Source organism: Microcebus murinus, chromosome 13, assembly GCF_040939455.1.
Source record: "Microcebus murinus isolate Inina chromosome 13, M.murinus_Inina_mat1.0, whole genome shotgun sequence".
Lineage (NCBI taxonomy): Eukaryota > Metazoa > Chordata > Mammalia > Primates > Cheirogaleidae > Microcebus > Microcebus murinus.
The window spans coordinates 52,829,588-52,973,766 of NC_134116.1; the positions used below are offsets into that span (position 1 = coordinate 52,829,588).

Below are 144,179 nucleotides of genomic sequence, written 5' to 3' on the forward strand. Positions count from 1 at the left end.
TCCCTTCCGTGTTAATGAATTCAAGGGAAGGCAACGCCACTATTAGTAATAGCTTTTTATTCGGAGTCCTCATTTTCCATATAGGTCACATTAAACACAGCCATTAAACAATAGCGTTGAGATAAATCCATACAATGTATTCTGTTTTTGTTGTTGTTGTCCTTGTTCACCAATAGCTTGGTGCAACTAAGAACCTTATGGAGTGATGGGGCTGATAAATGGGAATAGCCAACCTGCAAACACTGGGGCCAGGAAAGTCAGACTTTAATCAGGTCTCATTCAATTACGTTTCAAATCAACACTTCTTGATAGCCAAAACTCTTATTTGAATTAATACTCTGATAAATGCTGTCTGTTGTCAAAAGAATATAATTAGACAATAATGAGTGGGCATATATTATGCCAGACTTGTCTATTTGTTGACCTTAGTAACTTCTACTCCATTAGACAACAAACAGCTTTTAACCTGGTTTTATAAAAGCATACTGCTCTATTACTACATGACTTTTTTTAATGGTGTCATATTTTAAATTGAGCAGTGTCTATATCCTTTAAAGGGAAGTCATGTTTTAGAAGATCTCAGCTAATTTTGGAAAATAAAACAAGTTAATTTCCCAAGCAGGAATTCAATTAATTTACGGAGTAGTGAGCCAATCTTTGTACATTTGCTGCAATAAGAATGTCAGGTTTAGAAATGACATGAAAGTATTCTTTGAAATTGCATGATATGTCTCTTTAATGTTTACTTTGGTATAGGTATAATTAACACTGATTCTCACTACTTTTAACTTTGATGAAAATATTTTTCACCATTAACATCTGATGAAAAGATTATTTTGTTACTGATTTTTAATTTTTAGTTCATCAGTAAGCAGATTTTACAACTTTGGGTTTCTTACTAAAATTTCTATGAGCTGATTTTTTTTTTTCCTGTGCTTGATTCAGTTACTTAAAGACCTAAAAGACAATGTGATATCACATTATTTATTTTGAATGTGTGGGATTTTTTTCTAGGGGTTAGTATTGGAAAGATGTGAATTAAGACATTTTTTCACATTCTAAATTATGCTGAAACCCCTTCAAATCTCACTGTTTGATCATACATCACCTATTAGAGCAAGTTGCTCCCTAAAGGTGCAATTTTGGCATCTCATAGGCTTCCTTGAAAGCCAAGCACCAGAGGTCTGTGATAAAGGCAGTTGCCAGCCAAATGAATAATAGTGAGATTCCCTCAATTCAACTATAAAAGCTTAGAGTCCTGACTGCTGAATTACCACAAACTTATAAATAAATAATCACTACTAAATACAGATAATGTGTTAAACAGCTAACACTAGTAAACCACTGGTGACAGAGAGCCTAAAGGTAAATCCCTCACACGTTGGCACAACAAATTCTTAAAATCTTATGGTGTTTTAATGTCTTCAGATACATATAATAAATTGAACAACTGGTTACTTAACGTTAATAATGTTTTAAAAATAAACCTTACTCTCTTTGTTGATTTCATTTACATACTGCTTTAGATTGTACTAAGTGGTTATATGTCTAGTAAGAGAGAGGCAACATTTGGTAAGACTAAATGGAAATCAGTTTTTTATCAAATTTCAGCTATCAAGCTAAATCAACCTGTAGTCTCCTGGCGAAAATAACATCATGTAACAGAGACAACACATTTCAGATACATAAATCGTCCAAAATATTAGGTTTCACATGTACAAGATCCCTTCTTTTCTAATTTAAACATTTACGAAAAATAAAAACCAAGAGTAGAGCTTTGGAAAGGCTGTTACTAGGAACCAAAATATAGTTCTCAAGAGAATAAGGCTGATGGGAGTTGTCCACTCTTCCCTCTCAAAGCAGTTTTGCAAATGAGGTACAGTCTAAAATCTTGACAGTGTTTGATGGAAATATTTTCAGTAGAATTTTTTGAGATTTAAAATTATAAAACTTAATTTAGGTAATGTTTGTTTTTGCTTTTGTTTTTATTTTTAATATAAGGATTTTATGACATTTATGCTGTTTCTACACTGGCTTGGTGGCCAGAAAAGAAGGCACAGAATTCTCCACCAGTTTGCAAATAATGCATTTTTCTGCTCCAGTGCACAAACAGCCTTTATTTAACTCAGCACCACATTTTCTAAGGTATGGGCACGAAATTGTTTGTCATGAAGCTGTAAAATGCCAAAAATTTTAAATGCTGAAGGAAAATGTCAATCAAGGCATTTTCCCATCTGCTGCTACTTCTGCAAGTGCTAATTTTATTTTTCCCAATTCCTGAAATTTGAGGTTTCTTAGCCTCATAAGGAAGTAAATTTGAAACTCGCTAAATGTCACATGAAAAGGTGTAAGCAAATGAAGGAATAGAAGGTGTGTTGTTCTCAAAGGACGCCAATAAAAAGAGGCAGAGGAGCATTGAGATAAAGGAAAAGCATTTTGTTAAGACTCAGACCTCTTGAAAAACACTACACAATGCAAGTAACCAGAGCTGGTACCACACATGCATTAAAGCATTTTTCATGTATTTGAAATATAATGGGAACACACATCTAGACCACTTAAAATACTTTTGAGAACCAACCAATGGTATGATATCTACATAGGCAGAAGCTGTATGTTATTGAAAAATCATGAAGAAGTTTCAGGTATTGGTACAAATGTAACTCTTGTGATTTAGCATGACTTTAATAAAAGCTTCTACAAGGACTTGCACATAACCATGAGTGACGGATGTATTTTTTTTTCTTTTTTGACCTTTCAGTTAGCTCCATCAGCTCACTCAAACACATTTTGAACAGATTATGTACTGTAGTACTTGGTAGACTATACATTAAACAAGAGACTTTGCTCTGAGGCACTGCTTCCCACACTCCATGGGGAAAAGGAAGCAGGAAAAAACAAAACTCATAGAGTTCGACAGCTACCGAGGCAACACTTGCCATTTACAATATAAGCCCAAATATTTTTGCAACACAACTATATATTAATTTAATAAAATACACAATATAGCTCTTATACACTCAACAATTTGGCTCATATGCACTGAATCTGCAATAAATCAATAAAAATATGTCATTTGATGTAAACACATTGAATCTTCTTACATTTGCACATTTAAATGGTCATGTGATTTGTATATGTCTAAGACATTTTCACTTTCCTGAGCTATTTTAGTGTCCACAGATGAATAAAACATATTAATCTTATTAATTTTCTTTGAATATTACAACTCAATGGTAACTATTTTTCAGAACTTTTCTATGTCAAATTTAAAACATACTCATCATTATTTGTATCTTTTTGGACACTAAAATGCTAAGTAGGCATTTTAAATCTTTAAATTTTCTTCTCCTTTAATGAAGTGAATTAGTCTACGTGTGTGCTGAACAAAATGGACTATATCTTTTTACATTTAACTTGTATACAACATGAGGTGTCTTACAAATGAGCAAGGTTTTTTTTTTTTTTTTGCTTTTTTTTTTTTTTCGTTTTTGTTTTTGACTAATGATATGGAATGTTCTTTGTGTTTATATGTGTGTCAGGTAACTTTATACAGAAATGTTTACCACAAATATGTGTTAATGTTTGGTGTAGCTTGGACTACTGCAAGGTCTTTTCAGGACTTTCAGTAGAAGCCTGTGATGACTGCTAGAAATCCACCACAGATCACAAATATGACCCTGCTTGGTATGGGGTTTATAGGTAAACAGTTATGTCAGCATAAATCACGGAGGACAGTCTTAGAGTGATCAGAAATACTTCAATTCTCACACTGCATACCTTCCTAACAGATTGTCAAAAGGTAACACGCCTCCTCATTTTCCTTTTTCTTCTCTCCTTTTTCTTCTCCCTTTTTTTTCTTTTCTCTTTAAGCATCGATAATTGTCCTAATGTAAGTTTGTCCAAAACAAAACCATTGTTATCTCTGAAAAAGAAACAGCAGTGAAAAGAACATACTTGTGGGCACTTCAGATGTTCACTAAAAGCCTTAAAGCAGCATTGGTCTTTCTTCATCCCTGTAAAATGGGTTGTCACCAACAGGGATCATTTTTAAATCAACAGAAGAGACAAGAAGATGCCAATGCCTTTTTTTTTTTTTTTTCACTTTCTCACAGCCACAGGGTCATTTCCCCTGCAGTCTTGCAAAAGCTTATCAATTTCTCTCACAACTTCCTCTGCATCCACGGACTCTCTGCCCAGATCCCTGTTGGGGTGGTCAAGCTGCTCCAGAACAGCTCCCATCTCACTGGAATCCCGGCTGCCTCTGGAATGCACATCCGCGAAGACCCTTGCCATCTGATCGGATGCCATGAAGGGAGGGTCTCTTGGTTGCTTACTGGGCGACAGATACTGAGTGTCAGTGGGCAAGTACTGATTGCTTGCTTCAGCCAGGGCTCCTGGTTTTGCTTCACAACCATCCAGGGAACCTTTCGTTGAGGTGCAAGGCTCGACGCATGCCTTGGTTGGGCTGCTTGATGCTGAGGGGACCTCTTGGAGGAGAGGGCTCAGGGCACGTTTGGCTTTTAAATAAGGTTTAACATTGGCAATGAGAATAGTGTGCTCTCGCTTGTCTTTTCCAAATGTACAAAAAGTCTTTTTCCCAGTGGGATTCACAGTTTCGTAAGTCTCAGTCTCAACATTAGCTTCAACTGTGGGTACAAAGAGATTTGTGCGGTAATCTGCGTTTTCAGCCTGATTGGCTGCAGGGAACTGTGGCATCCAACACCTGTCAGAATGACCAAGCACTCGGCATTCATCTGTGCAATTAACACACTCTTCTGGTTCTGCAGAACAAAAGAGAAAACAGCAAATCCAATCGTTAGGGTTTCCTTTAAATTTCTACAGAGGCTATGATCAGCTCTCAGTGGGCTTGCTTGACCTCTGGTCTCTTAATTAAAAAGGAAAAGAAAACAATAATTAAAACATTTCAGAATGGTTGCATAAACCTGCTGGTTGAGACAATGGTCTAATTTAAGTCTATTCTCTAGGTATTAACGAATTCCCATAGCCTGGGAAGAAGTAAGACATGGCCATTGGAGAATCATTCTCAGTAGACTAGAGCATCACAGTAAACTAAACTCCTGGGGATATCAGTTAGTCTTTGTTCTGTATAACCCATCCTGGAGACAGTGAACCTCAAAAAAGATTATTGGGACTAATTTTTCAAATCAAATAACAGGACAAAAACTGGATTGCAAATTTCCCTAACAAGTTCTAAGCTGCTTTTTAAGAAAAATGTCTTATCCCTATTTTGTTTGTAATTGTTATGTTGGTGACAGTCATGAAATAAAAGGTTTCCTTTAAAAGCTTACTTTTCCTACCGAGAGCGGCAAATAGAATTTTCTATCAGAATGTATTATGAATAAGGTTGTCAAAAGTGGGTATTCCTATTTTATTAGCTTATGTGTATGGATCATATAATCAGTTTTCTTCACTTCAGCCTTTTGTTTTTGGTATAAGTGTGTGAAAATGGATTTACTCAACAGATATAGTTCAGGATGAATGACAAATCATGATTTCTTATTTTAAATAATAATGCGTTCTGTGAGAAATTTTACTGTTCCTCCTTTGCCAATAGACATATAGATAATCTAAGTAAAGCATTCTTTAATGATCTCTGTTTCAACATGAACATGCAAATATGAAAGAAAATTCCTTCATTATGATAATAGCTGCATAATTCCATTGACCCCAATATTTTAGGCCATAACTTTGAATTGCATCTTTTGAGTTGTTCTTTTCCTCTACTAGTGGTTGTTCCCCTTATGCTTAATGATCCTTTGTAAATTAGGAACTTTTACTTTCAGAAGAGGATATTTACAATTTACCTCTATGTGATGGGAATAGAATTCCCTACACATTTCAGAGCCCTGGGGATTGCCTTTTAATTGATGCTAGATTATCCCTATTTCTAGTGTCCCATGCAAGGAAAAGAAGTCCACATGAAAGATATTCAAAATAAAAAGCTGCAAATTTAATAGCATTGACAAATTTGTATAGTTACTTTACAAAGTCATACATAAAACTGAATTTATATTTAAAATATGTAAATAATTCTTTATTAAAAACCCCACAACCTATTTTATCTTAAAAAATTTTAAGATAAAATAATTTCCTATGGGATTAAAATTGTTTTAAGGAGGAATCAAAATAGTGTCTTGATGGAACAAAAATACTGTGGTTTCATAGCATGTATCATTCACACTGGTGCGAAGTTAAAAAAATATTTAGGTATCTTGCTTCTATTTGCTTGCTTCTATTTTAATTTTGTCATTTTTAAAGAAATATTTTCTTATGAGTGAATTAAATAGTCACCATTAAGTTTATTATGTAATGTGGGAAAGAATGGTGAAAAGTAGTCTCAAACTGAACTATGCACCCACAGACTCAAATACTATCTACAAATTGAAAAGTTGGCACAAACATCAGCAGCAGAAGCTAGATATGTCACATCTTCTAGGAAATCTCTATTTATGTATTTAAATTAGAGCCAAGATTAAAAAAAAACAAAAGGATGTCAGAAAAGTTCATTGTCAGGTATTTATTTTCTTTATGTACTCTAAATGGGAATCGTAAATATTACCTCTATCCATATCTGTCAGTAAGTGTTAGAAAACATAACATCATTTCATTCAAAAAGTTTTATCTTTCAAAAAGTAGAAAACTTTACAATCTATCTTACTTGGTAACACTCTTGCATCTTTTAGAGCTATGATTTTTTTTTAAAATTCATTTACAACTCATGCACACTCTATAAAATATGCTAACATAGTTTTATATTCTGATATTGACTGGCCTTCCATTTAAGCTATTTGGATAGCCAACATTGAATGAATTCAATATGAATTTGAGAGCGAGAAAGAGACAGAATAATGCAGATGTATGAAAGTGTAAATCGACCTTGAATCTGAAACCACCAACATAAAATGATTGTTTGCACTTCACTGCTCAAAATCTGCAGCATTTTACTTGACTCTTTTATGTCACATCCTGGGGAGCAAATTTTGAGTATTGATTATGATACATTATAAGCAGTTCACCTTGTGATTAGACTGTAATTTTGACAGCAGCAGTTCATAGACAGTGAAGAAAATCGAATGGACACTCTTGCATAAGCAGCAGAAACCATGAGCACAAAGGGAACTACAACCGCCAAGGGTCAAGTTAGAATGTATGAGAGGGGAATCATTTCTAAAGAAACATAAATAGATGAATAGGTAGGTACCAAAAAGAGATATAAGTAATATACAACAAATGACTAGCTAGTCACAAAGAATTAGACAAAAGGGAGGGGGCAGGGAGGAAGAAAGAAGAGAGGGAAGGAATAAAGCAAAATGAAGGGAGAGAGGAACAAGGGAGGGAGGGAGGGAAAGAGGGAGGAGAGATGAAGGGGGAATGGAATATGGATGGACAGAGAGGGAAGGCTGCCTCAGAAACAGGGGATTAAGACAAGAGGAATTGTATTGGGAGGATTTCTGGCATGTATACCTTCTATTACGTATTTTAAAATACCCTCAATAAAAAAATACCCTCAATAAGCTAAATGTGTATAATAAAGAATAAGAGTGTGGAGTGTTTTCTTAAGCCCTACAGCTATAAAGGTAGATAATCAAACTGCTTTCTCTGTACCTTAGGGAGAATGGATCCCAGAATAGATATATTGAATTATAAACTAGAGAAATGACAAAAGAAGTAAATTACCTAGACAGCCACTATGTGCATAGATTCAATATTTATATGAGAAAACAGGGTTAGAGATCCTAGACAGAAGAAATCAAAACAAAACTAATTGATCCAATATTCACTTTTTTCTTCAGGTGCAATCTGGGATTTCCAAGAGATTATTTACTTTTATTTTCATCCTTTCCCTCAATACATGATCACCGTTTCCAAGAAATATGGCATAATCTAAATAGTATGCAGATGAGAGAAACCGAGAGACAAACTTGTTTATATTGCAAAAATAAAACAATTCTGAAGTCCAACAGATGGAACTCTGGGCAGTTCTGCCTACAGGGAAAGTTTACAGTGTCTAATCTTTTAAATATATGATTCTCTGAAGTATCATGTGACAATCAAATAGCGTTAAACACTTGTTTAGTATTAAAAATCATTTTCTATACTTCCATAGCTACATCTATAAATATTACACATGCTCTCGAAGGGAAGTATCTAACACAATAACCTTAATTAGTTTGATTTTGCATCTTAATTTATGATACTTTAGAAAACATATAAAGTAACTCAAATGACTACAGTACTTGCAGTTTATGGTGCACATAAACCACATGCGTACACACACACACATTGCGTATAGACCTTTATTTGTATGCTTGTAATAAAACTGAGCTCTCTCCAGGACACAATCTAAAAATTTATTTTAAAAAAATCTCAAATTCATAACCAAAGCATTCCTGAACATTATTAGCAATTGCCATAAGGAAAATACAGGCGAATAACAGGGAAGTTCAGTCTTCATAATATAAGGGATAATATAAGTAAGACAACATTTTATTATTGTTAATAAAATGACAATAGTTTATATATTAGTTTATATACTAACAAAATTTATATGTAAATGTACATATATATATATAACTCTTTTGAATGAAGAGCACCTACATAAAAATACCTTAAATCTGTATATTCATATTGCCTGATATATCTGAAAGCTCTCTTCTCTCTCCTTTCTTTCTCTCTCTTACCTAATCAGTTTAATAACTTAATTTTAAGGATATCAGGCAAGTGATCATTTTGTGCCAAAAAATACCTTCAAGGGAATTATGTCATTGTGAAATTATACTAAGAGGAAAAATATATTTAGATAAAACACAAAATTATCTGCTTTTAAATCATTGAGTTTTAGCAGTTTTCCACAAAGGTCACCATAATTTAATTTTTACAATGTGATTTTAATTTTTTAGTGTCACTTTATCATCAAGAATGCATAGGCATTTCAATGATAGGTGAAAGGTGCCAACAATTGCCATGTATAAGATTAAAATTTGAAATCTAATGTTATTTAAATCAGCAAGGATTAAAAAAGAGTAAGTGGGCCTCTATCAAACATAGTTACTTTGGAAAAAGTAGGGGAAATTCTTGTGTGTTATGACTTGTAGTGAACAGTGAAAAAAACATTTCCAAGAACAAGCCAAAACATTTCTTACTTCGGAGAGAATTTACCTCTTTATTCTATTCTGTCTTGCTCTCAGTCAGAAATTTATCACAAATCAGAATTTTCAACTTATTTTTGCTGTCTTCAAAGCTCTATACAATAATTCGTGCCCATTTAGGGAAATTTTTGAGAACATAAAAGGATTTCATCCCCTGAATTTCAAACTTAGCAGCTACCTTGAGAGGTCACATATTTGTGCATCTGAAAACATGCTTAAGTTTCCAGCGTGAGGGCTTCATATATGAATCCAATATCTACCTCTGATTTGTGTTTTTATAATGACAAAATAAATGTCCATGTCATAGAAGTTTGAAAATCATAGTCTGTAAACCAGGGCATCAATGAGGAAATTCTAAATTGCCGTGGCCATGGAAGTAGGATATTTAAGAGAGAGGTATCTGTGCTTTATGACTGTCTACAAAATGGTTTATTTCTGTTTTGTAAACAGATTTAAATAGGAATAGTGCTCTTCTATTACTGTGGTGCCTGGTACTGTTTCTAACAGCTTCTTAAAATTAGAGTTGTTTCCAAGTAGACAACTCTATAAATGGAAGTCCATTTTTTATTTGTTCTCATTATTCTTTTTTATTTCTAATTTACCTTCTTTCACCAACGCAAGCTTTCATAACACCAAATTAGCTGTCTGAAAAGCAGGGAGCAGGCACTCATCTCTATTTATGGCCTGTACAAGTGTTCTGTAGATTAATTCTACAGAATCTAAGTTAAGCGCCCATCACAAATTATTCATCTACCTGCAAACCATGACAAGCCATGACCTTTGACTGGCAGTTGATATGTAGTAGTCGTTTTCTACTGAGAGGTTTGAATGGTAGAATAGTAGTTTGCCTTTACTGTATTTCTTTCTTAAGTATGTACACACTATTACATACATGCATGTGTACACACTTCCCTATGATCATAACAAATTATAATTTATCCAAATATATTCTAACACATCAGAGAAAAACATCAATGCTAAAACAGAAATCTCATCGGAATACAGTCCAACAAACCTCTAATAAAATGGATTTTTCTTTCAGTAAGTTGACATAATTTGCAACATCCTATGAATTGACACTTTTCTAACATAAACAGTTTTTCCCTTTTTTAGCTACGTTGATTATTATTTACCTGTTTTCCTTTACCATCCTGTAAAATCCGTATACTTGTTATGATGATAGGGTGAGTCATTCCATATAAATGGTACCTTAACCATCTATATTCATACACATTATTTCCACTTATGACTTCTGTGTCCCATTTACTAGAATATTAGTTAAAAATAAACCTTCTGCTTTCACTGTATCTCACTATGAAAGGAGTATAAATTTCACTTGCAATAATATTTCTCGAGACAGTTCTGGAAAGTTAAATTGTCTCAGAACAATTTTTTCCTGTGTCAGCATATAAAAAGGTAAACTAATATTATAATTTTTCATATTTTTTCTACTGATAAGCTTAATTTTAGCAGCATTTTAGTAGGATTGTTTTATCCCTCGTGCAGGGAAGAACAAAGATGGGTTAGAAAAACATGAATTGGAGAATCAATGACTTTATTTAGCTAAATGATCTTTGTTCTATTGTATTGTATATCTTGTGTTTCTCACTTATGAACATGGATCTATGTTGTTTTACTAATCAAGTAACTAATACACAGATACTCAGATGTAGAATGTCTTTTGGTTCTTTTTCATTAATTTAAAAGGAAAATGTATCATGTTACAATATGCTCATTTCATGGAGATGCCTGTTTATATGTTGTCAATGATATAACAAAGAAACACTAGACTTAGGACTCTAGAAACCTAAATTATTTCCTAATAATTGGCCATAAAGAATACAAATTTTTAAGTACAATTCATATAATAAAAATACTATGAAAAATGTATACATTTTTAGGTGGATGGACTGCCAAACTGACTTCCAGATTTCACTTTAGTTGTGAAATGTCATTCTATCTGCTTTTGATAGGCAGAGAGCACATTTTGAAGAGGAAGTTATTATAATACTATCAAATAGTCAAACCGTGGCAGCTTTGAAGTACCAATCCTCTAAGTGCACCTGCATCACACAATGCTTCTGAATGCATTGCTGTGACTGCATTCAGACACCAGAAACCACTGTTCTATATCATATTCAAGTGAATCCAATCACAGCTGGGTATTTGGAGCTGCTTGGAGCATTTGCACTTACTATTCAATGCACCTGCACACCTTCAGGGATGGTTTTAAGTGTTTGTGACCCTTTGGACATAGTAAAATGCCTTCCAGAGTGGAATTTTCTGGCATAAATATTGACAACACATAGATAGCGTCCTGAGATAAAGACAACTTAAAAGCAAATTGAAATGAAATTTATGCTAAGGAATAAATGCAAAACAGTTATAAGGACATTTGATACGGAAGCACTAGTGATACAAAACAATGAGAATCTAAACCATGCGTTGGAAATTTATGGCACAAATATAATTTGTGTCCTGTGGCGCACTGCTCTGAGATTAACATTTAAATTTCAGTTGTCCCCTCCCCCAGTCTCATTCTGTAGGCATAGCCATTACCTGGGGCAGCAGCAGATGCTTGGAAGTGAAGGCAGGGCTCAATATCGGCATCTCTTTCCTAACAGGTACCCTGAAGAGAATTGGCTCTGAATTTCAATACTATATACTACTGGAACAAGGTTTGTATTTTCTTTGAGAAAAGCACTCTGACAGAACCTCTCAAGGAAAAATAATACAACTCAATTGTCCCACCTCAATAAAGACACCTCAAATTCTGTGGGAGCATTAGATGTGTGTAGTTTAGCAGTTAAAGACATTGTTCTTAATAATTTATAGGGTAAAAATGCATTAAACAGCTACTTTGTGACCAAAGGTTTCAAAAAGAAGCATCTTGAATAAAATGTTGTAGAACAGGTGTTGTATCAGGTAGAGATTATTTGTAAAGGAACCTAGGTCTATCCACATTTTAAAATTCTCAAATTTGTAAAATAATATCTTCACAAACAAGTTTAAACTTTGATTGGAAACTAGGAAGTAGATTTGAAACCAGCATAGGGAAAATAATTCATGATCAATTACATTTTGAACTATGTCATATGAATGTCAGGCATTAGAAATACAGAGAAATGTGTAGGTTGTAATGTTGTGAAAGGCTTTATGCAATTGGTGCTTGATCTGTGATTCACAGGCTGATCAGGGTTTCAACAGATAGTGGAGAGCAGGGAGAGGGCGCTCCAGGTAAAGGGATCAGAAAGAGAAACAATCCTCAGTAAGAATGTACACTTCACAGGGCAGAAAGAAACTAGCTTTATAGGTCAAAGAACTTATTCTGCAATGCCAAAAATTGACATAATAATGTAGGGAAAATTGGCTATCATCTGAAAGGATGGAAACATTCTGAGTAAAAGAACAAATTATATGCAGCAGGCAATGGAGCACTGGTACAGGTATTTGAGCAGTTTATCACATGTTTCAAAAGATTCTTGAATTATTTGGGTGCTTGATTAGAAGGGTAATGGACAACATTTATAAAACTACAGAACTAGGGTGAACTATAGGGTAAATAGTATCCAAATCAGCATTATTTCTGGAAACAGATTTATCTAGAGCTTGGGCCCCAACCAGAATGTCTTCAACAAACACAGTAGGACCCAGCATGATTCATTGGCATAGTAATGCCAACCCCAAACTTGCCTTTCAGCTTGCATCTCATCCCATTCAGGGGTAGGGAACCTGTGGCCCCACAGCCACAATGGCCCTCCAGATCCCCAAGTGTAGCCCTTCAACTGAATCCAAACTTCACAGAACAAATACCTTTATTCTGTAAAATTTAGATTCAGTCAAAAGACTGCCCTCAAGGATGTGTGTTGATTAAACTAGTATTTTATATCACCAATATAAATCCTGAATTTTATAATTCTGCATTAGAAAAATATTTGTTTTTCCTATAACTACTTTATCTTTCTTCCCTTTTTCTCTAATTTCCTATTGTTATTATTATTAACCAACCATAAAATTCCATATGATCACGTATTTGAAATATTAAAGGATCCTTTTAGAAGATCAGAAGAGAGAGTCTGGAACAAAAGAGATCCTTTAGGTATTTAGGAGAGAGGTACAAGATAATTCAACAAAGCAAAGAGAATGACAACAAATGTTGAATCTCAGCAACCTTTCAAATTTGATACTCTATCTCAAGAAGAATAAATAATTAAATAGAATTTCTGAAAATATTTTCCCAAAAAAGCGTTTCTATTTTGGATGAAGATAATGTCATAATTTCCCATTGAATTACATATTCCAGCATTGCTCCCCAACTCCTGTGTGTGTGTGTGTGTGTGTGTGTGTGTGTCAGGGGGTTTTCTTTCTGTCTTTCTGTCTTTCTTTCTTTCTTTCTTTCTTTTTATTTTGGCATATTATGGGGGTACAGATTTTAAGGTTTCAATAAATGCCCTTTCCCCCCTCATTGAAGCCCTAATGTCCATTGAAAATCAAGGTACTAGAGTATACTCTTTGGTGTTCCATTCCTTGAATACACAGGACACACTTCCAAATTTGAACAAAAGGCTATAATTGATATAAAGGAAGATTAAATGTAAAAGTTTCAAATACTATGAATAATCTACAATGAATAACTATATTCCTTGCAAATTACTCATTTCAGTTCCATTCATTTGTGAGCCTGTACTGTCAGTTTTTAGAATCATCACAGGACTCAAATGAAGTTGTGCATAATAGCTCTCTATTGCTATGAGATACACATTGTTTACAGTAACATCAGGTATGTCTGTTAAATACTATATTTATATAAAAAATCCCAAGTTCTCTATTTACTATTGAAGATATCACTTTAAATGACGATATAAATAAATCCTGCCTTATATGCATTCCACTCAAACATGGAAGTCAGAATATTTTCCCCTTAAGGAATCTTTTAAACCAATGACACTGTTATTGAAATCAAAGCCTATATTTAAATGATTTCCCCTTATAATTTTAAATTATGGAAAACAGTGAGTATCTTGAAAACCTACACCTCAGCATCTACAGGTATCTTCCTTCTCTAGGTTTCTCCTTTTGTCCTTTCCTTTTCTTCTGCTGCATTGCTGTGTCAAATGAACTAGTTTTTCACTTTTGCTTTAAGTTAGCTGTTCTCTGTATCTTACATTCTCTCTGACAGCTATCATCAACATTTGCATTAATTAATAAGTCCTTGTAATTTTACAGTCTTGGAAGGGTTAATGCAGCTTTCAAAAGAACCTGATTTATATGCAGTGAGAAACCTATGCTCTGGCATGCAATAGTTAGCAAAAGCTGTTTGGTTTACAAGGACAAATTTAAAATTCTAGCAACTTAAATAATACTGTGAATTTCAGACCCAAGACTATTTAAGTATGCTACTATTCTTCATTTTTTTAGAGAGGATGTTTTTCTTATGCTTTTATTGCCTCTGTAAGCTAACTCCATCTCTGATAATGACACCATTTTTGATGACATGGATGAATACATCTAAGATTCAAGTCATCCTCCTCGCAAAGTGGTAATTCTGTAAGGAACATCAATGAAAACATGCCTATTAAGCCAAATTCTTTGTAAAAGCGAGGAAGATAGTCTTATTAGTGTTTTTCTCTGCCTGCTATCTGATTTCTATTGGGATATATACCTATTTACCAGTTTAAATCCCATTGTTCATCTTGTTTCTAGCAGTTCTTATTTTCAATTGCTAGAAATAAACAGAATCAGGTGTCATTTGCAGCATTCTCAGAAAATAGAGTTAATTCAGATGCAGCTAATCTTCTCCTGCTTATAATTTAGTAATCAACGCCTGCCAATAGGATGTGGGAGTCCCAGAAGATAGATTTCTTAAGAAAGATTTTAACATTTTAATGTTTTAATGACATCCTAAGCTCCAAAAGCTGTTTATTAAACTCACAGAACTCTACTCTAGAGATAAATCTAAAAAGTTTCAATTGTTACCTTAAATTAGATGGACACCTGCAAATGAACAGATGGGTGCCTTGTGCAGGTCAGAAATTTTAAAAGTATTTTTAGAGAAAGGTAATACAAAAGATTTAAACATTTTAAATGAGTGGTAAATATATATGAAACTATACTTCTCCATAAATGATTCCTGCAAAACTCACTTATATTAGAAAAATTTAAAAATAAACCAAAGCCAAATGTCTTCTATACATATGTGCTCAGGCGTGCATGGGTGTGCATACACATACACAAGCACAAATGATAATAAATATGTACTTTTAATAAAAATGCCTGTTATGAAATAATATCTTTCTGAGAGAACTCTTAAAATGGACAGTGTCCAAAGGTAACCTTATAATAAAGTACAGATTGTTTGAACCTAACCAGTTTGGTCTTGACCTTACTAAAACAAGTACCCCTACTACCAAGTTTCTGAAACCACCACTATTACTACTACTACTATTATTACAAATAGTTGAAAATATGTACAAAGAATAGGAAAAGAAAGATAACTAGCATTTCAAATAAAGGCCGTTTTTGGAATTACCTCTCTAAAACTACTCTGTTCTTATAACCTGTAAATGTGATATAAGTTTATTGGAAGCTGATGTTTTTATCCTGTATCATTGGGTCATCCCAAGAATGAAAATTCAAACAAAATCAATGCACTCAATATCCATGTTTTAGAGTAAATATACAGAAATGTCTCTTGTAATGGGTTTTACTGGCAATGACAAGCCATTTTTCTAGTAACAGCTTTGAGATGTTTTATAATCACTAAAACACATTGAAGCAATGAAGAAATAAATTGGTAAAAGAGGTCAGGAAACTCACATATTAAAAGAGGAGAAGTGGCCCTCTAGATTGTCCTGCTATATAATGAAACTGAGGATCAAAAAAGCTACTAGAGAAGGCCTTCTCTGAATAACAGTAAAGATAAAAATGTATCTTTAAAGAAAATGGTTCCATACATCATGCAGTCAAAAGTTATCTATAGTAGTCTTTTAAATACTTTATCTTGGAGAGTATTTTATGTGATTCAATTGATAATCAACCATACCTGGAGCAAAGACAGAGGACAAAATTGAAATGTATTCCCCAAGAGTAACAGTAACAGGGAAATAAAAATAAATATATAAGCAATTATTTTATTTTCAGACTATTATCAGAATATAATCTAAAAAGAAATTATTTATATCATAGGGAGAATCCATTAAGATAATCTCTCTTAAGTCAAACATGCTATATTTGAGTTTTTCCCTTTAAAAATATTTTGCTCAAGCTTAGTGAGAAGTGATTCCTTGTTTCTGCCAAAGCTAATTTCAATTAGCTGTTTAACAATTTTTATGGTCATTGCTGAAAAATGGATGTAATATAGACTATTCAGATTGGTGTTCAAAGCCCTTCATAATCTGGCCCAAATAAATTCTTTGGGCAATTTTATCATTAAAGAAAAAAAATAAACTTAACTCCTAACAAGTCAAATTTTTGTATTTGCTTTCATAGAAATTTGTTTATAATGTTTAGGAAAATATTAGCAATATTCTAACTGAACCCTAAAATTCCTTTAATAATTAATAAGTCAATTGGAGAATGTGGACACTTCTATGGAACACATAATTGGGATCACAAAGTTTCTGCTCAAAGGAGAGAGCAACTCGAATTTGAGTATTACTCTAACCTTGAATTTGTAGGAGAATTAATTTTTCAGGTCCAGATGAATTTATTCCCTGACCTAAAATTATCTGATTTTAAAATGCAAGGTCTACATAGAAATGGAATAAAATTTAACTTTTTGATTTGGTAAATTTCCAAGAAAATATTTATTTTATTTTAATGTTCATTTATTGAATGATAAAAATATTTATGATCATAAAAGAAACTTATTCAGCTATTTCTGGTTAAGAATTATTCCAAAATGGAAAAATTATTAGATTATCAGTCTTTGGCAAATAGAAATTTCCTGTCTAGGCTTCTTATTGAGTATAGTTGTCTTGATACTAAAAATAAATATATCTGTGCATAGTTTTTTTGTAAAATCACAACTATAAATGATGATTGTTAGAATAATATTTTATTCTAAGATATATAACCCATTGATCTATTTATTATTCATAAAACACAAGGATTATATCTAAATGAACCATCTATTTGGGAGATAATAGTGATTTAAACAAAAATAAAAACATGGTTTTTCTGATTACCTTATAACATATACACAAAATGATTATATTATATATAATAATTCTATCATAATAATAAAAGAAATACATATATGTAAAAATACAAAAAGGTTAAATTAATTAGGCCTCAATACTTGCATGCTAAATTGAAGAGTTTTATTATGTTAATAGAAAATATTTGCAAGCTTAACTACCTTGATTATCTTGATACTTTAAGTGAGAAAATGTAAGTTTTGAAATGACAAGATAACTTCAGATATGTCACATAAATACCACCAAGAAATGCAACTAAAAAGTAAGTATGCATATACTTATGCACGTACCCTTTGTATACATGATGGAAAAATACATTCCTGTACCAGATGGAAATGAATAGATGGGGCCTTGCCTAAAGGCAAAATTTCTGAGAACCATTTAGTGAATATGAGGCTTAATCTACCTAACAACAGCTTCTGGTTTTCCTGGTGCTCAATCACAACATCCAGCTAACTCAGTGTTTCATGTGGATAAATGACTATAGGTACACACAGATGTGTATGTGTGTACAAGCACCAGTGAGCAATCACATACATTTGAGCAGAAAATGGATGTCAGATCAAGGCAGAAATACATGTAAGAGTGCATGAAATAATGTCTAGAAATTTACTTTCTAAAATCTTTCTAAAATCTAAAATGACTTAAGGAATAAATTTTACCCTTGAATTTAATTTCTACAGAATAAAAAATAAAACTCATCTTCCCACCTAATTAAAATTTAATCAATGTGAAATCATAGCTATTTAAGGGTAACAAGGAAGATTTTATATATGTATATTGTGTGTGATCACATTTGTGTGTTTTCAGATTACCTACTTTATCACCCCCAAAATCAGAGACAAGTATAATTTTCCTAACTATTTAATATGACACTATCTGTTTAAGACCTTTGCATATATTTACTCTCCAATTTCCATTCATTTCCATATAAGAAAAAGGCAATCCTTCCTCTTTTTATGGCATGAGTAAAGCAGCACAAATAAATATAACAGTGATTCTCAGATTGCTGTAATGCACATGTTTATTTTTCAAGCACAGTAACAACCTGATATAATCATTTTGTCCAATAGCCTGTGCTTCTCTTATGCAGTGATTAAACTACTCAGAAACCAATCAAATCTCTCAAAAGCATTCAAGTGATTCAGAAACATGGACTATATGCATTCCAGACATGGATTAATATGGTATGGTAAGCTAAAATTTCACCTGAGATAGATACACTCTTTCTGTTTTTCACTTAATCGTCCAGTTATTGCGAACGTAAATGTGTTTTACCAGATTGTCTGAATCACATCTAGAGCATACTTAGAGATTTGAATATATTGGCATAATTTATTGAGTTCAGGGGACTTTAATATTGAGCTTCATCAGTTATTGTAATTTATATGAATTTAGTTCTGCCTTATCCTTAGAGAATTCTATGGGAGTAATATGTAAAGATTTTTTAAAGTAATGCATAAAGAAGCCTTTAATATATATTCATAAAATAACACTTAGCTAATATGATGCATAACTGACTATCCAAAAGGAAAGAATTCGGGCAACCCATTTCTCAAGTGAAACACAGTTCTTCTTCAGACCGTAACAGTGAAGCATCTTGCTTTATACCCACAACTTAAAAGAAAATAGTCAAGTTCCACTTTCCTGAAACAGCCCCATTTCCATTCCATCAATTTCTTATTTAGCATTTCCTACACTATCTCCAAAGTGAAATTAGTAAAAGTAGTAGACATTTTTATATGAAATAATCAAGAATTGGCCCACTTAAACTCACTTAACAATAATAAATATGAAAACTCCAATATAAATGTATATTTAGATTCTCATTTCATCCTTTAACACAACACTGTTTTTCCTGAAGTACTAATAACATCAATGCAGAAATAATAAATTACTTACTATGCTATTTTTGTTTAAAGAAATAAAGTTTACAAGGTCAGCCTGGAAAATGTATAGTTTTATGAATGCTATCATCTAACAAGTAAAATTCGGATCACAGAGAAGAAAGCTAGCAGATGAAGAAATTGCTCACCTGGAGGAAGCAGATCAACAGACTGAAGTCTACTTGTGATGGTGTGTAGGGTGAGGATAGCAAAGGAAAGCAAAGTCGGGAATGCTTGAAAAATAAAATATTTTTAGTTAACAAGTAGAAAAACCAAGTGGGAAAAAGGGCCAATTGAATTATGAATCCTCTCTATTGCATTTAAGTTTTATATTAAAATCCTTAAGGTTGAGCAATCCCTAAAAGATATGGTAATTAGTATTTCCAGAGACATAAGACATAGTCATACTGGAAGAAAATTACTTTGGGGAGGGGGGGTGATATTTAAGTTTGGATGAGATGAAAACAGTACAAAGTAACTATATGAATCTCTAGGTCAATTGGAACAATATTCTCATGATGGTGATGCATTAATTTAAATAAAATAAATAATGTTTCTATAATAATGTATAGAAGATGTAAACAAGCAGGCCACCAAAATTAAAGTCTCAAACTATTTGTTCTATAATATCCCTAGATATTATGGTTTTAATAAAAATGTTTACTGCATGTTAATATTAGTTACACAGTATACGTTATCTGGAACTCAAAACAACAGACTGTTTATAATTTAGCTCTTCATTCTTCTAATTTTTAAGAGTAAATTTTAGGAATTATTTATATATATATGTATATATTTCTACAGTAACTTCCATTTTTTTTTACCTGACATGAAATATTTATGTAATATAAAATTAAGGAAATGCAATGGTATATTTTCTTTTAGGTTTGCTTTTTATGGGCTCTAATTTAGGTATATTATGGACATGTATAATTGATCTACTTCTTAGACAACAAAAAAAGAGCATTTTGTTTTGCAATAATGTTATTGAAATGCACAGTAAACATGAGAAATCAATTGCTGCCCAAATGTCCTGCCAAAAAAATGCCTGTTGGTGAGCAAGAGTAACTTTATTTTTAAGATAGTCTCATTTTCTGAGTGTGAATCTTTATTCAACATCTGTTGTTTGCCCCTCCCCTGAAATGTAATTATGCAAGATTCCAATGTAAAACAGGTTGAGTAGTTAATAACAGGTAGCTCAAACATTTTTTCTCACTGTTGCCCTGGGAATATTTCTTTCATTTTTTTCCCCTTGGTTTTGTGTTTAATTTGTGTATGTTTCTCTCCTATTCTTAAAGTATACTCCCACAACAGATGGAAACACCTGGAAATAAGTCTGCTTCATGCACATGTTTAAATTAGCCTATTGTAATATTAAACACAGTAAAGAGAATACAGAATATACAGATTTGTTTAGGGGAAGAAAAAATGAGCTATAAATTACCTTGGTACTGTCTTCAGCTTAAAATTTTGAAAGGACATCAGTTCTTGCCAAAGACATTAAGAGGAAAAGTTTATAGTATATCACCTTCATTTATTCTCATTTTGTTACTAGACTCATTTGTCTTTTTTGTGTATGACACAATTTCCTTACATTTTCAATCCTACCAGCAACTGGACTTTTTTATATCCATCTACCGTTTTACTATGTAAAAGGCACTTTACATTCACTTGATAAGAATCCAAACTCATTAGTCAATACCTAATGTATTTTGGACATATATGAAAATGTCTTATATTTTTATATAATATCAACAGTCACATGAGTTAGAACTTCTTTAAATAAGAAAAATATATCTCCTCCAAGTTAGAGAAAAAATAGCTATAGGCTGTGCACTTGATTGGATATTGTCCTCCCCAAATTTATGTCAACACAGAACCTCAAAATATGGCCTTATTTGGAAATAGGGTCTTTGCACATGTAATTACATAAAATGAGATCATACTGGATTAGAGTTGGCCCTAAGCCAAAGACTAATGTCCTTGTAAGAAGAGAACAGAGACACAGAGATAGTCATGAAGACACAGAAGAAGTCATGAAGAATACCACGGGACCATAGACACAGAGACTGGAGTCTATGCCTAGTATTGCTGGCAACCATCAAAAGATAAGAAAGACAAGAAAAGGGGTCCTCCCCTAGTGCCATGAGAGAGAATGTGACCCTGCTGATACCTTGATTTTGGACTTCTAGCCTCCAGAACTCTGAGAAAATAAATTTCTGTTATTTTAAGTCACACAATCTGTAGTACTTCATTATAGCAATCCTAGAAAACCAGTTTTAATTTTGGTACTGTGAAGTGAAGTGTTACTGTAACAAATTTCTAAAAATGTGGAAGTGGCTTTGGAATTGTGTAAGGGGTAGAAGCTGAAAGAGCTTTGAGGTGCTTGATAGAAACAGTTCTTCTGGAAGATACTATTAGAAGAAATATGGACATTAAAGGTGATTCTTCTGAGGGCTCCGAAAGAAGCAAAGAAAGCCGTAGAGAAAGATTTATCATTTTAGACAAGATATATATGGTCATATCATCATGAACAGACTGCAGGTAAAAATCTGAACATTCTGGTAAGGTCTCAGGTGAAAACGTTATTGGACACTAGAGGAAAGGCAATCCTTGTTATAAAGTGGCAGAAAATGTGGCCAAATTGTGTTCTATTTACTGGGTAGAAAGTAGAACACATAAAGATGTACTTGGATATTTATCTGAAATTTACAAGTAAAGTGTGATATGTGTGGTATGGTTTCTCCTTGCTGCTTATAGTAAAATGAGCAAAGGAAATTGAGGAAATTAATTAAGAGGAAAGAGACTAATTGAAAGATCCTAAGCAAAAAGCAATAAGCAACGTGTTCAGAAAATTCTTAGCCACCAATCCAGATAGCATGTTCTGGAGCCAAGGGTGTGGCTAAACAACCATTTGCTAAAGAGATTAAGAGTGTGACTTATGGATCCAATTCATCATCTCAACAGAAGTCATGATTAGAGATGGAGTTATCCAGGAAGGATCTGTAGAGAACTATGTTAACTAATGGTGTGGATTCTCTTGACACCGAAGACCAACAAAGGTTTGGAGGATTTTATACTAGCAGAAGAACTGCCGACTTGGACTGAAAGGGATAGAAATGTGACAAAATGAAGGAAGAGTCATCAGAACAAGCATGGTCATGCTGAGGCCTTGATTTTGGACTTCTTGTCAACTGTGAGAGAATAAATTTCTGTTGTTTTAAGCCACCCAGTTAGCAGTATTTTGTTACAGTAGCCCTAGGAAAGTAACACAGGGTGCTGAAAAAGAAATTTCAAAATACAAAATATCTAAATAGCACAAAAATTAAAAATGCTGTTGAAAAATGTCAATGGGGCAAATTAAAAGTAGAGTCTGAAAAGGTAAAACAAGATTAAAATGGCAAAATTAAAATGTCTTTTATAGTATGATTCATAAATAATTTGGCAAAAGAAATAAATACATATGCCAGTAAAATTGATTCTAATGACTATAAGACTCAACTGAAATCACCCAAGAAACATATATGTAATTGCTCCAAATCATACTAAATACTTTGAAGTAAAATATTTCTATAAAATGTTTCCAAATTAATTGTTCTTTTTTTCTTATTTTCTAAGACTGCTGAGGCTTCTTTTTTCAGTTCATACTCTGGTTTGATTTTGATGTATAGTATATCACATATTTGGTACTATGTTCATGGGCAAATTTCCATAAAATTTCCATATATACTAGGTGGGTTGTTAAACAAAATGTGTAACAGAACAAGTGAAAAAACTGTGCACATATGTACACAGGTATTTGGATTTAATAATTAATAAAGTCTCATGTAAGGAAAATATATAACCTTATATTTGTGAATATAGCTTTATCCATATACATATTCTTAGTCATAAACTGAATATAGTTAATAGAGATAGATGATGCCAATAGATGGTACTCAGCATTATATCAAAGCATCTATGAATAACTTTCCTACATTTTTGGGAAATGACAACTTAAACATTAAAAATATTTCACATTTATACATTTATTGAGAGGCATTTGATAATGTTTTTCATGTAGATTCAACAAAGTAGAAATATATTTCCTTCAAGAAACATGATGCTAAATTTCACCAAAATATAATACATATTAATAATAGTTATATGCATTATTGCCAAAAACAGTTACTAAATTAATTTAGTACACATATATTGTGTTTCTTTTGGGTTTTATATCTAAATATAAACTAAAATATCTATATATTAAGTTACATTTTTTCTGTAAGACATTTTACTTCATGAAAGAAAATAAATGTAGTGGGAAGGGAAAAGACTATCAAATAACTTAAAAACAAATTGAGTCAAATCCCACAACTGATCTGCTGTGGACTGATTTTAAAAACGCTATATTATTTTATTTATATATGTATCACAAACACACACATACACACACACACATACATAAAGTATTCACAAGTCCTTAGCAAATACAAAGCCTAAGGAATCAATCCATCCATGTTATACACTATACCTCAAAGTGATAAAACTTAATGGTGTGTAAAATCTGACAACAGTATCTTACACACAAATGCAAGAAAATATCTCGTATTGTTTTTTGATATTGTTCACAGTAGAATGTTTCCGTAATGTTATTTCAGTTTTTTAAATGAAAAATCAATGCATGTTTTATTGTAGCATAGCAAATTACCCCCTGTCACTTTGTTTCAAATAATGCCTTCCAATTACTGTGCCCACATCTTAGGTTTCAGTGGTTTTTTGGATAGGGATTTGAGTCACCAAGCTAGGCTTTACAATAGGGAAGAGCTATTAAATTAAAATTATTCCTAATATTAATCTATCAATCATTATGATGACCCAGAAATATAATGCAAAATTAGATTAAGAAAAAAAACAGTTTATATTATCAGAACTACAATGAAAGGGAAACATGCTCGATAGATTTTTGGTTTTCTACAAAATTTCTGCTGCCTACTAGACTGCCTCAGCAAGCAGATTTTGTTATCTGTAATGCCTACCAAAAAGTCATGAAGACATAATAAGCCATGTAATCATCATTATCCTTGACAATGGCTACAAAGAAGAGAGAAATCATTTAAACCATTTCACTTTGATGTCAAAACAAAATGGCACACTGACAGGTACAGGCTGAGTTGTGATTAAATTTCAGAGACTACAAACCTATATAGCTGAATTCTCATTCATTTTATTCTTGAAATCAGAAGACAGGTATCTAAGAGTATAAAAATACCAAACCAAGTCAGAAATAAATCTGAACTGAAAATTTCTCTGTGACTTTCTCTAACTCAACAACAATAGCAATGACAGTAAAAAGAAAAGGATAAGTCAAAATTCTTATTATGACAAAAAGCAAACATTACTCGTGGGTTATGCAATCAAAAATATTGAGCTTTTATGTTTTTCTGCAATTACAAATGAGTTACTTTCTAAAAGTTTATTTATTTTTCTGACTTCTGAAATTCAAATTGAAATTTTGCTACGTTAAAGTCACAGTTTAATAGAACCTTAGTTTAGTTTTAAAAAATACTAAATTTATAGGGTGGCTGAACTACAGGACTAAGTACAATTCTAAGAATACCAGCTCTGAGCATTAGAAATTCACTCAGTGATATTGACATGTGTAATACTCAATTATTAGCTATATTCAGCATGCTGTGCAATTGATCTCAAAGGAAAAAAAAAGAGAGAGAAAAAGGAATACTATCTCAGGCTACTTAACTTGAAGTTCTAGCAATTAATTTGAAGCCTTTGAAAAGAAGTATAAAACATAATAGGAAGTGCAGGAGGAAAAGAGCTAGTTCCCCAATTCCCAGACATAGACGTGGTTTTATGAAAATGAATGAAATAAGAGTTTGTTTTACTCTAGTTTCCTTTCTTATCCCTTCTTTATCTTTCTTTCATTTACCACTTTCTCTCATCCCTAAGTTTATCAGACTTTATTTATTATTCCAATTAAGAAATATCACCTTGGCTTATTTACTGCCCATAGAAGTTTCCTGTGTTCCCCAAATTACTTATAGACTTTTCTTACTTTAAGAAAACGATTTTTAATGCCAAGCAGTTCATAGTTGGTATATGTTGGACTCAAAGGAAGCTGATTAAATTATATCCAAAGTCCTGTGACTTAAAAAAATCTGTAACACTTTAGAATTTTAGAGAAAAAGAAGGTACCCTTTGTGTACTTTTTAACTCACTTGTTGACAAAAAGACAATATGTCTTTTTAAAAAAAGAAGAAGCATTTTCAAAAACCAAGAAACTCTCTCACTTGTGAAATTTTAATAAGAGTAATCTGGTGGTATAATAATGAGAACAAGGCGGAATACACGTGCACATGTTCACATGCAATGCACCCCATGCCCCCCCACACACACACACTTATACTTTTGCAGAGAGATAGGCACAAAAGCCAGAGTACATGGGAGCCTGCCAACATCCCTAACCGTGCCTGCTTCTGATAACTATTTTCTTCTTCCCACTTTTTGAACTCACCACCAGCAGCAAGGGTTCAGAATGCAGCAAAGACAAGAGCAGAGAAGTGCTCTTCTCCTGTGGGTCCATGTGCATCATTTAGAAGACAGTCTACGTGGGTCATTTATAGGTCAGAGAATGCCTGTCTTGCCACGCGCGGCTGTGTATTATACCGCTGAGCTCTTCAGTACTTGGAAAGCACAAGAGAGGCAATGAGAGAGAGTATTATCCCTTGACTCTAACTACCTGCTCTGTTTGAGCAGCTGAAAATTTCAACCTAGAGATCTGGATTATTGCAAATATAAATAATATTTGGCAGTTAGAATATTTGGGAAGAGCAGGGGTTGAATTTGTTAAACCCTGACAGCTGGATCTAATGTTTCACTACATGTGTTCTACATCAAATCTCTTACGTTTTATATTCTCTCACTTCCTCTTTTGTAAAATGGGGATACACTCATAGGGTTGTGGGGAAGCAGCAAATACATGCCCACAAAGCACTCAGACCTGTCCATAAAAAGCACTCAGTGAATGCTACTGTTAGGTTATAATGCTAGATCAGGAGTGACAAGTCAAGGAAAGTACAATATAATTCGGGCACAAACTCCGTTTGAACATGGAGCCTTTTGCAAGCAGCATCTATTTCAAAACTATGTTTTAGGATTACAAAGCAAAACATATAGTTATTGTTGGGAGTATTTTTAATACATTTAATATAAAGATTTCCACTCAAAATTTAAGCATATAATGAGTAGTATATGTACTCTTTCAGGGGTAGTGTTAGTTTGCAATTGAAGTGAAAAGTTCATAAATATATGATTCTTTATCTTTATGTCATATTTATAATGCATGGAATCAGAATTTCAGAGCCATTGATCATCAGAGCCATCTTCTCTAAAAGAGGACTGTGTTAACAATACACAAGACCAAAAATAAACATGACACATTTTCCTGATGAACAAGATTACTAGATGGAAAATAACTTAAAACATTACTTCTCTATTAAAACAAATATTAAAATTGTAAAACAGAAAGTAAAATCATGGTTGTTTTAAATCTAAAACATGAGAATCAAATACCTTGGGCAGCTGTTGGAAGGCCTAGAATTATCCTTTGCCTTTAAGGATCCTTTAGTCAAAAATTCTGAGAAATATCCGAAAGAAAAAGGGATTTGACCAGAGCCATACACAAATTAGAAGCAGAGAGAAGTTATAAATGAATGTCTATGTCTACCATATGGATTCTTTTTCCACCACCCTCCATTTCTACAATTTATGTATCAAAAAACAGAGAGTGGGGAAGACACAAAGCAGCACCATGACAGGGTAGTTTGATAAACTGAAAGGTGATGCTAAATTTTGTCTTTCTTTGATTTATTTTTAGTAACCTAAATTTCATTTTTAAAAATTCTTTACAAGATATTAATACTGGAAGAAAAGAATAAAGAAGGTTTATTTTGAGTCCAGCCTTCTAGTCATGTTTTATATATTATTTATTGGCACTCAAGAATTATAACATAAAAATATTAAATTACAAATAATTATTAAAAATTTATTAATTAAGCAAATGGGTGAACTAAATATTTATTTAAATATTAAAATATATATTATTATTATTTTCTTTTTTTTGAAATGGGGTCTAATTATATTGCCCAAGCTGGTCTGGAACTCTTGAGCCTCTCAGGTAGGTGGAATTACAAGCATGAGCCTGTGCTTTACATCCAGTATAAAGTACATCTAATTTGCTTCTCAACTGAACATTGTTGAACCCTATTTCAGAATTGCTTGTTCTTTTTGTACTTGAATTTTTGTACTCTAGTCTAGTTCAGGTTTCCGTATGCATGCATGACTGCTCACCTATAGAATGACAGTCATGTTAATAGATTTATTTTATATTTTTGCAAAGGCATTTATTTGGACAATATCAACATAACTCCAAATAAAAGAAAGAAAATATTCAGTCCCACAATTTGACTTTGCTAATCCCTTAAAACAAATATATCCTCTAACCTTCTTCCCTTGAAGCTACTGTTCCTATGTATACACAATCTTGGCAAAGTTTAAATCTCAAGGCAGATGTAATTATGTGTGATGTTAGTAGTTTACATTTCAGGCATGAGAGAAATTTTAGGTATCATGTAATAAAATATCTGTATTTCTTAGATAAGAAAATAAAGTCCAGAACAATTAGTGGCAAAACAAAAATTATTCTCCTGATGCCAAGTCTAATCTTTTTCTACATTTCATATATCTATATATTTTTCCTTTTTATGTTGCTTTGTTATAGCCACCCATAACAGATTTGACCTCATCATGCATTGTCCAAACCATGGCAATTTTGAAAATGATATGGACTGCTATTAATAATTTTGCCTAAACAGAGTATAAACAGAGATTTTTCTGAGTAAACCTTGATTTAAGATAACCCTACTCATAAAGCAGAGAAAGATCAAGTTTAGTATCCTTTGTGTTGTTTTCAAAAGGTCACTTTAAGAAGTGAAATGAATAAAATCTGCATTTGAGTTCAATAATCTTATCATTTTTATTCCTGGAAAATAATATAAATTTTTAGTCTTTTAAAACTGAAAAACAATTGTATATTTTTTGGCTGACTAAAAAGCAGTTTCTATCTCTGTACATACAAAAATGTGGTAGAAAATCTTTATCATTTTTATGAGAAACAATAGGTAACACCATGAATAAAAATAGGGAAATAATAAGGAAAACCATATAAAATATTAAGCTAATCAAAAATCTTTTAACCAAATTAAGAATTATAAAAAGCAACAATAAAAAATCCAATAGATAAAACAGCTATAATAGTAAAGAACATAATGTAAAAATAAAAGAAGAATAAAAAGTCATGAGATCCAGAATGAAAATGCAAGTATGCAAAGAGATTGTGCAAATTAATCATACAAAACAGAAGGAAGAATTGCAATGTGCAAATTTGATGAAGGGATTCTGTTGGCACTCACTTGAGTAATCAAAGAATGACTGATCAATAATTAAAATTATAAAGATATCTGGGAGAATAGTTTCTTAAGAATCCAGGAAATTAAAAAAAAATCACCTTTTTTTTTTTTTAATTTGGGGAAGAAAAAAAAGAGATGTAAATTATTTCACATACACACAAACTGTAAAGACACAAATCTACAAAACATGACTAAGTGTAAACTTTCTAATATGTCTTTTGGCAAAACAGCAATGCCTACAAGGAAATGCATACACATTACAATAATACAAGCTGAAACCATTCACATGAATCATGGCTAGTAATTATCTAGGACACTAAAAGATCCTGGCAAAAGTTAATCTAATAAATCTGCCATTATCTCTAATACTTCAAATCTGTGCCTTGAGCTAAACAGTTGTCAAAATTGAGCTCTATTTACATATAACTGAATCAGAGTGGAGGAAAAAAGATGTCAAGGCTCTTTTAATTCCTTTCTTTTTTCTTTTCAATCTTTGACATGAAATAATTAGCTGGCATTTTATTCTGATTTTCTACAAGGTGCCAAAGATCACTTTCTTTTTTTTTCCATTAATATATGCTACATAATGTGAAGGTGACTGCTCATTTGAGTTGTTTAGCTGTGAAAGCCTGTCTTTGGCAATGTCGAAGGCCATACATAGTACCACCTATGATCACTATATTAATACCTATATGAGCTGAATGAATCAACTTCAGAGTGAGAGATAACATATTGGAATATTTTTTGAGTAGGTCACATTATTCAATGATATCTATGTAATAAGTAAATTCATTTCACTGTATATATTAGTAATGGGAATAGTGAAAAAGACAACATGCTATTTGTGGTTTTTCAGTAACATGAGCAGGAATAACTACCTGCCCAGACTGTGTAATCATCCTCTGTTTCCCAGGAATATCAAGAGAAAGCAGCATGATTTTTATCAACCTCTGAAAACTAATATTTGAACTCTAATTTTACTTCAAAGTGTGAATTTATGTATGCATAGGCTCTCTAGCCTCAATTTCCCTATCAGGTCAACAAGGAAAGTTTGTTCTCATGAATATCTTCCAGAAATGGAATCAATTCAAAAATTTTAGAAGTCTATGACACCACAAAATACAGAAGATCAAAGTAAAAATCTTACTTCGTGAAATGTCTGTGTGCAGTGTTACACAGACATTCCACTGTTTTATCGGGCTATGAATATTCACTGTCATTGAATTCAGATGGTCCACTACTGTGACGTGGTTGTCTGTGGAAGCAACTGAAGAATATTAGGGATACTAAAATACATTTTAATCCAAAGTAAAATTATAACCATTTAATTTCATACAATAAAAATAATTTAAATTTATTTAATGTAAAGTACCACTGGACTAGGTGTTTTGGATCTATGTTTTGTTTATGACTCCCTTTTCCAGCTTTCTTTGTATTCTAAAAAATCAGTTTTGTTTCAAGCTGTAAGATGAGCATGTTAAATATGTAAACTGTGTTTTATTCCATCATTCATATAGAAATAAACAATCCTTTTACTTTAAAAAATATTCTAGAATATTTGACTTTGATTCTATATCCAGAAAATATAAAGATAGTCATTTTTATCAGGCAGTATGATCTGATAACAGGTGGCTCACAGTTAACTTTTGGTGGAAAAGCATTATTATAACCCTAAATAGTAGATAACATGGTAACATAGCTATTTATGCTGGGTCTAACAGCTTCTTAACATCATTTAGCCTATTTGGCAAGATCATTGCCTTTGTTCCATGTAAGTTGTATGTATTAGATATTAAACATATTAACACAAACTAAAAGGATAATGTTTTAAAAACTCTAATATTTCTTCAGGAAAAAAGAAAATCATCTTTGATATCTAACACAGAACACTCATAAAAAATTTGCTAAATCACTGATCTGTAACAGGGCTAATCTGCCTAAAAACCATTTATTTAATAAATAAATAAGAACTATTCTGTATAGTGATGAAGTATCAGAAAGAATAGAAAACCACGTCAGAATCCAGGGGGTTTTCACTTAATGAAAAAGAGGGGTACCTGAAAACTTAAGCAGGTGCTTAAATAGATAGAAGATTGCCCCATAAAAAATGGATTCCTTACTTTAATAAAAGCAAATGATCACACTTGACGCAAGTATTTCCTAATGATTTCTTTAAGTCCACTCAAAAGTAAAAAAAAAAAAATTAAGAATTATTTAAAACAAACCAAGTGGGCAATTATCAGTTTGTTGAGACTATCAATCAACTGTGGATGTGGAAGGAATTTAAATAGATGAAAGCACTGCCAACCTTTATATTTGATTTATTCCTTCTATTAACACAGACAAAAACTTCAGGCATTTCACTGCCATCCAAAAACAAGGCTTTTTATTCATTGTGAATTTTAATTTATAATTCTTTTCTGATTTCTATTGTTAATACTCAAAATGTGTAAAATCTTGCATCTTTCCTGAGAAAGAGGATCATTAACTTCCTTTATCTAGTGTAAATGACAAAAATAAATTTTAATGGGCATTTATTGAAACCTTAAAATCTGTACCCCCATAATATGCCGAAATAAATAAATAAATAAATAAATAAATAAATTTTAATCTCATTAGTAATGCTTTCAAATATGTAATATACTTTATTGGATACTGTTTAAGATATGCATCAAAGAATTAATTCTAAAAAATTTAAAAACAGTCTAGTTATTTTCTTTAATTTTTTGTTTATAAAATGTATGTAACTATATTTTCCTTTGTTTAAATAATCTATTTGAAGTAACATTGATATTTTCTGTCATTATTGTATTTTATTATGTTTCTCTACTCAATATGATTTTCTTAAAATATTAGGGATAAAATGCAAGTAATTTACATGAAATTGTAAATCCACTTTTTTGAACATTTATAAAATAAGAAGAATTTGCCTATCTAATAATAAAGATTTAAATAATTTTATGCTATCTGCAGTTTTTGCTATGTATACTAGAATCAAGATATAATTTTCATCAAATGTTGTCTGTTGAAAGTAGAAGTAACTGGTTTTGAAACCAAAGTAGTAGTTATTAATAAAGCATAAAGATCAACAACCATTTATTCCTATTTCTTGCCAAGAACAACTGTTACAGTATCAGTTGAATAGAGTTATAGAGTTTACACATTGTATTCACATCTATTAATACACTGGAAATTCATCTCTAAAGAAGAGGGAGCAGCTGCTATTAGTTCTGGATTTCAAATGAGGATCCTGAATCTAAAGAGTTAAAGGGACTTATTCTACATCAGCCACTGACAAAACTAAACCAGAACCCAGTTTTTCTGCTGCATTGTCTACTTCTACATGAACCAACAAGATACCATGTGAAGCAGAGACTTTACAAGAATGCTTGCTGAGACACAATTTCTTTTTTAGTAACCTGAGAATAACATCTAAATTACAATGATTTTTATCTGTGAAGACAGAAATGATATATGTAAAGGATTGGATAAAAAGGACAGACATAGTAAATGGTAGATATGTAGTCCAATACATTGGTCCATAACACTTAAATTTGGCCCAATTTTTTTTCCAAAATTAATGTGGTTTATTTTTCAGAAAAGCTAAGGTTTTTAGGGGAAAGTGATAATTGCCAGAATATATGTTAAAAATTAGTTGATTTGCATTTAAATAATTGGAGTAAATACATTTATTCTGCTGAAGCAATAATTTACCTTTAAAAAACAATCCTTTTTCTCCTTCCCTCTCTCTTCTACTCCCTTCTTTATCCTTCCTTTCCTCCCTTCCTTCCTTCCTTTTCTCACTTTCGTTCTCTCATTTTACCTGCAATCTCAAATTTACCTTGTGTGTCTATATGAAAACTTTGAATTGGCAGCATCTCAAAACCAAGAAGTTAAGCTAGAATTGCTAAAGGAGAGACGAGAATTTACAAACAGACTAAACATGATCATGTCCCTCCTTTTTGACAATTATTTAATTTTTTAAAAATGTAAATTATCAATATACTTTAAGCTATTGTTTTATACCAGATACTCTACAATAGAGAGAAGGTAATTCAATCTTCCCTTTTTCTTTGTATGCTTGACTTTAAATTATTTAGAAAAGAAAACATAATTGATTTCATTTCCTTTCAGGCAGTGAGAAACTTTTCTAAAAATTCTATTTGATTGGATAATTGAGATTTTCACTTACTGGAACAAAAGTGTGTCCTACTTAACAGGTACCCTAACCAGCAATCAAGTGGTTAATAAAATACAAAACACTAAAGTCTATATAGCACAAAAGGCCAATATCTTTCTACTTCTCATCAGGGAATTACAGAAACATCCTGACCCAGCTCTTTGGACACACAGGAGTTGCTATCCCGATTCAGATCCTTGATTAATATACACTAGAATGATACATCTGGCAATGGCCTACATAGGATCTCTCTGAGGACTGGGGGAAAAATAGACTATTAAAATGGAACAATTACATTACCATATAGTATAACAGGTTTTTCTTTTTGAATTTGCTGCAATTTTTTTTTAAAATGGTTAAAATTTAAAATAATCAAATGCTAACCTTAAGAGAAAGGACTTCACTTTAGGAGAGTTGGGGAACAGGGGAGGAAACAAAAAAATTTAGCATTTTATCACTTTAAGTTTTTTTAGAAAATAAAACTAGTGTGTCGAGTGTGTTTATTCAACAACAAATGAATTGTCACACAACATGTTATGAAAGTTAAAGTTTATTTTTAATTTCTGACTTAACTAATGTTTCCTAAAACTTTCTAGACATGCATTTTTCACAGGCGGAACTCCTGTATATAAGAATGCACAGGAATAGGAATGGAAGGAAGGAAAGAAAGACAATCCTTCATGCTCATCAAAATATTTTCATATTCTTTGCTCATTAGATTCTAACAACTGCTCTCTAAGGTAAGTATGGAAAGTATTTCTGACATAATTTTACAAGGTAGAAGGTAGCTATTATAATGTAGCAATTATATTGTGCTTCAAAATTATTGTAGAGAGAACCCATCTCAATCAGGGATTTTTATTATAATAACAACACACCCTGTTAAGTGAGAAAATGTAGCATAAGACTCAATACAGTTGGACTGACTTGCCTATTTCCAGCTTTCACATCTTGTCAACTGAGTCAATACTCAACTTTTTCACATTAAGGTAGGATTGATTTCATTTTGCATCTAACTAGATCTAGATAGAAATATAAAATTTGGCAAGTACATATCCAAGACATGTTGCCTATACTTCTCTTATATGTCATTCTTTATGTAGTTCACCTATAAAAAGAAAAACTACTTCACTGAATGATGCTGAATATGGTCTCACTGAATATGGTCTCTAAGATTTCTGTATCTACAATTTGTAAGTTGGAAGTATTCTTGCAACTTATTTTGACTTTAATCGGTCTTTGAAGACATAACTCTGAAGACATAACTTATATAGAAAAAATGAAACTTTAAACACTTAATAGTTTGGGAAACTTAAGAAGAAAATCAGGGTTTTATAAAATTGTGGTTTTTTTTTAAAACAATACATACACTTCAAGAGATAGCAAGAGATTACAAAATGTGAAAAAATAACATAAAAGGCCCATATAATTAGGAAAATAGTTATTTAACTGGAGTAAAATGCTGTATAATAATTTAATATCCCTTCTAAAAGATATTTCTGTGTAACTGAGTGTTAAAAAATAGCACAATCACCATTTTTGAATATTTGTGTCCCTCCCCCAATACTTAATATTTGAAATAATAAGATCCAAATGATTTTATGTAATTTGATTTCATTCACCATTGCCAAATAAAATATATTGGATTCATATCTACTCTGACCTATCTACAATTCCCCTAATATGTTGAAACCTTAGAATATAAAATATGAAAGAGCAACATAAAACTTTTAAAATAGATCTGAATCTCAAAATTTGGGGATTATTTTAGTGAAAATATTGTGTCCTAACTCCTTCATATACCTATGAATATAAGTGAACATATCAAGTTTCTTTTATTAAAAAAAAAACTTTTTTCTTTAAATACTATTTCAGTTCACAATGAGTTATCATATTGAAATGGAAAAAAAAATGTTGGTTTGCATTCAGGTGTTCACCTTTACTTCTTCCATGAACACTAGCTTTATTGGTATTTGAAAATCATGGAAATAAATGAAAGGAGAAGTGCTGGCAACAGACACATCCCTTGAGATTAGTAGTCATGAACTGTAACTGCCAATCCAGGCTGTGTCATGGATTTCTTTTTGATTATGGAAAAGCTGAGAAATTCCAATGTCTCTATTTCTTCAATTGAAGAAATGCTTTAGCCTCTTTCAAGTCTATCTGTGTATTTATGAGCTGTATAAACATAAAATAATTACAAGATAATTTCTAATAAAAATTCAAAGATTTTACCATATAGCTCACCTGACTGCTCAATATATGCATATAATATATAAAATGTATGATTTGTTTTTTATTAATACTTGAAATGGTAATTTGCAAAATGAGATTTACTTTTTTATGCTGAGCAGGAAAAACTAACCAGTTTTATCTCCCCTGTGAATGGGAAGGCTTGAAAAGGAGACTAAAAATGAAAAGAGTATGGAGGAAAGAAAAGTAATACTTAATCAAAAATAAGTGAATGTTAAATTACAAGTTAATTTGTATTCTTTCCTTCTGTTCTAGATTCTATTACTTCACCTGATACTGCTTCTTTTCATATTGCCACTTTTAGAGATGTGTTCCAATGAAAGGACATGAAATACACATAGCATTTAAAAATCCCCAGATGTAGCTCTTATATATTGAATAAAACATTTAAATTACTATAAAAGTAGCTGAATTAGTTTATGGCACATCTTAATTCATTTTAATACAAAGGCTTTAAACGTCTTATTTCAATGTGAATAAGATCACTAAATGTCAGCCTAGTTAGCTTCAAACATATTACAATATTAAAATAAGCAAAAATTTAAAATAAATTAATACAGATATAATTACCTGTTGATAAACCAAGAGAGCAGTAAGTTAAAATAACATTCAATTGATGTATGGAAATAAAAACTGCCAGTATGCTTCCTGGGCATTGCTGAAAAATTGAGGATCTCTCATTTATTTATCTATAATATTACAGACATTTAATAATGAGCATAGAACTATTATTCAAGGCATAAAAGTGCTAAATATCAATGTCTGGACACCAGAAAATAGAGGATGAAAAGAAATAGTAAGAGAAAATGTTATCAGCCTGCACCATGAAACATTATCGAGTTGAAATTATCTTCCTGAATTTTATAAGCCTTTTAACTTCCTGTTCTCACTGGCATTTATTAAACCATAAGTCACCTTAAATTGGTTTACTTGTGTTAAAATTTAATAAGCTCTAGTATACTTTCAAAATAGTAAGATATAATCTGATATGCATTCAAATATAGGTTTGCTTTCAATTCAAAAATAAAGTACCTTTATCAGTTGGCATAACGTTAATATGTTTATTAATTAGGCAAAGGCAAAATATGCAAGGACATATTGGTAGCAACTATAATTATTCCAGACAGTCTGCTTTATCTATGAATTAAAATTTAAATAACTTTCTTTCTCATGGATTCCCTTTCAACTTCCCCATTTCTACTTCTAAATACACAAGGGAGATATGTAAAGCTATTTGTAAAGCTTTTAAATGATGAGTACACATACTACATCTATGAGTAACAAAAATAGCTTACATTCTTTTTAAAAAACACCACATGTGCTCACTATTACATTAGAACTAACCGATCAGCATTCATGTGCACAGATGGAAATAAAACTCAATGGAAATCATGCAGGTAGGAGGAGGGAGCAGGGGTTGGGTGAAATCATACCTAATGGGTACCTTGTACACTATCTGAGTGATGGGCACACTTACAACTTTGACTCAAGCAATACAAAAACAATTCATTTTACCAAGACATTTGTACCCCCATAATATTCTGAAATAAAACAATATAAATAAAATGCAAATCTTAAAAGCTTTGACATTGAAAAATAATCATAAGAGAGAAAAATAGAATAATAGTTTACTTCTCACTTTTTATCTCTCCATACTTATATTTTTTTCCATTAATATATGCTACATAATGTGAAGGTGACTGCTCATTTGAGTTGTTTAGCTGTGAAAGCCTGTCTTTGGCAGTATCAAAGGCCATACATAGTGCCACCTATGATCACTATATTAATACCTATATGAGCTGAATGAATCAACTTCAGAGTGAGAGATAACATATTGGAATATTTTTTGTGTAGGTCACATTATTCAATGATATCTATGTAATAAGTAAATTTATTTCACTGTATATATTAGTAATGGGAATAGTGAAAAAGACAACATGCTGTTTGTGGTTTTTCAGTAACATGAGCAGGAATAACTACCTGCCCAGACTGTGTAATCATCCTCTGTTTCCCAGGAATATCAAGAGAAAGCAGCATGATTTTTATCAACCTCTGAAAACTAATATTTGAACTCTAATTTTACTTCAAAGTGTGAATTTATGTGTGGATAGGCTCTCTAGCCTCAATTTCCCTATCAGGTCAACAAGGAAAGTTTGTTCCCATGAATATGTTCCAGAAATGGAATCAATTCAAAAATTTTAGAAGTCTATGACACCACAAAACACAGCAGATCAAAGTAAAAATCTTACTTCGTGAAATGTCTGTGTGCAGTGTTACACAGACATTCCACTGTTTTATCGGGCTATGAATGTTCTCTGTCATTGAATTCAGATGCTCCACTACCGTGTGTGACGTGGTTATCTGTGGAAGCAACTGAAGAATATTAGGGATACTAAAATACATTTTAATCCAAAGTAAAATTATAACCATTTAATTTCATAAAATAAAGATATTTTTTACTGCATAATCACTTTTTATCCATTATCTAAAAAAAAAAAATTCTTCATATTAGGCTAACCTTAGGTTCAGATTTGCCCTGAAAAATCTGTCTCAGTGAAAGAATTAAATATCCCTCTCAGCCTAAAAATTAGCCATTTTGCATAATAAATTACATGATCATCCTACCTAAATCTCTCACTAACTGATATAAAAATAGTCATGAATTAATGAGTGAATGAAGTTCATTTTAAATGAACAAAAAGTTGGCTTCATATTGCTCTCCATTTTTTTCACTTACTAATAAAATTTTGGGTGAAATAGTTAAATATTTGTCCATAATTGCTTCATATTTAACTTTGGAAAACATTATTAATGAATGATTTGATAAACAGTCACCAAAGAATTATTAATTTATTTACTTCCAATGAGCAAGAGTAAAAGAAAAACAAATATACAGAGAGCAGAAATTTTGTCTGAGGATATAATTTTTAAATTAAATACATGTAACCTAAATGTCTTCAAAATGATTCAGCCAAAATGTTGATACTGCATTTATAAACCACGAGGGATACCATTTTCAAAGGTTATCCAGTTATATTGTCAAATGAAGGGCATAAAATATAGCTAATTAGAGTAATGCAATTAGTGAACATGCTGTGGTTAGATTATTGTGAAAATTATACCTGGCACAATGTAAAGACTCTGTGATTTACATCACACATAAATGATACTATAAAAACTTGCATTTATGGATTATGTATTGAATAATTTTGTCACCCTTGAAAATTTTCCGTTTTATTCAGAAGTCATATTCTCTGACAATAGATACACGTTATATATATTATTAAATCTACTAAAATTTAATGATTTTGCTCATTTTCACCTTCTCTTTTAGTTTTAGTTGCATAATTTGATAAAACAAGGTATATTTGTGACTATTATGCTTATAATTTTAGGTTTTCTAAACTGCTTTGTCTAAAAACTGAACACACTTACACACTTACACATTAAATAATCTCTTTGTGTTCTAATTGGATAAAGTACCTTTGAACACAATCTCTTGCACGTTTTATTACATTAACATTATATTACAGTAACTCTTAAAACTAATTTGTGAAAACACTTTTGCCCAAATAATACCAACAATATAATAAAGACTCAGCATGAATATGCTTAGGATGCTGGTCTAAAAATTAAAATAATTATTTTTTCATCCATGATTTCTGAAATCTAATTAAATATGAAATATGAAAATCTAATTATATTTCCTTTCTAAGAATATTTCCTTTTTGGAAACTGGCCTGGTTTTGTATGTAAAAATTTTGAGCAATCTATAGCCTATTAATTTTATTATAACTTCTTAATTTTCATCAAGAGCCTTTAAAAATATTCATATTCTTTGAAATAGTACTTTTGCTCCTAGTATCCTTTCTTAAGAAAATAATTAGAGACATAATTGTAAGAGATATTTTTAACAGTATATCTGCAAGTGTAATTAGAATAGCCCATTATTTATAAAAGTAATTATAAAATGTGTGTATATATATTATTTTTTTCCCAAAATAGAGGCATGCTTTGATAAAGAATTGTTCAACCATAGTTTTGAATACTGAATTGAAAAAGATTAATAATTTTGAAGAAATTTAGGGATCAGGGATTTGCTCAAAATATAATTGAGAGAAAGTGTTAAGAGAAAGGCACAAATTATATATTTGGAATAAATCCAATTGCATTATGCATATATATATATATAAAATACATTCAAAGACACATATTGTGAGAATATGCAAATATATTTACAAATGTGTGGGTAAATTTGATTATAATCTATAATTCCCATGAAAATTTGGTATATTACCATAAAAGAAACTCATCTAGATGATTCTTTTTAAAAACAAATTAAAAACATCATCAATAAAATAGTTAACCAGGAATTATGTTGTTTCCGGTTTTTTTATAGTGTCTGATACAATTTGTCTTCCATCTTCTCCCTTCCCTATCTCCAAGCTCCTCTGATGTCTGACTCATCCCCTCTGCCCCAATCATGCTGGACTTTGTACTTTAATTCAATATGCCAGACAAGTGGGAAATACATTGGCCATTCTCTCTGTTTGGAATTCTCATTCCCCTGAAGCTACTGCTTATATTTCCTCATTACCTTCATGGCTGTCATCCCTTACTACCTTCATGTGTTGACTAGAATGACATTCTCCATAGGAATCTCAATTACCCTTTCTACAATGTATCTGACTTATTGCAGATACTCAGTAAAAAAAAAAAAAAAATTGTTAAATGAATGGACTTTATTGTTCAGAAATAATTTTAATTATTAACACATTATCATCATCTTTTCATCAGCAACAGCAGGATTGTTAAAAATTTGGGAAAGTACAAGTGAATTTCCTCTCTAATGAATTCTTTGTTATTAACTGTATCCATGTAGAATTAATCATGGGCTTTTCTATAGCAAGAAAATGGTGAAATCCAATTAGAGGTTGCCAATGCAACAACGGTGAAATTTGAGGAGAAGCTGCTACAATAGCAAAACTTTTAGGTTTTCATATATCTGTATTTATGCTCCATTAAGAGGTGGTAAAACAAATTAGAGATAATCTAGTTTGGTCCTCTCATGTATGATAAAGCATTTATGACATAGCCAAGTTAAGGCAGGTCTTAGACAAAGATATAGATTTGCAACAGGTATTACTTCTGAGTCAATACTGGAACTGAATCTAATTCCTGATCTAGCACTCATCATAGCTCACTGTAACATCTAACTCCTGAGCTCAAAGGATCCTCCTGCCTCAGCTTCTAGAGTAGCTGGGATGTGGGTGCCACCACGTCTGGCTACTAAAGATTCTTTAAATGTCTTAACTACCTAAAATATTGAAAGAGAGAAGCCCATGCATGACTTCTAAAGACTTGAGAAAATGAGGTGAAGGTGGAGAAATGATTGGATTAAGCATTTTCATTGGAGGAAAAATTCCCAAAGATGTTTTTATTTCATTGCACTGTGAGTGACATAAATTAGCAGTCTCTATCTACACAGTTTATCTTGACTAAATACTCTCACAGGATTCCAACCATCCTGACAATGTTTTCACCTGACAGCAGTGGAGGATAAGCTGTCATGTGTGATGACTTAACTCCACTGAGGGACCTTCCTCCACAGCTTCAGCCTTGGACAACAATGGTAGTGTGAAACGAGAGGACACTTCATCATAGGAGAGCTTGTGATATTCATCTTCTTGTATGGACAAAAATTCCATTATTCTTTTCAGGACTCATGGTCAAATTGTGAGTCTGATAGACCTCTTTTGTCTATTTGAATCATAATATTATAAATTATACTTTACTGAAAAGCATCACACAGCTCAATGATGAATGTAAGTCCTCCTTTTAAAAAATTCCTTCATATCTACACTTTTGATAACACAATTTTAGATTTTTTTAAAATATAGAGTTGTCTTCTTTAATAAGAATGGTCCTGAAGAGTCCGTCAAGTTTATAAAATGCAAATTTAAATCTAATTGGGTTGTGTTTAATCTAATAGTTAATTCTAATTTGAACACGTCTAATCACCTACAATATTCTGGAAACTCCATTGGCATCAAGGGGATGTTCCACACATTTGGGAATAGATTTTAGCTCTTTCACTCTCAAGTCATTACTGGTGCTTTGTGGGTCACTTTCAAATTAGGTAATTTCAACCATTTATTATTCTTTTAAACTTTCAGAAGTAATTTATTTTCCACTTGTGAAATACAGAACATAAAGTTGTTTTTAGTAATGAGAAGTAGAAATGTAAATGAGAATAAAATAGTGAACTACCTAAAATTTTATTTTATCAAATGAAGTTGCAATTGCAACAATTTGCCATTTTTAGACTTGTATGATAGCCATTATTTACTATTCTGAATGCATATTAGAGATTACTGATTAAATGAAAGCCTGGCAGTTGGAAATTTTTCGGTTTTACTCCTAACCTTTAGTTTATGCATTAAGAGGATATGGCTCACTACGTGCTTATAAGAAAAAGTTAATATTTCAAATAAAAACAAAATTATCATAACAAAACAATTTGTTAAATAGACTACAGTGACATTCTTGGCTCAAAATTTTCAAGCATTCCTTCTTCACTGTTCAAGAGGTTTTAAATTTTTTAATAATAGAACATTTTTGTAGGAAATGATTAGAATCATTTAGCCTTGGGAATTGAAGTATGTCTTCCTTTACCCTATCTACTTTTATACCGTCAGCAACTATAGTTAATTCTAAACTTTATATTATTTTGCCACTCCAAATCCAGTTCATTATATTATAAATATAAATCTGTTTTGTAAATTACCCAGACTTTGTTTCTCCTATAGACTTCATCTAACTACCAAATATTATTCATTTACAAGCTATCTCAAATCTTCATCTTTCCATTCACACTAATTATATGAATTCTGGCCCTTATTACTTTATATAGGAATTAGATTCAGATTGGCCTCTTTAATATCACATTTTCCCTCCAACAGATGGCCTGTGGAGTCACTGAAAAAGTTTTCTTAAATGACTGTATTAATTGTGGTATGTTCCTTCTTGCATATTTTCAATGGAAAATATTTCATTAAAAATGACCGAATTCTCAGTTTAACATCCAAGGTTCTAACAATTTGGTCTCAACATTTTTCTGCTAAAGTTAGTAATGTTTTAAATAAACTTTTTAGAATAGTTTTAGATGTAAAGAAAAACTGAGAAGGTACTACAGAAAGTCCCAGCTACCTCACATCTAGTTTTGTCACAAATATGAATGAATATTGATTCATTATTATAAACTAAAGCCCATACTTTATTTTGATTTCCTTAGTTATTACCTTATGTCCTTTTTGTGTTCAAGAATCCCATCCACGATCTCACTCCTCAATATTTTAGTCTATACGAGAGGGCTAAAAATTCCATCCTACAACCACACACACCTACAGATAAGATAAATTTTCACCTCACCCAATTTCTATAGTAAACTCTCAAGCATTCATTGATGGTCATGTCATACATTAAAACTGTTTTTTATACTGGTGGGTCACTAGCACAACATCAAACCAGATATTGTTCCAAAAGCTTTGAATAACATAACCACCTACTGGAGAAAAGTAAGCTACAGGAATTAGATTTTCTTTGTGCATAATTTCATCCCTTACTGTATACAGTGCCTGGCACAAATAATTTTTGAATCACTTACAGTAAACTATATTTGAGAAAATAGAGGAGAATATATATCACTTTGAAGAGTCAGTAATGCTTTATACATCAGCATAATTAATACTAGATTTTTACCTTGTCCAATATTTCTAATATATTAAGAGAATACATGTAATTATAAGAGGATGCTTATTTTACTAAGGGACCAAATTGCTTTTTGTTTCCTTAAATAAATTAGAAGCAAAAGATACATAATATGCTAATTATAATCCATCATATCTATTAATCTTTTCATAAGGATTTATATGGCAACCCATATTGACTCTAAGGATTCATAAGGCAGCACACTATTGACTCAACTTGAATTTCAGTGAGATATGGAATCAAAGCAAACAAAAATCTGACTTCTTTTTAAAATAGTTCATAATGCAGATAGATACCCCTCCAAGGTAGAATTAATGACTATGCTGTTTTATCAAAGTGAATTTGAATAGTTTGACATTATTGAACTAATCTCAGAGAAAAACTGGTTACCTCTGAAGAAACTGACAGCATATTACTCAAACATTAAATGGTACAAACAAATGTATCAAAAGTGTTCAAATGAACTGGTGATATGTGAATAATAAATATAATGAAATGGATGTGCATATTTATATTCACACCATAGTTCTAAAACCAATTAGCAAAATGCTTATCCTCTATTCATAAAAGCATAATGCTCATAACATAAAACTAATAACTTGCCCTATGGCTTTTAAAAAGTTGTTTTTTTAAAACATTCAAACTTTTTAAAATGATGGTTAATGAAATATTGTCATGTGAACATGAAATAATTAGGTTGATAAATAATGAGTCTTGAATTCTTCTGTGTTAATAAGTCTATGTGAAAATGCTTTATTATCTATTTTTTCTGTTTTTAATTTTTAATTATTATGGGTTCATACATTTTGGAATTTCAAGGACAAGTCCCTAGCAACCTGGTATAATTTCCAGGCACAACTGCAGTACATTTGAGAAGCCATGATATTCTAGTGGATGTAGGCTAAGTGTAATTTAAAATCTTTTAAAAAGCTTTTGCCATTTCAGCTTTGAATATAAATATATGTGTAGACATAAAATCATGTATATTTCCATATATATGTGTGTATGTGGTTATAAAGCAGAAAATATATTTAGTAATCAAACATAGAAAGTCAGTTACATCTTAAAAGAACTAATCTAAGAGGAGATTTATTTCCTATCCTCTGGGGTTCTATGCAGCCTAGTTTTTAAAAATCTCAATATATTACAGAAGGAAAAGGTGAGCAGAAACAGTAGTGCTGTTTTCCTCAATAAAAATGCCAGGAAGAAACCTGGAAAACTCTGGCCTCTAAAGAGTTGTTCCTTTAACCTTTATTACTTGAAATGTTAATATATGTTCTACTTAAAGTTTAAACTCAAGGGAATCCCACATCATACTCTAAAGAGGTACACTTATTCCCTCTTTAGAAACTATTCAGTAAGTGAGTACTTTCCTGCTATTCCTTTTCTTAGTGATGTCTTATTATTCCTTTTAGTAAACCTTTTATTTCTACCATTATTTTCACCACATCTCAATGGCTCTAGATAGACTTAAGTAAATTGATGGTTTTTAAAATCAGTACACATATATGGCTATTGTCAAAAACTCATGGAAATTCTTAATACTGAAAACTATGACAACCCTTTCTGATTCCTATTAAGATGTTAAGGTCCTTGTTCTCCAAATATAATCATACCCATAACTTCTTCCTATTTTAACCACCACCTACACTGGTTAGAACTTCGTTATTTCTCACATGGGCTATTACTACTGTGAAATAATGAAAAGACCCATAAAATTGAATTAGATACCTTAAACTAAAATTTTGCCCCAGCCACATAAAAGCTAAGTGACCTTACATTGGTTATTTCCTCTATTCAAAATGGAAAAGGCAATGCCTATCTTATGAAACTATTGAAAACTGCGTATGTTAAGTGGGATAATTTAGATAAATAATTTATACATAGTTTAATTCTTTTTTTATAATTTGTACATAATTTAGTTCTTTGAAAAGTCCTTAAATATTGTATTTGCTTTTGACTGCAACAGAAATGCCCTAAAGCTTAAAAATCAATTATCATGTCACTTACCAGATGAAGATCCTTTAATATTTACCCAATGTCATCAAGTTCTCTAAAATCTTCTTAACCCACTGTTTTAATCCTTGATACATTCTGATATTTTCTTTTAAACTAAGCATTGGGAATACAATGGAGAATAACAGAAGTATCTCTTTCCCACATGGAGTGTGCAGACTACTGGGGACGACAAATTGGTGCAAAAAATATCTCAGCAGTAGAAGTCTCTTTCTTAAGAAAGAAAAGAAATTGAAACACTTCAATTTCAAGGATGGCATAAAGTGAGCTAGCAGGTTTGACACAAAGGGTTTATAGGCCAAGGTTAAAATTTCATATTTTCTCCCCAAGTGTATGTTTTAATTGGAGGAATGAAATGACCTAATTTACATCTCAAGGAGATCACCTTTGTGGAAATTGTTGGTGATTAAATAATGGGGCAACAATGGAAACAGGTGACCTGAGAGGGTACTGTGACAAAGAGAGGTAGCCTAGGTGGGAAGACACAGTGGAGGTAAGTGAACTGAAGACAGTTCAAGTCAAATTGGGTGGTGGTAAAAACAGGACTTAATGACAGATGTTACCATGAGAAGGAGAAAAGACAAAAGAGAAGTTTCTTTGTTTTTGACTGGAGTGACTAAGTAAATCCTAGGACTGTAAGAAGGAAGCTGGCTATGGAGGACTTGGGAGTGAAGTACAGATAAAGTATTGGCAGGTTTGGGATACAGAAAAAAAATCAGTTAAATGAAATTTAACTAAGTGGTGTCTTTGCTCCACTTTATCATAACTGTGCAAAAACTTGGATCAAGTAGCTAGAGAAATGTGAAGTGTCTTTAGAATACAGATGGACTAAAATGTCTTGGACATTACAGATTCTCAGTAAAGTAGTATTAAATTTGTGTATATAACAGATATCTCTGAATAGTCTGCAGTAATTCTAAACATAACACTAATTCTAGAACATAATAAATACAGCAGTTAAAAATGAAAATTATTTCATTTATTGCTCAAAATTAGCAGAAGTACCATGTTGGCAAACTTAAGAGCCACTGAATGGGGAAATAGGATATATATTTAGAATTGTCTCATTATATCTTGTTTTCTCCAGTGATTGTATATTAATAAGCTAAGCCTCAACAGGAAGATGATTTTTATAAGTATATAGAAATTAAATTATTTTCCAAGTGGTGTTAATGTGTTAACATGAAGCTTTGTGTGCAGTCTGTCCATTTTCAATAAGACTGGCCAGGGCTAACTACAAAATTTGTAGCAATAAAATAGAAATTATGCTGGGTAAAGGCAAGTTGTCTATATAAACACCAAACAAAAAGAAAATAAAACAAACCACAGCAAGATATGAGTCTCACTAGTAGATGTTAAACAAAGTAAGCCAAAATAATAATAAGTAATCATAATTAAACAAATGACTATTGGTAGTACTTAATTACCCTTCATAAATCTATACATTCAAGTATATACAATCAAGTGCAACTCTACCTTCAAAAGTAACATACCCTAGTTCCAACTTAGAAATACTAGTATACCTGGCCTTCAAACTCTCCTTTGCACATTATTATTGAAGACTGTAAATAAGCAAAAAGGACAAGAGTGGAAAGATTGCAGACATGGCATAAGACAGACAACTGCTGCACTGCTAAGGGCTTCAGTGTGGGCAAGTTACTTCAGTTCTCTGATGCCCAAGTTTTTAAATCTATTATAGATGATAACACATATCATCAGGTTGATGTCACTTTTGTTTAAAAATACTTGGTGCACTGTTTAACATAGTAGATGTTCAATAATTTTTTTCTTTTCAATTACTTATTACTACTATCTGATCTTTGTTAAGACACAGTGTGTTATATATTTATACTATTTTAAGGGTTTCATTGAGACATATTTAAGGTAGGGATGTTAACTCTGCTATAAAAAAATGAAAGAGATCAACTTTGATCATCATCAATAAAGGGAAATAAATGATATTTTGCATTGTATAATCTTTCTTCTGAGTTATGTTTATTGTTCAGAATAATTTCAACAACACAAAAAAACTCTTGGGTGCAGCAATTAAATTATATGGCATTATGATATGCAAAAATTAGAAAGTATTAAACACACCAATGCCCTTTTGAAACTTGATGAATGATCAGTTCAGCCACTGAGCTCTTTTCATTTCCAACCTCCTCTAGTCTATCATTAATTGATCACTCTAAAGTGAAAATCAGATTAGATGACCACATCCAAAATAAAGTTTTTAACTGCCTATAAAATCAGATTTAATGTCCTTAGTGTGGCATTCAAGTTTCTTCATAATCTGACCCAACAATCCCTTTAGTCCAATTTATCTCCACTATAACCCTACATTTTATATTCTAACAAAATTATTTCTACTTATTTTCCATTCCTAGATTATGTTATGACATGCCATATCTCTAATTCTCTCATGATGCTATTTTCCCACTTTTGTACACTCAACTTACTTTTTGTCTGCTAGAGTCCACTTTCAAGTCCACTTTCAAATTAAATTTCAGATTTTTTTAAATTAAATTTCAGTTAGTTTGTGAGGTCATTCCCTATTAATTTCTCTAGAAGAATTAATTTTAGTTATACATATTTTGTATTTACTTAATGGAATTACAGCTAGGACAGAGAATTGATATTCTCAAAGACTAAACACCTTGAAGGTAAAGGCAAGGGTGTCATATACATGAGCACTGAAGTAATATTTATGAATTAATTTATCTGTCTTAATTAATGGTAATGAGATTTGCCCCTGAACAAGAGTCACAACATAATCCCATGAGTAAAATAAAAGTTCTCAGGTTTATATTTACTTAAGATTCAATCTATTGTCTATTGTTTCTAACAGAGTAATGTTTGCATATATGACAAAGTTATTCTGCATTTATTAACATTTTCTCAGGTTTTCTTGACATCTGTCCTTAAGTTAAATATTGGTAGCTTGTAGGGGCAAAAGGTCAGATGTCTATATAAAGAATACTATTTAATGAACACAATAATTCAAATTAGTAAAGAAATGACTCAGGGCAAAATCAAAATGAAACAATTTCATCTTCCAATATGAATTTTCAAAACCTCATGAAAATAAAATCCAGGAAGACAAATCAATTTTTATGAAATATATATTTTGCTTCAAAAATAAACTCAGTATTGGAGGTGGGGGATGCATTAGTTATTGGTCTGAAAATCTTAAAAGTTCTATTCAAAATGATACTATGCTGTGACTAAACATTTAAATATGCCCAGATTACTTTTTAGCTTTTGAAAGTAAATATTTATCATATTAAAACTATCACAGTGGTAATAGACTATTTTTTCTGTATTCAGTATGAAGTAAGACCCCAACTGCAATATTATAATATCATAAGATACTGTGTTTAAATTTCTTTTGGGGGTAGATAATATTTTTGAATTATACTACTACTTGAATCATCATCAGTTAACTTATTGTCAAGAATTTAAGGAAAGAAAAACCCTAACATGCAAATCAAGTACAAGTCTACATATTCCTTGCCCATAATTTTTAAATTAAAATATCATATCCCGATGTTATTTTTTTACTCATTTGGTGATAAAACTGACTTGAACTGACACAGGCTATTTATATTATTAATATTTGTTTATCCTATTTATTGTGAATGTTCAGATTTTTCACTACAAAATGTTAATGTGTTTGATTATGGGTACTGCCACAGAATCCAGTAGGAATGCTGTATAATATATGTATATGCACCGTATCAAATTTCTAATATCTAAAAAAGTTTATGTGATATAAGAGATTAATCAACTTTACCCTTCACTTTATAGAGATTGGAGCCACCTGTTATGAGCTTCTGATAATTGTTTTCCCTTTTCTTCTACATCTGTTTATCTTTTCAAATTTATTTCTTATTTCTTTCCTTTACAGATGAAGTTTGTCTTTTCTTTAAAGCTACTATCCCCATTATGCTCCAATGAATATACTTCCTCTAAACCTATCCTTTAATATTTCCTTTTAATTGGATCATTTGCCTCAGTATATTGATAGTCAGTGTTCTTAAATAATAAAAGCATTTCCATCCATAACACCATTCTCCTTAGCTACCCACCCCACTTCTCTTTTTCCTCTCCATTACTTGCCAGCCTTGAAACAGCACGGAACTTTCTGTCTTCAATCCGTGACTATACTTCCTTATTTTTTTCAGAAACGTGTTTATCATGCACAACATGATATTTTGAAGTATATTTACCTGGTAAAATAGTTCAATTTAGTGAATTAAAGAATATACTACCTAACATAGTAATTATTTTTGTAGGGAGAACACTTAATATCCACTCTGTTTGCATTTTTCAGGAAAACAATATATCATCTTTAACTATAGTTATAGTCATCATGGTGTAGAGAAGATCTGTTGAACTTAATCTCCTATCGAACTATGAGTATATATCCTTTGACTAACACTATTCGACTCTCTACTTGTATGAGACCAACTTTTTTAGATTCCATGTATGAGTGAGCTCATGCAGCATTTGTCTTTCTGTGGCATAGTATATCCTTCTGAAATCTATTTTCTTTTTTCACCATAAATTCTCTCATGGAAATCAAGAGTGACTTGTCAGTTGCCAGACTGTGTGTTTCTTGAGCCTCATTTTCTTAGATTTTTCTAAAGAACCAACATTTCTTCTTGCCTGTCTTTGGCTACTGTGACAATATAGCTTCCCACCTTCTTTAAAAATCTCATACCCTTCTCTTTATATCTAAACAACAGTATATTATTTTCTATATTTTACTATAGTTTTAGTATACATTTTATTTCTGTTACTAGACTACAAATTTCTTGACAAAGTTTGCTAGGGAATTGCATCCTTATTGGGATATTTGCTCTATGTGATCGGGAATATTTATTTTACTTCCTACTCAATCCTCAACACTTGGAACAGTGCCTGGTACATACCAGAAGCCCAATAAATATTTATTGAACAAACATCCAACATTGCAACTAAGATAGTCTCATATGCAAAATAGACACTAAACAAAAAGTTAAAAATTTAAAATATTGTTCCAAGTAAATGTTTCTTATTTCATATAGTGAGTTTGAGAAGTTATATCTTTATATCAGTGATGCCAAATCACATATTTGAGACTGTTCTCACAACTAGTTTGTGAACTATAAATTAGAACCAGCTCTGTATCATTTTGTTTTAAACAAAAACAGTGTTATCTAGCTGATACATTGATTTAATTGGCTATCAATTATATTTTCCTGGAAATGAAATCTAAAAACTGTGGGGTTCAGTCAAATAACCCATCTACAGGTCTCCAGGTTTTAAATTCCCACAGAACGTACTGCATATTCTTTCTGGCAGACTGCACAATTATTGAACTCTTCCCACTTTCTAAATGTTGTATTCTTATAGGATTCTGTCCTGGACCCTATTCTGTTTTCCCAATATATTTTTCTCATCAATTTACTTGAATTTAAGTATGATTCTATGCCAATGACTTCCAAATTTATGCCTCCTGACCTCTCTAATTGCCAAACAGTAATTGCCAGCTGCCTCTTCTGGTACTTCATATGGATGCCTGAGACATTTCCAATTAACATGTCTAAATCTAAATTCTTCTTTATACTGCCCAAATGTTGTCACTGCAGTGACTTCACCCTGTTTTTACCACCTTAGCAAATTGAACCATTATCTACTCAATTTCCTAAGTCACAATCCTAGGATTCAGTAACACATCAGGTTTTATATTACCGCACTGTTTTTGAAGGTTTTCTCAAGTATCTGGTGAACCAGATTTTTTTTTCCTAACATGTCTGAAAAGAGTTTCAAATATTTCATAGTATTGAGTCAACTCCAGTATATGTATAAGTATTGGTCATCTGGAAAAAATCAATACATAGATAACAAAAACTTAACGAAAGCATTAAATAATCCAATTGATATTCCATTTATTTGGGCATCAAGTCATTTTGTTTTTTACTCTAGAACCTTATCTCCAAATCAATTTCAAACAAAATACTAAGAAAACCATTATAATTATAAAAGTCATGGCATATACCTAAACAAGTTTTTAATCTTTCACTTTGTTCATTCCTGCTACCTCTTCACTATTTTGGGCCTCATTTTCTCTTGTCTTGGACTATTTCCCAAGCTTCCTAATTGTATCCCTGTCTCCCCAGGCATTGCCAAAAAAATCATCTCTTTAAAATGAAAATCTGCACTGTTACCTCCTGTGCACCCTCAATGGCTCTCTATCAGGCTTCACATCACCGGGCGTCTAGCCACCTCCCCAGTCTCATATCTGCTATTCCTAGTCTCACACATCGCTACTTATCTGCACCCAACAGCAACTTGACATACACTGCTCCACTTCATCTGTGCTTCTAAGAGTTTCCTGTCATTCTCCCTTCTCCAACTTCACTCTGCCAAGTGAGCAGAAGGGTCTGCTCAGATGTTTCATACTCCAGGAATTTTCTTTGATCCCCTAAATCTGAGCTGGGTTTTTATTGTCATAACTCCATTAATCTTGCAGATATATGTCTCACTGCACTGACCTCATGGTTTATATGTCAAACTCTCTTACCACAGTGTGAGCTCCTTGAAGATTTAGTCTGTGCCTTAGCTCATCTTTGTATTCTTTGGCACAGTTGATTATTAAAAAAAAAAAAAGAAGAAGAAGAAAAATGAGTGAGTGAATAAATAAATATCTTTAAAATTAAAAAAAAAAAAGAAATGAATGCAAAGCTCTCTTACAATCACCATTCCTTAGTACAATAGGGAAGGTATCAAAAACCAGCAGTTAGGAGAAGTGTAGCTATTGTGCACATATTGAAGAAATATGTACAACCTACTGCGTGGTGATGAAAAACAGTTAATGTCAATCACTACATCTGGGATGATACATTTTATTTATCTTTTGGAGCTTTTATTCAGTATGTGGCAAATAATCAAATATCAAGCTCTCAAACATGCATTTTCAGATTACCTTACATTTTCAGATTACCTTCAGATAAGGAAACGTTTGGTGCTGCCGCGGATCTGATGTGCCTGTTTGGAGACTTTGAGGTCTTTATTGTAAGTTATAGGAATGGCATCATAGGATGAAAAGAACTCTAGACTGGAAAACTATAAAGCTGGAACTAGTATTTCCTCTGCCAATAACTTGAAGACTACAGAATCTGTCTGTTCTCCTACCTATAAAATGGAGGAGTTATACTTAAAGGTTTCTTCTTATCCTAATGTTTTGTAATATGGTTTTCAAAAGAACAGAGGACTTCTAATATTGGAACATGCTGTTAAAGTGAAGTAATAGAAAAATTTCTGGGGGAAGTTTAGACCTATTAAATTGACAAAATTATTTTCTTATTGTTCTTAATTAACTGATGAGCTGTTAGCTATTCTGAATTTTCTTAGTTTATGGGCATACACCTAGTTTCAGAAAAGTATGCTTAATATTAATACAGGATTTTATTTATAAAAAGGAAAAAAAATACTGTCATTATAAGAAACTTAAAAAAGTAAAAACCCATTGGTTTGTTGGGATATTTGAAAGAGACAATAATTCTAAGGCAAGAGAGGGTACCTTTTGGGACTTTGGGAAAGACTCCCAACATTCGCTAATTGAAATGTTTTAGCAAAAGTCATTGCTGTGCTTCCTAAAGCAAAATATTCTCAAAATTACATTGAGTCTATAGTAAATCATGCAACATTTGTCAAGAGGCTTTAAAATGAGCAAAAAATGTGAGGATGATAAAATGTCTATTTTCATGATAACAGCTGCTGGAATCTAGAAACAGATGTTTGCACATGTGAAAAAAAAAGATGTCATTGAAACTTTTAAAGGTAGGTGAACTGTCGGACAGTTGCAAAGTTTAATATGCAAAAACAAAATGAAGCTGCTCACAATTTGGGGAATAGTTTATCCAAAATTCTAAAGCCAGATGAATTCTGAAAGTCATAAAAGACAGCACAGGAGGGTGGGCATACTGATTATGAAGTGCTATTAAATAAATGCATACTAATAAAAACTTACAGGGGTTGAAAATAATAGGAAGTCCTGGCAAATACTACAGTTTCTTAAATGCCAGCTGTGTAAATTATAAAGCAACAGTGCCTTTAAAAATTTGTAAATGATTTTTACTGGTATTATATATTCAGCAGTCCCTTTCTTTTCCTCATATATAACAGTAATTTTCCATGTCCTTCCTAAGACAAATGTAGTATTAAAAAGTTTACGGCAGCATTTATTTAAAAAATTATCCTCGGTGATTGGCTGTTAAGAGGACGGACTCAGTCATCACCTTCGTGTTCTTGCCTATATGAAAGTGGTTTTGCTGTTGCCTGTCATGGGAAGGTTTCAGAAAAGAGACTGCTTGGTTGGAAGAGTGGGAACTGCGGTAACCACAACACAGAACAGAAGCTTGAGAATGTAAAAGTACTGTACTATCCTGCTACTTTCCTATTCAGGGTCGATTCTAGAGGAAATTGTAAAGTAGGTCAAGTTTGTGTTCAGCACCTTAATCCTCTGGCTCAGTAACCTCCTCTCCAAATCTGCATGTGTGGTTCTATACTCACCCCGGAGGGCAAGAGCCTTAACTTCTATTCTCCCATTTCCCTTCTATAGCTTTCTTTAATACTCCTTTCATGGTAAAATATAGGTTGTGGAAAAAGCCTCTTAAACTGTTTCCTTTTGAGACACAATTTAAAAAAATGATGAAATTGCCGTCATTACACAGAGAATTAGGAAGAGAGATTTGAGGGAGTGAGATTCAGAGATTCCACCAAACTCTGAAATTATATAACAGAACGACAGTCACTTAAACTAGCCTAAGCCTGTTTTGATGATGAGGCTCACAAGCAAAATTCAAATATTGACTTAAAGAAATAAACAAACAAACAAAAAATCCATTAGCTTTAGTTTTTATAGTTTTCCTAAGTGTTCTCTAAGAAGAAGGAAGGCAATCCTTAATAATGCAATTTAATTTTAAAACTGGAATTCACTAAAGCAAACTCAAGTAATGTGGTATTTTTATTATTCTCAGTTTTCCATGAATTTTAAGAATTAGATGTAATCAGGAATTCCATTGTGAAATTTTTAACTCAGAAAGTAACTTAATAAGTGAGATTTTCTAACAGTAGAAAAAGGACAGAGCAGTCATAGAATTGAATAGAAAAATAAAAATTACAAGGCAATTAAATAAAGTGGAAAATGAGAAAGAATTTGAATGGAACAACTCCTGGGAAGCAGAAAAGTCCCTGAATCCAGTCACAGGGGAAGGGACTGACTGTTGGCCACCCAATACGAGTGTTATATATGATGATGTTTCCACTGCCACCTCTGGCAGATTGTCAACAGAATTACAATGTGCAGTTCTATTCCACTAGCTTCAGGTTTCAAGAACTTGGTTTCAGTCAATTACAAAGATATCAGAAGACTGATTATCCTTAAACAATTGAGAACTGTCACTTGGTTATCAATAAGGAGCTCAGAGAAATTGCTGGTGAGCATTTATGAAGACTGCACACATTTATTATTATTTAGGAATCAACGGAGACTACTGAATTTTAAGGAATGCTTTTTAAATCTTTTTATGAAATAAAAGTTATTGCTAACACTCAAAATAATTAATAGGGCTTCTAATGGATAGAAATTCAAAGGTACATTACTACTTTAAAGAAGATAATGTGTGAATAATGCTCTGAGGCATAAGAAGTTAGCTTCAAAAACTCTTCAAAGAGTTTTTATTCTTTATATAACTGTATGTGTCTCTTCTTTACAGAAATAACATTATATGCACTTTTATTAGTTTTTAATATAAATCAGTTTTACTTGTTCTAAAATAAGAACACATATATTTTACTCGATTTTCAATGTATTTTGTCATTTTTTGATAAACAATGGCTTATTAGGTAGAAGTATGTATTTGCCTATCTTGTTAAGTAATGTGCTATTATGATATCATGCAAATTCCAAAACATTTGGATTGTGTTATCTATCTATCTACCACCTACCTATCTATATTTGGTAAGCGACTATAGGCAGAATCTAACTAATAGAGAAACAGGGCAAAAAAAAAAATGCAAATAGAAAGAAACTAAGTACATTCTTTGAATTTTTTCATCCTACTAAAAGAAACTTAAATAACCTCTTTCTGCTAGAGGATTTGTTAACATAAAACCCTTAAATCTATCTTCAGCTGTAGTAAGGTACATCATACTTTCAGTTGGATGCTGAATCCTTTCAACTATCTTTACTAAAGTAATGGGCAATATATTACCAGTGCTATGTATTTGGGGTGATTAAACTGATGGTAACGATAATACACAAATATTAGGAACAGAAAAAATGGAAAAAATTTAACTGCACAAAAAAGGAAAAACAAAGTAACATTTGTGCTAATAAAATAAAATCTCAAGAGTACCAAGTCGTTTCCAAAGGAAAACCATTATTGGCAAAGAAAGTATAATTGAAAATATAAAGATTATTTTGGAATGGATTTTCATTTCTAAATTAAAGAAACATTGCAATTTAAAAATAAAATATTTTAATATGAGATCATTTAAATAGGAAAACAATCTGACTAAACTTATACAAAAATGTAAAATATAATCTGCTACAGATTTTTAATTGAATTCTGTGTAAGGCACTGCTACACATTTTTAGTAAGAGAAAAAGATTTATACACAGGTTTCCTTTCACTTAGGTTTTAGTTTCTTTCTCCTAAGAGGAAATTTACTTTTGTTTTTTAGAATATTTTTAAAGGTATTAAAATTAGGGTTTAATATTTGAAATCTACAAGGGAATTGTTTGGATCTGCTTGTCATCATCATCTGTCATTTATAAACAGAGCTGTTCTTTATATGTGTGTATTGACTGAATTGTGGCATTTCCTCTTATGATGCTTTTCAAATAAATTAACAGAATATATTGACCAAGACAATAGCTGCTTACTTCTTCAACATTTAAAAATTATTTCTGAGGAAAGTGCTCATTATGTGACTAATATAAAGCACTGTTTAAGACAGTAGGCTCTGAAGGCATTTTTTTTTCACTTCTAATACTGCCTTCACTACATATAAATGAGGAACATTAAAAAAAGTCACTTAATATTAAATATGAGAGCAATAGTACTTACCTATCCTATAAATGAAACAAAAATTAAATAGGATATGTTTTAAGTACTTAGCAAATTACAAGCAGTCATTCGGTCAATGCATATGAGCTATTTTGATCTTCTCCTCCATGGTTTTTACACATTAACTCAGGTGTTAACTTACTTTTCCATATTTATTTCATATGTTATCATAGAAATGAAGCAAAATGGTTATTTGAGCAAATTCTCCCATTTGGAGACAAAGTTATGTATAAAAGACAAAAGTTTTGGTATGTCTATCTAGGATTAAACACCAACCTCCCTTGCAGGTTAATACATTTCAAATTATTTCAGTTTTCTTATATGTAAGATAAAAATAAAACCTTTTTAGCTTTTTTAGCTTAATTAAACTAATGTTGTAATAAAGTTTGCATTGTTTACAGTCAGTGGTAAAAATTCAATAAATTCTAGTCCCCTCCCCCAAATCTAGATAGGTAGACAGATAGATATAAACATAGATACATAGATGCTTGGAAAACAGAAAGACAAACAGAATAATTTATATAGATAAAGGAGAGTGATGGACAGAGAAATAAATAACAGAGATAGATGAAAGTTGAGAGAGAAAGCATGAGATAGAAACAAAGACAGAAGTGGCTATGGCCATACCACCCTAAACATGCTGACTCCTGTCTGATCTTGGCTGCTAAGCAGGGTGGGGCCAGGTTAGTACTTGGATGGGAGAAACAGAGACAGAGAGATCTCCTATCTCTACTAGTTACATATGGTTATTTGGAGAGGCTCCAAGTCAAATTTATTTTTGATATTCCTGAAGAATCTAACTTCTCCTTACACATTCAAAGCACTTAATAGATATTTATTAAATGAATGAATAAAGCAAATCAATAGATATATCAATAAATGAACTAACATTTTAGCTAACTTTAAAGGTCATGCTTTAAAGTGGAAGACAGTCTTTCTCGTCTACATAATTCGTAACCTACCTAAGTGGACCTTCTAGATTCTCAATAATTTTTTCATATTTGCTAATAGGGATGTGTGGAAACTACCTACTTTATAGGAGATATTTCTATTGGCATTCTTACTCCTAGACTAGCAATTATTTTATGTGTAATATTAATTAAAGTACATTCCAACTTTGGCATTCCTTTAAGAATGATAACTATCTTCCTAAGATATTACTTTTTGATATCTAGATTGAAAAAATAGCTTTTCAGTGTAAGTTGCATTTTCATACAATAAATGAGACCACTTCCTTTTTCTATAGGAGAAAATACATCAAATATACTCCCATCAAATACATTGCTCAGTTAGTGGATGAAAAGGAATTAAAGAGTTAATATGAACAGCAGGGTTTTTTTGTTTATTTGTTCATTTGTTTTGGTTTTTTTTGGATTAACAAAGTTTCTCATAAAAATATGAAAAACTCTTTACTTACTCTAAGCAGCTTTGTAAGTAGTAGCCAAGCAGTTTATGTATTATACACATAGATGTGTCTATCTCATGCTACATATTTACATATCAATATACAAAAACCCCATTATTTAAAAATGTCTCAAAGATACATATATGTTATAATATCACAGAGCCACAACCCATCATGATCGATTAAGTCACTTTAAAGTAAACATTCAAATTTGCAGGGAATGTGAATATTGGATAAGCATTTAAATTACTTCTGTTAAAAATGATTTTAAAAACAATACTACATTGTCACACAAAAAGTTGCTATGTTAAAAGATCAGGAAAAAAGTCATCAGTTTAGCACTTATTACTTAGAAAACAAGGCTTTTTGTGAAGTAAATTTTAAAATAACTTCAGCATAATTTATATTCAGTGCAGAAACATTAATATATATTTTATACTGAATATACATATTTATGTGGTATATATGTAAATAAGTATGTATAAAGATATATATTTTTATATATGGGTGTTGTAAGTTTGTATTACGATTTTAACATGACAAGAAAAATTAATTACACTATATCTGCTGATGCATGTATGAGAGGCCAACCTATATAACAGGCAAAAATTTACTTTATATAAATCATCAATGAAGAAAGGACTTATAAGCTATGTTCACATAGGTTAAATATAGTTTCTCATTCAAAAACAATTAAAATAATAAATAGAAAATATATTTAAATGTTTTCAAGACTAATATATCAACTAATCTAACTAATGCATTTATAATCCTAAAATCTGATGTATATAACTGTTCTTTTCATAATTTACAACAGAACATAAACCATCTATTCATTCTCTAAGTCTTACATATAAGAGTAGCTTAAGTTTCTTTGCATGTATCAATAGCAAATATTTCATTGTATTCAAAACATTAAAAACATCTAAATTAATAAAAATACACATAAAATGAATAAATTGGAGATAGAATTTTAGAAAAAATATGTATTTATTAAGACATATTTCTTTTTTATCTCTATCAGTAAACAAGTTCGTGTTTGATATTCATGAGGACTTAGATGTAAATCAAAAGAAGGAAAAAAATCTATCGTTTAGCTATTATTTGACTCTCTTGAAAAACTAATATGAAGATAAAATCCAAACTAAAAATAAACCAACACTGCTAAGAGCTATAAAATTCCAATCAAGTTTTCATTTCAGGTAAAAAGTGTTGAATTTACTAATTTAATACTCTTAATTAGCATAATACAATGTAATATTCCTATCTAGCCAATAGAAGCCATACTTTCTTTGTCAGTAAAACTCAAAATAGGAAAAGTTAGGAAATGTCCACAAAATAAGAACAATCAAGTGACTTTGGTCAAGTTCTTATTTTAAGAAGATTAAAGACTGATACCCATGGCTTTCCTTTTTCGGTTGTGACTGTGATATTGAATAGTTGCTTTTTGTCTGGGGCAATCTCGGGATTTGCTGTTTCTTTGATATATTATCAATGGGCCATTCCACCGTGATAAACTGCAACTCCAGTACTAATAGGGTTATAATGATTGCTTAATACTTTGTAAGCATTGGAAGACTTCACTCACCTTGTTCAAGTGGTTGGCTTTTAGTTGAAGTAGTTTTCATCTTGAGTGCCTCCCTAACAGACATGTCACAGCAGGAGCCTTTGTTAGTGTCTTGGTCACTGTCAGCCTGATCACTGTCCCCGTGCCCACTGTCTCTGAGGCTGGCTCTTTCTGGGTCCTTAAACGTGGAGCTACTGAAATACATATAAAGAAAAAGAAGAGAAAGTGTTGTCTCTACTAGTTTGAATCTGAAGTGTAGTCTCTTGCAAAGCAATTTTGACATGAATGCAAATGGGGAAGCTGAGAAAGTTATTTAATAGGCCTTACCTTTGAACAAACTGCTGCCTGCTGCCCATGTAATTGGGCTCTGCGGGAAAATTGTCTGTCTGTGAAAGAGAAGGAAAAAAATACGTATAGTTGTACACTGGACAAATCTCCTGCAGAGCAACAAGATTTCCTAGTGGAAAAATGATTAATAATTCAAAAATTCCCTTAATCTTCAGATTTGTACATTTTAATTAAATTGGAAATTGCTGACATGTAATTATGTACTCAGAACAATTAAATGATTCCGGTCCACAAATTACCTGTTAAAGTAAACAATGAGCCTGTCATAACTGGCATTCTCTTTTAGTACCACGATGGATAACACTGTCTGTGTTGTTTCATTACATAGATATTAAGATTGAATATTTTGTGGGAGGAGTGGGAAAATGACCTAATTTCTCCATATTAAAAGTGTGAATTATTTAATAATACTCATTTTTAAACATAATTACATCATCTGCTGGGATTATATGCCCTTCTTGATGTAATATCATTTAAAGTCATCCACTCCTCAATTAAGAGATACAGAGCCTTTCCTTCAAATGTTACCAGTAACAGATACAAGCACATCACATATGGTTGAACCCATCTCTGTAATTCATCTTCAGCTTCATCCCAACTATGAAAATTATATTCTAACAATCCAATGGAAATGGGTATTACTTTCTAGCTATTAAAAACAAAGTAAAATACAAATAAGAAAAAAATGTTACTTAAAATATTGAGGGTAGAGACATTGAGAAACCAGGCTTGTTTCTGTGGTTGTTTTTACTGCTTCCAAACTGACCTGGAGGTCTGCCAAAAAAGAACTGAATTCTCCTTGTGTCATGGAACAGAGTCTTTTGGGAGAAAGAGACTGGATCTTTCATAGATTCCCCTATACTGTACATTCATACACATTACTTCTTCTTGCAGCTGACTCAGTGACAAAGCTTCTCCTGTTTTCTGCATCACTTCATATCACGCCATTATACTCTGAAGCAGCTATGGGTTTGTACAAGATCATCCAGCATACAAGTATCAGTGACACAGGGAGCATGCAAGTCATGAAGCAGAGGGCCCAAGGTAAGGCTTAATGTAGTGCAATATGTGCTTTCTTTATAAATAAGGCTAATTTAAAATAAGAGTGCTCTTTTTCTTCCCATATCATAATTTAAAGTATTTGGCTTTGTGAACAATTACTGGGGGGGGGGGAGACATGCTAAGATAATAGCTGAAAGTATTACGTAACTTTCATTGTCAAATTTGGGGGCAGGAAAAACTCCCACAATTCTTTTAATGTATAATTTTTCTTTTGTCTAAATGACCTTTATCAAACTACATGCAAATATGAAGATGACCAAAGAGGATTCCTTGCTCACTCCTCACCATCTTTAACTAGTAGTTAATAGCAGACATTTTACATTAATATGTTGTACTAGTTTTTAGATTCAGTGGAACATCTTAATTTTTATTTCCATAATGACAAACTATCAATTTTTAAGAATAACTTTTAATAAAATTAATTGTGATAACCAATACCAGCGGCCGAATTGTATGCCAAAGAATTTCACAAATTTTTAAAACTATCATAGTTGCTTAGAAACTTCACATTTTAACTTAACAAGATCTAGTTCTCCCTTTGAATTGGTCAAAAACATGTATCCAAGACATTATTGCTGTCAATTAGAAGCTAAGCGTGAATGTCTTAGAACACTTCAGGAAAAGAGAACCCTAGGTATCAAGAACAGAGTAAAATGTAATGTGAAATTTGATATTCTAGGGAGAAAATATAAGCACTATTATAAGTAACTTATATAACTTGTGATTTTATGGTTTTAATAGGTGGGGCCTCATAGGATGTAGATTCCTATTCACTTATACACAAGTAAATAGAATGAAAAAAAATTTCTTCTCTTGTCTTAATACAGACAGTATCTAAAAATGTTAGCATATTATTAAAGTTCTAAGTAGTTGCAATAAAATAAGAGACTTAAACTAAAAAATAAAATAATTTTCTTATTGATTGAAGAGCTGTTAAATAGTTTATATATATATATATACACACACACAAGTGTATATGTTTTATGTAGATATAAGATTTTATGTATATACACACGTGTGTATGTGTGCACACCTACACACATATTTATGTATCAGAGTGTCTGGTGAACACTGGGCAGTGGTATTGCTACCAAGTCTTGTTTTGATGAAGACAGAAAAACAAGAGTAATGGAAAAGGTAAGAGAGTTTGGGAGGGAAAGAAAGAGAAGAAAAATAAAAGCAGAGGGAAAAGCAAGAGAAAAATACAGAGAAAGAAAGAAAGAAGGTGAAAGAGAAAAGCCAAAACATATATGAAAGAGGAAGAAGTAGAGTGGGGCAGGTAAGAAGAAACGTACAAAAAGAAAGAAGTTGGTTTATAATTATAGAATTTTACAATGTATAATTTTAGAAGTTTGCAAATTCATTAGTAGCAGAGCATCAGAAGTTTACTTATAATGTCTGCACTCATCCATTAAAGTAGATAGGAATGTGAGAGATTGTATGTCTATAATTACAATAATGAAATAGTCATTTGGCCTTTAACAAACAAATAACTAATTCACTATTTTTAAAAAACATACTATATTTTTAATATAGAAAGTAACATTTTCATTATCTAGGCTCCAGGGTGTCTAAAAACTCATTTAAAATAATCTGAATATGCAATAACAGTATTTACATAGAAAAATGAAAGAGAAAAAAAAAGCCATGTGTACCACAGCATCATGTAATTTAGAAGTAGAAGAGCTTTCATGTATTTTATAAAACTATGCTCCAAAATCGAGTTATTCCTTATACATCTATACTTCTTAAATTTTAAATCTTGGAAGAAAGTAAAATTTGAGGTTAGACACTTGTAACCTTTTAAGTTTCAACAGAGTAATTAAATATGAATATTTACAATTCTTACAAACCTTATCACCTTTCATACAAACTAATCACTGTAGTGTTTTCTCCTCAAACTCAATTTGAGCACAGTAACTTTTAACTATTATTTCAAAAAACATATAATTTGTCTAACATTTAAAAAATCATATGTACTTTGGATGCTTTCAAGTAGACATTTTAAAAACTTAGGGTATGATGGTCTATTTAATCTATTTAAAAGTCATTAATAAATGAAACAAAAGTTGTCTGTTTTTTTAGTGATTTTTGCTCATAACAAAACAGGTTTAAACTAACATAAAACTGAATGTACCTTCCTATTTATGTCATTTTGTCTTTTTGTTATTTTGTTTGTTAAAGATAATAAAAATTTAGATATTCTTTACTTTCCTTTTGTGGAAAATAAACAAGCAACCAAGCAAACACTTAAAATGAATAAAGTCTGTAGGATATGAATAGTTGTTTTGACTATTTGCCTTTATTTATTTCTCTATTAGTACTCAGAAAATTGTAGTACATTTTTAAATGCTAATCAAAATCAACATTTTCATCAACAGTATTTAACAATAAATTATTCCTAAGACATGCCATATTCTAAACCTTGCTCATCCTATTAGAACTCTGAAACACAAATCATTATTTTTAAAAAAGCAAATGTCTGCAAGAAAGGTCGAAAGAAAGCACCATGTACACTATTTGAGTGATAGGCACACTAAAACCACTATATAATATATACATGTAAGAGAATTCAACTTATACCCCTAAGTCTATTAACATTTTTTAAAAGGGTGGTGGTGGGGAAGCACTGGTGAAACTGAGCCATGTTGGCAGAATTTGGGGAAGCTCTTTATTTGTGGCAGTAGATTAATATGACCACTTACTTGCTCTTAAGAATTTCACTTGAAGGTAGATAGTAAAAGTAGTGAAAAGAGATTTTTTTTACTATTAAAATATTAAAAATAAAATTTTACAAGCATATCAAGTATTTCACAAAATTCAGCGTCTATTAATGATAACAAGTCTCAGCAAACTAGGAACAGAAGGAAATTTCCTCAACTTTATAAAGGACATCTACAAAAACATGTAGCATCTATAAAAACATGTAGCATCACACTTAATGGTGAAAGATAGAAAGCTTTTCCCCCAGGCAAAGAGGTCCACTCTCAACACTTCTGTTCATCATCATACTAAAAGACCTAACAAGTTAAATAAGGTAAGAAAAATAAATACAGGGCATAACAATTGGAAAGAAAGAAAAAAAATTTTTATAGATAATATTATTGTATTTATAGACAATATTATTTTTTAGGCAGAAAATAGCAAACAGCCAAAACAAACCAAACTCCTTTGAACTAATAAATGCTACTGTAATATCATCACACAAAAGTCAATTATATTTCTATATTCTAGAAAGAACTGTTAGAAACCAAAATTTCAAAAGCAATACATTTAAAATAGCTCCATAATAATCAAATCCTTAGTAAATAAATATTTTAAAAATACTGAACATTACAAAAACAATAAAATAAATCAAAACGGCTTATATAAATGGAGAAGCATATCATGTTTATGAATTAGAAGACTCAACATGGTAAAGATGTCAATGTTCCTCAAATAATCTATATATATAACATAATTCCATGCAAATTCCCCAGCACGATTTTCTGTAAATATATATGAGATGATTCTTAAATGTATATGGAGAAACAAAAGAACTATAACAGCTAAAATAAGTTCCAAAAAGAAGAATCAAGTAAAAGTAATTACATTTACTCTATTACAAGACTTACTATTGAAGCCACGGTAAACAAGACTGCAGTATTGCCAAATGAATGAACATACAGATCAATGAAATGGAAGAGACTGTTCAGATGTAGATCCACACAAATATGGCCAATTGATTTTTGACAGAGTTGCAAAGACAATTCAATAGATAATTCCATAGAAATGAACCTCGAACTACACCTCACACAAAAACTCAAACTTGGATCATAGATCTAAATGTAAAGCATGAAACTATCAAATTTTAGTATAAAACATAGCATAAAATCTTTGTGACCTGGTGTTAGGTAGTTCCCAGAAATGATGCCAAAGCATGATGCACAGAAGAAAAAAATTGGATTTTAGAAAATTATAAATGTAGGTTTTGCAAAAGACAGTGTTAAGAAGATCTGAAAACAAGCTACAGCCTTTGAGAACATATGTCACATTGTATGCAGAATATTTTTAAAAATTTCAAAACTAAACTGTAAGTAAAAAAAGATTTGAAAGATTTGACACTTCACCATACAGACTATATTGATGGCACAAAAGCACATGAAGAGACATTCACTGTAATCGGCAATCAGGGAAATGCAAATTACAATTACAATGGAATGTCACTGTGTACCTGTTAGATTATATAAAATTTTAAAAATTAACTATATTAAGTATTGACAAGGATGCATAGCACCTAGAATTCTCATATACTTAGGTGAGAATGAAAAATGATACAGCCACTCTGGAAAACAATTTGGTAGTTTCTCATAAAGTCAAAGATAAATGTATTATATGATCCATCAATCCTACTTCTAGTGATTCACTCTAAAAAAAAAAAAAAAGGAAAGCTATACTCAAACAAAAATTCGTCTGTTTCCCCAAACGTGGAAACAGATATCTTTCACTAGGTTAATAAATATATGTACAATGAAACTCTATCTAGCAATAAGAAAATGAACAATTGATGCAAAACTTGGATGAATCTCCAAAACATTATTTTGAGTGAAAAGAGCTAGTCTCAAAAAATTTCATGCTATATAATTATATTTATAAGACTACTCAAAAACAAACACAAAACTACTATGCCAGAAACCTGATTAGTGGTTGACAGGGGTTAAAGCTGAAGGAAAGTGTAGCAGTGGTAACATAAAGAAACTTTTTAGGGTGAGAGAACTGTTCAGTATCTTGCTTGTTTCATGAAACTACACATGTATAAAAATTCATAAAACTGTATACCACAAAAAAGTTTTACCTTATTGTATGCTAACTTAAAAACAAATATTAATACCTAAATATATTTGCATTATCATCTGTGTCACATATATGCTGAGGAGTCCTCTGTTTCATAAAAAATAATTATAAAAAGTTATTTTATTAAATGTTCCTCAATAAAGAGTGTTTCTGAACTTGTCTTTTAAAACGAGACTGAGCCAACAACTAAAACATATGTAGAAAGCCCACATCCATTTGGACAGAATACAAATGGATTTGGATATAAAGATCTATTTAACCACAACAACAAACCCAAGCAACAGCTCTATAAGACAGTCACCTTAAATATGAATTATTTAGCCTAACTTGTCTTTCATATTTTTTTGGAGAAACATTTTTTATTTCAAAAAATTTAGGGAGTACAAGTGTTTTTTGTTACATGGATGAATTATATCATGCTGAAGTTAGGGCTTTCAGTGTACCTGTCACCAGAATAGTGTACATCGTACCCAATAAGTAGATTTGTATCCCACACCCCACTCTCTCACAGTTGCAAAGACATGGAACCAACCTAATTGCCCATCAACTTTTATTTCTTTCAAAGACTCTTTTCTTGTGTGCAGCTCGCATTTACCCAGCCATAAAATAAAACCTTTAAATAAAAATGTCATACTGCATTCATTGCAAAGGATCAACTTCTCCTTTTAACACAGGAAACACCCATGACTAGGTCATGGAAAACTGGAATCCATTTTCAGAAATGGTGAATTTTTTACTTTTAAAAATGCCTCCTAAAATTGACTCTATCTTTGGAAGTAAGTTAATAGAATACAAAGACTCAAAAGATGTAACACAAAATGATTAGCATCTGAGCTGTACCAAAGTGTATGCAAAATCTTGTCAACATACTTTTACAATTTTGGCAGTAAAATTGGGATAATACTATTTAAAATGTGGGGTTGTATGTTTTATGTGAGATAAGGTATGGAAATTTCTTAGTTATATAATACAATTCTCATTACCACTTTTTAATTTTTAAAATTTTATAGTGATCATGAAATAATGATAACTGGACAAATATACAATAAATTTTAAAACAACATACTTGGATTTTTATAAAATGAGACACCTGTGGGATAAAATAAATAAAGACTTCATAATTTTGAGCCTTATTTCTAATGAATTTCTAAGGGAAAAGAAACAGAATACTAATCTTCAAATGTATCCCTGCAAAGGAAGAGAGAAGAATAATGAATAATGTGAGCATTAAGAAACTAGATTCTATGGTCAATTTTTCACCATCATACATACCATTTAAGTAAATATTGCTAGAAATCAATCTGTGATTAATTCAATCACACTCAGATAATTAAATATATAAACAACTTTGGTGCTAATTAGCCATTATTATCTTATACTAACCCTTATAGAATCATGGGACAGTCAGGAAATTTCCTATGAAGGAAACAATTTTGATACACCAAACAGCTCTGGCATTTCCAGAATGATGGGAGTGGGGACACATGAGGCAATGGATTAAACTGTTAGCATTCTTGGTGTCCTGCTTGCCTTTCTCTATTTCTTTGCCAAACAGGAGATCTTTGGAATAGAGTCCACTATTCAGCCCAGTGATTACATTTATTTCACAAACATGCATTTAGCTCAGAACATAGGCGATATCAAAAAATCCAGCATTCAACAATGTCAAATTCACCGTATCTGAGATCCAATCAGGAATTACAAGGCACGTAACAAACCAGGAAAATATAAACCCCACCTGGGAGAAAAAATCAATAAAAATAGACCCAGGAATGAGAGAGATGATGGAATTAACTGATACTTTAAAAATCTAGGCCGGGCGCGGTGGCTCACGCCTGTAATCCTAGCACTCTGGGAGGCCGAGGCGGGCGGATTGCTCAAGGTCAGGAGTTCAAAACCAGCCTGAGCAAGAGCGAGACCCCGTCTCTACTATAAATAGAAACAAATTAATTGGCCAACTAATATATATAGAAAAAATTAGCTGGGCATGGTGGCGCATGCCTGTAGTCCCAGCTACTCGGGAGGCCGAGGCAGGAGGATTACTTGAGCCCAGGAGTTTGAGGTTGCTGTGAGCTAGGCTGATGCCATGGCACTCACTCTAGCCTGGGCAACAAAGCAAGACTCTGTCTCAAAAAAAAAAAAAAAAAAAAAAAAAAAAAATCTATTAGAAATGTTTAAAATGTGCTAGGGAATGTAAAAGCAGGACCCTAAGAATGTCTCCTTAAATTTTGTTCCCTAAGAACCCCCCTTGCCTTGCATTAATTTTGATCCTGAAGGAGAGAAATAAAGATATAAAAAAGATTTAAATGGGATTTCAAAAATAAAAACCATAGCATTTTCAACTAAAATTACACTGAATGGGACTGGCAATAGATTACATACTAAGAAAGAAAAGATACAGCATTTTGCATCAGGTTCTAGAAGCATTTGTTTCAACTATTGTATATAATATTAAATTTATTCTTTGTATTTATCTATAAAATCTTTACTTGTGTCAACATCAATTTTATAAATTTATAATATACTAGAGAGTAAAGAGTTATGACAAATATAAAAAGGATTTCTCATTGGTTGCACTATAAATGTGAAGGTTTCAATTCTAGATGTATCAATCTAGAAAAAGACTTATATTTAAAAAATATATAAGTATGTCTTTGACTCTTCCAAGTCATTAAGAGAGCAACTTACCTCTTATAAACCATTATAATTTGGGGTTGCATGTGTAGTAAACAAAATAATGTTTTACCTAAAAGTAAATGGTAGAACCATTTGCTTTGGTGTTAAATCATATAATTATAAATTCAGTTAAATTTAGATGTTCAGTGCTTTCCTAATCTAGGGGTGCAAGGAAGTGGAATTCTGAAAAATCTTTTTGAATTAGGGACATAAGATTGATTGGCTACATTGATGTCACTAGGTTGAAAACAAAGGAAAACAAGTTGAACTTTTCCCTTAATTCAAAGGCACTGCTTTTCACATTGATAACAAGCATTCTGTTTGCAGCAGACTCAACACAAGGGAGTGTTAAGAGGTGAATAATTCACTTTAAGCCTTTTCATACCGACATTGCTTCTGATAGTTTTGCTTTCAACAGAATATATGGTGTGGTTCTTTTTACATTGCTGAAGTAGGCAACAGCATTTTAAGCCACCACTTATAAAGTTATCTGACAGCACCTATGGCTTTGGAATTTTTAAAGTGCATGAAGTATGGCAATAACTATATTTATCAGTGGTTTTCAAAATAATACATTTTATACAAGTATAGTGTGGTCGACATTTGTGTTTTGGTACTAAAGGCATAATAAAAACATGGGATATTCTTACCACAGTGAGCAAAAACCAGCATTCCTTTAAATTATTAATAAAAATGGGAGGACCAGAACAAACACATGTTATAAGCAAAAATTTTAAGTGTGCCACTTAATGAGGATGACAGATTTTTTTTAAAAGTGATCTGGCTATATATTAAAATCTCTTGCAAATGTTAACTCCTTTAAATGACATTGATAATTTTAATAATAACTTATGTGCCAGAATTTAATTGTGTAATTTATGAATCCTGAAGAAAATCATCCTTGACAAGAACAAAGAAAATTGAAATAATCAAAAAATAAAATGAGTGCTATTTGTTATCTACTAAAGCACATAAAAACAGAGGATGCCACGCAGTCCCTTTATATATTTCCCGAGTCTTGTATCCCAGGGCCAACCAAGGTGCCACTGAATGCTAAATGTCCTTTCTCCTTGGCAATGGCATAGTATTATGCTATGATTTCATGTCTTAGGAAAGAAATCAAAACATAGTTAAGGATTGCTAACTGCAACATCTTTAATTCACCCACTCTCTTCACTGTGGTCAGCCTCCTCATCTCATCCCAACCAATACCCAGTCTTCCTTTTTTATTCCAGTGATGGTGGTAAGTTTGGAGTTCTTTTCTTTTTTACTTTTTTGCTATCTCTCAGCCAGACTTTTTATCTCCAGAGACCTTCCTTTGTTTTCTTCCTCCTATGCTCCTTTTTCATCTCTATTAAGAACATTGAAGGATTTTCCCACTGGAAGGAATATCTAAAACTGGATTCTTTGCAATTGGGCCTCCAGGACTAAGAATTCAAAGGTTTTAAGTGGCCAGTGAAAATTCATTATAATTCTAGGGAATACATTCTTCTAATATTCTCGACATATGAAGAGAAAGAGATAACCTGGTGATATTATTTTATTTTATTCATTATCTTTACAAATACTGAGTCTTCTAATAAATACATTTCCTTAAAATCGTATTTTATTAAATTTGAAGAACCTGATAACAAGCAAAACTAAATTTTTACAGATTGAATTATTTAGGTTCAAACCCATTTTTTGTCTAATTTATTTAGCTATTATGGAAAGCTCTGAAACTATGCTGCACTGAATCTAAATGTATGTTTAAATGTCATTGCGTAAATTCTGCACTGGGATATTTGGAATATGCTATCTTATGTTAGGATCTACAAAACAGTATAACTGTATTAATATTTATTATTCATTCTTCTCAATTGCTCTAGGATACACAGTGGAGTTATTGCCCAATTTTTTTTTTTTAATCAGAGAAACTGCAGCTAAGTGACTTTCATAGATTTGTCCATCACACAACCAATTCATTATAGAACAATGACACTTCCCAGAGCCTGCCAGCACCAGTCGGTTGCTGTGCTGCCTCTCTGAGATAATGGAGAAAAATAATGAACCATCTCAATATTTTTGGAAATCAGTTGATAAGAAATTAATGTAACTTGCCTCGAAAATACTTTTTAAGATTATTGTTACATACTAAACAAAAATAAAACTTCTAATCACTTCTAATAACAAGATGATTCTTTGAAAGAATCTCCACTTCCACCTTTCTATACTTTTATGTTAAATTATTTTAATATGCTGAACTTTACATATAACTCTAATAACTAGATTTTTCCTTTGACCAATAACATGAAGAGATTTACCTTCTGAAATATCATAAACCATATATTATCAAATATTCTAATGCATGCTGTATGCTCAACCATATGATTACTTACCATCATTATACTCATATAAATTGTCAAAATAGGCATTTCTGAATACCCACATTTTAAAGCGCAAAAGAAATTTAAGACCATACATTTATTCAATGGTTATGTAAAATTCCCAAGCAAAAAATTACTAATTTAAAAGATGATCCAAATGTATCATAGACTAGAAGTCTGCTATATATTTCATCAATTTATTTTTCACAATATACTAAAATTTAAAACTTTATGAATGCAATGATTTGGGTAAACATAATTTACCAGTCTTGAGCCTCAAAATATTAAAATATCAATTAGAATATAAAATAGATTATTATTTACAGAACTGGTTACATTTTACAAATGAATCATGTTTTGCTTCCTGTCCTGTTTTATAACAGTTTTTCAAACCATCATCTTTATAGGTGTATTCTAATTCCTAATAGAAAAAAACACAACAAAAGAGGAAATTCAAAGTGAAATGGACACATTTCTAATTATCTCCTTTAACCATTGATAGGCATAGAAAATTTTTAATAATTACAAACAACAAATCAGTTGAGCAGCTAATCCACTAATAAACTTTACAATAATTACTGAATAGTTTGGGTAAATTTTAAAGTCCTCAACATTTTTCATAGGCTTCTACTAACCCCTTCCCAGAAAAATTATATAAAATTTTAAATTTCTTTAAAAAAAATGACCCATTGTATTTGCATTTCTGGTTTTAAAACAAAATAGTAATTTGAAAAACTAATTATGGGAATTTAGAAGATAATACACAATAATGAGAGATTTATCCTCAGAAATAACTACTACAAAGGAAAAACTGTTCCCAAATTTGAAGAAAAAATTAATTATTAATTAAATTTATGAGTGTTAGATCACTAGAATATTTATCATTTTCTCTCTGAAATATAAGAATAAGTATCACATTTAAAATGTATGATTCAATGGAAATAATCTATTTTAGGTGGGCATTTATACCTGAAATTAAAATAAAGCAAAGTGTCTTTACTAGCATTAACATATTTTTAATTAAATATTAGCACTAAATGAAATGAAATATCTCTACTCTTTATCAGACTGTCACTTAATATCTAATTCAAGCACCTCCAGTTCTTTCTTTGCTTGAAGACTTTAGTTCTAAAAATTTCCTCTTTCAGTGAAAAGAGCAATCTTATTTAATAACAATCACATCATGACATAATAGACCAGCATTCTTCTATATATAATTTTAAAATAACAATCATTTTTATTTTGTTACGAAGATTTATAATGTAAATGATGCAATATTTTTTTTTTACACATGCACACACAAAACCCAAAAAAACCCTTTAACAAATAATGTTAACAGTTACTAAGGCCTTACAGCAATGATTGTCTCATGGCTTATTATCTGTTTGCAAAAGTAAATAAAATTTTATTAAAACAGCCATGTCTATGTATTTACATGTTGTCTATAGCTGCCTTCATGTTTTGGTGGCAGAGTAGAGCATTCGCGGCATTTGTGATAGAGACTATATGGTCCACAGACCCTAAAATATTTACTATCTGGCCCTTAACCGAAAAAGCTATTGACATTAGGCTTAGAAAAATGAAGTCTCAGTTTTTAACCATATATGTAAAATTTTTACTCTGCTCACTCCTATCGATAAAATATTAAGGAAGAATTTTTACATATGTACCATACTTAATTAGGTCATATTTTAGAAAAATAAAAACCAAATCATTTTTCTTTCTCTGCTGGATATAGACTTTCCTCACACGATGTACATTTGGAAAGCACGTGGCTGAAAAGTGTTTATTTTTTTTAAGTAAGTTTCAGTGTTAGGTGATTTGCAGCATGTTTATGTCTAATTCCAAACTACTTAAAACTGCGGCAACAGTACCACCATGGGAACACCTGAAAACAAAATGCGCTTTGACACATGAAGTTTCCTGAAGCATATTACAAATTCCTCTACAGTGTACTTAAGATAATAGTAAACACCCATTCTTTCCAAGGGACATCGCTCTTCAGCACTTGGTTACTTTAAAGAACTCACTCATACCTAGAACTTGCTCCTTTGTATCTTATGCTTTCTTATCTCTTTCACAGGGTGATCTCCCACTGTATTGAAACATCTCCAAACATATTATTTCTTTTCAACCTCACCTCTAGGATCCATTATAATTATTTCATTTTTATGGATGGGGAAACTGAGGTCTGTGGAATTTATGAAAGGCAAGCTGGAGGTTCAAATATGAATAACTAATATGAACAAGTTTCTTTTGAGTCAAATTTTATACCCTTTCAAATACTATATAGTATTCATCTATCTTTTGTGTGTATTGTGCTTTCTATGTCATTCTACTTATCATTGTCACATCTATTTTACAGATTTATTATTCTCATTCTAATAATGCTCTCTATCGTTTCTAATGCCAGGTCACACCCTCTGTAATGGCTTTTTTCTTACAATTGTTCAGCACTGAATTAAACACAAATGAAAAAATTATGTCTACAGGACCATTTTAGTTCAAATCAAAGAATCAAAGCCAGTTCTATGATTAAATCTAAGAATCTATTTAATTAAATAAAATTAATATAATTAAATAAATTTATTAAATTGAAGTTGAGATTAGATCTATGAGAATTCTCAGCTTCTCCATAGTATCCTAAATTGGGAAATATGTCTATTACACAGGACCAAGCTAGGAAACCTCTTTACTGCTGGTCTCCCATTAGAAAGATTCCATGGCAATGTGTTGTACAGAGATCACAGAATAGTTTTTAATGTTTAATACATAGAAATCCGTAAAAAATTCTCTTCCAAAATGATCTTCAATCTAAGAACTAAGTTGCAGTACTTCATGGCAGCAATTATTCATGCTATATAATGTTCTCACACTCTATGGCTACCTTAATATGATGAATACATGTCAATCATGAGATTTCAAGTGGTGTAGAAGCAAGAACCCTAAACTCTGAGTCAGATGACATTATTTCTCTGTTCCTAGCTGGCTGTAAACATGTGAATATCTCTGTACTTCAATTTTCTTATAAGAAAAGAAGTGTGAATGAAATCAGATGCAATCATAGGTATCTAAATTTCTAACATTCATTATCTTACAACAATTCTTTTGTAGATACTTCTCAACAATTACAACAATTCTTTTATAGATACTTCTCTTAAATTTCTACATTAAGTGAGTTTTTCTTCCAACATAGTTTCCCTGCATAAAAAACACAATTTATAAGGAAGACTTACTAACATCTTTCACTTCAGAATTTACTTCATTAGTTTAAGAAGTTTAAAATACCTGGAAACAAATGTGTGTAAGATAATCTACCAAAAGTTGGTCACTTTTTAAAATTGTCTATTTATAACTAAAACAAAAGTGAACAATCCTAATTTAGAGAGTATAGAATGGCAATTTCTAATATAATTAATTAGAATTCTAATAAAATTACTTTTTTATAATTGTAAGTATTCTGGAATAAAATTGTATTCTTATACAATTGCTAAAATTTAGGCCAGCTGAAATAGTGTTGCTACAGAGAATATGTCTGCATATGATTACCCTAAAGTTTACTGCACCAGAATGATTTATGCTATTTTCTCTTAACAGTAATAATAACTTTATGTGTTAATACTTATTCAGTATGTAGTGCTGATCATATTCTTTATACGGATAATCACATTTCACCTTTAATTCTTATAACAGCCCTATAATAGCAAATATTATACTTTATAAAAAATACAAAAAAAGAATCAAAAACATGTTAAACAACTTGGCCTGGACTTAATAGGTAATTTTTTTGTTGTTGTTGGAATAGAATCTTATTCTTGGGAATAGAATCTTAGTATAAAAAATCTATCAGAGAGTAACTGATTAAACAAATTTTAATACATTCATTGATTGGCCCAGAATTCCACCATTAAGATAATATGAAAATATTTATTGATATAGAAAGATGTCCACGATGTATTGTAATTTTAAGTAAAATGCAATTTAGTATATACAATTTTTTGTAAAAATCTAGCTCTTTGTGTGTGTCTGTGTACATGTGCATGTGTGTACGCATGAAGAAGTAGAAATATATATAGGTTCACAAACCCTGTGCAAAGCCCTTGCACCCAGACATCTTTTGTAAGCCCAAACTCTTTCATATTTTAGGATAGCTTGATGTATATGATATGTATTATCCATCCCAGCAGGGACTGATACAATACCTCAATATTAAGCATATTAATATCTCTGCATGAAAACTGTTGATGTTCACACAAGGTAGAATAATAAAGATCGTAAATAATCTTAAATTGGGTCAGACCTGAGTCCTTTGGATTTTTGTAACTGAAGAGAAAGAATTGTAGATTTATGCAATGAAAGGTTAACAATAGCTATCTCTGAGTAGTAAACTGTAGGCAATTTTAACTTTATAAATGTACCTTTCTTTATTTTCAGTCCACCGTTATGTAAATGAGTTCTTACTACATACTAGACATTTTTTAAGTATTTCCTTTTGTAGTTTTTGCAATAAGTAAGAATTCCTCTGAAAATTAGGGAAAAATTATAGTTATCGTTTTGGAAAAAAATAGAGACTCAAAATCACATAACATATTGAAAACAACTTGGGATTATTTTAATATAAAACACATTTTTGCATATGAGTGTTTTGTAACAGTTGTTTTTCCCAAGAGAAAAGTCTCTTTTTGTAGAGAAACTATTGACTTGCTAAAAATCAAACAGGAGAAGAGTAAGGGCCCTCCAGTCAAATGTAGGTGATTCATCCCTGGGGCTGACTACAGATTCCCAGTTCAGTAATAGAGTAGCTGAAATCCAAAAGGCACTAGACTAACAGTGTCTGAATCTCAGCTACACAGGTCTGGAGGCACAAGGTCTCAGTGGAGTAGCTTCATCTCTGAAATATCAGTCATTGAACAAAAATTCAAGGGTCCCAAAATCTCAAATATTTATATCTCAACTGTGCTTTAAGAATTCTTCTTTGGAGGTTACTTAATTCTATGCTTTTTTTAAAAAATTTTGTCACCTTCTTATTGATGCATTCAATACGATTTTGTAAAATTATAAGGCACAAAGTACATAATTTTTGCCAAAAGAAATTAAAAAGCAAAGGAGTTGTTCTCTTCTGTGATAGCATGCTTTCTCCTTCCTTCTTTTCAAAATAGGGAGCAAGTTGTCATATACAGCTTGAAAAATAGGTTCTCACCCCTCTTCAAAGATGCATAAGCTTACTCAAATAGAATCAGGTAGTTTATAAAAGCTATACACTTAATATAAAAAAAGATAAAGTATGAAACTCTTCCCCTAGTCTAATTTGATTTAAGGATCCTGATACCCTTTTTCTCAGGAGGACAGAATATCACACATATAAAATGGTACACCCAGTAACATAATGCATAAATAGCTCAAGCTGAAAGCATAACAATAAGCTCTTCTATTATTGCAGAACCAATAAATAAGCATAATGAAAATCATGACACATTATTACATTACTTGATATTGCCTCTATTCATTTAAAAAAAACCAGATGAGTGCATTTAAAATAATTTCACGTCAAATGACAGTAAGCTTTGCAATTGAGATGATGCTGAAAGGAATATTTGTAAAGAGCAGATGAATGGTCTTATGTGGCTTATATCAAGATTATGATAGAAGTACAAGGGATCTAAGCAATAGCTACTTCACACTAGAATTGTAGTAGCCTAGGACCCAAAACATTTACATTATTCAGTTGTGCTATGTGTTTTCTGATATTATAAAGTCAATAAAAAACAAATTAAAAAGCTTTGGAAAAAGCTTCCCTGTCAATTTGCTTTTGGATGGATTCTCCTTTTTCAGTTTTCCCTGTTGATTTAATATACTAGATTATATTAACAACACTGGCTTGTAAATAAGGAATGTCGGAATCCTATTAATGGAGGTATGCTGCCAAAATAATCAGTTTCACATTTAACAAATTTCCAAGTATTTGGAAGAGCTGTGAAATGGGATTATAAGGTTAAGCTGTGTACATCTGGCTCATCACTATATAAATATTTCAGAAATTTGATCTCATAGATGAGGAAACACCTGTCTAATCATGACTCTTTTCCAAAGTACATGAACTTCAGTGAGCAGAGCAGTACACAAATGCTGGCAAGAAATTGTGATCAATTTACATAATGAACTTCTTATGTTAGCCACATAATTTTATAGTACATCACCCTTCTAAGTTAAGACATAAAAAGTATCCTAGAAAGGTTCTGTGGTGTCATACTTATGCTGGCAAAAAAAGTTGGGGGGGCACCTCCCAAGATTAAATCTCAAAGTACCCAGCTGGGCACAGTGGCCCATGCCTATAATCCTAGTACTCTGGGAGGCCAGCAGGAGAATTGCTTGAACCCAGGAGCTAGATACCAGCCTGAGCAAGAGTGAGACCCCATCTCTCTGAAAATAGAAAACTTAGCCAGGTGTGGTAAGGTGGCATGCCTGTAGTCCCAAATACTGGGAATATTGAGGCAGGAGGATCACTTGAGCCCAGGAGTTTGAGGTTACAGTAAGCTATGATGACACCATCACTCTACCCAGGGTGACAGAGTGAGACTTTGTCTCAAAAACAAAAACAAGCAAAAAATCAAAAACAAAAAACTCAAAGTAACCACCTGAAATAACTTCAGTGGTTTCACTAATATTTTTCTTCTGTCATAGTATGCAATTTTAGCAACATTGAATCTTGTTAAGTATAATTCCAGAGTAAGGTGGATCAAGAGAATAATTAATGAGAGGTAGGAGTTTGTGCATAAAACAACAGTAAAAACTTGAACAGCTCCTCTAATTAATAGAAACCTTAAAAAAAGTTAAACATCAGTTGCTTTTAATCAGATCCAGGATTAAGTAACTATGTTGATTCTTTGTCAAATATACATTAGCCCATTAAGCCTGCTTTTATTTTTTACAAATTTTGTTTCAGAAAAGCAATTGGGCTAAAAAAAATGCACTGAGTATGGCTCTTATCAAATTACCTTCAAATGGGCAAGTTGAAAAAACAGATTTTTGAAACTGTGGTCCAAAATGGCAGCCAAAGGTCAATGAATCAAATTTCCAATTATATTCCTGGGAGCAGATGGGTGCAATGAAACCTGATGATTGAATTTTAAATGCTTTCATGCACCTTTTATCTGTTTCCCAACATGTTGACTTTTCCTTAATGCTCTAACAAGATAATAGGTTTATTACAACTAACCAACTAAAATGATATCTCCACTTTCCAATTATGTATATTACCTGGGGATATCAGACCAGAGTTTCTTTCATTCTCTCACCCCTAAAGCCTTTCCATCAGGATCCCACACTTGCAACCAACAAAACCCAAACCATAATATCATTAAATAACAGATGTTTCCTTGAAGATTTGATTTCTCTAGTTAAATAATGAGTATTTAACACAAATATCAAGTTTAAGTTCACTGAGACTCAATGGGAAATTTCAAACAAAAATAATTTGAAGAAGTTTTTTGACTAAATTTAACCATGAAGTTCCCTTCTCTATATGATGAACTGATACATTAGCCTATTCTGGCTTACATAGTCTTAAACACAGAAAGAAGGTTTACCAAAAGGCTAAAAATACTAATATTCTGTTTTTCCAGAGTAGGAGGTGGAAGATCTTATCTCCACTATATCTTGCCTGAAGAACAAAAAGAGGGAATTGCCAGGCGCAGTGGATTATGCCTATAATCCTAGCACTCTGGAAGGCTGAGGCAGACGGATCGTTTGAGCTCAGGAGTTCGAGACCAGCCTGAGCAAGACCCCGTCTCTACTAAAAATAGAAAGAAATTAATTGGCCAACTAAAAATATATGTATATAAAAAAATTAGCCAGGCACGGTGGCACATGCCTGTGGTCCCAGCGACTCGGAAGACTGAGACAGGATTGCTTGAGCCCAGGAGTTGGAGGTTGCCGTGAGCTGGGCTGATGCCACAGCACTCTAGCCCCAGTAACAGAGTAAGATTCTGTCTCAAAAAAAAAAAAAAAAGAAAAAAGAGAAAGAAAGAAAGAAAGAAAGAAAGAAAGAAAGAAAGAAAGAAAGAAAGAAAGAAAGAGGAAATCAAGTGGAAAAGTTTATTTTACTGCTTTTATACAAAAGAATACCAACATTTTACCTCTTAAAATATATACTCAAGTCTACATTAAAAGAAATTGAAGAAGCTTTTTATTTTAACCAATAAACAAAATTTTCTTATCTATTAAAAGAATTTTAAGGGTATACCTCTAACCCTTGCTAGGGAGAGGTAAAGATATAAAATGCAACCAAAACGTTCGTACTTTCATATTTTCTTGAAATAAAATAAAAATGCAAAAAAAAAAAGGATTTAAAAAATGCCAAACATACAGCAAAAAGCAAATTAGCATGCTCTCACTTATATGTGGGAGCTAAAAAAATCTGATCAGATGGAGGTAGAGAGTGGAAATATAGAAAAGGGAGATTGGGAAGGGTGATGGGGGACAGTGGGGAGGACAAAGAGAAATGAGTTTAAAGGGTACAAACATATAGTTAGATAAAAGAAATAAATTCAACATTTGATAGCAGAGTAGGGTAACTACGGTTAAAAAAAATGTATTGTACTGGGGAGATGGACACTCTAAATACCCTGACTTGACCACTACACAAAATTTCACATGTACCCCTTAAATTTGTACAAATAAAACAATAAAGAAGCATGCTTACTTTTACCTTTTAAATCTGTATATATAAAACACTTTATAATAAATACCAGTGTTGAGTCATGTTGTCATAACATGTTCTCAACTCTTGCTTCCAATGTTCTTTCTTTGTTAAACATTTCCATTCACTGAATGGAAGCAACACATAATTTATCTTTAAGAAAGCATGCTTTCATTTACCTATTAGCCATACATACATATATAAAACCCTCATAATACAAACTAATGCAGACAGAAATGTTTTAACAACACATTCTCGACTGTTAATTTCAACTTTTTATGTTAAACACTTCAATTCATTGAGAGAAAACAGCACATATTGCATCTCTAAAGAAGCATGTTTACATTTACCTTTTAAAAGTGTATATGTAAACTCATCATAATAAACCTAAATGCTAAAAGAAACATGTAGTAGCAACATGATCTCACCTTTCTATTTCTACCTTATTTCTATGTTTAACACTTCATTTGCTGAAATAAAAAATAGGTATTGCATCTTTAGAGAAGCATGCCTATATTATCTTTTAAACCTGTTTATATAAACCCATCATCATAAGTACAAATGCTGAATGACAGCTATATAATAATGGTTTCTTAACTCTTGCTCTCAAAAAAATAAAATAAAAAGTAAAAATCCCAAACATAATGCTATTTGTTCAAACTCATTCCTATATATCTCCACTATGTAAAATGAACTATATGAATCCTAGGTCCAAATATTCATATAGCTAAATATTAATCTGGTGATAAACACTACCATGCCTGATCAACATACATATCTGAATTAAATATACACACACACACACACATACACACACACTAGGTATAAATATACAAGGTACATATGTAGTCCTGTAAAAAGTATATTTTCTGCTGGGATGTCACAGAAAAGAGACCAGATGGTAAGAATAAAAATAATAGAATTAGAATAGGTCAGTATAATACATAAATAATAATTTATTTCCTTTTCTTTCACTCAATATTATATACTTTGAATGATAATTTTTAAATGTTTTGGCAATATTTCAAAGTTTTTAAGCGAATTATAGATGTTTCAGGTCTGAAGTAATGACTAACAAATGCTTGCAAACTGGTAGATTTTCAAAACATTCAGATTTTTGCCAACATTATTTGGAAGTCTCATTTCCAGTAGATGTCTAGGCTGTACTCTTTAAAAGAAAGCATGTATGATAGTTTAACAACAATACACACATTCAGAGAAATGAGTAAAATGCAGACAGATTATGGAATACTACAGGCCCAGTTCCTGGCTGATAATGTCTCAGAGAATACCTGTTACATGTATATAGGCCACTGTGGTTCTTTCTATGACATTCTCAATCTTGATGTCCACTTCATCTGGATTGAGTAACACTGATTACTTATGTGCCCTTTTCCAAAATGTCCAATATTTCAAGGTGAATTTACAGATGGACTGGAATGGCAATGTTTAGACAAATGTGGATAGTTTAATCTCTCAGAAACACTCTCTCTTGTCTATGAATGTTGAAAATGAACCCTAAACATTTGAAAATTACATTTTTGTGGTCCTTTCTATTATTTTTTCCTTCACTCTTTATCTCAGCTACTCTGACAAATGAGAATAATTGAACTTTTAATACAGCTTGAAAATTCATTCTGCTTAAAACTCTATCAAACTTCCTTATTGTTTGATATGGACTTGGCAATTAAACCTTAAAATTCCGGTAATTAGTAAGTCCCAAAATAGGTTAGAATTGGTAAATTATTTCAATTAATAGCTTCAAAAATGATTTATTTATTCATTTAATTAATGACTGTAAATTAAACAACTCTGAATATTGAGAATGCATTTCAAATAACAATACTGAAATGGACAGCATACTATTTATTTGAATGCTCAGTTTATGTTTCCATATTATACGCAAAAAATTTCATTGTCACCTACACAAGATAGATTTTGAAATGTTAAGAAAAATTTGTAAGTTAGTTTATTATTATTACATATACCTGATAATTGCCAACAGTGATTTTTTTCATTCCGATTATCACAGTTAGTAGATTCTAAAGTGAGTAAATTTTAAAATTATATATAACACATAAAAATAAATATAATCCTAAAAAAACTGTTTAGGGTTTAATATAATCTCATTTCATTAAAACAATCATATAGAAAGAATGTATTTACAATTTATGGGATATCTCCACAAATACAAGTATCTTAAAATTAACTAAAATATAGAAGATAGTCAAAATGATTATTATATTAAGTTCTTAACAACTCACTAGGGTTGAGTGATACTTGAGGTCTTAACAAATAGACATAACATAAGAATTGCATCATTTCAATACTGTATACAACATATTAAGATAGGAAGATACGCTATAATCAACATTATTTGCTCTTGATGTATATACTTGCATGTGTATATGTTTTATATATATTATATTTGTTTACATATATACTATAAACAGATACAGTGAGAGCTTAAGGTTCATAATTGTGAACTTTGATCACTCATCTTTCTGCATAAACTTGTAGTATCAATAGAAGTATATAGAAATTTTCATTGCAGTAATTTTAATACAAAGGTGATAAGTAAAAATATTTTAAAATGTCAAAATATACCATATTCAAATAAGTTATTAACCAGCAGATCAATATTTTAGCATATTTGTATTAATGTCATAGACTTTTACCTTCGTCCTATCTAGGTTTGACTCTAAACTGAAGCTTATATATGATGGGTGATTATTGGAAATTATTTAACTATAGAAGTCTCAATTTCTTCACAAAGAATTCATATTTTTTAAAGTATCTACTATGTATCAGAAACTATGCTAATTTCTCGCAACTATAGTTAGTTGACAAACAATATGGACATGGCCTGTCTTCATTATTTTTCTACCTAGACTTCTTTGAGACAAAATAACTTTTATGTTGCTAATAAAGAGTTAAAACATTCATCCAGGGGGTTAACACTGTTCAGACTTAATATCATTCATTATTTTGCATGTAGATCAATTAGATCTTCATTAAGAACATAATACACAAAACAACAACAAAAAGAAATGAATGAAAATTAGTAAGGTGTTAAATCACCTGTTAGTCATCCAGTCAATCTTTTTATTGCTCTTTAAAATCCTTTGGCGTCATATAGCTTTGGGATCAAACATAGACTAAAAATACTTCCTTAGCTTCTACCGGATTAATATTATTTTACCACACTTTTCTTTTTACCTGCTAGTCTAAGTCCTGCTTTCTCAACATTGCCAAATGGTCTTGCTATCTTTTACTTCAAACTTAACCAGGCAACAGAGGAGAATGATGAAAATATCCACTCTTTCGCAGAGATGTTACATGCCAACTTTTCACCTACGGCAAAATTTAATGGCTGATTTGTGGATCTTTATTTCTAGAGATTTACTATGGAAACACGGACATAACCTTTAACCAGAGCAAACAGAGCCACTCTAATAAGCAGGCGACACCAAACCTAAAAATGCGTGAGGAACAGAAAGATCCTGGCAGGAATTAATCTGCCATTTTCACACATCTGCCCAAGGGAGGTATTGTAATTGCAAAAATTTACTCTAAGACTGCTGAGACTCTTAGTAATTATGTTTCTTTTTTTTAATAGAAATAGCCACAGGTGGTAACAAATTGGGTTTTGAGATGGGGAACTGGGCATGCATTCTAACCCAAATTACTATGTAATTGTCTTGATTATAAAAAAATCATGGAAAGTCTATTGCTCAAAATCAGAAGGAAAAAAGTATCATTAAATGTATTCTTTGTCTTTTTTAGTTTCTCTCCACTTGGAGATATTGCTTCAGTTGTTGGTATTGGCACATTCGGTATCAGGGCCACACTGTAGAATAAGCTTTTGCCAGTAACCCTTAGAAATTCCTGTCTGTAGGAATTGTTTATTAGGATAGTTCTCTTATTTCCATCATTATTATCTAAGGATAAATAGTAGCTTCACTAAGAAGGTCAGGATCAGGAAACTTAGCTAATAATTATGATTCCTGCATCTGCCAACACTAAAAGTGAAAGGTCATAGACTTTTTTTTTTTTTTTCAAGCTATGCTTCGATATTGAAATGTTTACTGTTTTTCATATATATATGCTCTTAATAGTCCTGTATCTTACTCAATGCTTAGGTACATGCAGCAGCATCAAAATATTTTCATTATTTTCTAAACTTATGAATGCATTCCATGCATACTGTGAACTTTCTTTTTAATCAGGAATTTCTAATTTAATCAACCAAGATGACAATACAAGATAAGACATTGGCTTAAAACAAAAAGAAAGAAAAAATATATTAATGTAACACAAGGTCATGCAAAGCTTCAAATAATAATAAAAGTGAAGTGAACAATCAAGTGTCTTGCCTTCAAACTATGTGAAGGTAAGTTTGTATGTAAATCTTCACTTTATCGAAATGAAAATGATAATAAAGGTAGATGATTGACTTATGTTTTTTGTATGACTTACAAATGCTCTTATTCATATTCTTAATGCAATAAATTTATTTAAGATATGCCATTTTTAAATAGATACAAAACTGCAAAAGCAAAATAGAAAGCAAGAATTCCGTGTCCAAGAAGACATTATAATAGAATTAACCAATATTTAGATGATATTCTGGTTTGTTTTTGTTTTGATGTTTCTGTTTTGATGACAGAACTATGGAAATCAAAGTAAATTATTTTTAACATTGTTCAGAAAGTTAGTATGGCTAATAGTTTATGTAAAAATGTATCATTAAGCACTAAGGTTTGAGGTGGTAAATATCTTCTTTTGAAACTAATCCCCTCCTTTTCCAAAATACTGAAATGATAACATTTTATATTTACTAAATTTTGCTAAGAGTTTAAGCATATTATTTCTCAGATATTCTAACTTCTTACTTTTATTTCATCTACTGAAATGAGGACATCAGTAAAACCCACACAATTCCACTTTGCACATGTGGTTAGTTCTCGTGATAATCAAAGGTGAATTGCTTTATAAATTCAGTTCTGCATATGCAATTGCTCTGCTACTGTGAAAGAATAGCAAAAATATATCAAGTATTCAGTCATAAAATGACCTCAGTATACTCATAAAATATGTTGTATAAAAAATAAAATCAATAGCTTTTAGAAAAGGTATTTATATTGGGGACTGCGATTTAACAAATAATGTTGTATATTAAGGTTAACTAGCTCTAGGCTTTAGAAACTGATGGAAATGTTTGGCCTATAAATACAAATTTAAGAATTTATCTAAGACAGTAGTAGTCTAAAATTGAATTATACAACAGAAAAGATATTTTGACTCCCCCTAACCATTTCTGCCTATAATAAAATACCTGTTGCATTTTCATTTTATAAAAGTAAACTGTTGGAATTTAGGATATCACTTAATACTTTCATGTATATGTTTCAATTTGAGTTTTATTGAATTGGGGAACATGAAAATTCTATGTATAAGTATAATCAAATCATTGCTTTGCAATACTTATTAAGAATTCAGGGAGAAATACTATAAAGAAGCATATCAATTCATGATTTGTGCCTAAATTACATTTTTTAAAGTTATCACCAAAAAAGCTGAAGAAAATATATCTAAAAACCATAGTTGTTGGAAAGAAAATACTTATTTAATAATATTGGACGTTAAATCTGCTATTTTAAAGCATATGTGCTATCAAAATCTTTAGAATCTTTCAGTATATAGAGTTATTACCTACATTGTATACTAATGTAATTTACAAACATGTAACCAATGTTTCTTATAACAGTATATATCTACACAACAATTATGAATGTACAGCTTTGAAACTTGAAATTGATTTTTAATGCTCTAGCTTTCAAACTCTACAAAGGCAGCTTTTAGCTGATAAAGAGAGTAAACAAGAAATTGCCCTTTAAGTGGTTCCTTTAATGTGTTCCACTAATTAAAAATCAATCAAAAACATCACAAGCTTAAAAAATATTAAATATTGTTCAGACAGGGTACATTTCAGTGCCAAACAGATGCTTACAAGATTGTATTTATCTTTAACTTGCTCATTTTTCATGGAACATAAATATAATTCATGACTATTTTAGCAAATAGAAACAAAGAAAATAAGATAATACAGGTCTTCAAATATTTCAAAATGACTGAAATAAATTTATTTCTAATATCATTAAATTATTTTAATATATTCCATTCCTCTAATCAGACCAAAGTCTATTTATGTAGATTAGATACATCTAAGAGTGTCATTTATCCAACCTGTATTTATCCTTTGATCACAAAGCTTGTTAACTTAAATGGTCTTTTATTGTTATGATTCGTTTTCCCATAATTATGCTGTTTAACTGCCTTATTTTTTTGAATAAATATATGCAAACGCGCCAATCATATTCAGCACAGTTATGCTAGATGCTCAATGAACTGTAAGAACCATTTCACTACAATAAAACTGCCTGGAATAGATCCAGGGCAAGGCCTACAAATACCAGTAATCAGAATGTCACTAGGACCAGAACAGGCAAATAGAAGTGTGTCACATGTATATCAATAGATTCTCTCAAACACTGTCTGAAACCAATTTTATAGTCTATCACTGGAAGAATGTGGTGCATACAAGTGAAAGACGCCACCCACATAGCCACAATTTTGCATCTGGATTTTTTACAGGTCTTTTTTTTTTGCTTTACCTTAAAAATATTGAACTTAATATTTTTTTTCAGTAGCAAGGAAACAGGAGCATCTTTCTGCTTAGTCACAGCAGGGATGTTGATGTCATTAAGACCTTCTTTATTATAGATAATTTATCTCAGAAGACCAAAGAATAGCAATATATCACAGTCAAAGCTAGTGGTGAAAGCTTATGACTAACTGTAAAAGACTGTATGCCATTGAAGGAAATTCTTGTCAAAGTCTCCTTTACTAAAATGGTTTGACAACAGATTAGTGTAAATCTGATGAACTTTAAAAGTAGGTGGGTGGCAGAAGTCACACTATCTTCAAAATGATAAGCAGAATGAACTTTATGCTATTCTCTAACAAATATACATCGTTTGAAGGAATTTAACAAAAAAATCCCTTCCCTAATGGCTTTACTAAAATATGACTTTAAGATAATGCCCTCTGGGATTTATTAAACAGAGTATCACTGAGGGGAATACCTTCTAGAGCAATGACTAATATCATAATTAGCAGGTGCATTTGTAAGAATTTACTCACTATTGGAGTGTATTGCAAGACTTCTCCACCATTAGGGAGTTAAGTTTTACTTCCTTACTGGCATGAGCCCAGTTATGGTGGCTTCTTCCTCCTCCTGTTGTTGTTTCATCATCAAACATAGAGCATATATATATATGTTCTCACAATGCTTCCCCTTTCCTAACAGCCTCCAAAAAGAATCAGAAATTCGGATGAAATTTTTTTTCTCTTAATCTACATAGGCTCCAACCTATTGCCCACTGAAGGCCAGTTGTTCTTTAACTCCTTTTTGCTAGAATGATTGGCTATATCTGAAGAAACTTCAAACTGTTTGAAACTTTAAAACAGTAACTCATCAAGTTTTAACTTATTTCCAAAGAAAAATAAAAGTCTGAGTCATTCCTTAAAACGAGAAATATTGCTTTTGAACTAAAAAGTATAAAAATAGGTTAATATTTATACTTGACCAAGTACTTACATACATTATACTGAAAATATAAAGACATATTTATACACATACTTAATTTTGTCAAAAAGTTTTATTTTTTATATTTTAATAAATATAGGAATAGCCAACTTAACTGCAATACATGCATGTAAGCTTTTATTCATCTTTAAAAAATATAAAATATTTATCTTAATTTATGCCTTTTATTTTATAAATATATTTCCATTGTGTTATATTACATAAGCAGCACTGAGTGAAAAATATGAAAACTGAAATCTGAGAATAGCACTTAAACATGATAAAAATATAAATGTTATTCGTTAAATAGTGTTAAATAATTATCTGAAGATTTTTCCTTTTAAGATGGGTTTATTTCTTGGTTCTTTAATAGAGATAATATCTGGGATTGTTTTAAGAATAATTTATTTTAATCTAATATATAAAAGGTATATCTATGCACTTTAAAAAAGTGTATGATATATATTATAGCATCAACTTTATGTAGAAAATATTCTGTAAAATTTGTGTGTGTGTATTTTTCATGGCTTGAACAATATAGTCAAAGGTGGTAATGTTAGTTTTAAAAATGTAATTTTTTTCTTCACTAAAAAGTATTCAAGTAGTTGAAATAAGAATTTTAAGGCATAGTTTTTCTATGATCTGATATCTTTTCCTGATCACACACAGCTTTAAATAACATTAAGATATCAGAACTAAAATTCCAAAATCCTTGGCATACATTTATATATGATAATATTTATTGAAATTATAGAACTCATACAACTCAAGTAACATTTAAAATTATCTTTCCTACATTTTTAAAAGCCTTAAGGATTATCATTTCAATGTAAGGATGATGAAATATTAGCTGGCATTTTGGAAATTTTATTGAAAACTAAAAGCTAATGGATAAAGAAGGGATTACCTTATGAAGAGTTATATTAACTAATATTAAAAATAAGATTCTGTGGTTTTTAGTTCATACAATCAAAAATTACACTTTTTATTTTATTTATTGTGAAATAGAAAAATTCACAAAGATTTATATTGGAGCTGAAATTTTCATACATGTACATAAAACTAAGAATAATAAAAGTAATAATATAATAATAATAATATTGAGATTTGGGGGGTCTAATCCCTTCTTTAAGAAAACTCCAAACACCTAATAGCTGATTATATTTTATATTGTTTCTTTACTTTATTTGTACTACTTTTAATGCATGATAAAACAGAAAAAATGTAATGATTATGTACTCATGTTAATCTGAAGTGGCAATTATTCTTTTTATCTTTTTAAAATCTTTAAGAAAAAAGACAAGTGGACAAAACACTCCTAGAGGCATGCAATAAGAAAGGGACATTCTTTTTTTTACTCAGCCCACCCTAACTCCTATAAATAGAGATATATATACAGTTTATGGAAACTAATGCATATAATAATCAAACAATGCCATCTTAGAATAAAAATAAACAGCAAAATATCTCCAAAATTATAAATGATGACAGACATTGTTCACACACTTTGTGTTTGTTACTGAAATCATTAATATGCTACAGTATGAAGTTTTGAAGATCAAGATCTTGGGAAATAATCTGAATGAGTCTCTGTAGTCAGAAGCATCTTGTACTAAAACAAAGTGGGAATAAAGGCAGACAGTTGATAATGTTGCTATTAAAGATAGACTTTTATTTTTTGATTCTGAAATACTGAGTTTATTGTTTACACTATGATACTTTAGGCCTCTACACTTCAATCTCATTTTTATATATTTGGATTGGCTCTAGGCCTTTACCATATGCTTAATTCCCTGTTATTAAAAAGGCCATGCTCATCTATCAGAAGGATTTTATCTTCCCAGCATGAAGATTCTAAAGTCAGCCCTAACCTGAATCATTTGAAATTGATCTATAAAACACTTAGTAAGAATGTATTCCTTTTCAAGATTTATTTCAGTAGTTCTCATTCTGCTGGCTCAATATATTTTCTTCTATGAGAGCACATTAAAATGACTTGTCTTGGTGCTACAAAAATATGTGAAAACACATTTAACTAGTGCGTCCAGACAAAACTGGAAACTCTCATATCAGAGAAAAGTCTCCAGTCTTCTCTGCTTTTCTCGAGGATGCCTGTTGAAAACACCTGTTGGGAAGTCACCCTGATACTTAATGATTAATTCTTGAGAAGCCATCATTGGCAGTTATTCTTGAAAATTAGTAATGATCTCTACTTGACTTTAGATTTCATACTAATACATGAAAAAATTCACATAGAAATTCCTCCTATGAAAAATACCTTTATAAATTTGTATAACAATCTATTTTCCTTATCTACCACAAACTCTGTGTTTCTATTCTTCAAAATTAGTTTTATAGCTATAAGGTAACTAAAATATTTAATTATAACTATGATGTATTATGATGCACACTATTGTGGATATTTTAGTCATTAATCTATTGTTAAAAGAAATTTTGTCTGAAAAACTTGAAAAAAACCTGAAATAAAATCTCTTCTCACAAACCATTATTTCTACACCAGCTTACATTGTTCTGTATCCATATTCAGTAAAAATACTCATGCCTAAAAAGAACCTGGAAACATTAATGTTAACATTTTAGACTTTGTGAAGTGTACAAAATACCTTGATACTTAAATCTTAACTTTAGCTGTAATGTGAACCTTATAAATCATGGCATTCCTAAATTTCATATTACCATATTGTATCAGTGTATCTCAACACAATTATAAACTTCTTTTCATTCCTTTAATGAAATACGCTGTGCACCTTCTAAACAGCACACATATGCTGGAAAATAAAGATGAACCAGATCTCGTAGCAGTTAGTCCAAGTGCACTCTGTGGATTAAAATTCCTACCTTTAGAAACACATGTGAGATTAAAAGTGTGTTTCCTTAGCAGGCTGTATTACATATATACACTAATAAAAGCGCTTGAAACAAAAGTATGGGATACCTAAATGCTTTAATTCATGCATGCCACTTTAACACAATGTGTTTGCAGTACACTAGTTAAAAAAAAAGTCATTGTAGTAAATTTGTTCTGTTCTCCATAATTAATGATGAGATAAACTTGTTACATTTAAAAGACCATGAACACATTAAAAACTTACAAAGCATCCCGTGGAGGATTGCAAAAACTCAATAGAAAAAAAAAAGCCTATTTTAACAGTTTATGTTGAGGATATTTCTAGGACAGAAGCAGTATAGGAAATTGAGCTACTTTGAAAAAGTTTTCAAAGACTTAACATTAAAGCTTCTTTTGTGTTTTTATGTCACAGATTAAAATTCTAGAAGAAACGGAATGGTGAGGAAGTTTCTCCTTTGCTTTCTGCTTAAATTGGGTTTGTGTGTATGTGCATTTGCTTTGGCTTAAGTTTTACTGCTAATGGGAAGAATTATCATCATCATCATCATCATCATCCTTAAGCAATGACCAGCTTCAAGGACAACATGGTGCAAATATAGCACAGGCATCACTGTCCCTCAAAACCTTTTGAATATGTTAATTCAAGGCAGTTTCTCACTAGTCTGCCCAAAGAATCAGGCTAGCTGAAAATTCTACTGCATCAACTTCATTTTTACTGGAAATTAAATGAAAATACAATTCATAGCACTTGGAAGGGGAAGATTAAGCATTAACCCTCTGTGAAATATTTATAATTGTCAATGGTAAAAATACATATGTGTATTTGTAAAATGACAATAGCAGATCTATAAATACATATTTTAACATATATCCCTTTAAAGATATACCAATTATCATTAATGCCACTTTTACAAACTCACAGAAAGACTTTCTTAGAAACCACATCATTTTAAGTGGGAAAATTATTTTCAGTTTTATATAGACCTCAAAAAATCATGAATCCTGATGTTCAGTAAATACTAGAAAAAGTGGAATTTAATACTACAATTGATACTTTAGTATTCAGTAGCATCAATTATGAGTCTGTTTTAAAAGGACATTATACTATTATAGGAAAATATGTTTTGCTAAGTATTAGTATTTGGTACACTTGTTAGGTTAGAAAGGATAATATTATGAAATTTTACTACTCCACTTTAACAATAAAAACATCACTGAGTCAAGTGTCGTTAAAAAGTTATTTGCTTTTCAAAGCATAAAATAATGAACAAATTATTTTCAATTGCCCCAAACTAATATTCCTCCTGAAGTGTCACTTTTAGTTAAGCTCAATTTTGAATTTCACATACTGCTCAACCAGAGTAATTTGTAGCAACACATAATGTTAATAAGCAAGAATTAAGTTTTTCTGCAACACAACTCAATAGTGGTTAAAAGAAACTAGACAATGACTAGACACAGTACAGGTATCTGCTATTGTTAGAATCTATGTACAGGCTGGTCAGTCATTTAGTTTTGTCATGTAATCAATAACTTTGAATCATACTAACATGTTAAATATAGATATAGCGAAAATACAGTGTATGCAAACTAAATACACACTGGAATTCTTTTTGGCACATTAAGTGCCTTCAATACAACTTTGCCTCCTGTTTTAAATACCACAAAATGAGCTTGTGACCCTCTGGTGTACTTTTTTCATTCCTCAGTGACTTCAAGAAAGAGATCAGGATAATCATGGGACAAATACAAACAAATACAAACTTTTCATAAGTGTTCATTAGCCAGAGTCTACATTTATTCAAACTTTTGAAAGTGCTTCAGAGTACATTTCAAAGTCTTCACCTCCACTAATGCACTATGCTGCAGTTTCAGCTGAAGAATAAATGAGACTGTCCTTTAAAATACTTGTTAAATATAAAACTGAGTTTTTGAGAGGTGAAAACTTAGTTCAAATTGATTCAAGCTCTGGAATTCTGACTGGTTGCTACTTTGTACTTTAATAAGTTAACTTCTTAAATATTTGGGCATATATTTCTTTCATTTTGGGCACCAAATTTTTAAGTGGAATTAAAATCTTTTTAAGGGGATGAGCTAAAACAATTGTTTTGCCTACTCTGGGAATCCTTTGTTATGGGAAGAAATCTAAAGCAACAAATAAAAATTAAGTAAAATAAACTATGAATACTGAATACTGCTAACATTTTTAAACCTATAAAAATAAATTTTAAAATGCAACAGAAGTAGGACATTTACATCTTGTAGATTTTAGACTATTTGAGGGGTTATATGTAGAGTATGATGTACACACAGTGTCAAAAGTCTAAATAAACCATTTTCATTTAATTTTTTCCCCTTTCACTGATGCTGGCAGTGTGGCTTGTCCTTGTACCAACGGTTTCAGGACAGCTCCAAAACCAGCAGTAAAGTGAAGTCCCAGTTATGCTAAAATTCTCCTACCTGAATTATGGACATCCGAGTGGCAGGGGTCTCGCTTGCATTAGTCCCTTGTCCGGTGAAGCTGGTGTGGCAGCCCGCGTGCCCCTGAGGGACAGTCAGGTTGTTGGAGGCTGGTTTGAGATACATCACCTCCGACCGGGGCGAGCTGAGGGGCAGGCGGGTCTGGTAGTCGAAGTACATAGGGGAGGTGGCCAGGGAGGGGCTGCTCACCACGTTCATGACGTTCATGGCATTCCGCTCCTCGACCTCACTCTGCACCAGCATGATATCATTTTTGTTGATCTTCTTCTTCTTGCCTTTGCCCCCTCCTAGCTGCGGGTGGCTGTACTCGGCGATGCGGCAGTTGTAAGTGCGGATCTCCTTGTTCTCGCGCTTGCACTTGACAGCGATGGTGATCATGGCCGCTAGGAGGATAATGGAAATAGTGCTCAGGGTCACAATGAGCGGCAACGACATGTCCCAGTGGTGCTGCTCGCCATTCACCCGGGGTACCCCCTCGGGCAGGGAGCCGCTCACCGAGCGGATGATGAGCTTGGCCACTGCAGACAGGGTGGGCTTGCCATGGTCGGTCACTTTTACCACCAGCTCCACTACCGGCGTTACGTCCTCCCAGAAGGGATGCAGCGTGCGGATCTCGCCGCTGGATGGATCAATCTCAAACAGGTGGTCGTCGTTGCCGTCCACGATCTCGTAGGTGAGGCGCCCGCTCTCGCCAAAGTCGCTGTCGAGCGCGCGCACGGTGCTTACCAGGTAGCCCAGGCCAGCATTACGGGGCACCTGCAGCTCAGCGGTGTCGTTCTGCAGCGTGGGAAGCACTATCACCGGCGCGTTGTCATTCACGTCCAGCACTGTCACCCTCACAGTGGCATTGCTCTCCAAGTGCGCGGGCGCGCCCGAGTCCTTAGCAAGCACCTTGAACTCAAAAGCCTTGGTCTGTTCGTAGTTAAAGGAGCGCAAGGCGTAGATGGCCCCATTAGTGGGGTTCACAGACACATAGGTGTAGATGGACACGTCGCCAATGTGAGAGGGCAGAATGGAATAGGATACAGTACCATTTTGGCCCAGATCGGGATCTTGGGCGAGCACTGAACCCAGGTACTCTCCTGGGATGTTGTTCTCATGCACCTGAAGCACGTAGAGTCCTTTGGTGAACCGAGGCGGGTTGTCGTTCTCGTCCAGGATCTTGACCGCAAATGACTTGGTGGAATTGAGTGGAGGGGAGCCCCCGTCCCGCGCCACGATTGTCACATTGTATTCGTCCTGTGTCTCACGGTCCAGCGGGCGGTCAGTCACTACCGTATAGAAGTTGTCATAGTTCTCCTCAAGCTTGAAAGGGACGGAACCCCCGGGACCTCCCAGGCCCCCGCCGCCGCCGGTCCCTCCTCCGCCCAGGACCCGACACTGCAGCTGCCCGTTCTTGCCCGAGTCTCGGTCAGTGACCCGCACGAGGGCTATGACTGTGCCGGGAGGGGCGGCCTCGCTCAGCGCCCCCTGGCGAACGGAGACGAAACCAATGGACGGCGCGTTGTCGTTTCGGTCGATGAGTTTGACGGTGACCTTGCAGTGGGCTGGGATAGGGTTAGGCCCCAGGTCTCGAGCCTGCACGTCAATCTCCAGCATCCCATTTTCCTCATAGTCCAGGTTGCCTTTAACACGGATTAGGCCGGTCTTGGGGTCAATGGAGAAGAGCTCCCGCACGCGGTCGGGCACGTAGCTGCTGAAGGAATAGATCACTTCACCGTTGGGACCCTCGTCAGCATCAGTGGCGTTCAGATCGATAACCACGGTGCCCAGTGGGGCGTTCTCGGGCAGTTCCACCAGGTAGGAGGGTGCCTCGAAGACCGGGCTGTTGTCGTTTGAGTCAATCACCTTCACGTTGATCTGCACGGTGGCAGAGCGTGGCGGCTCACCGCCATCCAGGGCAGTCAGTACAAGCGTGTGGTGGTTCTGTTGCTCGCGGTCTAGCGCCTTCTGTATGACCAGCTCCGGGAACTTCGTGCCGTCTCCGCGGGACTTGACGTCCAGTGCAAAGAGGCCATGGTCGTCGCGAGTGAGCAGATAGGTGCGGAGCCCGTTCTCTCCCGCATCAGGGTCATGTGCGCTGGTGAGGGGGAAACGGGTGCCAGGGGCCGCGTTTTCTGAGATGTCCATTTCGATCTGGTCCGAGGGGAAGGAGGGCGCATTGTCGTTGATGTCCTGGATCTCTACCTTGATCATACAGATCTCCTTGTCGTTGGCGAACACCTCGAGGGATAGCTGGCACTTGGCGTTGTGGCGGCACAAGGACTCGCGGTCGATGCGCTGCTTGGTGTAGAGGAGCCCGCTGTCTGCGTCCACGTCCAGCAGGTGCGGCGCCGAATTCTCCAGCACCCGGTAGCTACCCGACTTGCTGCGCCCGCCGCCGCCCCGCTCAGCAGGCGGAAGCCCTGGCTGCAGTCGAGCATCCTTGCCAATGTTACCGATCACCGTGCCGGCCCCTTGCTCCTCCGGCACGGAGTAGTTGAGGTTTTTGAGAGTCAGGGCAGGGGCCCAGAGAAGAAAGCAGCAACAGATGGAAAGGTACATCCCCGATCGGTGGGGTGGGGGCAGGAGCAGCCGGACTGGAGCGGCGAGCGAGTGAGTGCGCGCCAGCCTGGGGCCCCGGCGCAGCGTGCGCGCAAGATGCGAGACACAAGTCTGTGGGTCCTTCCTTCCCTCCGCACTCGGGCTGCGGCACCAGGCAGTCTCTCTTTATTCCGCTCAAGTTCCCCGAACCTGTTGATCTACAGCCTCCGCACTGGGCGACGAGATGAGGTGCAGCGGAGCTGCAGGGGCTCGGAGCAAGGCGGCGGCTCCCTGCGGCTGGGGGCGAGCCCGCGGTTTTGTGTCTCTCGCCTGGACTTGAGGAGGCTCAAACTTGAGTGATGAGACTGGCGATAAGAAGGAAATCACGTCTGGGAGGGATGATAATGAGCTAAAGAATCGGTAGGTTTTCCTCACTCCCGCTAGGGTGCTGCAAATCCACTCCCGCCCGGAGCCTCCGGAATACTCTTCACATCGAGTGGGGGAGGGTGCGGGGAGGTGTGTCTCCAGGCAGATCCGAAAGTGAAATCCTTACTTGCTACTCTTCTTCCGTGATGAAATTGATGGGGGTGAAGAGCAATGAAAAGAGAGTCACATATATTTTGAAGCTTCCTCGGCACCCCGTGAAATGTCTGCTTGCCGCGCGGGCTAGTCTGTTTTCAGGCAGTGTTTTGCTGCATTTAGAGATCTAATCTTGCATTGCTGGCTGAGGCAGCGGCGGCGGCGGACTGCATCTACCAGCCAAACGTATTTTCTCTCTCTCTCTCCTTTCCGAGCAGCCAAAGGGAGGGAGGAAATGCAGCGTAAAGAACTAGTGTCCCGATTTGTAGTTTCCTCTCCCCACCAGGCTCCTCCCTCTCTTCCTCGGAAAAGGCTCTCCCCCGAAATCAAGAAAGCCACAGCCTGATCAGCATTTGCTGTGTGAGTCTATTGGGAGGGGGGAAATACATAGATATATCTTCGCCTCTATTCGTAGAACACACTGCGATTTCTCTACGCCAAACCAGTAGCCACCGCTACCATCCCATCCCCTCCCCGTGAGCAAGGACTTCTCTCCATGCAGTTTAATTCCAGTTTGCTTTTCTTCCCAGGCGAAAGGAAATCAACAGGCAACTCATGGTTGGACGTGCAGATCTGAAGGGGGAGGGGAAGGCGGAATAAAAAGGAAGGGGGAGCCACCCCACAGTCTTCGCACACACACTCTCCCTGTCTCTCGCTAGAAGGGAAACAGTCTCTGCATTCACTGGGCTGGGCTGTCAAGTGCCTCTCTTTTCTTTCTATTCATCATCTCCTTCCAATAGCCCTGCCTCCCAGTCCTCTTCATCTAGAAAGGAAAACCTTGGCGAGGAATAAAAGTGGTGAATATTTGAAGCAAATAAAGTGCGGGTTTTTTTTTTCTTCCCCCTTCAATTTTTTTTTTTTTTATAGTAGGAGGAGTGGGCTGGATGAAAGAAACATATCAAGGTTTGGCGTGATGCATTCTGCAGTCTCGCTCTCGCACAGTCTCTCTGGGCGACTCGGGGAGGGCAGGGGGCGAGGAGATGTGGCCGTGGCGGTTCGGCCCCGGGGCGTCCTCCCCGGGGATATACCTCCGAGGGGATGTTAGGCGCAGGTCTGTCTGCACATTATTTCGGGCTCCCGAGACGCCTGGACATACGGGAATGACACATCCAGAAATGCAGGTGTTCCGATCTGCCGGATGAGTCAGAAGCAGCGGAACGAATCGTATTCACTCTCGCCTCATGGTCCTCCCTTCACAGATATTAGTTGCGGCTTCTTCCTAACGCTTTCTCTGACTCACTCTATGGAAAGGAAAACCAGATTCATGTTTGGGGAGGAAAAAAAAAGATAAAAAGCGAGAGAGAGGGAGGGAAGGAGGAAGGTGAAGCTGAATCCAGCAGCACTTTTTACTCTACCTCTTTCTGCCGGAGTCCGAGGCTCTGGAAAAACAGGCGTCTGCTTTGCTAGGTGTATTTATTGATTTATTTATTTTGAAAAACCTTTCGTCTTGGTGAGGCGTGAGGCACCCCCAAATCTCTCAGAGTCCTGGAAAAAATAACAAAAATCAGGTTTCCAGTAATTGTTCCCAGTTTAGCCTCACATCCCAGTTCGAGGTTCTTTCCTCTCAATGTTCTCTATTCACAAAGTCCAGCATCGGTAGTGTACAGTTAATTGTGCAGTCTGTTGTGGAGTTGTTTTTTTTTCTCTCTCTCTCTCTTTAATTCCTTCTTTTCTGTCACGGGTGGTCCCTTTCAATCTGGTTCCTGTCAGGATCACCCCACAGTCTGAGGAAGATGCGCGGATTTCAAAGCAAATAAATCCATCTCCGCCAGCAAAGCCGCGAGGAAAGGAAAAGGTGAAAATTCAATTCAACAGTTGGAGTAGCGTCTCCCCAGCCGCCCTCCGCCGCTGCCGCATCCGCCGGGCTCGCAATCCCTGCTCTCTCCCTAGCGTCTCTCGCTGACTGACTCTATTCACCTCACGCCGCCGCTTAAACATTGATACTGATTCCCTGCCAGCCAATCCGGGTGAGGAGCAAGGCCCTGCCTCCTCGGCCCGCGCCCAATGGGAGGCGGAGAAGCGGCTGGCGGGGGCGGGGCCAGGAGTCCCAGCTCTTCGTAGTCATTGATTAGATCAGTTAGATGGGAGCCCGGCCGGGCTGGCCGAGTTGCAGCGCTCCGCCGAGGCAGCGGCGCCCGGGGCCTGGCCGCCGGGTCTCCTGGGTCTATTAACTACCGGGGGTGGTAACTCTTCCACTGTGTTCCGACGGAAAAGAGAATTTTTTTTAAAAAAAAGTTTTGACAGACGAATTTATTTATTTTGGGTCCTCTATACACAGGAACGGGAATCGCAGCGTACTTGCAGAATAAGGTAGCTGCGGTCTTCCCAGTGTTTTTCTGCACACACACACACACACACACACACACACACACAGAGGCGCGCACGCACGCGCTGCCACGGCACACACCCATGCCAAGGGAAGCGCAGATCTGACGCCGCATGGACCCGTCTGGAGGAGGTGCGGGGGACGTGTGTGGTGTGTGTGTGGTGTGTGTGTGGTGTGTGTGTGTGAGTGTGTGTGTGTGTGTGTGTGTGTGTGCGTGAGCGCGTGTCTGCAGACCGTGAGATGTGTATTCGGCGAGGGTGTGTGAATCCGAGGGCGCTCCTGAGCCCGTTCTGCCCGCGCTGGTACAAACACGCCGCGAGCAACGGCAATCAATATGTAACTTTCTTCATCCTCAGAGAAAAATCAGCTGTCCCCAGGCACCCATGCAAGGAAAGTCACTTAATTATGAAAGTGTTTCAGAAGAAAAGCAGACGTCCACTGAAAGGCCCTACCTCCTCAGAGGAAAAGAGTCTCTGCTTTGAGAAGAAAGGCTCGCTGTCAAAACAGGCTTGGTAGCTTGTTAAAAAAAAAAAAAAAAAAAAAAAAAAACAACCCTCAAATCTGGCTAAATAATACTTAACGTTCTACCCTTTTTTCTGTCGTCCTCCTCCACCAAAACAGCCCGGGTGCAAGGTAAAGCGGACGCCCACACACACACACACACACACACACACAATAGTTTTGGTGTTTTGTTCACCTCCATTCTTGTTGAAGTTTCACATGGCAATTTGAATTTTGTCTCCTTAAAACCAAATAACCATTGATAACCACATTTGCCAAAGCTCCTTTGCATGGAAACTGAACAGTAAAAAGTGGAAGCATATCAGGAGGAGATTTAAGATTCCTGTTTTGTAAGTAACACCACACACACATACACACACCCCACACTCCTGATTCATCCACTTCTCCAATTTCAGTTACTAATCTCAGAGATTCTTTCTTCCTAAACTATAATCACAAACATCTGCAAGTGGAGACCGGTTTCCTCGTGATCCAGCCATTCTGGGAAAGAGTTAAGAACAAAAAAGAAAATTGAAATATTGAAATAGAAAAGGTGAGTGTTTTGATTGCTAGATTATTGATTGCAATTCATAAATACTGAAGTTAAGTTGCCATTTATAAATTGTGAATGACTAACGTACAAGTCTGTAACATGAATCATTCAGGATTCAAAGAAAATCAAATCCAGACCAATTACAAGAAAGTTCTGAAAATTGTTGTTGGGATAATTGCTTAAAGATTCAGGTAAAGGAGCTATTTATTTCATGGAGGATTCAATGAGATAACCTATTGCTTGAATTTGCAGTCTGATCTGTATCCAAAATTTATCACTCCCTTAAGAGACTCTAACAGTTTAAAAATTCAAAGACAAGCTCTTTTCAGCCAGACCTTCAAATCCTAAAGTGTCTTTGTATTTTCTAAATAAGTAGTTTGTCATGCATATACTATTGCTAAACAGAGAAGATAGAGCTTTGTAGAAGCCTGGGTTGTTTTGCTGAGTGTGTGCTTAACCAGGCTGCCTTGGAAAACCCCAGCCTTATATCTCTTTAGTATCTCTGTCCCAACATGTACCTCAAAAGCTGAGGCTTTGAGGTTTTAAAAGCAGCAGCTAACTTAAATAAAGAGTAGTGATTACACAGTCATTTATTAATCATTACTTTTCAGATGCAACAAATTTGGCTTTTTTGCATTACATACTTTTTTGCATTACATATGACTTTCAAGGAAAGTCATAAAATATCCTTAAGGTTTACCATAAGGCAAAAACAAGAGAATGAAAAAAATTCCAAGGGAAAGGTATTATGGTTTATTGGTTAGTTTGATTTATATGTGCTGTTATACAATTTAGGGGCGATTAGAAAGAAAAGACAAAGTGATGTGAAAATACATCCTCATAAGATATAAATTTGCTTACCACCCCTCCAGAGTAATTATGTCATACCGCCCCCTAGTGTATGGAAAAAGAACTACCATGTTTTAGCAAATACCCCACGGTGTTTGCAAAGAGCAGAAGTATATTAGTTATCTTATTTGTATTTTATTTAATCTGTAGTATTAAATTCTGTTGTCCAAGACTGACATAGATCTAAAATAACTGATTTTAATTTTATGTCTCATACTTTATTTTTAACGGAAATGGAATCAACTGATATCTCATTTCCAATAGTTTGGCTTCCCTTTAACCAGCCATGATTGATAACCACTCTTAATTTTTAATCATTTCATAAGATCTATCTTTTTTTCCCCAAATAGGGTTTTTGGCTTACAATAAAGTTGTTCAGGAATATCTTTTTTTCTATGCTTAAAATATTAAACTTAATTTAAAAAGAGAGAGATGATATAAATATGGTTAAACAGTTCAAAAATCTCATTGTTTTTTATATCATACAAGGCTATGGACATATAACATCAAGTTAAAGAATCTAGAAGAACTTAGTGTTGTGCATAACTAAGGATACATAAAATTTCACATTTCTCAAAAAAAGGCTGATTGATAATCATTATTTATAATTACCAATGATAGTCTCAACCTTGAATTAAAATTATATCTTTTTAATACACATAGTTGAACACCTAAAGATCTTGTGAGATTATTTGAAATATGTGTATGCACAGTCATTGAGAGAAAGTATTTGGAAATACATATAAATATAACATTTAATTAATACAATGTGCTAGTCTAGGTGTGTTTTAAAGGTAAATTGATTATTATGTTGGAATAGCTTCAAAGGGAGAAATATTAAAGTATATATTTATAGACTGATAAAGAATGATTAATACTGCTATATTACTCCAGTAATTGAATTAATAGCACCCTTATTAAGGAATAATCTTAAAGATGCTATTTTATGGAATTTTATATAATTTAAGTTATTGAATTTTGCCTCAGAGAGACTCTTTAAACTACATATTTACTAATTGTAGTTGTAATTCTGAGTTTATACATGCAGTCATAATGCCAGCAGTTCAGCATTCTTTAGCAACTTGTCCTGCTTGCTGATTCTTTTTTTTTTTTTTGTTTCCACTTCTGTGTGAGTATTCTTGAGTTAAATAAAATACGGTTATTAAGAGAAATTTTTGATGCTAATGTTTTCAACACATTGTTTATATGAATAAAAAATGCTCTCTCCGTTGTTTCCTTCTCTATCATTTTTGCCATTAATTTCCTGCTTGATTTCATATATTTTTATTTGTTAACAGAGAACTTTCAAAATAAATGTGACAGCTAAGTTGTTTTAAATATAATTAGTATTAAAGGTTTCCATATCACATTTAAATTCTCAACTGAATAATAGTATTTTATTAATAGCCAGTTCCCTTAGTTGCCATTGTCTTTTAGAGGAATTTGTGGCTCACCTCTAATACACAGCCATTGACCATTTATTGACTTTTAATCAAAGCTTTACCTTTTAATGAATGAGAAATCCATATTACTAACAGGACAATTGTTAAAACACATCTTTCTCCTTAATGAAAAATATGAATTGTCATAAAAGCAATGTGACTTAAACAGAATTTTTAAAATTCAGGGAAAATGCTGTCATTTAAAAAAATTTTGAGAACTCAATCTCTCCTACATAAAAACAAAATAAAAAATTGTCAAATATTTATATAAGTAAATAGTATTTTAAATAGAATATTAAACTTTTCTAATTTTTACTAAAATTGTGAAATATGTATATTAGAAAAATATTTGTCAGAAAAATAATATATTTTAATGTTCTTCTATATTATGTGTATGTCATGATATGTAATGCTATGATGACATATCCCTATTTATGTGCCCTCCTCCCTAGTACAAGAAGTGTGCTATCAATGAACACTCAAGATAAAATTACAGGATTAACCCTACAAAGTCATGCACATTATATCTGCAAGGACTTAATTCATAATTCACACAATAAATAAACTAAGTTCACAACTGATAGCTATGTATTTTACATACATTTCTAAATTGGTAAGACAAAGGAAACATTCATAAATTAGTAACCAGTGATCAACTCTTGAACAGTGACCTATATTTCAGGACATATATTCTGAAGTATTAGACGAATTTAAAATCTAATTTAAGATTTTTAGATTTAAGTTTATAATTGAATATTATTTAGGTTATTTAGTTTGATTTTTAAAAAGTATGTGTGTATAGATAAACTAGACTAGACCACACACAGAAAAGAATTGTCAGACCAAAAAGTATATCTATTAGACTATCTCTGATGTCTTAGTACATATTAAGAAGAGATGTTAGATTATGTTATGCAAAATGTAACTCTGAGAAGAATTATCTTGAACTTCATAAATTCCAAATGCCATATTTATATCCATTCCTGACTTATCAGCCAGGAATAAAAGGGTTCAATTCATTAATCAACCTCAACTCTCCTGCCCCATAAGAAGTTACGTGCTAGCTCCCCCTTGTGGTCACTTTAACAATAAAGAGAGACATTCGGGCATTTGGGAAATTGCTTCATAGGAAAATTAGGTTTGCTTAATCTGTATATTACTTCTTAAAACAAATGAAAAGCTTACGAATGAAATCGTTAATTTATAGATGTGGCTGCTGGATCATGGAAATAAAGTGGCTGAATCTGGAAACAAAGATTATAAAATTATTTCATGCATGGTGCAGCAAGCCCATTATTTCTTACAGTAAAGCAAGTTAGGACGAATCTAAAGCTGGGAGACCAGCCCTTGGAGGGAACCCGGGAAATTTGATTCAGTAGGTGGCACTCTTTCCTCAGAGTCAGTTTTGCAATGATGACCTGAAATGTTTCAAAAAGCTGTGTCACAGGAGGTCCAGCTTTCAGGTGAAGCCAAAACCAAAAGCTTATAAAAACTTATGGTTATAACAAGCCACATGTTTCTTTTCATTATTCTGAGGTATTTAAACAGCCTGTTACATAGCTATTACACAGAGATCTATGAGAAGAAAATAGAAGTACGCTGAGCTCTTCAGAAAGCAAATAAGTATTTTATTAATACAAATCCTCTGCATTTTAATTATCATCATAATCATTAACCCTTCCAAGTTTCAGCGACAAGGTCTTACTTGGATAATTATGTTCTGCTTATGTAAATTCCTCTTTTCGGTGAGCCAGGCATATTATTTCCTCTTATCTTTTAAAAATTCGGAGGAGTCCAATTGAAAATCAAGTGCTGTTAAACAGCTACTGTCTGTCACCCTTGAAATAGCACACTTTTGTTTCAGGTGAAGCACCTTTGTCTAGTTTTACCCCCAAAACATACATAAACAAGTACATAACTAATAAAATAATTTATGTTCTTACTTGAATGACATTTTTGACCCATGTTAAATGTTAAATACGAGGAATCATTGGCATGAAACACTTTAAAAATTATCATGGCTGAATTGATTTTTGGAGATTCTGAAACCTAATCTCTTAACTCAGATTCTTGAAGAATATCCATAGCTTTCTGAGTCAGGATCACCTGTTTCTAGAAAAGATGAGAGAGAATATGTAGGAAAAAAAGATCATAGTCATTTACAAATTGACAATACTAAAATAGAAATAGAATGATTTACAATATTTTAATTAAACAGTGAAGGACTTAAGTTCATATTTGGTAGTAAATGAGTGAGACATCTTTATTTCTCACCAAAAGTGCTCAGTGTAGTACAAACTAAGTATGTGAAGACCATAAACATACTATTAGACAAAATGAATTTAGATGTGTGAGTACTTATTTAAAAGTTGGCCAACTCTTTCCAGAAAAAGAAAAACAGATTAAATTCAGAAACATATTGGCTATAGTAATTATATGAGTTGGAGTGATCCATTTTCCCTTCTCTAAATGATGTGATCAGGGTATAGGAATCAGAGAAAGGCATAAAAAAGGATAAATTTAAAATTGCACTGCTCAGCCATTTATACAAATATAAATTAACAATATTCTGAAAGTATATCAATAGGGACAGTGGTAATTAAACTCTTTTGTTACAAAGATCCATTCAAAAATATGCTGAATGCTACAGAACCAAACCCCTTTCCAATAAATTTGATGGTGAGCTATGAATTCAGTTTGTACAAATATTTTAATCAACACAGGAATTGCAGAAACTTGATTAGCATACTCATTGTATACAAACATTAAAGTAACTTTGTTTTGGAAAATTATCAAAAAGCAGCTTTGCTCTGCTGATACTAAAAATTTAAGAGAGGCGAGATGCATTTGTGTAATGCACTGCACTTTATGAGCACATTTTAATACCTGAAAAATCTATGTTTTTGAAAAATAGCTTCCTGTACTTAAAACCAGAAATTACATTTGCAATGGGGAGCTTAATAGATTATAACAACTGTGATTTAAGTGAATCTCACAACAGGCAAAAAGTAAAAGATAGGCCAGGGTGTGGTCTTTTCACTTTGCTTTCAGGTTTAGCAGCAAAAAGTCCATTGAGATATAGAGATCTTTCTCACTCTGACTGGTGAAAGATGGATGGTATAATTCTGTCTAGTTAGAGGTAAAGGGCACTGCTGATGTGAACAGGCAAGAGCAGTAAGTGAAGGGCATAAAAATAGTGATGATTTAAAAGTTTATTTTATGGCTCAGCCATGTCAACAAATATAAATTAACATTATTCTAAAATTGGTAACTAGAATTTTGAATCAAGGACCCTTCCAAGAATTTTCTGCATGCATTTGAATTCCAAATACATTTCCAATATATTTGCATATAAAACATACATTTAAAATATTACACTCTTTTAAGGAGGCATTCATGAAGAAGCAACCTATGGAATTCTTTATCCATGAACTCCAGATTAAGAGTGTAAGCACATCTTGTAGCATCATACGTCACCTCAAGTGAGTTAAAGTTAAGAATGAAAATATTTACAGAAAGGAAACCTAAATACTTGGTTCTAAATGCATGCATAAAAAAAGAAAAAAAATGCTATTTAAGATTAAGCAAAGCTAAAACCTTTTCCTAGTTTTAAAGTGAATTGGTGATCTGTATAATTGTCATTTATTCTTCCCTTGCCCCACATCTTGCTAAATTGTCATTGGAATTATCATTAGGAAAATAAAGAAAATTGTGCATCATTGTGGAAAGAGCAACAAGACATATTTAAATAACTAAGAGTGATTTATAGACACAGGTGAGATGGGGTTAGATTGAAGGAAATTTCTCAAATCTTAACTGCTCAGAGTCACTTCCCTGGAAATAAGAGGAAGAGATCCTGGAATAAATGTAAATATCATGTACATAGAGAGAAAAAGTAGAAAGAGTAGGCTGTGGAAAAGCTGGTACCATATTTTATCAGAAGCTATAGGAAGTGTACAATAAATCTGAGCCTTCACTTTCATCTCAATTTGATCAAAACCTACAGTTTCTCAGGGAACATGTCTTAATTCTCAATGATCTTTCTCTGAATATGAACAGGGTAAGTATATCATTCTGAAATATACGTGCTATAGTTTAGAGTTTCAGGAACACATTGAGGAATCAAAGCACGTAATCTCTTGTAAAGTGGAATTAATACAGAAACAGAATTTCTTTGTAAAAATTCTACTTCATGTTCTCAAAAAGATTTTTGGAGATAGAGAATCCATGAAACTTGAATAGGTAGCCATGAAGGAAAACTAATATAAAATTTAAAAAAATAATGACTGTGAAATGCAAAACTACAGTAGGTTCAGTCAACAGCAGAAAGAATATTGCAGAAAACTTAGAGATATACATGAAAACTTTCATGTATTTTTCTAGAACTCAGAGCAAAAAGATGGTGCAGAAATAAATACAATTAGAGAAAAATAAATACAATTACAGGTGCAAAATATTCATTACCAGAATATAATAATAAAAGGCAGAAGATCTAAAAGAAGAAACAAAATCAAATAGGGAAAATGAGGAAAATCTAAAACTCTAAAAATATGAGGAAAAAGGGTTTTTTTGGCAGCAGAAAAAGGCCCAAGTTTGTAAATTAGACCAGCTGATTGACTACCAGGCAAAATGTAAAAATCAACACATAGACCGTTGGGTTTTGAATTTCAATGATGATGAAAAAAATATTAAGTTTTAACTCCAAGTTATACTCCCCAGGACTGCTTTGGATGAGCAAGACTGTGCTGTTTTTGTTCAACTCTCAAATCCACCAATTAACACAAGAGGGGGCTTCTACCATTTCCAGTACAAGACATTTTCAGGCAGCAATGCTAATGGGGAGAAAAGCCAGACAGCATGGAAACTCAATTGCATGACTTGTAAGCAAACCATTATGGCTAAAGCATGGAAGAAATCAAAGTTCTACAGTACCCCAGAAGCTCTTTGATATTTTGAGTCAATTTAAACCTTTTTATAGATAATGTATGTTTCTCCCCACATGATTTCATGATTTGTATGAAACTCATTTTATAGCCCAATTGGTGGTCCTTTAGCCTTTAATAAGACCTTGACTCCACATATTTAAGTCCTTCTGCATTCATGGTTCTTGTCACTCATGCAACAGAGTAATAGGCAATTTCCACAGTTCTGCGTGCTGCTTCTCCCTATTTTGCACATTATCTCTTTCTGTAAGATTTGCTGAGTACTGTATAGTTTTCTTGATTTTATAGAAATAATTCTTTTTATTTTTTACTAACTCATTTTTGATACCTTTCTCTTTTATGAAATTGATCCCTCTTCTAAATTTCTCATTCTAATAAACACTACATATTTAATACCAGTGTAGAACTTTTAGCTTCTACAAATCATATAAATCAACAAAAAAGTGAAATTATCTCTCAAGAAAAAGAAAAAATAAAACCTCAGCAAGTGATCATAAAGAACAATCTCCAAAGACAGAAATAGAATTAATTTATTCATTGACTTAGCAAGTGAGGTGTAGATTTTAGGACCTGAAATTATAACAGTGAACAAGGCAGAGAAGGAAGTTCCTTCATCTGAGACCCAAGGTTGTTGTCTGAATTCAGTGTGTGACTGCAGGAGTGCGCCCCCTCTTTGCTTGCTGACTGTCAGCCAGATTTTCTCAGCTGACTGCATTCCTTATCATGTTGCCCCTCCATCTTCAAACTTGGAAAGCCCATTTCTTCTCTAACTTTAAATCAGTCTGACTTCCCCCTCTGCTGCATGTTCTTGGCTTCCAGCAGAAGAAAATTCTTTGCTTTTAGGGGCTCATGTTATTAGATTGTGTACACTCAGATAACTCAGGACATTCTTCCTAAAGTCTGTAACCCTAACTAAATCTGCAAAGTCTCTTTTTCCATGTAATGTAACATATTAGCAGATTTTAGGGATCAGGATTTGGTCATTTTAAGGGGAAGCATTCTTCCTAACCACAAAATAATTGGATCAATAAATTATACAACAGATATATAATATTCTATTGAAATATTAATATATTTCTATATTAATAAACTAATAATATAAAATATTATAATTTTATATAAATATAAATATATAAAAATAATTATAAAATAATATAAAATAATAATATAAAATATTAATAAACTAATAAAATGGAAATGGTTAAAATTTACACTAAAGACAGAATAAAAGCAGAGTATATAATTATAATTAGAACATTCTTAAAACTTGCGTATACACATTTGTAGATAGAAAAACAGGTGGAGAAATAAACATCAAGCATTTATAAGGATATACTATATGTATGTCTGGGTGGTAGGGTGGTGAGTGACTTAATATCTTCTATTTTATAAATTGTATATTTTGAACACATTAATTTATGTTAAATAATAGATTATATAATTATTTATATTATATATTACATAAATTATATGTTATATATGATTATATAATCAAATATGTACAATTATATAATAACTATATAAATTATATATTATATATTTGGTTATATAATAATCAAATAGTATAATTTCTCCTCCCCAATACCTTTCATTTCTATTACTTCACTACCTCTCATATAAGTAATATTAATTTTCATGTCTTCTCACTCTGTAAGTGTTCTTTTTCACAGAAATCTCTCAGTTTTCCAAAACCCTAGAGTTCTACAACAGTTGATTGCTTATACTACTCTCTCTTGTTTCCCATTGTTACAATTGTAGTAAATAATTTGTCTCCCTAGCAGAATAAGAGCAGCCTTGGTGTAGGTGCCTGACCAACATTCTTTTTTATTTTAGTGCATACCTGGGAAACCATTTAATGGGAGAGGAATTAATTTATAGGTAAATAAAATAAGAGCCCATTGATTTGGTATACTGCAACTTACCATTTCAAAGGAAAAAAGATTTTTTATTACTTCCAGCTTTTATTTCTGTGACTTCAGATTAGGCATACTAAACTGTTATATTTCAATACTGTTGTATAGGTATGGTCCAATACCTAATAAGTTTCTTTGGTGAATCAATTAGATACTGCCATATTGAAACAATATGATTTTTCTCATAAAAATGTGGATTAATTTATAGAAACAGTTGTTTTCACATGTTTGATCAAATTCATTTATCATTTATGATGATGGACTTTAAGATATCTATGACACAAAAACTAAACAATTGTTTTATACTAATTGGTTTATGTGATCTTAGTAAACATTTTCAATCAAAAAATAATAAATTCACTTAATGCATTCCTAAATAAAATCATAGTAATAAAGTATCTGGGATCATTTTCAGTCTTAATTATACCTAAATTTTCCTAACAGTTGGGGTGGAGTGGGGTGGGCTGTTCATTAATGATGTTGAAATGTGATGGGGATACCTTGGTTTTTATCAGGTGCAGTAGGCAAGTTAGCTAAACTAAATTTTCTCATCTCAAAAGAACTAATAAGACATCTGATGTTTCTTCTTCCTCCATTTGTGGGAACCAGATGATATTTGGAAAAGATTTTGCTAACTCTGTAAAACAGTTATCACTATTCTTATAGTACTAGTAGTCATTTGCAGCTATATTAAGACAGAAAAAATATAGCGATCAATTAACAATTATAAATGTGTTTTCAAAAAATATATTATTATTATATTTATTTAAAGTTACTAATCTCTTGATCACCCTACATGTCATTTTCTTCTCAAATACTCCAAATGTTTAGAAATGTACCTCTAGACTGATATTTTATTTGATTAATCTATTAAAATATTTTACATATTTAAAATTAACTTGCTTTTGATTCATATATCTGTCTGTAAATAACTAATTAGATCATATCTTTACCTTTGTTTACTTTTTCATTCGTTTGCTCTTTAATATGTGGCAGCATAAACACAGCTATAAAGAGCACAGATAAGCTTTCAAAATGTTACATGGCATTTTACCCAAACATCTGTCAAGTGAAAGGTTAGAATTTTCACTTCTAAAAGAAAAATATATACCAATTAGCATCAATATTCTGTTATCTATTGCATGATTTGGCAGCAGGAAATTGACATGCTTGTTTATTACATAGGAGGACATTTCTACATGGGACTTTCTCTGCTGAATATCTACAAGTTGATTCAAAAAGTAACTTCACATTATTTTGATAGCTATTTGATATATATACAGCTAGCTTCAGCATGTGATTTGATTATATATAACTAGACATACTGCCAAAAATTATCAGTTAAATTAATTAATAATAATCTTGTATATTTCAAAATGCTAGATATTACTTTTCTTAATTTGTAAAGAGAATTTGCTATTAGCAAATTGAATAAAATACTTGAAGTTATAATACTTTTAGATACCATTAAAATTGTTATAAATATCTAAAGTCAAAAAATTGCTGAATAATAAAATTTCTAAATTTTTTAAAATTTAGAAGAGGTTTTAATTAATTAGATTAGTGTTAAATATAATTTGAAAACTATTTTAAATTTATTGATACAAAATATTAATACAAACTTTTTAAAGTGTGGTTCAGTCATAGTTGTTATAAAAGCAGCAATATCCTACCAAATACATGAATGGATCATAATAATCACATTTTATATAATTTATTTTTCTTCCCATAATGACCTATCAAGCACATCTTTCTATACCAGAACATTATGCTTTTGAGTGAATATAAAGAATTTCCTTGGTTAGCTATATTATCATGTAGATAACTAATTTTCTTTTAATTGGTATATAGATTGATACTGATTTTTTTTTTTTTCTTTTAGACATAGGTCTTGCTCTTTCACCCAGACTGGAGTGCAGTGGTGCAATTATTGCTCACTTCAATCTCTCGAGCTCAAGCAATCCTTCCCCCTCAAGCTCCCAAGTTGCTAGGACAATAGGCACACACCACAATGCTTGGATAATTTTTATTGTTTTATTTTTTATAGAGATAGAGTGATGCTGTGTTGCCCAGTCTGGTCTTGAACTCTTGCCCTCAAGCAGTCTTCCTGCCTCTGCCTTCCAAAGTGCTGGGCTTATAGGTATGAGTCACTCACTTGGCCTGATTCTGATGCTTTATTTTAGAGTGTTGAAATTGACATAATATCATATTTTATATATCTGAGGAAGTATTTTTCACATGAAATTAATTTGCAAGAAATTAATTATCTATGTCAAAAGAAATTCACATTTAATAACAAATCGATATATGCTACTAAAAAGCTGAGGGGATTACATGCTTCAAAAGTATAAATGTCACATAAGACAAAGAAAAGCTATAGAAATATTTCAGATTAGAGGAGACTAAAGAGGCATGACAATTAACTGTAATATTAATACTTGATCCTAAATAAGATTCTTTACTGAATTTTAAAAATACTATAAAGGACAATATTGGATACAGTGACCAAATTGGAATACACATAGTTGACTAGACAAAGAAAATAGCTGCTATATTTAAGAGAGACACTGCAGTTTTGATCTTTGGTTTGTTGAATCCACAGATGTAGAACTAGTGGATATAGAGGACTGGTTTGTACTATGGTATTTTAAAGAAGGAACATGAGTATCCCTGGCTTTTGGTATCTGAGGAGGTTCCTAGAACTAATTCCTCCAACTCCCATAATGAGGGAAGACTGTATCAATGTTACATTTTGATGCCAATAACTATACTGGGGTTATTTAAGGAAATATCTGTATTTTAAGAAAATATACTTTAAAATATTTAGGGTAAATAGCCATGATATATAAACTTACTTTCAAATGTTTTAGAAAAAATTGCAAGTGCACACGCAGATGATATGTATATGCATACATGCTTATATAGACTCAGATATTTATACATACATACCATATAGAAAAGAGAAAGAGAATGAGAATGTAAGTTTGACAAAATGACTACAGAAACTAAAACTAGTAAAGGGTTCACAAGTGTTCTTTGTATTATTTTTATTGTTGTAACTTTTCTGTAAGTTTGAAATTTCTAAGTAAAAAGTTATGGAAACTCAATAGATATTTCCCGATTGCTCTCCATAAAAGCAAAGCCACTTCTTCCTATTCCTCTTTTTCTTTTCTTTTAACAGTATTACCACCTTCCAACCTCTCTCTCTTCCACTCTCCTTCATTTCCTTCCTTCTGTTGTCAAAAATCTATTAGGAAAATTCAAGTGAAGTAGGCAGCCCTGGACTGGGCAGATTCAAGTCAGCATTGGGCCCCATGTAAGGGTATAGAAGCCTAACAGCACTGGGAGACTGGCTACATACAAGAGGATTGAGATGCTGGGAGGCATATTTTTCACTTCATGAAGGGAAGTATAAATATAGACATGGGTGGACGTAGTGTGAATCTGTAGTTTTGCAGTGGAATTAGAAGTACTGGTATGTACTCATAGTTATCAACATACAGATATAGAAATAAATAAGGGTGTGTGTGTGTGTGTGTGTGTGTGTGTGTGTGTGTGTGTGTGTGTGGTATATATTTTTGCACTAACTCACCCTAGCATTTAAATTTTCCCCTGTCTTTTCTTTCAGGGGAGTTCAGTTCAATCTCTCTTCCCTATTACAATAGTCTTAAATAATGTCTTCATTTGGCTGGAAATTTTCTTTTATACATCTCATCATAGAAATTGTCTCCAGAATTAGATAATTTATTATATTATTGTGTATAAAAAGATTATAGTAGTCTTAAATTTTCAAGGAAGATAGTCATCAAAATTCAACAAGAATTTATATTTTCATTTTAGGTAGATGGTTGTCAATTTTGACATCATATGTTTAAAACTTGACAGGATTAATTTTGGAATCATTTAATGACATGTCTTTTAACTTGCTTTATTGTTTCAATTATCCTTATGAAGTTAATTCCATTTTTTACTGAAGTGTCAGTTCCACAAATTTTAGCAAACTGCTTTACTCACATAAGGCATACATATAAATGACTTGATGGTACAGTTTAAGACGTGTTATGTTAATTAATCAAGTACTTAATTCTATTTTAAAAGGGAAACTCAAAAAGCATTTTTATTTCTGTAGTCATTAGCTGGATCTTGGAATTAAAAATAATTTATGAGAAGCAAATTGTCATAAGCAAAAGCACTTGCTGTTAAAAAGTTTTAGTTATATTTTGTTTGGTTTTAATCAATATAATAATAATATTTACATATTATTCTGATATAGAGATTCATGAAACAAATATACTAAATAAATTTTCTATGTAAAGCATAGATGGTAAATGATTTGTTTGGTAGTTTAAGTGAAATTATATACATGAAATGGCACACATATCCGGGCCATAGCAGGCACTGATTGAATGCCTTTGATCTTTGTCTCTCTAGCTTTTCTTAAATCCCTCTTTTATTCTTTTCTTTGGACTTAATATAATAGTTATAATAATACAGGTCAGGTAAGAATGGTACATAAACTGGGATAAAGTTAGTTGGATATGGACAGAAATAATACTAAGATGTGTTGCACTATAAAAATAATACACTCGCTGTGTAAAAGAACAGTTTGTTAACTAATAGTATTAAAACTTAAATGAGGAATATATTATCAGACTTTATATGGTTTAGATCTTTACCATAAAAATAAAGAAAACAATGACAGTTTTTATCTTCAGGAATATGCCAACAATCTTCTGTTTTGTGTCCATTTAGGGTTGTACCTATATTTTAATGACCTAAATATAATAAAACTTTGTATGTATTCCAATTTAGGAGTCCTATAATTAAATCTAACACATGACCACAAAATTTAAAAGTGCAATGGCAGGCAATATATAGAAGAAAACTAAATTATCAGTCACTGATTTCAATATGCAATAAAAACAATATCCATTAGAACATGAGAGTTAAAGAATATATGAATTTTAAAAATCACATATATTTTGAAATATTTTGAATTATAAGCACAAAGTATACAATAGTGAGTTGATCCAATATTGGATTTTTCTCACGACTTTTCTATTTATTTTACAAGAATAAATTTACTATTTAATACCAACTTCAAGAAATATTATTGGTCCAAAATATCCTTACTAATGTATTTGGAATTCATAAGTGAATTCTTTGTGTGTGTTTTCCTATTTTTAGTTTATAAACTATTTAATGAAAAACAAGGCTTCCAATTATAGTGGCAACAAGAGAAAAACAACTAATATAAACAATATGACTTAAAAATGATTCGCAACGTTCAGATACACCATAGTCATTTAATATAAATTGCAGGTGTCATTTTAGAGAGACAATAGACCATGTACCCAATTACATTCCTTTTTCAGAAAACAGTTTGCAATCAGAAGAATGTGTGATGAGGTTTAATCAAAGATTAGAACTTTTTAATTAAATAGGGCCTTTTGTGAGTAGTCATTTGACATTAATTACTGTTTTAGTTGGATTCCTTTTGATTTGTAAAGGGCCCTGAGCATTGCAAAAATTATATTGCATCACAGAAATTGTTGATAATTAAAACAAAAGCTTGTCTTCATCAACCCATCACACACCTAAAAAAGGAACATCACTTTAAATGTTAGATGGCTGCTTTAGATAAGCAGACTAGAGGATTTTAAAGAAAAAATAACAGATGGCATGTCATGCCAGTTGGTTGGATGGGCAATTTGGAAGTTGTTAATTGTAATGATTTATAAGCTGTTTTGAAATGTTCAGTCACACTTTTAGGGGCTAACTAATGGCAAGAGGTATATGTGCAGTTCTGAAGGCTCAACAACCCTATGGGAATCATGAACCTAACTCACACTGCTACTATTAATAGAGGTCATCAATCAAACTTAAAGCTGAAACAGAAACTGACCTAAAAGTTCAAATAATATTTTTATTTGTGGACTCTTGGGGAATTAAATAAAAGTTGAAACTCTTTGTAAGAGTTCTAAATCTAGATAGAATACCCATAGTATAAACTACCATTCATCTCTCTATGATGTGGAGTATATAATTCCAGAATTATTAATAGTTAAACTAAAATTTTTGAATAAATTAAAGGGATTCAAATGAAAATGATTTAAATATCAGTGAACTAATCTGCCTCAAAGTAACATGAGAAAAAAGTAAGAACCTGTAGCGATAAAGGTAATTTAAAATTAAAAATGTGATGTATTTATGTAAGACTACAGTGATTTGATCTGTACAGACATAGACACTGAGATGTTTTTCCAGTTAAGACAAAAGGATCATGTATTTTCCAGTCCTGGCTGCCTCATAATAGAGGGCATTCAATTTTAGCACAATTTGCCTTAGGTTAGGGTTATAGTCTGTGGACAGAGTTGAACTAATTGGCTTGCAAACGGATGTCACCCATGCCCTTGGCTTCATTAGCAGCAAGCACTACTCAACAAAGTAAAATAGACATGGTAGTAATAAAATAGAACTTAAAAAATACATGGTTTTACGAACAAAGGATATGCAGTACTGTGAATAGAACGTATTGTGATTAACTTTGCCTTCATTACATCATGTGCAAAAGCTAGTTAGCTAAAATGTGTTCAATGTAATTATACTGAACTATCTTAAAGAAAATAATCTCCCACAATAGCAAAAATTACTTACATTATATCAACAACTCGGGATGCTATATTTAAATAAAATTTTAAATATAAATTTATAAGGGGAGATAATATATGTAGCCTCTAGATGTACAGTATATGCATTAGACTTTTATTGGCAAGTATTTCAAGTTTATATTTTATGTCATATTCGTGTCCAATGAAGACTTTATATAAAAACATCTGAGAGAGGAAATTAATTGCTCATTATGATAAATAGCTTTAGGGTATTAAGGATTTTATTGATCTCACTCCTCTCTTCTCCAACTCTGGGATCAAATAAGCTAGAACCACAACAAAGGACACTACATGCCAGGTTTTCCAAGATAACAACTAGGAAAATAGACTATGCCATAGTGATATGTCCAAAATATCACCAAAACAGACCTTACATCTAGCCAGCCACAGAAATAAGGGAGTACACAATTAAAAGACTATAGGGAAATTTATAAGTGATAATAATTATCATTTATTTGTGCTTATTTATCAATGTATCATGTCATTTTATCCTTCCTATAACTCTTTGAAATATGATTATACACATTTAACACATGAGAAAATTCAAATAGGTTTAAAATTTTCCAAGATGAGACAGTTAACATGGCCTACTCAATGTTCAAATCAAGGTCATATTTGGAAAACAATTTTAAGATTAAAAATAACATTAGAAAAAAGATTAGCTTTAAGATGCTATATTTGATATTTTAATAAGTAGATTCTATTTCTCTTAAATGTTGAGATATCACACAAGATTTGCAAGATTGGTTAGAAAAATATTAGGTAAGAAGAAGAAACATGAGGTTAAAACAGACGCAGACATTGGAAATGTGTTTGTACATTGAAATCTGTTAAGTACAGCCCAGGGATTCCTTTCCTGAGTATTTAATCTGTGTATTTAATCAAAGTCTGTTCAACCCAGCCTTCCTTTTGGTGATTCCAGCCAGCCTCAGCCACAAGGCTCTACTTTGGCTTTTAGTCTGGTATTTAAGTCAAGGATTAAGTCTCAATCTCTTTTGCTCTCTCCTACTTATAGAAACATAAATGCCTCTGGAAAAGTTAAGATTCCAGTCCTTCATTTTTATCCTTTACAAAAGAATTTCCCAATTCTATCTGGTTAAATATAAACCTCTATGTGAAAAAAATTCTGTCTTGTGTTTCCATGTCTATCTCGCTCCCTGACTGCTCTTCCTCCAGGTCTCTTAAGCTCCTTTGTAATCACTCATGCAAGTTCCCCTTTCTTTAAACAAAACCAAAGCATTTCATTAATATTCTTTAAAGTAACATCTCCTTGTCTCTCCTTCCATAACTGTGTTTTGGAATTGTGTGCTCTGTCTCTCTGCAAGTAACACAGTTTGTTGGCTTCCCCATGGGCCTCTGCCCTGTAGATCAAGAAATTAGTAGACAAAAAGAGCAAAGCCTCAACAAAAATGTCTACGAAATGTGCCAATTCTCTGATTCCTGTTGTCTGTAAGATAATCTATAGTTTAATATTTAGCCTTGGGGTGAGGACCTTTTTCATTCCTCTTCTAAGTAAAGGGAATAATTCCCGATCACTCCATGATAGAAACATTTTTGGCATGTCATTAATCAGAACAAGGTTAAAACCTAAGTAAAACATCCTCATCTTGGTGTCAAACTTTACTACTACTAATTTATCCCTTTCGTCTAATTGAACCAGGAGAACACTGATGACCTTGCACTTTTTCTTACTTTTCTTCACCAGAAAATGAAGAAAAGCTAAAAGTTAGAAATAATATTGTTTAAAAAAATCTGATTTCACACTCTTGAGAGGACATTGATGTTTTAAGTTTACAATTGAAATCAATTCTATTTCCGTGTAGCCATGAAAGTCTCCGATATAATCCAAAAATGTGAGTTAACACATCAAACATGAAAGAGTTAAAATCATTATTCACAGGTTTCACTGCATTTAAAAGAAGAAAGGTGCTAAATATTTTTATTCAATGTTTTTTAAACTCCGAAATAGATCTCATTAAGAACAATTAAGCCTAAAATAAATAATTAACATGAGATACTTGCTTACAATAGAAATAATTCTACTATTTTTTCCCCTTAGAAAGTATACTTGGGAAAACTATGAAATTAAAACTGCATTTGGTATTCTTTGCATTGCTTATTTTCCTGTAGAAAGCCTATCAGTTAAAATGATGAATTTTAACCTTTTCCATTTCTCCCAGAGAACATTTAATTCATATTCTTCAGGCTTTTTGAAACTGGTTCCTCATACTGATGAAGAAATTATTGTTTTTATAATATTTACTAAGGCCCAGTTACTGAACCTTCTTCAAGGACATTTCATTTGCTTTTAATGTGTAAATCTCTGAGAATTAGTTTGGGGAGAAAAAAACAGGGAAAAAAGCATTAAAATATGCAGCTAATTGTGTAGTTTAATGAATTTGAATTAAGTCATAATATATTATATTAAACACAATGCATGTGGTGAATAGGAAATAAAAAGGTCATGATATCTAAGAATAGTAAGATCAAGAGCTGGAATACTAATGGATCAAAAATGTCCTGTATAAAATATTCCTTTGTTCTGAGTCCCAATTTCGTTCCTTTCAAACTGTTCTCAAAGCTGCTCAATAAATTCAGCAATATGATTTTTTAGTATTTGTGACTCCAAAAAAGTAACAGATTATGTTATACATTAAAACATGCTACTTCCAAAAATAATTAGTTAAATCATAATGTTCTGAACATTAATTATCTGAAAATGTGCACAATAAGCTGTAATTTAAGAAGAAAGATTTCTTGACTCTTTTTACAATGACAGACATGGAAACATATTGCTCAGAATATGTTGACTTGTCTAATGGAAAGTACCATTGCCTACAGGATTGTCCCAGAATAGTTACCTAAAATGGAATGTTTAGAACCATGATAGCTGGAGGTGGTCCACATGACTTTTTACAATTGCTGCAAACCTAAAAAGGTTTTCACTCAGGAATAAGGAGAAAAACATTACCTTCAAAATCTTTGCACCATGATATTTCTATTGTATGATTTGATAATTTCTAATGTGTATTTTAGTCAGATAAAACCAAACTATTATACATATAATTAAATTAAATTAAATTTGGCCCAAAGCTGCCTCTGCACTTTGAATTCCTACATAGCAAACTGCAACCTAACTTGATTATATTCTTGGAACAAATGTCTGAGTCTCAGCCAATCATAGAAGCTGTACTAGGCTGACAACTGATTAGACCATGTCCATATAAGGCAAATGCCAAGCTGTAACGAATCAAGCAATGTTAATTCCTGTCTATAAATGCTGCCTGCTTATATTGTTGGGTGGAGCTCTTTGAATCTCTACTGATGCATTAGTAGATTTTTGCTTAAATAAACTCTGCTAAATTTAACTTGTCTAAAGTTTTACTTTTAACAATATAGTATGTTTTTTTTTTCCTTCTAAATCACCCCCATAACCTTACTATGGTAATAACAGACTAATTGTTGTTGTTTTTTTTAATATATATAATCAATAAATATAGTTTGTCAGTGTAAATTTTAACACCTAAAAGTGAGTTTATAAGTATTAAATATTTTAACTTACTGTCCACTGTGCTAATGCCTCTTCCCAGTTTACTTTGCTGTCTCTTTTTGGTATAATGGTATGAGCATGAATTTTGGAGATACAATCTCAATCAAACTTGGTGTCTGCCACTTATTAGCAGTGTGATCTTAGAGAAATTACTTAACTTCTCTGTGGTTTGGATTCCTCATCTGTAAAAGGTGTATGTTAATGTTAATAATACTATAAAAGGTAATTTGCATTACCTACTTTATGAAGAGATTTTATGAAATCTCACACAGGAGATGTAGTTTGGCTGATATCAAATAATTGGTGGAAAATAATATTTTTGGCTCAGTTACTGGTAAGTGACAAAGCCAGTATTTAAAATCACAATGGAAGATATTTTTCCTCCTTATTAGTGAAATATGTTTATTAACTTTATAAATGAATATAAAGTTTTAATGGAATTTTTTCCTTAATGTAACATAAACATTAATTTAGCAAGGGACATGTATATTAATTTACATTCAAAAAGCATTTAATTTCCTTTCCAGCATATTTGTCTCATACCTTTCAGAGCAAGGCATTCAAGTCAAGACAATTTGCAAATTTAGTGATCTTCAGGAAGTGGGTAATGGGTAAATGCAATAGTTAGCTATAACAGGTGAAGCTTTTCCCTCCACTTGCTATGTTTTGCCAATGTCCTTCCTGGATATGACTGCAGGCAAGGAACAAATACAGGGGCTTCTTGGAACTTCTTTGGTGTGGGCAAGTTTTTGGTCCTGTAGAAGTAATAGAGCCAATTTGAACATTTTGATGATCCCCTACCTTTGCCAATACTCTATCAGGGATAGGGATAAAAGGAGAGTTCTAAGTGTATTCTCTTAATTACTAGACAAGGTTCTCTCTCAGGAATAGTAATAGAATGGAGAGGCAAAGATACAGCCATTCAATCATCTCCCTCATTCCTTCTATCCAGCAGACACTCATAAAAGCTTCTGGGAAATAGTTGGTAAATAGTTGCTACTCCTCCATTTGTATGTTTCATTTATGTATTGTTATTTTTTGGAGAATTTGCAAGTAAATAAATAGCTTTATCACATTACTACCTAGCATGGAAGCCTTACCTGAATATTATGTATTTATTTAATTCAGGGATGTGGACCTTGCATTTAGTGTTGGCATCATGAAAGATGTCTTTCCATTTAGGAAGAAAACCTAGAGAATTTTTATCATAATACTGAAGAAGGAATGTATATATACCTGGTCCATATTCCCCAGCTTTTGCTTCTCTTGTGGTAACAGGGAATTTCGCTTCTCTAGAAGTAACAATGATAAAAAATCAGATGGTGAAATAAGGTAGTGATCAGATAACACACACTGCACTTTGATGTATTTTTGACTCTGAACTATTTGACATTCCTTAAACATGCCTTATATTTTCAAATATTTCACTTTAAATTAGAATGCCTCTAGCACCTCAGCTCTACCTGTTGAAATTACATTAATCCTTTTATATTAATATCCCTTAAAGTCATCTACGAACATCCCTTTAGGGCCAACTTAAAAAGTCTACATCTCTGTAAATCTTAACCTGATTTCTTACAATGGAATGTGATTTTTCCTTTCTTGGACTGCCATGGCAATTATTTATAATTTCTTACGACACGCATTTTATTTTGTTACCATTTTTGTTTAATTGTTGTTTTGCCATTCTCAAATTATAAAGACCTAGAGGACAAAGATGGTTTTTCTATCTCTATGTACCCTGTAGTATCTAGCACAATATTTCACAAATAGCATCTTCTTGATAAAAATTGAATTAAATTGCTTTGCCCTTTTTTGTGAGTGTCATTAACAGTATTATGTTCCCTCTGTCAGAATACTTATTTGAACATTTAAGAATTCAAGAATATGGTTTTTAAATTGTGTCAGCCCACAATAAGTACAAGAGAAGAGCTATGCAATTACAGCTTGTCAACTGGCCTCTGCTAGTCCAGATCCCAGGTATGAGTATCACTTATTATAGCCAGGTCACCAATGGACTAATTAGGAAGTGTTTAATAGTTGTGCATGACATTTGAGCCTATAAATTAAGAAAGATAAAAGTATGCCAATATTATTTATAAATCATCATAAATGAATGACATCAAATAGAGATACATATATTTAAAATACATAAAAAATAAATTGTGGAGTCATAGATTCAAATCATTTTTAAAATCATGGCTAATATAACCCCTATTTTGCAAACAATAAGTCCTGGTATATTACTTTATTGTTCTAAAACTATTGGTTAATTTTATGGGACTTCATTTAAGCTTCTTAAAATATGACATGGTAATAATTAGCATAATTTGTGTGAATAACAAATAACAATGATGATACTGCAGTTCTTTTAATGAAATAATTCGTTATTTAAACTGTCTAACCATTATGCATGACAGTTACCCTATCAACAGAGGAGTTAATTCAATGCACATGGAAGAACAGTTTAAATATTAAACAATCAATCAATCATTCTCTCATCCTAGTTAATGAAAAAGACTATTACTTCAGTTTTTTCCTTTCCTCTGAAAGGGTGAACATAAATTGGTATTTTCTAGAAAATGAAGCAAATTAACATTTTCCATATTCATATATGTTGGCATAGGTTAGAATTACTTAGAAATAATATTAAATAGATTGATGAAGATTCAAGCTTATAAAATTATTTTAGCTTTTAGTCAGTCTTTGATAATCACTCTAATTGTTAATATAAGCAAAGCATTTAAATCATTTCCATATATTTTATTAACATAATGGGTCTTTTCCAGGACTAACAGAGGTGAGTTACTGATTTTTGCAAATATTGTATATATCAGGGAAATTTTATTGTTCCACATGGCTATGGACTTACACTATAGATAAAGCGTGAATTATATATAAAACAATTTCATCTATATGGTAGGTTATAAAAGTAGAATATTAACCAAAATTCTTACTGGACTTTTGCAGATATGTAAGTAGAAACTACTTGTAGATAATGTCCATAGGTACTCTAATCAGGGGAAAGAGCTAAAAAGATTTTAACAAAAAAAGATAATGCACAGTTGTGTCCCAGGCCTTCTGAAAATGTCTAAGAAATGAGCACACAAAAAGGAATAGACTGATAAAGTATTGTACCTTTTGGTTCACCTTTGGTGGGTTAGAATTAGAAAGTCTTACCATGGAGAGCAGCCTTTTACAAAGAAAGCAACAATCCCTCAGGTCTTACTCTATTAAAAATAACTTATGGTGAGGAAATGTTGGGCATTCTTTCCAAAAAGATACATCTTAGGTTGCCTCTCCTTGCTAGTGGTGCTGGTATAAATTAATTGTGTAAAAGAGTATGTGTAAGGCCGGGCGCGGTGGCTCACGCCTGTAATCCTAGCTCTCTGGGAGGCCGAGGCGGGCGGATTGCTCAAGGTCAGGAGTTCAAAACCAGCCTGAGCAAGAGCGAGACCCCGTCTCTACTATAAATAGAAAGAAATTAATTGGCCAACTGATATATATATAAAAAATTAGCCGGGCATGGTGGCGTATGCCTGTAGTCCCAGCTACTCGGGAGGCTGAGGCAGGAGGATCGCTTGAGCCCAGGAGTTTGAGGTTGCTGTGAGCTAGGCTGATGCCACGGCACTCACTCTAGCCTGGACAACAAAGCGAGACTCTGTCTCAAAAAAAAAAAAAAGAGTATGTGTATATGTAAGTCATATATAGAAATAGTATAAAGTGAACTTTCATAATAAAATAATACATTAAAATTAAGAAACATTAATAGTTCATCTCTAAAATCTGTTTTTGTAGCTAGTACACTATAGTACACTATTTTATTTACAATTATTTTTTAAAATTTATTTCAAAATATTAAGGGAGTACAAATTTTTTTTTATTACACAGATTGCTTTTATAATGCTCAAGTCATGGGTATTCGTGTGTCCATCACCCAAATAGTGTTCATTGTACCATCTTTAAATTTTTTTACTGAAAAAACCATTTATTTAATTTAAAATAGCTTTATAAAAAAGGATCTTATAAGGATAAAAATTTTAAAAATTCAGCCATTATTGGCCATTTAACTAGTAACTATTTGAGATCATTGATTTTTAGGAGGTCTAGAAAATAGAGTTCGTGATATAGAAAAGGGAAAAAAGTTCACAAAATAAAACTAAAAAAATGATGTCCAGCAATATTTTAAAATGTCTTTTTTTCTATTCACTTTATTGAATATAAACACAGGGGTTCTTGTTCTTAGAGTCTTCATCAGTGGAGTTCTTATGAGGCTGCACATACAAGTCAAAATTGTCATAACAAAAGGATCACTGATAATATGACCACGAATACTTCTTCCCATTTAATATTAGCTGTTCTTTGATCTAAATATCACGATTTTCTCAGCTATCTTCTCCTTCCCAATCCTATACTGCGAACAACCCCAAATCTAATATAAACATAATGCACATTTTCAACAATCAAAATGGAAATTCTTAAGATATACGAAGGGTTTCTTGAAAGCAACGAAAGTGATATTAGAGACTGCAACTGCTGGAATCAAATGCAAAGCTAATATAAAGCATAACAGTATTAAAACAGTCAACCATACATGAAGAAAAATTTTGCCAAGGATCTTGACAACATTTATTTTTAAGCTAATCTCCCAAATGTACTGTATTGTGTCCTCTCTTTATATAAAATATTACTCTTTGCTTTAAGTGGATTTACTTTGAGTGAATTTTTCCTGAAATTGATTATCCTTAGATAATAAGGCGCTTCTATATTTAAAGAAAATTAAAAGATGCAAATATAACATGATAATAAACAAACAAAAGTACACAGCAGTTGCAATAGCTTTTATTATTATTATTATTATTTAACAATAAACTGGGTTTGGCCTTAGGAAGATGAACCAAGGAAGCAACCAGCACCTGTGATCATCAGAGAAAATGATTCCTTCCCCAGTGACCTCAGACAAATTCTAAACTGAGGGATTAATAAAGCCAAAGTGCAAAAGATGAGAAGAAATTATCTAGGTAATTTACTACAGAACTTTAATTAAAATATCTCAGCCAGCCGGCATTTCCTCCATTCATCCCCTCACCCTACATGCAAAGCTTAGGCAGCAAGGGTTGCAGCTGGATTTAAAACTAACATCTACTCTTTAAATTAATGGCAGATATGCCATGGGAAGCTCCAAATGTGGGCCCAAAAAGAAAGAAATCACAGCTTCTGAGGGAAATATTTAAAAAATAATAGAAGACCATTTTTGCCTCGTAATGAAATTTGCTGAAGTAATACAGTCAGAACAGAGTCCACCTTACTTTGGCAACTGTACTATATCCAGGCTCTCTCTGTAGGGAAGCATCATGCCCCATGTCCCTCCTCTCATGTGGTGGTACCTCTTATCAGACTTCCTCACTAGGGAAGAGACCTCTTTTGGAAACAACTCACAAACTGAGAAGCAAATCTATATTAACTCCTTATTTTAAACAATATGGTCTTTTTTGTAAGACTGAATGAAAAAACAATGATTACCAGATATATATAGAATAACAAAGACATGAAAAAAAAAAGATTATGTTGATAACAAACAATGTAGGAAGAAAACATTAAAAATAACAACAACAATAATAGCACATTTCAATGAATTTCTGTAGAGAGGATGGGTACGCAAAAATATACATTGAAAAACAGACTTAGCTATAATAAGGAGCAAAGACAGCAAGTGTAATTATTCAATTTTTGAAATAAAAAATCAGTGAATAAACTGAATAATATATTGCCAAAGCCAAAAACAAACTCCTTAAAAATTAAGTAGATAATTTTTTTAGTGGTTATGATAGGCTAAGAACTATTCTATAAATTTGATATATTCTTAACTAACCCATTTTCACAACAAATCCATAAATTTTCTTCTCTTATCATTTCCAGTTCAAAGATGAGGACACTGAGACAGAGTGAGTTTGAATAACTTTCCTAAGACGGTCAGCTTGTAAAAAGCAGCCACATTTTGAATCCTGGTGGTCCTGCGACTAAAACAAACATCTACGAGTTGGCCTTCAATGATCTTAAAGACAAAAAAATATCCAAATGTTTAGAGTAAAAATATGAAGAATTCAAAAATACAAAAAAAGAAAATATGGAGAAAAAACTGATGAGCTCAATTATAGCAACAATACAAGAAAAGTTTCCTGAGTGAAAAAAAAAAAAAAAAGTATGACTTTAAAAAAAAAAAAAAAAAAGTATGACTTTATAGGTCAAAGCTCAGAACACTAAGGAAATTAAAAATTTCTAAAAGTATCTGGAAGCAAAGCCAGATTACCTACAATACAACAAAAGTAAGAATAACAGTTCTGCTTTTGCATTAGCAAAAGTTGCATCTTCGGGCAAAATAAAATCTTATTTTGTCTGCGAAAACATAAAATATACTGATATGTTTAGCAATGCACATATATAATATTTATATTTTTGTTTTTTATGTATCTATAAGAAAGGTCAAAATATATATCGAGCTTTGGCATTCCCAGTAAAACAAGCGTAAATGCATCTGTGTTCAAACATGTCCTGTCAAATGGGGAGGAATGTATGTATCTCGTGCAGAGATAAGTCTCTTAATCCTTCAGTACTAAGAAGACTTTAACTTAGGAATATCTTTTAAAAAATATTGAATGGCATTTAACAATAACTACAATATTAACATTTTGTATTAAGGGTAATAGAAGTAGATCTTTATGGAAACAATGAGCACTGTATTTAGAATGAAAAAGGGACACAAGATTCAAGAAATAGTCTAAATTCTGTGTGGTCTAGAAGAGGTAAAATAAATTACATAAAAGTTAAAAGATTAATTTGAGACATTCTTTGTATTACCACCAGAATTTAATCAGTTGGTCCCAATCCCATTTCATTTCTTTGGGACCATAGATCATAAAAATCATGTAATCCATAAGTTTGGAAAGCAGACCTTTATTTCTTTAAAAGGGTTACAACCTGAAGAAATCAGGTACTCCTATGGAGGAAAATTGAGGCAGGACCTATGTGTTGAACAGGTTGGCTAAACATAAATGTCTAACAGATTCCAGGAGGAGCTATGAATATTCACAAGGGTGGGGTTCATGCATACATACTAAGGAAATACGATATGTTATATATATCCCATGTTCACTTTGGGGTGGGAAGTAAACATTAAAATGCATTACAATTAGGCTCTACACTTCAAAAGGTAAAGCAGAGGACACAAAAGTGCTTTGTGCACAACTTCAGTAATCTAGCCAGAACCAGGTCCTGGTCAATTGTCCCTTACCAGGAAGGAATCCACATTGTAAAAATGGTTAAGTGTTAAGTTCAAACAGTAAAAGGGTAGGGGAGTCCAGTACATCCAAGTGACTGGTTGATGTTAGTAAAGGAATGTGTCTTTCGTTCCTTTTTGTTTCAGGGCAGGTTTCTGTTCAACAATTAAGAGAGAATTTGTTAAAAGTTAACAAGAAAGAGGATGTACTGAGGCACAACCAACCTCCATCTCCTCTTGGCCAAAAAAACCTAGTTTTAAAAATTGGTCTACTTGAAAATAACTGAAAGAGTAGAGTTGGAATGTTCTTAACACAAAGGATGATAAATGCTTGAGGTGAGGGATACCCCTATTATCTTGACTGGATTAATACATATTGTATGCCTGTATCAAAACATCATGTATACCCTATAAATATATATAACAATTATATACTCATAATAATTAAAAATTAAAAATATTATTATGGGGTCTTCTTGTCCAAGGGGGTCTATTTAGTCATTTGGATTTTATTTTCATTTCACAGGACTGATCATGCCATCTGGATCTGTGATAAGTCATGCAAACATAATGTTGCAAATTCTACTTATGTTTTTATAATTTTAGACTCAACCTGAAAACATTAATAACTTAGCTATAGCTGCAGAGTTAAATACAGTATTTATAGACAATATAAACATAAATCATTTCATATTCTGTACTAGTACAATTTTCTACTATCATTTCATTAAAGCAGGTGTTACTTTAATTGAAAGAGTTATATATCTTCTAAATGTTCATATTAGTCTCAGAAATTTTACTTATTTTATATATATAGACACAATATATATAATAAATATATCCATTATCTTTGTTACATATTCTGTATATGGCATAATTTTTTAAAAATTTTCAACATATTGATATAGAAGAGTTTTCAGAAGCAGGGACTGGGAAGAAATAAATTGCTAGGCATTTTAACTATGGTGCATTTTCATTCAATTGTAATTGCTTTCTCTATAAATGAGAAATTTTCTCTTTTTGTGTTCCTGTTTCTTCCCATTTTTTCTCTCTCACCCAATCTTCATACCCTAAATTAGGCTAAAATGAAGAAATGAAAGTCAAGTATAAGAAAAAGCTGGTAGAGAATAATATCGGTTTGTTTATTTTGCTTGTTTATTATTAATATATTCCCAGCTTCTTTTTAAGTAAATTATCTTAATTGCCTGTAATGCTCCAAATTCAACGCAGATATATTCAAGTTCAGGCAGTTCTGATTCTATTTCAGTTATCAGCTGATGATAAATCAGTGTATTTTGAAAAATATATATTCTAGTTGAGTGAAATGGTTAATGTTATTAAAATGAGATGCACTGTTTCAAGAAATTCAAAAGGGGTTAGGTGATAGAAGGAACACTAAATCTAATCACTGTTATGGTTATCTAACATTGCACCAAGTTAGAGACCAATTTACTACAAAATAATTTGAATTTGTGTCATCCTTTGGTTGCGTTTTATTTTTGGTTCTGTTTGTAAATATGCAGTCTCCTAACTACCAAAACACAGATGCTCTTTGGGTTTTATGACTTTAAAACTCTAGGACATAAGTAGGATTCTGTCAGGTAAAATAAATGTAGGAATGAACAAGAGAATCCATATCTTTTTAGCAGCTACATATTGCCACATTAAGTATTCCAAAGCATCCTTCCCCTCAATAAAAATTGAAGTTGAATTTAACATACCAAAACCCTTTGACTGCCAAAGGCATTAGAATTGCTCTACTGAAAATACTTTCAGAATCCTCAGGGGATCTCACATGGGGTGAGCTCCCTGGTGGTTGATTAATACTTTGTCTCCCACTTTGTTTATACTAGCCATTCCACATATAACAATGCAGAATCAGCAAAGAGGTTTTGCTTTGAATTGGTACACCCACTCTATGCAGTGGTAATATAGTAACAGAGCTTCTTAAATTATTCGTCTGAATATACCATGGGTAGATTCCATTCCTAAATAAATGAGATTAACATTGTTATTCAGTCCATAGCTATTTACTAGTTTTTGTTGTTGTTGCCTTTTCTCTTATTTTGGGAGGAGGAAGGTAGGGTATCCTCTAGTTTTTGTGAGAACCACTAACTAGAAAATAAACTGTACTAGCAGCCATATAACTGTTTATACTAATAATTATAAATTCCCTTGTTGTGGTTTAAACACAAATTGTAATTGCAACATTGCTATAACACAGGTTTCAACTATATCATACTTCAGAAATGGAATTTAATAAATATGATTCTAAAGTGGGATATGTGTGTGTATGTGTGTGTGGTATTTTATCTTTTGATATAATATGATATAGAGAGAATATTTTGTAGGCATCTTAATATTTTTGCAGCTAAGATAATAAAGTTAAAGTTCATAAATATACTATCCTTTCAAGAAGAAAAATTAGGCTGATTTTAGGCAAGGGATTTCACATATTCTGCAGTGTAATAAATTCCTTACTAAGTATAAGAACCCCATATGAAAAGTAAAAGTTTGCTTAGATTTGTTTTTCCACTTAATTTTAATTCATTTGTTCTGAGGAAAGAAAAGCTTGGAAAGGCTTTGAAGCATTTGCTAAAAAGGTGAAATTTCTGTAATATTATTTTTGCTCTAATAGCACTCTCCTTTTTTGTAAGACTTGTTTCTCTTGACTTTCTGGCTGCAAAATAGAGATTGTGGTTTTCATAAGAGAAAATTCATGCATTTCCATATTAGCTGATTAGTTGAATGGATCTTGCAAATGTTGTATGTGGACTATTTCATAAATCAAATTAGACGACAAAGGGAATAATTAGTACAGGGTTTTTTTTTTTATTTGTAGGGACAAAACTCTGGCTAAATTTAAAACATGAGAGATACAGATGAGTATAAAGATACCTTAGAAGTTGATAGAAAAATGAGGAAAAAAACAACAATAATAAATGCCATTTATTTAGTACCAGCTATGTTTCAAACACTTTGCTTACCTATTACTTCAAACTGTAACTCATTCAAACAGAGATAAACAGAAACCGACTGTTCTAGGTATGGTATAATGAGGACACAGCCACACAAACAATCAAATGCAGCTATTGAAGTGGCTGTAAATAAAAAATATGATTGGTGCAGAGCCATAATTAGAACGCAAATCTTCTCATGCTAAATCCAATTTTAAAAATTATACCATACTGATATTCCATAATACAAAAAATAAGTAGATAAACAAAGAATAATATTATAGTTATTGTATATTATTAAATTTTTATTTTCTTCTAACAATTCTTAATTTAAAGTCTTTCCATTCTTTACCAAGAGGGCTATTTTAAGAGGATTTCTACAACTGGTGCATACACTCTTTCCAGTTTTGTAAGACACACAATTAAAATTGGTTTTTAATTCTAACAAGCTTTGAACTAATTTAAATTTTGCTAAACAAATAAACAGAAAAACTGGTTTTACTCTAATTTTATTGAAGCTTCTCAGGTCCTTGATACACTCTTGCTATCATATATCCTTTAAAAAATAGACATGATTTCCTTCCTAAGTGTTTACTGGTAAACATTTTAGTGACCCATTTCTTTCACAAGTAAATGAGATTAACTCAAGAAAAATTCCAATGGATCTTTATCTCATGTTTGGTTTCCTAAAATGGTATTTCCCTTCTTCTAGCCTACTAAAGGGATAATTATTAATATGTAATAGTGCTGAATGACACAAATGTAACTTGATGCTTTCTAAATATCACCTACAAAACCAAGGCCAATTGATTACATTTTTACTTGTACATAGTCTTTTTCACATTTCGTACAGCAACTATTCCAAATTTTTACTCTGTACAATATCCTTACCCAACTTTATCCAGAGCAAAATAAACAAACCAAATATAATCCTCAATCTTTTAATTTCCCTTATTGCCCTGAGATCAATATCTGATTGTGAGTTTTTGTACCACTTGTCTGGTGAGTTTTTGCATTGTGATACCACTTGTCTGGAATGTGAGAAAAAGTGGTGGTTGATGGTCCTTGGTTTATTCTGAGCTGTTTTTTGTGTTTGTTTTTTTTTTTTTTCCCAACAAAGCTATTGCTTAGATCCTAATTTTGATTTGGAGGTGCTTTCTAAAGAGTCTTCTCCATTGCCTCTTCCACCCAAAATTAATCTCAATTGGCTTTTCTGTGCTTTGTGAAAGAGGAACCTGAACTGTCTCATTTGTAGATAAATGAACCTTCAAAGAAGAATGGGAATTAAATTCTTTAGAAATAAAAAAAGACAAAGGAGAATGACCCTGTTCGGTTACCCCAGTGGGTCTCTGGTGCCTCTACCTGCAAGTATATATATAAGATTCAAAAGCATGCCAGGTTTTCTAGGATGGCCAATTCTTGTGCACAAGTTTTTACTAAAGGGAAAATTATATCCAGGAAAATTCAGAGCTCAAATGGTCAATCTGCCTATACAGAGTTAAAATGTTGAATCTCAAGCTCTCTGCTTGAAATAAACTAATTGTTTATGGTATAGAAAATAATGTTTGTATGATTTTTTGATAGATGAGGTCCTCCTGCCCCTGATGAAATCCCTCAGCTGGCTGGGGTGAGGTGCCAAGAGAGACTATAGTCTGGGAGTGGACCCAGTGGGAGAGAAGACCAATGCAGGTGTCCTGCTGCCCAGCGGCACACAGCAAGGGAGAAGGAATGTCGGCCTCTGCCGCCATCTTGGCACCACGGGAGGGGTTGAGGAGGTAACTACTTTAACTAATTCTTCAATCCTACACTCATTAGGTTATGACTTGGGGCCAGGGATGGTCTCTCCTCAAGGAGATGGTCTCCCAGGGATGGTCTCTCCCAACTGGGAGCTCAATTTGGCCAGAGGGTACCCATAGATAGGGCAAGGCAATTAGCATGAATCCTTCACAGCTGGTTAATCTGGCCTTTAAAATAAACTAAAAACTGTGTGCATGTCCCAAGGATCTTTAGAGACAGTTGAAAGGAAAGGCCACCCTAAAGTAGGGTACAATCAGTTTGCTTTTTAATAGAAAAACAGAAGGATATTGGACAGAACCCTGCCTCAAATTGCAAAAAGGCTTCCGGTAACAAGAAATCCTCAGGAAAGCAAATGGTTCCTCCAAGTCCAGGTCTCTCTTTTATTCTTAACACAATTTTCATGCACTGGTAGGCTAGTTTTTTTTATTTTCAACTTCCTGTCTGATCAGATTTCCCCTTATCCAAAATCTTATTATCAAGTTTTCTAGTTCAAATCTTGATTTGATAAAAAGAATAATGGAATTTAGCTTATTTACTTTTTTTGTTATACAAGATGATGACCTCCTCTTTCTTGCAATAATAAATTTCATGGCTTGACCTTAGAGGTGAAAGCCTGAAAAAGAATGTTATTTTAAAGGGGAAATTAAAAGATCAAGTTAATATCTTAAAATTACTTTTACTAAAATACCTTCTTAATAAAAGTTGATGGTTCTTTTGTGCCTACATGCTAGTGAACAACTTGGAAAACTACAGCCCATTTTCTATTTCTCTAAATAAAGTTTTGTGGTAACAGAGCTACATTCACCATTTATATATTATCTATGGCTGTTTCACGCTGCAATGGCAAAGGTAAGTAGTTGTGACACAGATCATAAGTCCCATAAAGCCTAGAGTATTTACTGTCTTGTCCTTTACAGAAAAGGTTTGCTGATCTTTGTGCTAGAGGGTAAAATTCAAAGTCTGTAGGAGCCTAATTCCACACTATCAATCCAGAAACATCTCTTGTCCATGTTCATAATAATCCTTTTTATTAAAAAAACAATCATAAGTTTCCTTTTGAACACACTATTCTTCTTCATACTACCATAATAGTTGCATTTATTGTTCTTTCTGCTGAAAATATTCTTACCCTTTTGCCCTGCTTATCCCTTGATGTCTATTCACAGGTATTTGGCCTCTGTGAAGTCTTCTCAGAGACCTTCAGGTTCAGGTGAGTTGCTTGTACTTCTATGCTTTCTATTTACCTCAGGGATATCACTGAAGACTTATCACAATATTTCCTCATTTCATAATAATGTATCTCCCTCTATACTATATCTCCTATAAAATAGAGACTAAGTCTAATAAATCTTATATTACCAGTTCTTGGTATATGTTGGCCCTGGGAGTACAAAACAAAATTCTAATAAATTAATTAATAAATTTATAATGCTACCAAAAGTTTGGTACTTGTCACTGAGGCTGACTCAGTGAAAAGGATGAGAACCAGTGGTTTGAATAAAATGAAAGAGAAGTTTATTAATTTGCTGGCAAATGAGGAAGGCAGTGGACTAGTGTCTCCAAGACTGTCATCGTGCCTTTAAGCAGAAAAACAGGGCTTTTTAAAAGGGGGGTTTTCAGTAGCTGGGCTCAGGACTAAGTGACTGGTGTCCCATGTCCTGGCTCTGGGCTATTGTTGTGTATCATTGGTGGTTTCTATAGACCTTATCTCCAGTAATGACAATCTCCAGGTCCTTGTCTGGGCAATTCTATTGAAACATCTCCTGTGGTTTAAGATACTAAAATACAAATAGCAAAGAACATTTTTATGCCCCTTTGAATACTGATCTCCAGCAGGAATGCAGGTTTTAATTTTCAAAAAGTGTGTGGGGGAGACCCTTAAAGAGACAATTCACAAAATATTTCACTGTTGTTTTTCAGATCTTCACCTCTATTACAATAATAATAATAAACTTTATATACTTCAATTTATTAATGAAAACAGAAATTATGTTTATTTCCTCAACACTGTTAATAAATGAATTAATATAACAAATATGAATAAAATGTTCATCAGATGTTAAACATTATACTAAATGCTGGAGATCTAATGAAGATTAATTGATTTTTCTTTAAACATAAGGTTTATCCTTAAGCTCCAATAACATTTTTGTGCTCTGAGTTTTGACTTACAACAAATGTTATATGTCAACATTTGTTGCAATCATGCAACAACAAATGTTGCATGATTCTTTGTTCAGTTTATTAACTGTTGATGAAAAATATACAAAAAATTATGAGAACAAATCCTAAACATATCCTGTTGAAACATTTATTTTTTTCCTATGGTTCTTATATTTAATTATGAGCAATATTATAATTCACAAAATTTAATTTATATAAAGATATATTGACATTTTAAGTTCTTATCTACTCTGAAGCTGACTTTCTCTAAAAGCCTTCTGAATGATCTGTGTTCATTCAGATATATATGGATATGTAGAATGATCAACATAGCCATATTCCTGAATTGTTCTGAAAGTAGAATATGGTATTAGATATTGTTTTGGATTAAATTATGTTTCCCCCAAAATGCATATGTTGAAGCCTTAGCCCTGAATGTGACAGTATTTGGAGATAGGTCCTTTAAAATGGTAATTAAGGTTAACTGAGGTCATTGTTAGGCTTAAAGAATTCACCCTCCCCAAACTTCCATCCAAACCTTCAATAAAACCCACCTCTCTCACCTTCCTAGGGGTGTATTAGGCAGGTAACCTTTGCTTAGACCCCTAGGGAGATAAAGGAATGATATGCAAAAGGCGAACTTACTTTCCCTAACCCTCTTGATAAGGACACTAATGCCTCCTGGTTATTCCCTGGGAGCTAAAGGAATGGAATGCAAGAAGGCAAGAAGGAAACTTACTTTCCTTACCCCTTGTTTGGAAAGAATTTGTTTACTCCTCCCAGATAAACTTTCTATAAAATGCAAGGCTCTCCCCTTTTCTCTTGTGGATACCTTTTTCGGCTTCCACTCATCTGCACCCAGATGCTCAAAATAAACAGCATTTTGCTACACACGAGGCTTCATGTGCCTCTCTTGACTCTGGACCTAGCATTTGGTGGGGGTAGATAAGACTTGATATGGGCCCTTCCACATGGGTAGATTTTGGACCCAGTTTGTCTTAGTCTCCTGACGTGGCTTACCTGGGGTCATTTTTAGAGGTTGGTTGGTTCTCTACCTTGCCCCATGCCTGAGGCTGCCAGGAGGTATGTAAAGGGTAATCTACTCCCAAGGCAGTTGTCAGTCCCGGAGTTATTTTGGATGTAAAGGCCAATTCATTATCACTCTGAAGGCTCAGGGAAAGACCAAAGCGAGGTATATGTTTTAACAATATTTTACATACCTATGTGGCCCTTTCTGTACTGGTTGGCTATGTCTTGACCCATTCTGAGAAGGTATCTACCAATATCAAGAGATATTTGTAGCCTCTGCACTGATTCATCACAGTAAAATCCAATTGCCAGTCTTCCCCCTGTAGCCCCCCTATACCTGCCTTGCCACCATATCGGCTCTAGCAACCGAGGCGGGTGAGCTCCCCCTTGTGGATTATTTTGCATGCACAGGTAGGATGATGTAGTTTCCTGTCCCACTGTCTCTATGGGAAGAGAAGAGAATAGACCAAGAGCAGGTTTCCCATCTGACCATGCTTCCCTGTGTCCCACAGGTTTGGCTCAGAGCTTGCTTAGGTAGGCCATGCTCTGAAACCTTTCCGTGTTGAGGCGGAGCTTGCTTAGTTAGGCCTTGCCCCAGACCTCCATCCTGACTGCCCATCAGACCAGGCATCCTGGTCCCTTGCATTGCCACCACCCGTTCAGGCGTCCCTCTCCTGGGCGGCACTTCACTCTGGGGACACCACATCCCATTTCCATGCTTAGAACCCTCCCCTGGTTTCAGAGACTCCATGAAAACTACCTCCACCCGTGAACACCTGGTAGATGGTGGGGGTCGTCCTAGCCTCAGTTCTCTTAAGTCTGAAACAACATGGGATGTCATGGGACACAGTCCTGGGAAACTAAGTTTTAGTTAGAAAAAGAAAGATAGAGTTATAGGGGTGAGGGAGAACACTTATGTTACTACAGGGGCCTCATTTATAGTCAGGAAGTTTTCCTGTCAGGCTATTTTTTCACTTCACTACTTCCTCTGCCTGAGGACAAACCACTCTCCACAGAGAGCAGGCAGCCCATTGACTGAGGGCGAGGGGAGACCCCATGGGCTGGCATGTAGCAGGATTGGATTTCCAAAATGCCGTTTCCTGAGTATTGTCACAAAAGGGACAGGAACTCCAGAGTTTGCACCATATTCACAGTACTCAGGACATCTCCCCAGACTTGGGAAAGCAAGAAGACATAAATATGATCTGACAAGTCATCCTTCAGAAAACACACATACTCCATCACCTTACTTTCAAAAGAGAGAGGCTCCGGAATTTCTGTACCAAATGTCAGGTCTGGCCTCTTGGCAGACTGTTGTCCTGGTTCTTTGGCTCCTTGCTTGGAAAAGTCACAACCAGGACTGGTGTGACAGAGTAACCACAGACAGAAAGAAATTTCACACAAATAGCCTTTATTGCAGAAAATGAAGGGAGTTATGCAAAGCGAGAGTACATTCTGGTGAGGAACAGGTCAGTCTCCACAAATGGAGAAAGATGTTGATGACTCTCAGGTGGTTTCCTTTTATTGGCCTGGTCTAGGGGCAGGCTTATGGGAACTGTGGGATGTTACCAGATGATTGATATATATGATGGACAGGTGTCTTATAACAAAGTTGCAACTTCACAGGTGTGTATGCCTCAAAACCTCAAGTTCCTGCTCTTTGTGGTTGCTAGCTGTGTTTTCCAGCAGTCCCTTCCCTGGCTTCTCTGCTCCTAGGAACTGCCCTCCTGGTTTGTATATGCCAGCTGCACTTTTGGTCCCTTCCTAACAGTCCTGGGCATGGAGACTTTTAGTGCTTTTTTAGTTCAAAGTTGTCATACTTTGGAGTATCCATATTTTAGCCCCCCAAAGTACAATAGAGTATATATATCAACATCACCATTTTCTTCTGTTACTTTACATTTCAACAAAAAATTTTTAATGAGGGAGAGTAAAAAGCCAAAACAGATTATGAAAGAGAGGCTTTATTATAATTTAGATTTTCTTATCCAATTGCACTCTGTTCTTTAATAGCTATACTAATATTTAAAATTTAATTTCTCATTTTCATATGCATTTGATGTTATTTTCTTAAGGTACTTTATTGAATAATATGTATCTTTATAATATTACAATGCAAGATTTATCTTTTCCCAAATTCTCATGATTAAACACATTTCTACTTTATTTTTACACAAAATTTTAAAATAATTAAAAAATGATTTGGGTGAAAAGTAAAGTTTAAGTTGGTGCCATACAAATGGCTAACAGGTATATGAAAAAATGCTCAACATCACTAATCATCAGAAAAATGCAAATCAAAGTCAACAATATTTCCTCACCCCAATTAAAATGACTATTATTCAAGAGACAAAAAAAATAACAAATGCTGGTGAGGATTCAGAGAAAGGGGAACTCTTATTCACTGCTTTTGGGAATTAGTACAGCCATATGGAAAATATTATGGAGGTTCCTCAAAAAATTAAAAATAGAACAACTATATGATTCAACAATACCACTACTGGGTACATCCAAAGGACATAATATCATTATATCAAAGAGATATCTGCACTCTAATGTTTATTGAAGCATTATTCACAATAACCAAGATAATGAACCAAATTAAGTATCCATCAATAGACAAATGGATAAAGAAAATTTGGTATATATATATGTATACATATGGTGGAATACTATTCAGCCATTAAAAGAATTAAATCTTCTCATTGGCAGCAACATGGATGGAATTGGAAAATATTATGTTAAGTGAAATAAGCCAGGCACAGAAAGACAAATACCACATGATGTCATTCATTTGCAAAATCTGAAAAAGTTTATTTCACAGAAGCGGAGAGTAAAATAGTGGTTACCAAAGGCTGGGTAGGGTATGGTAAGGGAAGGAATGGGAAGAGGTTGGTCATGGACACAAAATTACAGATAGATAAAAAGAGAAAGTCCTGATGTTTTATTGCACAGTAGGGTGACGATAGTTAACAATATTGTATTGTATATTTCAAAATGACTAGAAGAAGATTTTGAATGTTTTCCCACAAAGAAATGATAAATATTTGAGGTATTGCATAGGCTAAATACGCTGATTTGAACATTATACAATATATATATGTGTGGAAACATCACACTCTACTCCATAAGTATGTAGAATTATTATATATCAATTAAAAATAAAAGAAAACTTAAAAAATAAATAAATTGGTAGATCTTTTTACATTTTTGTTCTCAATACTCTATTCTTTATGAAATGCATAGGAACATTAAGAACAGCCAAGTAAAGAAAACAACAATAAAGGCAGTCTGAGAAATGTTATCTCTATTTTAATAATATAAAGCAAATTATATTAGAAGCACAAATTTTATCAATTTAAGTATAGTTTTGTTGTGAATAAGTTGAGTTTTCAATAAGCAAGTGGTTGTTTTACAAGATTTTTTTTTGTTTTCTGTTTTTCTTCTCCCTAAATGTAGTTATTTAGTGTCTATCTGTCAACATTGTACCCAGTATGGGAGATTTAAAGATAAAATGATAGCCTAGAGAGATGCACTAAATAGAGCTGTAAACATTGATAGAGTAATAGACATCCAGATCACGATAGTTTCCTTAGAAACATGTGGACTTGCTAATATGCTTTAATGAGCTATTGAGTTTTAGCACTACAAAGTACTAGAAGTTTCAAATCTTCCTTATGGCTGTGTCATATAAATCTACCATTGATCTTTTTATAAACACTGCTTAATGTTAATTACTAGATTTGGGTCATCAACAAGCAAAATATTAAATTCTACTCTGAGGAGAACTCACTGCAAAGTTATTCTGCTATTACTAATGCTGTCACTACTTACTACCTTACTGACATACCTGAATAATAATAATGGTTAACATTTATTCAGCACTTACTATTTGGTTTACATGCTATAACTCATTTAATTCTCAACTCTATGAGGTATATAAAAGTTTTAACTCTGTTTTATGAAAATTAGCTTGCCTGAAGACCTATCGCAATTAAGTAACAGAACAGGGATTTGACCCAGGACTCCTGCTATGAATATCCTTTTCACAAGTAGTAATAGGTTCTAGATTATAAAGTGAAGAGCCTATAACATGCATTTCTAAAACTGTCTAGCTCATTTATAAGTTGTCATTGGCCTGCTAAGTGCTGATTATGCGAAGATGAATAAGATGTAAACTCTACCCACAAAAACACTATATTCTAATTGAAGAGATAAGACATACAAGTAAGTGTGTTATCAATAACATAATGGCGGCTATAAGGATATATTGGACAAGTCTACCTCAGTTATGAAAAATAGTATATAGTAAATACTATTTTAAATACTAAGAAAGAAAAACTCATGAACTGAATCTCAAAATATTTGTAAATGACACTTGCAGCAAAGCATCTATATGAAGTCTAGACATTCATGAACAAATCAGAATGCAAGTCATTATATTTTAAAGCCTCAAATGCAGAAACAGTAGTGTATACTGAGTCAAGGTTTTTAATATTAACAATGCTTGGACAAAGCAGAATAGGGACTAGACAGAAAGACAGGGGTATAAAACAAATATTGGACATCAGACCATACAAATGTTAAGAGTCAGTCAAAACAAACTAAGAGTTGCAAAGCTGTGTAAAAAAAGAACAAAGGTACTAACATGACCAAAAAGAGCCTAGCTAACTTTGTTCATTCTTGGTTCTAATAGCTCTGCTAGATATTTAGTGTGTGGTTGAGAGAACAAGTATATACTTGTTTTTTGTTACTTTTTCACATTTTTAAAATTACATTTTAATATATTTAAAATTATATATTTAAAATTTTATTTTTCTTGTGTGCAGTAACATATTTTTGAACATTTGTGAGGTTACTCTTTTGTTGGGCATGTAAAAGACCAAATCTAAGTATTTGGCCTTAAGCAATTTGGGATTTGCCTAATACAAGTCACAAATTTACACAGAGCAGTGCATGCCACAAATAGCTGCATGAATTCAAATTGAGAACTTTGGTATGTATTCATATATAGAATGTGAGTTAAGAAGTTTTATAGCTCTACCCATTTCATCTTCATAACATCACAGAATCATATTTCAATCAAAATAATTATATTTGTGTGCCACAAATTATGTTTAAGTTTATGAATGACTTAAAAGATCCCAGGAAGAGAACTTTGCCTGAAAAAAACTTTTTTTTTTCTTGCAATGACAATAATCACTGACATTAAAAAAGTGTATTTATATCTTCCAGCCATGTAATCTTAAAATCGGAAAAATATTTTAACAGCAATCAAGGAACCGAAGGATACTCCTGCCCTGCTGCTGATCTTGCAATTCCTCTACTAGGCTTGTAATTCCCCTACTTCACTCAAGAATAAGTGGAAGATACATAACTCTTTTCTCCAATAATGATGTAGAAACTAGGTAACATAAAATAGAAAAATCACAATAGCATCCAAAGATAAGGACTTACTATGGGGAAAAAAGATTATGAAGAAAAGAAATGCATAATAGAAATATATCTTGCTTTTTGTTACTAAAAAATTCAAGAAAACATGAAATGTGTCTAGGGGGTGGGGAGAGAAATGTATTAACGTTAGTAAAATAATAAAGCATTAATTGTCCAGCTGAGAAGAAAAACAAAAGAAAACAGATCCATAACTATAGAAACAAAATACAATATTAGAATTAAAGTTAGCATGAATGGTGCAGATGAATAAACCGGTGTTGTGTAGGAAAAATGTCAGACATAATTTTCCTGGAGAAGAGAAGAGAATGGAGAGAATTGGGCATAAACAACACTTAAACATATAATGGAAAAATAAAGAATTTTCGGTATTAAGGTATTTCTACAAGACTTAACTGTATGTTAAAGCTGATTAACTGAAAATAAGTCATTGCTCTGTAGGTTGCCTATTTGCTTTTATGATAGTTTCCTTGGCTGTGCAAAAGCTTTTTAATTTGATCAGGTCCCAATTGTTTATTTTTGTTGTTGCTTGATTGCCTTTGGGGTCATCTTCATAAATTCTTTCCCTAGGCTGATGCCTATAAGAGTTTTTGGAACATTTTCTTCTAGGATTCTTATAGTTTCATGTGTTACATGTTGGGGAGGTGGGGGGGGGGAAAGGATGTGTATATTCACACTTAGTGGGTGCTGTGGTGTGCACTGTTTGGGGGATGGACAGGCTTGTAGCTCTGACTAGGGCAGGGGGCAAAGGCAATATATGTAACCTAAACATTTGTACCCCTATAATATTATCAAATAAAAGAAATATAATTTAAAAAATAAAATAAATCATCAGGTAGAAGTGTATTGAAGTAAGAATATTTGTACACACATTAAGTCTTACGTAATAATAGACCAAACCAAAGAGCTTTGAAGTATAAAATATAATTGAATAAATGAATACTAGGCAACTCGCTGTTTTTGAAGGGACTGTGGTGGCAGGGAAGTAGTAAAGGGATTTTTAAGCATGAATGAAAGTATGCCACAACATACTTTTATAACAAAATACTCTAAAACTCAACTTAACTAATGGAAATTAGAGCCAGAATTAAGCATTCCTAAAAGAGAAATTGCAGCATAAAACAAACCATGTAATATGAAAATAGGAAAAAGGAAATGGTAGAGATGTAAGTAAACATTAGTAAATTAGATAGCAGAATTAAAAATAAATAGAATTATAAAAATAATATAATTATTAAAACTTTTAAAATCCTAGCCAATTTGAGGAAAAGAATAAAAGTAAATGTATAAATTTAAAACCAAAATTTTGTAGAATTATAGTTGGACAGTAGTTGGACATGTTTACTATATTTATGTCAGAAAGTATTTGAAAAATCAGAAAAAAATGGAAGATTTTTAGCAAAATATAAAAATCAGTAGGTTTTATAGAAGAAGTGAGAATAAAACTAGACATGTACCTTTGGAAACAATAGAGAAATTTGTCTAATTATTTCAAATAGAAAATACCAAAATCAGAATTTTTAAGGTAAATTCTTAAAAATTTGTCAAGAATGGATGTTTTTAAAAATATATTTTAAAACTGTTCCAATGATACAAAATTTCTAAATCATTTCATGAAACTAGGAAACTCCTGCAACTAAAATTTGATAAAAGTAGTATGAAAAGAATCTCATGTTTAACATTAAAGGGATCATCTGAGCCTAAAAATAAATTTTAAAAAAGTACCAAAACAAATCCACCAGTACATAAAGGAGGAATTTTTTCTTAGTATCTTCATAAAAGTTAATGTGATTGTCTTTTAATGTTTCAATATTAATACAATTTGTTTCATTAGAAGTCAAAGGGAAAAAAGGCATAATTATCTAATAGATGATAAAAGTTCAATGAAATTAAATATATGACATCAATAAAAGTTGTTAATAAAATATGAACAAAAATATTTTTTATATGTTATAAGAATATCTATTGCCATTCTCATTTAATATTAAGAAACATGTCTGCTATTACATTAATCTTGAGTTTTCATCCAATGTAATATAAGAAATAAAATAATACAACTATTATAAAAAATTGATCCCAATATTCATTATTCAAAAATTGAGATATTTTACATAGAAAAAGCAAGAACATTGATTCATATACCCTCAAAGAATAATGATAGATGTGTTATCAGTATATTTTCATAATAAGTATTAGAAAACCAATGATTTTCCAAAATTTGACAAAAATTTATTAAGTAGAATAATAGAACAGGATTGCTTTTTTAAATAATTGACCAAAAATATTGATTTAAAAATATTATTTATCCAAAAAGCTAAATCACAGTAGGATCCAAGCATTGGAAATTTTTGTAATTTTTTTCCCTGAAACTCATTCATTTTAATGTCATATGTTTGTAATAATTAAATAGTAATTTAATAAAATGCTCAGTAAATGACATGAATATGATCTGCTGTGTACAGATGAGCAAGTGGTCAGCTCTTTCAGCTCTATTCACATAATAATGACATGGGCTGTGTGAATTGTAATTAATGGATTAAAAATGGTTCTGTCAGAAGCTAACTTCACGTTGCTAAAAAATGTCATATATTTCCTAGAATATAAGTCTTGAATTTCTGACTAGATAAACTTAACATATATAGACTGAACTACAAATGTCAAAAATAAAGCTGTAGTTAAGCTGATACATAAATTATTTAAGATCATAAATGTATGTTTTCAAAAGTGCTATTATTAATTTCTCTGATTTTCTGCAGATAAAAATCAATTCGTTTGAAAAATTATTTTTAACTGACTTAATATAGGATTTTTTTGGTAAACAAGTTACAGTATTGATTTTTAAAATTTTTAATGAAGATCAGTCAATTTTGTGAATTTTTAAGTCTTTATACAAGAGTTGGTAGAACAAATGCATTGTTTTTGCTTAAGTCCATACATTTCAGTTTTTTATGTAGTATGCTATTTCTTACATTTTCAGGTAACTAAAGTTATTTTAAATGGATGCAAAAATGATAGAATGTTGATGTTTCATTCTTTTATTGAATGATATTGTTTCATGGGGCTAGGGAATGTCACAGACACACATCACTATTGCCACAGAGTACAAGTATAAAAATTGGGGGGAAACTATTTACAATCACAGAGGTAGCAGGAAGCATGTCATCCTCTGAACTCTCATTCTTCCACAGTATTGAGGCACAGGGTGGTAGGGGAGGGATCTGTATGTGTCATGGCCAAGGTTTCAGTAGATGGTGGTCAGCTTCATCCAGAAGGCTAGGCATGAGGCCAAAGGACACCAATGGGAAGAATAGGAAATCATCACATTACATATTTACAAGTTAGCAGCCTAATAGGAGCTAGGCAACACCTAGTGTCTCTATATGATGATGTCTCTAATCCAGGAACAGTGATAGGGGATGTGCACAGTGAGCATTAAGAAATGCATCCTTAGGACCAGGGAACAGTTCTATGAGTCAAACATAGTGAGAATAGTTCAGAGGAGCCAGCTCTTAGCTAAGCAACCAAAAGGGGGAAGAAAGTGAGGCTATGGGGTCATGAAGATCTGATTCTCATTAAATATATTTAGTGCATAAAGAATATGGTACAGTTTTAAAACCTTTGTAAATTTTACTGTTTTATCTTCTTATCAATGTTGATATTAGTAATACTGAATTTTACTGTCAAGGGTACTATGAAATTAGAAAGGAGGTAGGCCTTGATGCTGGAGGTATGTCCCCAAAGAGTAACTGTGCCAAGCATTAACACTTTAATTGCTGGATCAAGGAAAGTTGCTCAGTGAGGGTGTGATGGTGAGCAATTGAGCAGAGTTGAGAAATTATAAACAGAGTCAACTTTTGGAAGTGTGTTAATAATTGAGAATTCAGTGTGGCACCATAAGTGTGTATTTGGTGAATTTCAGCCTTGTCTTATATCCTATATTATGTACCATATCTTAAGTGGCAAAATTCTCTTTTTATCACGTTGATCTGGGGCTATAAGATAAGCAGAATTCGGAACTCTTGGGAGTAAGTATATTTGATCTGTTGGAAGAATTCAAATATTAATAATCTGTGAGCAAAGAGCCAACTTTGGTGTATTAAAAATGGCCACAAAATCTTTGCCACTCTTTTTTTTTATTTTAGCGTATTATGGGGGTACAAGTGTTAAGGTTACATATATTGCTCATGCCTCCCTCCCCCCCTTGAGTAAGAGCTTCAAGCGTGTCCATCCCCCAAACCTTGCACAGCTTACTTGTTATGGTTGTATATCCCATCCCCTCCTCCCCCCTCCCACCCTCCTGACACCCGATAAATGTTACTCCTATATGTCCACTTAGGTGTTGATCCATTAATACCAATTTGCTGGCGAGTACATGTGGTGCTGGTTTTTTCATTCTTGAGATACTTCAGTTAGTAGAATGGGTCCCAGCTGTATCCAGGAATATACAAGAGGTGCTATATCACTATTGTTTCTTAAAGCTGAGTAGTATTCCATGATATACATATACCACATTTTATTAATCCACTCATGAATTGATGGGCACTTGGGTTGTTTCCACAGCTTTGCAATTGTGAATTGTGCTGCTATAAACATTCGAGTGCAGGTGTCTTTTTCATAAAGTGATTTTTGATCTTTTGAGTAGATGCCCAATAGTGGGATTGCTGTATCAAATGGTAGATCTACTTGTATCGCTTAGAGGTATCTCCATATTGCTTTCCACAGAGGTTGAACTAGTTCGCAGTCCCACCAGCAGTGTAGGAGTGTTCCTATCTCTCCGCATCCACGCCAGCATTTGTTGTTTGGGGACATTTTGATAAAGGCCATTCTCACTGGAGTTAAGTGATATCTCATTGTGGTTTTGATTTGCATTTCCCTGATGATTAGAGATGTTGGACATCTTTTCATATGTTTGTTGGCCATTATTCTGTCTTCTTTTGAGAAGTTTCTGTTCATGTCCTTTGCCTTTTTTTTTTTTTGATAGGGTTGTTTGATTTTTTCTTGCTGATTTGCCACTCTTTTTTTATCAACCGTGGAATCTAGTTCCCTTCTTCTTGAATTTTGGCTAGACTGTGATTGCTTTGACCAACAAAGTATAGCAAAATTATGCTTTTAAACCAAAAGTATAGCAAAATTATGCTTTTAAACCAAAAGTATAGCAAAAGTGACTCTTCACCACCTCAGGCCTTATCCTTTATGAAACTGGAAGCTTCCTTGGTCTGTTGGACCCTGAAATGCTATGCATGAGGCTTTAAGTGACCATAGGGAGATGCCATGATATTAAATGGAGAGGGACCTTTCCAGCCATCCATGCTAGAGTATTAAATATGTGAATGAAGCTGTCTTGGAATGTACAGATCAGACCAATCACAGTTGATACCACCAAGCGACCTTAGTGAAACCTATGTGGAGCAGAATTGTCTAGCAAAGTCCTGTCCAAAATCCTGATCCACAAAATTATAAGATATGATAAACTGTTTGTCATTTTAAGACACTAAGTTTTGGAATAATTTGTTATACATTAATAACCAGAACAGAATTCTTTTTGAATGAATATGACATTTCTATGCAATTGAAATAAAAGCTTCAAGTTTTCTTTAATTGATAGAAATGGCTTCCACGAAAGAAACATATATGAAATAC

The 144,179-nt window shown here is 32.7% G+C and overlaps 1 protein-coding gene across 2 annotated transcripts; it reads right to left on the reverse strand.

The window, feature by feature from the left end:
• Positions 1 to 2,945: 2,945 nt before the first annotated feature.
• On the reverse strand, positions 2,946 to 97,032 carry PCDH17 (protocadherin 17). 2 transcript variants are annotated; one of them, XM_076009406.1, is made up of 4 exons: positions 91,996 to 97,032; positions 59,360 to 59,418; positions 59,054 to 59,223; positions 2,946 to 4,784 (listed from the first exon to the last, which is right to left on the reverse strand). In XM_076009406.1, exons 1-4 carry the CDS (start codon positions 94,558 to 94,560, stop codon positions 4,102 to 4,104), a joined length of 3,477 nt encoding a protein of 1,158 aa, XP_075865521.1. In that variant the 5' UTR covers positions 94,561 to 97,032; the 3' UTR covers positions 2,946 to 4,101. The 2 variants fall into 2 exon arrangements, with proteins under 2 accessions (XP_075865521.1, XP_012605248.1); XM_012749794.2 differs by having other exon boundaries at positions 59,054 to 59,226.
• Between the last annotated feature and the right edge of the window lie 47,147 nt (positions 97,033 to 144,179).

Excerpts from the sequence above, each read along its gene's own strand:
- PCDH17 (XM_012749794.2), bottom strand. The coding sequence starts at position 94,560 with ATGTACCTTTCCATCTGTTGCTGCTTTCTTCTCTGGGCCCCTGCCCTG. Across the intron at positions 59,419-91,995 it reads CTCGGATGTCCATAATTCAG|ACAGACAATTTTCCCGCAGA; the intron begins GTAGGAGAATTT and ends TCTCTTTCACAG. Across the intron at positions 59,227-59,359 it reads AGGCAGCAGTTTGTTCAAAG|TAGCTCCACGTTTAAGGACC; the intron begins GTAAGGCCTATT and ends TATGTATTTCAG.